The 113446-nt window shown below is 46.8% G+C and overlaps 1 protein-coding gene, 1 long non-coding RNA gene, 1 other non-coding gene and 1 pseudogene across 5 annotated transcripts; 1 reads left to right on the top strand and 3 right to left on the bottom strand.

Annotated features, from left to right (window-relative positions):
• Positions 1-32442: 32442 nt before the first annotated feature.
• Positions 32443-32525, bottom strand: TRNAL-CAA (transfer RNA leucine (anticodon CAA)). Its single transcript has one exon. It is a non-coding gene; the product is annotated as a tRNA-Leu (tRNA).
• A 14159-nt stretch (positions 32526-46684) lies between these two features.
• On the bottom strand, positions 46685-94148 carry LOC146193157 (uncharacterized; annotated as a pseudogene).
• Positions 94149-99652: 5504 nt separating this feature from the next.
• LOC146193156 (uncharacterized) lies at positions 99653-102757 on the top strand. The gene is made up of 3 exons (XR_014706787.1): positions 99653-99941; positions 101503-101630; positions 102484-102757. It is a non-coding gene; the product is annotated as an uncharacterized LOC146193156 (long non-coding RNA).
• Positions 102758-104947: 2190 nt separating this feature from the next.
• On the bottom strand, positions 104948-112404 carry LOC146193155 (uncharacterized). Of its 3 annotated transcripts, none has more exons than XM_084602589.1 (10): positions 111330-112398; positions 111191-111247; positions 111047-111130; positions 109215-109268; positions 108933-108986; positions 108754-108811; positions 107757-107806; positions 107437-107490; positions 105288-106050; positions 104948-105220 (listed from the first exon to the last, which is right to left on the bottom strand). In XM_084602589.1, the coding sequence occupies exons 1-10, from the start codon at positions 111645-111647 to the stop codon at positions 104994-104996; spliced, it is 1719 nt and encodes a 572-aa protein (XP_084458715.1). In that variant the 5' UTR covers positions 111648-112398; the 3' UTR covers positions 104948-104993. The 3 variants fall into 3 exon arrangements, 2 of the variants coding, with proteins under 2 accessions (XP_084458715.1, XP_084458716.1); XR_014706786.1 differs by having other exon boundaries at positions 105084-105220; positions 105288-105403; positions 111330-112404; XM_084602590.1 differs by having other exon boundaries at positions 105079-105403; positions 111330-112404.
• Positions 112405-113446: the final 1042 nt, after the last annotated feature.

Genomic DNA, 113446 nt, shown 5'->3' with positions numbered 1-113446 from the left:
ATTGGTCAGCTTCGGCACAACTTTCGAGAAGAGACCAGCGGCTTCTGCGTCGCGTGAGTCATCTTCACCGCCGAATGATGAGGATGGGGCAACGCCGATGCGCGCAAGGCTACGAGCGCTCCTCGCGCGGAAAAGAAGACTTGTTCTGGAACGCTCTGAGCAGACGCCGCGGGCGCTTCCTTTGCGCCACGCTTAATGAAAAATGTGCGCGGATTTCGCGAAAATGCGCACGCCGGACGAAGCAAGCATAGCATATTGTGGTTTATTTACTTCAGCGAGCGATTGGGTTATGTTTACAAAAGAAATATTTAATTAGTTTTAAATGTGTCAATTAGCCTGAGATGCTGATTTGTAACCTTCCCAACAATGACATCTTCGGGAAAAGAAAACGACGGCAAACAACCGTCTTGTAAGACACAGGTCAAAATGAAGAGTCTGCCGAAGAAATTCGCAGCCCTTCATGGAGCGCTCGAAATTATCGCCATCAAGGAAACGGTGTCGAACCTTCAGAATTTTATAAAATTTATATGCGCAACAATGTTTCTGCAACGTTCTGGCCGCAGTTCCCGTCCAATAACTCGAGTAAGCCGGAATACGCCGCAAGGACAACCATAAGCAGCAGCACCGCTTAGCACATTTTCTGCGAGTCTAACAGGTCGCCCCTATCTTCCAGGACTGCGGTAACAGCACTCAATACACAATAAAAGTAAACGTAGCACTTTTTGCAAAAATCGGGCTTTCAGCAAAGATCTAATTTTTCATGCTGCGAACTCGAGCATCAGATGGAAATAGCCTGCCTGAGTCGGTTTGGGACGTTAAACCCCATAAACCAATCCAGATTGAAAGAGCCTTTTTTTAGCAGAAATACGCGGTCGGCGCCAAAGGGCTCAGCGCGGGTCGCGCGGCCGCCTGTGATTGCCAAGACGCCGCGTGACGACATTTTGAGGACCTGATGAGCTGCCGATGCTGCTCCGTCGTTGGGATGCATGCCGATCGCAGCCGCGGCGTTGTGAAAGTGATCATGGCACGCTATGTTCACTCGAGTGACCATCGGGAGTTACACCACCTGTATCCGTACCAGATGCACCCACAAACGACGCAGCACTTCCGTTGTGGAGAGCGGTCAACCGTAAGCGTATACCAGCTTTGCATGAAACCTTCCTGTGGTATAGAGTAAGACATTTTGAAGAGTATGCATGACATTAGCAGAAACTGCATGCCCCTCAGAGAAACCTTGGCGCGCATATTCTTGGGAAGGGCAGCGAACAATGCACCGGGCTACTATACCTCCAGCACACGCCTCCTGCCCCGCCCGGAAGATCATTGTTCTGGAAAAAAAAGGAGGCGTGGGGTGGAGGAGGGCGGGTAGGTCGAGGTGTACCAAATTCCTGATTTGAGTGTCAGGCATCGTAAGACGGGGAAATTAAGAATTTTATGGCAAGGATGAAGCGGTTAGAAGCTGCCATCAGACAAAAATAAACAGTGAGGGAAGCGCGGTTGCTGAGCTCTGCAATGGATGTGTGACAGTGATGGAGCCACTGAGACCAAGTCAGACCCCTGCAGACTGCTGCTTGAGTCATGGCACGCTCAGCAGGCGTAGGGAACCTTCCCTTTTCGTAAGCTCGCGGTATAAGTGTAGTGAATCTAAGGCACACGTATGTTGGAAGTCAAGCTGTAACTCCACCACGGTGATACCTTCATGAGAAAACCAAGTTTTGAAATGCGTTTTCTTACAGATGCCTCGTTTCTGTCATTTCTCACTTTATTTGCATCCCCAGACAGGCCAGAACAACGTAAAATATTTTCGTGTGAATCGGATAGCTTCCTCCTACTCCCTTTTTCAGCATGCCTGATGGCAAACTTCTCGAATAAAAAAAACAACACTATTTTTGATGGGCAGCAAGGGGTGAAAAATCACGAGGCCACATATATGAACAACTTCGATGATTACTCGCTTGGATGCATCGAACCAAACCTCGCCGAGTGCGCTCTAGACCTGGATTCGCGCATAAGCAACTGCGCAGGGGTTCCACGAATATGCCAGGTATATATATGTGCCATGCGGGAGGCGATCCCGCAAAGCCGTCACAGCATGCGACTCGATCAGCAGTGGGTTCTTTTTAATCACTTGCTCGTTCGCAAAGAATCATCAGCGCTTGCTACTGGTGAGTTGTGCAATGTTTAGAATAGAAGCCGTAGCGTGCACCCTTGCGCAAGAAAACGAGACACGCAAGCACAACCACGCGCCGATGCAGTCTGCCCGTCCCATTGCGAGATTGCCCTCCGGGAAATGATCGCGGTCAACGCTTAAAGGGACACTAAAGAGAAACCTGAAGTGGGCTTGCATCGATAGAATGCCAATTCCTGATTACAAAAAAATCCACTCTTACTGAAAACAGTAAAGAGGAAGAACAAAAATACAGGTATCGCCGCCACAGCCGAAACGCGCAACTACAAATCACGTGAAGCGCTATGGGTCACCGAGGCTGACTAATGCGAATTACGTTGCCCGTTTGAATGCGGTCGTAGGTTTTGTCTCGAATATAATAACACGCTTTTATCATACGTAAACGACGGCGAAAAGACAACGTAAACGTTGCAAGGCAAACACAAAAATATACTTGGAGGCGCCACAGACGCCCACTTCAGTTTTGGTTATGTTTCGGCTCAGGCATTTCGTGCGCACTCGGATAGTTTGTTTGGACCTTCAGCGCCTAAATTACGAGCTTGGAGTAGCAGATGCGCCTTTCTGGTTCCCATTTGAGCATCCGCCGACACGCTCCTTAATTCACACTTCCGCGCCAACATATCGCCGCCGTCGCCGCTTCGACTGCGACCAGGCCGCTCGACTGTAGCTACGTACGCCACGAAAAGCGTACATATGCTAAGATTCAATTGTTCACTAAATCATGGCACATCTGACCAACATACTGCTACAACAAGACCTTCAACGTGCTATTTGCATTTGCAGGCGTCGTAAACAAAAGGGGCATACTTGCCGCTCATACCAAGGAGAGCGTCAATATATTGCGCTAGTCGCCCGGCGAAAAAAAGGGCCTGGGGTAAAAAGTAAAAACTAAAAATAACGAAGCACCAGAAATACATTACAAAAGGTAAAAAAAAAATCGATTTGTAGAAAAGGAAACGCCATCGGTAAGATGCGAACTGGCTTCTACTTGTCCCGTAACGTTCGGCGCTAACCCCTCGGCTACGCCGCGCCACGGGAACCTTGGTATTATTTCTAGTCTTTACGTCATGGCCCCATTTACAATAAAATGTTTCTGCTGCCGGTCTAAAGATTACAACTTCTTGACCATCGGCGCATGCTGCCTGCTCTCACGTCTTGCAACTAATGTTCTGGATGCCTATGAGCGCTATATTGTGTACTGGATTCATTTTAACATATGGAATTTCACAGCGCTGGCAAATTTAGTCGCGCCGGCACTTCGGTCATGCTCTGCTACCGTGGACGTAATTTTCGCTGAACACGGAGCTGTAGCACAAACCTTGAAGGAAAAACGTGCGACGAAGCTTCAAAACTGACAAGCGCAGCAGCGAGGACACTATTTTGCTGGTAACTAAATCTTATTTGTATGTAAACATGTCGATAAGCGTTGCGATGACCGGTTTGTTTATACACAGTGCAAGAAGCAGCGCTACAGCTGAGAAACATGTAAAGTATTGCGCATTACAAGCGCTCTATGTCTTTTTTTCCTTTTTTTTTTCCTTTATGGGCCCATCGCTCAGTAAATTACTCTTCACCGTTTTATTTATTTCGGCTGTGGCCGTCATTGCGAGTACGCTGTTGCCATGTTGACCCTTGAGGGATGCGACGCCGCGGACACGGTGGCCGCGGGCCGCGCCGGCTCGCTAGCTATCACGGAGTCTCCGCTTACGTCACAGTGTGCGTCACTCAACTCCGACTACGTAGTCGGAGGGCACAGTTTGAATTCTCGACCAGCGGGAACAAGAAAAAAACCTCAACTTCTTATCGCAATATCTCAGCAATTATTCGAATTATTTTGCTTCCGGATATGCGGTGACAGTGTCACCAAATATAGTTTATTAGATTTTCATAGCATCTTTGGATGTCTTTAGTGTCCCTTTAATGCAACGGTTCACATACCAATTAGGTCTGAACCGCCAGAAAGTAATCAAATCTAAGTGCAAGCCCTTACTTCTGTTTTTCTCCTTTAACAAACGAGGTTCTTTGGAATGGTCACTGACACGACTCTTCTGTGCGAGAAAATGGAAGGCGCCGCGTCATGGTTCCGCCATTTTGACAAGGCCCTGTAGGAATCTCATGAGAGCAAGCTCAGCACGTAGTCACTTTCACAAAAACGCTTCGAGAAGGATACGTTTCCATTGGTCGGCTTGAATTCATCTCTCTTCCCCCCAGAGTCCCATTGTGCTGCGAGCTTTTTGCATTGCGAGAAACGATGGAAGACGACATCGTCGCGACCACGGGTGCTCGTGCAGCCGAACACATGTGAGATGATTTGTACGTCGACAACGCACGCAGACGAGCAACAGCGCACGCCAAAATGTGGCTCTGAATGCTCCTCAAAGTGACGTCATAACAGACGACAGGAGCGAATGTATCTGCTTTCCTTCTCTGCATCAATCACGCGAGTGCGGGAGGTTTGAATGGCAAGATTTAGTCGGCGAGTGGCGTCCGTGTGCTGTCAGTTCACGTTAAAGAACCTCAGCTGGTTAAAATTTCAGAGTCCTCCACTACGATGTCTCTCACAGCCTGATTTGCTTTGGGACCTTAAACCCCAAAAACCAAACCAAACCAAAGCATTGCGCCGATGTTTTATGTATAATCGAAAACACCTTCACAGGCAGATTAAAAAATAATATACTTAAAAAAACCTAGAGTATTAGCACATTTCAAAACAGCCCAATATCCCGTTCCTTTAAGGGATAACGAAAAAAAAAAAAAAAAAAGTCATGTCAGAAGTGGGATTTGAACCCACGCCCGGTAGTCCGGACTGCGTCTTAAAGGGCAACTCCGGGGGTTTTTTGACATTCGAATATTGTAGTGAAACTTTAACCACAGGTTCTTCTCTCCGTCCTGACGCATTCTACAAAATTTGAGTGCCGTACGATAATCCGTTCACGCGCAATACGGCTTTAAAATATGCCGTTTTCATGGCTTAAGTTGAGAGTATTTCTGCGGGCAACACTGAGTTTCTGACGTCACAAACAGTATACAGGCGTTAATGTCTACTTCCCGCGTGATTATGAAATTGTGAGGCTTATATTGAACAACCTCAGACATTTTACGCAGTGCGGCATGATTTCCATACTTTATTTTCACCATCCAACGCACGTACGAGGGTTTTTCTAATACTGAGTGTGACGTCACCATTTGGTCAAATGTGACGTCGCTTCTGGCCGTGAAATCAGTTTCGGTTTCGATTTGCTGTTTTTCTTTTTTAAAAATACTTCTAATTGGAATTTTGGAACACGGTTTTTTGTGTTGGAGTCAGGACGTGCCGAGGAATGTAATTCAATTAAAAACACAAAATGATGAAAAAACCACCGGAGTTGCCCTTTAAGCGCAGCGCCTTGAACCGCTCGGCCATTCTGACACGAATAAGCATTCCACCAAACATAATGCCAACCTATTTTTCTCCTCTACCCGTCTACGTTACATCCGGCTAATTCACCAGTCCTATAATATACCTGCTAGTGTGCCGTGCGGAGGGGTCTCCCAATGGGAGGAGGTAGCCGCGCCGGCGATGCCTTCCAACTTTGGCCGCTAGGTGCGCTGCTCATCGTAAAGGTGCCGTCGACCAAGACCGACTGAAATACAGACCTGCACAGATAGCACTGCTCCAGCGCGCACCTTATAGTTCATAGCCTTCGCCGCTAGGGAACGAACACTACGGGTAACCTGGCGATACTGTAAACCTGTTAATAAGAAGGGTCTATTAGTTCTGTCATTTTTCTTCGTCGTTATAGTTTATTTATCTGTCCACGCTGTAATGCACAAGCACCTGTTCTGCGCATGTGCAGCGAGTAACTGCAGTGCCGTCGCACAAAGCGGAATCGCGGTATGTCTTCTGGCGACAGAAAAACATTATAAAAATAAACACTGTCCGCTAAAATACAAAAAGGCAAAATTTTAGAAGTATAACTTGGGCAAAGATCTTTTTTTTTTTTTAATTTGGGTACAGTTTGTTTATATTAATTTGTGATTTGATGATGATGAAAATGACAGACGAACAGGTCAACCGAGCGCCCTCAACGACGAGAAAGGTAACGAAAGTTGGCGCACGAGGTCCCATAGGACCCTGTTTTTTGTGCAGGTCTGTATTTCAGTCGGTCTTGCCGTCGACGCCGTCGGCCGCCGGCGCGCCCTTGATTTGCCGCAGTTGCGCTGGCCGTGCCTTGAGCGGTTCGAAGCGCTTTTGACGCGTCTACTCTTTTCTTTTGTTTTAATCGTTCTGTTCCTTGCATTCATCAGTGGGAATTAAATTTGCAACGACTAATGATGCTAAAAATAAAGCATCAAGGCAAGGAAAAGACATGTTTCGTGCCGCTCGAATCAGAACTAGGTTTCTATGTTCGGTGTGCCATCGGACCCTGCGCAGCTTGCGGAGGGGAAGCGGCTGATTAAAAGAAAGGACCGCAAGTTGACTCCAACGTGTTGTCTGCGAAAAACCTTCTGAGGAGGGCTGCATCGAGATAACGTTCAAAGTGACGTCAACGAGCTCGCTAGAGATAGACCACACCTTAAGCCCGAAGCCGTGCCAACGGTATTCGACCATTATCCGAACTATCTTCTGCCTAAGAAGACATCGAAAAGGAAGGTGAGGAACCTCTGTGACCAACCGGCCGCTAAACGACAAAAGCGCAGTGCCGGTAATCCCGGCTGGTGCAGACGACAGCCATGGACCGTCAAGGATGTTTGACAATGCTTCCGAGGAGCCGGCAGCAGTTGAAGAGCCGAGCGAGAACTAATGCCCGCCGCAGCAGACGTGCAGAGCATCCGTTTGACTCAATTTCCATCACTGCAACTTGGACCAAATTAACCAAATTCGCACCCGCTGGCTCTGTATCATACGCGCGTTATAGAGCCGAAAAAAAAAATACTTTGCCACTATTTGCACATAGAAAAAATGGTAACTTTGGAAGCTTGATTCCTGAATGCAGTTCTGCGGACGCTAGTGTCTATTCTCGAAACAAAAAAAAAAGAGAAAAAAAAAGAAGAAAAAACAAGCGCGTATATTACAACAACAGCTAAAGCTTATAGAGCTAATAGCCATAGTGCACTGGGGGGTCTTTCTTCCAGATGTGGCCTGAAACCTGATTCAGGAAAACACACATCATTCATGGGAATGTCTTTTGCAGAAAAGTGTCGCTTGACCGTCGACTCTGAAGGGGATAGCTTAATGCAAATACCAGCGGAGGCTTACACAGAACAAGATGCGCAGGAAAAGGAAGCAATCATGCAACCAGAATGCAGCAACATTTCTCGCGCTCTAAGAAGAGCAAAGAGAAAACTGGCTGGAGCGCAGAAGCAAGTGGCTCAAATGAAGGCGCAAATTGAGGCGCTAAATGAGTCTGCGGTTGAAGCTTTTTTTTTTCTTTTTTTTAATCCCGCGCGTGACCTAGACTTGATTGAGACCGTACAATAACCGCTCGGCTGCTGAAACAGAAGCCGAAACTGATGAAGAAAGTAAAATCAATTATAAATTACTTAGCGGTGCTAGGCGAAAAACCACGTCGCGATAGGAATATCTTGCGCATCATTAGCAAGAAAAAAAGATACCTCCAAAAATTGGTCTGTATGCAATTTTAAAATTGCGGTGTCATTTGCGGCCTTCGTTAAAAACATTTACGGTGCATTTCTACATTTTTACTTGTTTATTGTGGCTGCACCTTTTTGCTGAAATTTTACTGTATTGTAGACTTTGTAAAAAAAAAAAAAAAAGAATCCATGGTACAATCGCCACTTTTGTTTCTTGCCTTTCCTTCTCTTATAAGAGGAAGCACACCGCATAATAATCATCTATGTATGAAGAAAAAAGTGACTTCCTAATAAAACATATGAATAAAGAGAACGAACAAAAACTGAAGAGTCTGATTCAGACTGCTTGTGTTTATTTTCGCATGCGATCTTTGAAAGCGTGCGCGTGCCATGTTACGAAAAAGCAATATTGCCCTGCTTTTCTGTAGCATATATGTGAAGCTATGAAACGTCAGCACCCTGATATATATCACCTTAACAATAAGCATGACTGAATTGCAGAAACGCGATGTAACATATCCGAAAGCATGAGACCCGTATTGACTTGACTGCGGCATCGATATACCATATGGGTCATAAGAAAAGACTGAAGAGTAAATAAAATTCATAGTTGGATTAATGAACAGTGTAAACACATTAGGGGTATTTTTTGATACCAGCTGTGTCACACGGGCAATAATTCGTCGTCGGTCCGTTTCACGTTAGATCGCGATTGATAATAGTAATTGTCATAACGATCGGGCCAACCACCTGGGATATGCTTGAGCTGACGGGATCAGAAGGAAGATGCACACGATACCCTACATCCGCGATCGCGATGCTTGGATCGCAATCGACTGGCTCCAGATCAAATGAAATTGCCATTGGAACATTTCATAGCAGCAATATATTGAACCCGGCTCGGACTTGATCGTTTAATCAAAATAAAAAATTGCAACCAACGTGGCAACTTTAGGTAATTGCTTCAAATTTCTTGTCTCGCTGGATACCAGGCAGTCATTATGCGTTCTGCTTAAGAAATTCTTCGGTTCAGCAAAATAAATGAAACAGTAAAATATAGCAGACTGGACCCGACAGTATTTGTTAAACGCTACCTCGAGCGCTATTTCAGCGTATGATTTTCTCCGCACAGTACTAGGACGGTACGATTGTCTTCCACCAAGACTGTTTTTAAACAAAAAAAAAGCGCTCAAACCGTCAAGAGACAGGTTTCGCAGTGAAAAGCGCAGCGCCTGACTATCCGGACCTATGCCGCCTATGTTGCCAAGGCCGCGAACGCGCAGCGCTGGCACGATGGATGGATGGATGGAATTAGGAGCGTCCCCTTTGAAACGGGGTGGTAGCAGTAGCTATCATGCTCATTTTTTTCCCTATGTCTTAATTATTGATTTAGAATGGTTAACTAAACCATCATTCTATTTATTAAATTTTGTTCCTACATTACTAACATTATGTCACTTCTCTGCTTTTAAGCCAACAATCTTCCAGTCGTTTTTTGCTAGTTTCCACCGCCGATTTATTCACCCGGCCACTGTTATCTCTAAGCCCCAGAGCTTCAGGAACAGTGATTGCGCCTGCACCAACTTCCGGATGGATACCATTACATTCTAGTATCATATGGTCAATTGTTTCACTGGAGTTTCCACATACAGCACATGCGTCATCTCCATTGTTAAATATTTTTTTTTTGTAGCTGCGTGTTCTAAGGCACCCTGATCTAGCTTCAAAAAGTAGGGCACTGCCTCTTGAGTTATCAAAGAAATCTTCCTTCCTGATCTGCATTTTCCACTTTCGGTATAATTCCACACTCTGTTTCTTTTCCATCGAATTTATCCAATTTTTACCTTCTGTGTTTTTCACCTGTTGCCTAATGCTCTTTATTTCTCCGTCCTTGATACTAGCATACTTACTAGTTAGTTTCCTAGTTATTTTCCTCCATTGTGAGTCAACGCTTTTTAGGTACAGGTATTTAAATACTTTAGCTGCCCATCTGTTACTGTCCATTTTTCTCAGGCGTTCCTCATATAATATTTTACTCTGAGCTTCCCGTACTTCGAAAGATGCCCAGCCCATATCTCCCTGTACCGCCTCATTTGTAGTTTTGCCGTGGGCACCTAGTGCTAATCGTCCAACGGATCTCTGATTAATTTCTAATGTCGGCTGTACCTCTGATTTTAGGCACAAAACCGCATTTCCGAAAGCAAGTCCGGGCACCATAATTCTTTCCAAATACCCCTCAAAACCGCATACCTATTGTATCCCCACAATGCCTTATGCTTCATTATCCCGGCATTCCTTCGCCCTTTGACCTTAAGTGATTGCTCATGCTTTCCAATGTATGCCAATCCTTCGTTTACCCATACCCCCAGATATTTATATTCTGCTACTCTAGGTATCTCAAGGCATTGTATTTTAAGACCCTTATTAGTTGAGCCGTTGAAAATCATCAGACCCGACTTAACTGCGCTGAAACTGAAGCCTAGAGCCTCCCCTTCGTCTCCGCAATACTTAACTAGAGTTTGCAATTCTTCCAGACTCTCAGCTAGCAGCACAATATCGTCTGCATACATCAAACCGGGGAGGCGCTGCTCTACCGCCTTTCCACCTAATCTATATGACAGGTTAAAACCTAAGTTACTGTCTTGTATCCTCCGTTCCAGGTTTATCATATAAAGCATGAACAGCACCGGTGATAGAGGACAGCCTTGTCTTAATCCTTTGCATACTTTGACATCCTCCGTACTTCTTATCCCTGGTGCGGTGGTGCCGGGTTCGATTCCCGGATCAGGACGAATTTTTCTTTAACTACGAAGTTTCTGAGAAAGCTGTATAGCTTTCTTTTGTAGCCGTATGGCTGCGCTTGGGTGGATGCAATGAGTAATTACTCCCTTATTACAAATCGACTCCACCTTGGGGGATTATCCTAAATATTTGACCAACACCATTCCCACTTCGAGTTATAGATCAATTCGCTCTCGCCCTACCATCTGCTCTGCTGACCGTCCTGGTTAGCTCAGTCGGTAGAGCGACTGCCCCGGAAAGGCGGTGGTGCCGGGTTCGATTCCCGGATCAGGACGAATTTTTCTTTAACTACGAAGTTTCTGAGAAAGCTGTATAGCTTTCCTTTGTAGCCGTATGGCTGCGCTTGGGTGGATGCAATGAGTAACTACTCCCTTATTACAAATCTACTCCACCTTCGGGGATTCCTCTAAATATTTGACCAACACCATTCCCACTTCAAGTTATAGATCAATTCGCTCTCGCCCTACAATCTGCTCTGCTGACCGTCCTGGTTAGCTCAGTCGGTAGAGCGACTGCCCCGGAAAGGCGGTGGTGCCGGGTTCGATTCCCGGAACAGGACGAATTTTTCTTTAACTACGAAGTTTCTGAGAACGCTGTATAGCTTTCCTTTGTAGCCGTATGGCTGCGCTTGGGTGGATGCAATAAGTAATTACTTCCTTATTATGATCACTTCCCAGACTACACTCCCCTTCTTCATCCATTTCCATTTTTGTGACCTTGCTATAAATTTCCTGCGGCATTAGACAATAGTCAATGGTCGTCTCCCTGTTGCGGAATTCCCACGTGATTTGAACTTCACATTTTGTTTCTCTATTTACTATAACTAGATCGTGTCGCTCACAGAAATCTAGCATTAGCTTGCCGTTACAATCCGTGTATCCATCCAGATCGTCGATGTGGCCGTTCATGTCCCCCAGTAGAATAATATTGGCCCCGTTTCCAAACTGGCTTATATCGTCACTGAGACATTCAACAAGATCCCTGTTTTCTTGCCTGCATTGATGTCCTGTTCCTAAATAAACTACCACTAGCCATGTCCTTATGCCGGCAATGGTTCCTGAAACCCAGATATGTTCTTTACAAGATGATTTAATTCTTTGCCAATTTGTTCCCTGGTGTATCAACATACCTACCCCTCCACCCTTTTTTCCGTTCTCGTTCTGTTGCACCCTTCCAACGTAGCCTTCTATAAACGGCGGATCTTCTAGATTCCTGAGATGAGTCTCCCAAAGAGCGTACACACCTATTTTGTCATCCTTCAACTGCTGTTCTATCCCTAGCCATTTCGCCCTTTTTCTACCTCCTTGCATGTTTATGTAGCTGATCCTAGTGTTAAATTTCTTTTTTGTACTTTTCTTTCTCGACCTACTCTTTGCCATCTTTAGGGGCTCAGCCTCCATTATTACACTTTCTACTGCTTCACTTCTAACTACCTCTGTGCACGGAGTCCTCGCGGACCCCCTAAAAAAGCTACAGCCCTGCCTGCCAGGCGCCAGCCGATCTCTGCTCCCACCCTTCTGTTAAAATGAATGCCATCTCGCTGAAAAGCCCTACCAAAACCTGCTTTATGTACCTCCCTGTTTACTTCAATCACTTCGAAACGCTTCTCCAGGCTTAACTTTCTTATATCCTGATTAACTGCCACCACGTCCGTTTCCATCTTTCCGTTCAATCCTAGCACCTCTGGTACTGTGCATACAACTATCTTCGTCTGCTGTGCTATCTCCCTGATCTCGTCAACTCCCTTAGCTACACTTTCCACCACTCCTGCAGCGTCACCATTTAGGACATCGTTTAGCCCCGCAGCTAATATTACCATACTGCGCTCTGCGGAATTCTTCAACAGCCTATTTTTACTCTCTTTTAGCACTGCCCTCATAGTTCTCCCTGGGAAGACTCCAACCACTACTCTCTAATCACCCTTTACACGTTCCAAGATATCTTGCTTGCAGCTGCTCATGTTAGAATCTCCGGCGATAAGCACCTGGGCCTTCTCTCTCCCTCCCCCAACTGTTGGCTCCTGCTTTCGGTTATATGTGTCCTTATCTCTGGGATTTTCATTCTTCCTTACTTCTTCCTTTTTTGCCGGCGTCTTAGCTGCTTCTAAATAACTCTGACGGTTCGGATCCGCGACCTACTTTGCTTATGCCTTCCATGCCAGTGCTGGCCCCAGCCACGTGGCCCGCATTGGAATGTTCGTCCTCGTTGTTTCCAAGGATAAAGTCGGCCCCTTTTTTTTTCCATTTTAGTAAGCTGTCCAAGCAGTTTCTGATTTTCCGCTCTTAACAAACGTACTTCATTTTCTAAATCATCCACACGAGACACTAAACTGCCCCTTTCTTGATCAAATCTATCTAGACGCGCACTCAGTACGCAACACCGACACAAAAAGACGCTGCCTTCCGCTTCAGCTACAGAGTCAAAACGCGTTTCCTTGAGATTAACCTGCGCCTCACACTGAGTACACTTTACCTTGTTTTGATTGCACATCTTAAGCGCTAATCGACTGAACTATATCTATTACGAATTCTCAGAATATAAAATTGCCAAAAGAAGACACAAGAAACGACTAGCAAACATGCGTTAAAAACTGATTCTGCGAATGCCAATAGCCTAGAAAAACAATATTTATCTAAACAAGATAGTTAAAGAATGAACGCCAAGAAAACCTAGCTGCCGGCACGAAAAACCAAGCCGCTAGGACCAAGAGCTAAAATCTATTAGGTGCAGCCTAAAGCTACACCTAACCTAACTAGCTGAAAACGAAATAAAGTTAACAAAAGACAGAACTCATCTATTTGACGCTACGGAAGCTCCCGCTGTCGCCAGTCCGTCCGTTTCCGGTAGCCACGTGCAATTGGAGGAGCGATGGAACACGCGTCCGCACCACACGGCTGTCAGGTAAACCACAGCGAGCGCAACGCCGCCACACGGCCGCGCGCTTGCTCCGGCAGCCTTCGGAGCAGCCTGGTTACTCTTGGCAAAGACGGTACAACGCCCGTGCAAAGAAAGAATGCTCTCCACATCTCCCGACGCAGTCCTGCCTCTAGTTTTGCTCCTAAAGTTGAAGGCTCGACGCGCAAGCTGTGAAATTCCTGGTATTTTTGCACAGTATTTGTCTTCCAGCTGCTCTAGCTCTAGACAGTTCCTGTGTCGAACTCCTGAATTTTTCAATTTTTTTTTTTCAGAAAGCATGCCACGGCATCCTATTCGATCGATGTTATTTCTACTTATACTGTTGTGTTCATCATTGAAGACAAACATGTAGACTAGTGCCAAACAATAAATAAACAGTTCTGCGTTCGTGATTCCATCTCTGTCCAGTCATTGCCCTTGCAACAAGTTGCAGCATGCATCAAAAACAAAGTTTACCAAGTAATTATTTCCTCTGCCTTAGGGAAAACAGGCCAGCTGTAGAAGCTGCAAAGATATGGACTGATATCCCTTCATATTGTTTCACACAATCATGCTAATGATGTATTGCATTTTCAAAGATTTAAGCAGTCTGCTTGCCAGCGCAAGACGGAACATTTATTGCGGACTGCATATTGATTGTGTAGTGTCAAAATACACACATGCATATCGATTTCAAGACATTCAATACCATCCGTGGTCACAAAATACTCCATATGTCACGATAGCCAACTGCAGCTATGGGATAAAAAAGGTATATGGACATAAATCATTGCAAGAGTAACAAAACTGTAAATCTGCACTGTTAAAAATATTAAACACTACACAGTGAAAGTAGTTTTGCTAGAACCCTTGCTGTGGCTGACATGGCAAACAGTGCTTGTTGCCTTTAGTGATGTGTTGAGCGCAAGGCCTGAATGGAGATTTTAATCCTGTCAGTTAAGCGGAATTATGTCTTGTTTTTGTCGTGTTATCGTACATGCAGGCCAAGGTAATGCCATATGGTCCTTGGTTCCAACGCTGCAATTCTGAAAAAGTGACTGCCAACACAGTCCCGATGTACACCGTCCCACTGCTGACCGTGTATATTCCTAAGTGGTGTCCTAGTCTTGGGCAGACACTAATCGACGCAGCTCACAAAGTAACATTCCTGCCAAGGTGGTTGCCTACCATAAAAACCACATGCCATAGCTGCCATTCATGGCAGCCCAGAAGTAATGAAGTGCTGACGAAACACATTTGAGATGTTCAGTGAGTTTACACAAGAGGGAGTTGTTAATATGGTTAATTAGTCATCCAGTGAAATTTACACGGTATTTTGTTAAACAAAGCTCTTTTTGTGAACTATAACAAGCACCAAGTAGCCACAGGCACAAAGTAGGCAAATGGCAATACATATTGAAATACTTATTGTGAATTGTTTTATTGTCGGATTCCTTTGAAGGGACACTAAGGAGGATGGAAAGCAGTTTTCCTGTATCGCTAAGATACAGTGCTCTAATCTTAAAGAGACCACACGAGTCGCTTTGGGGTGTTAAATCCCACAAACCATTAAAGAGACCACTTAAAATGAAAGCAGAGGTTTTAAAAGAATGGAAAGACCAAGAAACTGAACAAAGATGCTGCCATTACCGGCCAATTTTGCAAGCAAAGTGCATGCTTCCACACAGAAGTTTTGGTTCAGATTACTGCAAGGTATATTGTATCGTGAGCCACTCTAATGTGGCAGTGAAACGTCCTTTTCAGCAAGGTCATCATGAATCGACTCATGGGAAGGCTTCCAATTTAAATTTTCTCACCAATAAATACTATATGCCACAATTGCTGCCAGACAACACAGCCATAATGAGAGAAATAATCAAATATTTACTGAGACCAATGACTCAACGGAGTTGTCCTCAGTGTCCCTTTAAAAGAGTGCACTGAAGCATTCAAGCAAAGTATGCACTGATGCATGTGAGAAAATATTCTCGGATAACACAATCTTTGCTCTAACAGAAGACTGGCAACTTCGTCACAAAGAGGGGAAAAAACTGCCCAGGTACACTGGTACAGCACGTACAGCAACCGTAATAATTAGCAGACATGCATTGCAATTCACAGAATGGCAGGAAATGTAATCGCTAGGTTAAGTGTACTGGCATTAATTGTGCAAGCATATTTTGAAGATTGCCGAGATTTATTTGTTGCTTCAATTATTTATTTCATATATACGGCCACATCTTTCGTCAACAAAAAAAGGGCGTGCAGGTGCCATGAAATGGGTCAGATTAGATGTGCTAGGTTCCTCTCCTGGAGGAGCAAGGAGAGAATAATTCTATTGTAACCAGTTGACGGTGGATTCATCCAAATGTGAAGCTCCGATGTTCGACGACCCAAAAATTACCTAAACGGGCATCACTGCCAGCCGTCGACCAGAGCATATTCAAGACAGATGGTCATGTGTAGCCTAAGCACGGACATCTGCACGAGAGAAGGCAAAAAAAAAAGAGCTCACATTTTGGGTATCACATCAAAAATATGTGTAAGCCCACTCAGCATCCAAAAATGACGGACATTGTGCATGAATACAACGCATGAATATGTCAGCGCAACTTAACAGTGTTGGCCGTTCATGCCATATCGTAATTATGGTGCAGTGAGGCTTGCTGATGAATTAAACAGGCTCTGGTCATCACAAACCTTTCAGCAGCACCTTCCCACAATCAATGTCCTGACCTTTCAATAAGACAGCTTTCTCCTCCTGGCATTGCTAGAATGCATCAGAATGTTCTTGCTCACAGCATATAAATACGATCAATATGATAAAGCCCACATTGAACGCCATTGCGGTTTCTTCCCCTCCCCCCTTGTCATCTTCCTGTACTGTATGTACAGCTTTCTTGACCTATCCACATTCAAGGGCGAGCAAGTTGCTCGCCGAGAGCTAAGCATCAGAGAGGGCACTAGAAATTTTCCTTTGGTGTATTTTAGGACGCAGCCTAGCTGACAGGTGGTGTTGGCGGTATTTTAGACGCCGCCATTTGCAAAACTATCAAGACGAGCAGCAAAACACGGGGCCAAGATGAGAAGACATCAACAGCATGACAGACCATAGGACCAGACATTCGATCGCGACTAAAGACGAACACAAAGATAACAGGGAAAGAGGGTCTAATTGGTGGTTAGTACTTTAACGCATATTTGAACCGCACGAAGGACAAAGAAGAAAACAGACAGGACGGAGCGCGTGAATAGGTATGTGCCATCAACTTAGAGAACAACGACGACAACTGCAATATTAAATTTCCGCACCCCTTGCTGTACCATTTCTTTCTGTCCCTTGTTTTTTTCTTTCCGCGGTTGCAATAGCTCAAGTGGCTCAAGGCCACAAAGACGAAACCAACAAACAACTATATATGAACTCATAAACGTGCAACTAGGTTGGGACTCGCATTGAGGCATGTTATCGTCATTTTTAAATCGAAACGGAACAAATAATAGAGGGTTTACGAAAGTAAGGCTGGCAACCATGAGCGGCACGCTGATCCCGCGCTGGCAGCCATATTTTGTCCGCTCCATCCGTTCGCTTTGGTTCGCTTCGTGTCTGTCCGTAAGCGCCCGCCGTTCTGTCCGCGCTTTTCATGTTGTAACCTAGTGTGCTATGCTTGGGCCTCTCTTCTGTCCCTGGTGGTGTCTGTTAGCGACATCAAAAAGTGTATTTTGACAGCCGAGGCCTAGCGGGGCCCACTGGCCGCGCTGCCGAGCGCAGTTACAAACTGCTCTACGAGTCGTGCATGCGTCCCTCGTCGATCCGCGCAGCATCATCCCTATCCACAGTATCCAGAGTTTTGTAATGTGCAGAATTTGTTTTTGTCTGTGTGCCTTTGCTGTTTACTTGAACGGCTATGAGAGATGATCGCGAGCTTGTTTTCTTGGTTTGCGCATTACCGTCGCTCATCCCACTGGTAGATACTTGTTGGTGAAATGAGCGAGGATGCAATTTATTTTGAGATGAAAGAATCGTGCGTAATTTGACGTAAGTTGGAATGGCGCTTAGCACTTTCCTGCCTATGCCGTCGACAAAGTAGTTGGCACGGGTCTCGGAAATAATCGAGGTCTGCGTAAAAAAAAATGTGTCATGTTAATTTCTGCTTCCAGTGAGTGATGATTAATTGGTGTGCGATAGGCGACAAAGAGTTAATAAAATAATTGTAATTAACTATTAATTGATGAAAAAAGAAAAAAATGGAAATTGAGGGTTTAAAGGTGTCAAATTACTCAGTGTGGAAAGGCGATTGTTGCTGACCCTGAGTATTGGTGTATAAAAATATAAAACATTAAATAAAATAAAGAAGCAAATGATAGAAATATAAAATAGATAAAAGCTAGAAATTTAAAACGTGAAGAAAGAAAACATTGCGTGTGTGTGTGTGTGTGTGTGTGTGTGTGTGTGTGTGTGTGTGTGTGTGTGTGTGTGTGTGTGTGTGTGTGTGTGTGTGTGTGTGTGTGTGTGTGTGTGGTTTGTGGGGTTTAACGTCCCAAAGCGACTAAGGCTATGAGAGACGCCGTAGTGGAGGTCTCCGGAGATTTCGACCACCTGGGGTTCTTTAACGTGCACTGACATCGCACAGCACACGGACGCCACTCCGTTTCGCCTCCATCGAAACGCAGCCGCCAAGGTCGGGTTCGAACCCGGGTACTCCAGCACAGTAGTCAGGCGTCTTACCACTGCGCCACCCCGGCGGGGTGTGTGCGTGTGCGTGTGCGTGTGCGTGTGCGTGTGTGTGTGAAAGAGACGCTATCGCGTCAGTGTTCCTTAAATTTTTATAACAGTATTATATAATATAAATCTGACTTTATGAACACAGCCAGTTGCACCCAGCACATACACTTCGCAATAATGCGAGTTTACTTTTCAAATTTGTTTTCGTTTAAGCCGAGTTCCTCTTCCTCCGAGTTCGTCGAAGCTCCCATGACAGCGCTTTCATATGAGATTAAGGCTTCAAATGTCTACTATCTGACAGAAGAAATAAACAAGAAATCGGCATATTTACAAAATCAACTGAATTTCAGGTGGCTGTCAATTAGAGCACCATCGGGGGACTCGAAAAAACACACAAAAAGGAAGCACACGCTTAGTTATTTTATCGGCCGCGCTGGAAGGTATGAAGGCACAGAATGCAAACCTGAGCTGCGCGCTCTGGACGCGGACTGGACTTCGCATGCATTATCACGTGATAACATCTTTCGAAACGGGCTGGACATGAGCATAGTACAACACACTAGTGGGATGTCATCTTTTCCTGCTTTACTAGACGCCGCGGGTTTGGCAGCCGCTTTTGCAGCGTGAAGCACACACCTCGGGCGCACTAGACAGCCGTATTGCTCTCTGCACCAAGCACTACCATTTCGTACGACCGTGAAAAGTAGTTTCGGTAATCATGCCCTTGTCTGAAATCAAATACACAATGGTAAATGCAAAACTACGTACAAAAGGTTTCAAAGAACGTATTTGAACTATAGCGTTCGTTATATATGCATTCCTCCTTCTCCCGTGTCCTCCATCGAAGCATCAGCTTATCCATCAAGTTAACATGGTTATATAGTACGCAGAACAACCTTGCTGTTTTAGGTGATAGCACGTTCTGTCAGCTAGCTCCCAGTCAGAGGGACGTGAAGCAATGCTTTAAATGATGCAAGTGACACTTGTAAAGCCGATTAAGATTGCAAACGAGCGGTCGCATACCCGCGTATACCTTGTTTCCGCGCGCGTCTACGACGGTGCGCTTGCCGCAGAAGGATACGCAGCAACATGCTGGCATCATTCCGAATAGAGCTTGGTACAAGCAGCGACTGCTGTGACGTTAAAAAATGAAACAATCGCTTGTGATCACCTAATGCACCTTGCGGTGCAAGCACAGGTTCCACGAAGGCGCACGTTGACAGCATACTCGATGGGAGGCGCGGGCGGACTGAACAAAACATGGCAGCCGAGCACAGTTTCTGTCTCTTTCACTATATGGCGCTGACTTTTGTAAAGCCTCTATTACGCCTAGAAGAACCTGGCAGAGGAAGAAAATCACAAACTATCACAATTCATTTAAACAAATCGAGAAATAAAAACCAGAGCGTATCTTCAAAATACTAACCTAATTTCCAACGAACGCCGCGGCACTTTTCCGTACAACATAAAGAAATAACACAGCGCAAGGAACGGGACGAAACACGAAGGAAAGGAGACAGACGCAGGCGCTGACTAACAACTGAAATTTAATTCCGAAGCAGGACACATATATAAGGTACAAAGAGAGGGGTGTGGCCAAATGCGATCTTGCACAATCACCGAAACAGTGTAGTAACGTCCAAGAGTAAAAAACGATAAAAAGGTGAAAGGCCGAAAAGACTAAAAGCGATAAAACCCACGGTGTAAGCGGCCGGGACGGAAAGTAAAACCGGTAAAACCAGATATATACATAGTTAAAAAGGCAAGTAAAAGCATTAAAATATAACGGTAAAAAAAAAACAAGAAAAACTGGACTAAAAACGTGGCACAAGGTGATTAACAAAAGTAGCGGAGATGGGCATTCATGAAAACGATTAAACATTTACCCTGCCTCTGAGAAATTCCAATTCTTTTTGCGACAAGCACAGGGTGGGTGCACTCACACATTGCACATTTCAGCTGTGGATTTCGAACGCTTGTTAATTTGTTAATTTATCATGTGTTAATTTATAGTTCTGGTGATTGATGATGGTTGGTGGTGTGATAAGCGATCATAATTTAATGAAATCATTGCAACTAATTGATTATGAAGAAATGAAAACAAATTCGAAAAAGTGAGGTCCGAAGGTGTCAAAATGCTTAGGCGATGAAGCCAGTGCATGATGATGCTATTGAAAATGTATAGTGCGTAAATGATCGAGTAATTGAAATAATCAATAGAAATGAAATATTGGAGGTAGAGGGTTCAACGGTGTCAATATGCTCAGAATGAAAAATACAATGTTTGATGGCGCTAATTTTGAAAATTTGACGTGTGTAACTGATCAGTAATTAAATAAAAATTGGAAGTTAGGAAAGGGTTCAAAAGGAGCCAAAATGGTCACAATGAAAAACTAGTGCTTGATGATGCTAATTTAGAAAATATACAGCATATGTGATTGATTGAACAATTAACTCTAATAAATAAAAATGAAAGATGCGTTTAAAGGTGTCAACTAGCTGCTGAGAATGGAAATCCAATGTATCGGTACATAAAATTCAAAGAAACAGAAGAAAATATAAAATAAGAAAAAAAATTTGAAAGACATCGTTCGTGCGTGTGACTCTATCGCGTCATACCATTACAGTTTTGCCTTAACTAATTTTTTTAGGACGTGAGTTCCAAGAGCACTGCAGCATCTGCGCTGGAGAAATCCAAAAGAATGTCCCGAAATGTGGTCTAGCGACCACATTTTGGGACATTCTGTGAATTGCAATGCACGTCTGCTAATCTTTGCGATTGCTGTATGTGTTGTACAAGTGTACCTGGGCAGCTGTTTTCCCTCTTTGTAGTGAAGTTGCCAGTCTTCTGTTGGAGCAAAGACTGTGTTATCCGAGAATATTTTCTCTCATGCATCAGTGCATAATTTGCTTGAATGCTTCAGTGCACATTTTTGATGGGACACTGACGACAACTCCATTGAGTCATTGATCTCAGTAAATATTTAATTATTTCTCTCATTATGGCTGTGTTGTCTGGCAGCAATTGTGGCATATAGTATTTATTGGTGAGAAAATTTAAATTGGATGCCTTCCCATGAGTCGATTCATGATGACCCTGCTGAAAAGGACGTTTCACTGCCACATTAGAGTGGCTCACGACACAATATATCTTGCAGTAATCCGAACCAAATCTTCTGTGTGGAAGCATGCATTTTACTTGCAAAATTGGCCGGTAATGGCAGCATCTTTGTTCTGTTTCTTGGTCTTTCCGTCCTTTTAAAACCTCTGCTTTCATTTTAAGCGGTCTCTGGTTTGTGGGATTTAACATCCCAAAGCGACTCGTGTGGTCTCTTTAAGATTAGAACACTGTATCTTAGCGATACAGGAAAACTGCTTTCCATCCTCCTTAGTGTCCCTTCAAAGGAATCCGACAATAAAACAATTCACAATAAGTATTTCAATATGTATTGCCATTTGCCTACTTTGTGCCTGTGGCTACTTGGAGCTTGTTATAGTTCACAAAAGGAACTTTGTTTAACAAAATACAGTGTAAATTTCACTGGATGACTAATTAACCATATTAACAACTCCCTCTTGTGTAAGCTCACTGAACATCTCAAATGTGTTTCGTCAGCACTTCATTACTTCTGGGCTGCCATGAATGGCAGCTATGGCATGTGGTTTTTATGGTAGGCAACCACCTTGGCAGGAATGTTGCTTTGTGAGCTGCGTCGATTAGTGTCTGCCCAAAATTTGGACATCACTTAGGAATATGCACGGTCAGCAGTGGGACGGTGTACATCGGACCTGTGTTGGCAGTCACTTTTTAAGAATTGCAGCGTTGGAACCAAGGACCATATGGCATTACCTTTGCCTGCATGTATGATAACACAACAAAAACAGGACATAATTCCGCCTAACTGACATGATTAAAATATCCGTGCAGGCCTTGTGCTCAACACATCACTAAAGGCGACAAGCACTGTTTGCCATGTCAGTCACAGCAATATTTCTAGCAAAACTACTTTCGCTGTGTAGTGTTTAATATTTTTAACAGTACAAATTTACGCAGTTTTGTTACTCTTGCAATGATTTATGTCCATATACCTTTTTTATCCCATAGCTGCAGTTGGCTATCATGACAATTGGAGTATTTCGTGACCACCCGAGGGTATTGAATGTCCTGAAATCGAGATGCATGTGTGTATTTTGACACTACACAACCAATATGCAGTCTGCAATAAATGTTCTGTCTTGTGCTGGCAAGCAGACTGCTTAAATCTTTGAAAATACAACACATCATAAGCATGATTGTGTGAAACAATATGAAGGGATGTCAGTCCATATCTTTGCAGCTTTCACAACTGGCCTGTTTTCCCTAAGGCAGAGGAAATAATTACTTGGTAAACTTTGTTTTTGGTGCATGCTGCAACTAGTCGCAAGGGCAATGACTGGACAAAGATGTAATCACGAACGCAGCACTGTTTATTTATTGTTTGGCACTAGTCTACATGCTTGTCTTCAATGATAAGCACAACAAGGTAAATAGAAATAGCATCGATCGAATAGGATGCCGTGGCATGCTTTCTGAAAAAAAAAAAAACTACAGGAATTCGATACAAGAACTGTCTAGAGCTAGAGCAGCTGGAAGATAAATACTGGGCAAAAATACCAGGAATTTCACAGCTTGCGCGTCGAGCCTTCAGCTTTAGGAGCAAAACTAGAGGCAGGACTGCGTCGGGAGATGTGGAGAGCATTCTTTCTTTGCACGGGCGTTGTACCGTCTTTGCCAAAAGTAACCAGGCTGCTCCGAAGGCTGCCGGAGCAAGCGCGCGGCCGTGTGGCGGCGGCGTTGCGCTCGCTGTGGCTTAGTTGACAGCCGTGTGGTGCGGACGCGTGTTCCATCGCTCCTCCAATTGCACATGGCTACCGGAAGCGGACGGACTGGCGACAGCGGGAGCTCCCGAAGCGTCAAATAGATGAGTTCTTTCGTTTATTAACTTTATTTCGTTTTCAGCTAGTTAGGTTAGGTGCAACCTAAAGAATAGATTTTAGCTCTTGGTCCTAGCGGCTTGGCTTTTCGTGCTGGCAGCTAGGTTTTCTTGGCATTCACTCTTAAAATATCTTGTTTAGATAAATACTTTTTTCTAGGCTATTGGCATTCGAAGAATTGGTTTTTAACGCGTGTTTGCTAGTCGTTTCTTGTGTCTTCTTTTGGCAATTTGTATATTTTGAGAATTCGTAATAGATATAGTTCAGTCAATGAGCGCAACCCGTCGCGCGAGCTCAAGAGGTCACCCCCGACTGGAGGCCACCCTGGATTTACCCCAGCCCAAAATAATTCCTTTCATTTTCTGGCAATTAATGTTATTTCCGCCACCATCGCACGGACGCCTGCAACAGATGACCGGCGGAGTCAGTCTGGTGATGTCATGGCCGGATATCACGTCTTGATGACGTCACATCCAGTCATAACACCACGTGATGACGTCATAATCTTCTCTGTCATCGTCATTGATTTCGCTATCACTATCTACCAATTAACTTACTAATTAACTCAATTATTCTCAATGCAAACGGTGCTGGTATGACGCTAGAAGAGGAGACGTGCTCGGCGTGGCTGTCAACAGGGCAGCACACCGGATGCCGCATGAGGCATTAAAGGCTTTCACTTTATTAAAGGAAAATAGAAAGGGGGGAGGGAACGCCGCAACAGTGGTTCGAACAGGGCGACGATTGGGGTTAGGCCGGCCCTGCGGTGATGCCAGACTGCTTAGCGTAATAGACGGAGCAACCGCCGAAATGGGCCCTATGGAAGAGTTCAGTCAACGGGAACCAACAGAAGGGGATCTCAAGGGACATCGTGTGACTAATCACTCCACTCGAATTTCCGACAGTGCATCTGCGACCCGGACATTTGAAGCAGACTTGGTGAGCAGTCCATTTGGACATATATGTAGTGTGTGCGAGAAACTGTGGCACCATGATGGACTTGACAATGGTGAGTAATCCAATGTATGAGACTGCGATTGGAGACTGCCAAATCGAAATACTGTATAGACAAAACTGAGACCGTTGTATGTTGCTTCACAGGTCATCGGGCAGTCTTCGTCTGTGTCAAGCAAAATGAATAAAAGATGTGTATACCCAATGCATTGCTAAACATACAGGACCACAAGCTCAGTCTGGCATAGCTGGCATAGTTAGCCTAATCATTGCCATTTTTTTTTCTGTGGATTTTCGCGTAAGGCACAGGAACGACCCTCCACACTTGGGAACAAGCAAACTCTATTAAGAGCGACATTGCCTCCGATCCGACCATGCATCGAAGCGGTTGACAACTATGCGAAGCTGCGCCTTCCGGTTTCTGTGTCTTCTCTGCTTTGCATCGCTGTGCGGCTCGCCTCGGATGCAACGGCGTTTTGAAGAAAGCTTGTTCACACGAAAAGTGGGTGACCCTGTACATGCGTCACCAGTTCATAATTGTAATTTAATAACGCTGCGCCATTATTGGTGCTCGCACTCCCAGGCAACCTTAGAGTATATGAGCGCAGCTGTTCCGGTCTCAAAGGACATGTCCTCGACTTGCATGGCAAGCTCAGCCGGAACTGAGCCACCTGCAGTGACAGAAGGTGGTGGCAGTTTGGTGACCAGCTTTCGCCGGTTCAAGCCAAAGTAAGGAGAATACTTCCGTTGATATCACCGGTTTCCTGAAGACGAGCGGAATCCAGGGACACCAACCAGAAGTACGTAAAACGAGTTTTGACCATTTTAGGTCAACTTTTCCCCGCGACCAAGCCAGATGCCTCGCTAGGCCTACTGCGCCGCGCCGAAGAATATGGAGCTCTGCGTCGCAGTGGCGTTCGCCACCTGCGTCGCAGCAGCGTTCGCCAGCTGGGCTGCGCCGCGGACCGTGCCCGCGCGCCGTAGTTCGCCATGAGGGTCACCGTAGAAGGCATCCCAATTTCTCGAGAAGAATTAGCAGCCAGTGATTGGTTGACTAAAGTAAACAAGCTCCGGGAAGCGCGAACATCAGGGCCTGCCGTGCCAGATTTCCCTGGAGACAAAGCGGGACCGAACCAAGCGTCCCAAATCGACAATGGGCTACGTTCGAAGACGGAAGCTGAACTCACGCCTCGGCAGCGAGGACGCTTACTAGCCAAAAAATCTGTAGCATCGAACCAGCCTCGCTTACCCAGCAACGCTCTCAAGCTAATTGTGCGCCCACGGGGCGGACTGCTACTCTCCAAGATTATAACCTACCAACTACTGGAAGCGATTTGCACTGCTGCTCACTTCACCAGGGACGCTGTTCGTCACGAAGAACTAATACAAGCTAACCTGATCCAGAATACTTCCGCGTACTGCACCCCAGTCGTTGAAAGAGCTGAACGGGTGATGCAACTCAAAGAGATCGCCATTGACAACAAGGCGTATGAGATATCCGTCTACTGCGCTCCAGATGATAGTTCGAGCCGTGGTGTGATTCGCGGCGTCGACCTCCGACTGGATCGAAATACAATCCAAGCAGAGTTACAAGACAACCGTAACCCATCCATTGTGGACTTTCGGCGGCTCGGGAACACCACCGCAGTACTCATCACATTCGCTCAGCGCCAAGTGCCTACCTGGGTCTACTTTTGCAACAGTCGCCACAGATGCAACTTATTCAAGAAGAAGTACGAGGTGTGTTATCGCTGTGGCGAGCTCGGTCATCGAACCGATGTTTGTGCAAGCACAACTACCAACTGCAGAGGTTGCGGACTATCCAATCCTACCAACGACCCCACGTGCAAACCAATCTGCCGCCTGTGCGGCAAAGAACATCTCACGCTCGATAGTCGCTGCAGGAAAATCTTCAGGATTCCTTACGAAGTCAAGCGCAGGAAGTGGGAGAAAATTCGAAATGCTGAGGAAGAGAAACTCAAGGCCCAAGAGACCACCAAGCGGATCACACTCCAGCGCACCAGCCGATGGGACCGGCAACGCTCCGATAGCCAGCAGCGGCAGCTCCGAGACCGCTCGAGCTTTTTTCCACCGCTCAAGTCTCCCGCTCCACGTATGGGTTCTCAGGGGACCTCCCGGACCAATCCCGGGCCACCTGCAGTCGTCCAGCAGACAGGGGACTCTCCTCATCCTTTGCAGCAGCCAACCTCCCCTTCTATCAGGGCGCGGACAATCTCTGTCTAGACGCTCCAATCACTTTTGCGGAGGTCCGAGAAGAACTCAATCGCCTCAAGACGACTTCGGCGGCCGGCCCTGACCGCATTTCAAATAAAATGCTTATGAATCTAGACGACGCATCCATTCATGCTCTTACCGACTATTTTCAAGAATGTTGGGCCAGTGGTACCATACCTCAAGAGTGGAAATGCGCCAATCTAGTCCTCATCCCCAAGCCAGGCAAACCACCAACCTTGGCCAACCTCCGTCCCATCTCTCTCACGTCCTGCGTTGGGAAGCTGATGGAACACGTTATCCAAACCAGACTCTCACGATACCTTGAAGACAACCATCTTCTACCAGACACAATGTTCGGCTTCCGCCCTCATTTAGCGGCCCCGGACATTATGCTTCTTCTCCATCATCAGGTAGTCATGAGACGTACACTAGACACGAAAGTCATCGTCGGCCTCGATGTTGCCAAGGCATTCGACAACGTCGTCCATGAAGCCATTCTTCAACAACTTCAAGCTCTCGGTGTTGGACATCGCATGTATGCGTACATCCGAAACTTTCTCACCGACCGCACAGTGCAACTTAAAGCCGGCACTGGAGATCCTTCCATCATCTCTCCGGGAAACCGTGGCACGCCGCAAGGCGCCGTACTTTCGCCGATGCTTTTTAACGTCGCACTGATAGGCCTGCCGAAGCTACTGGCCGACATCCCCCACCTGCATCACAGCATTTATGCTGACGACCTCACACTTTGGATCACGCGCGGCAGTGACGACCAGATTGAAGAGACTTTACAGACCGCGATCGAACGGATTGGAGATTATCTAAGTACAGTTGCCCTCACTTGCTCGGCGACAAAGTCCGAGTATTCATCATCCCATCCCCGGGACGACGCCCTTCAAATATACTTCCTGACATCAACCTCCAGGTGCAAGGAAACCCGATTCCTCGAACAGACAACATCAGGATCTTGGGCTTGCATCTACAGGCCAACGGCAGCAACAACATCACGATCCAACGCATCGACCAGTCGGTAGTACAGATCGGACGCCTCCTTAAGCGAATCTCCAACAAACATCATGGCATGCGAGAGTCCAACCTCCTGCGCCTCGTTCAAGCTTTCATCTGCTCCCGCATCACCTACTCTGGACCCTACTTACGTCTCACTCGTTCCGAAAGCGAACGGCTAGAGGCGTCACTTCGAAAAGCATACAAGACGGCCCTAGGTCTTCCCATGTCCACAGCTACCCATAAGCTCATGGCTCTCGGAATCTCCAATACCGTGAGCGAACTGATCGAGGCAACCCTCACCGCCCAGTATGAGCGGCTCTCACTCAAACACGCTGGCCCAGCGGTACTGCAGCAAGTTGGGATCTCCCCACCGAGATCGGCCCCAAGTTACGCTGAACTTACACCGGAATATCGCCTAAATCTCCGCATTCCTCCCATTCCTAAACGGATGCACCCGGGACACCACGCCGAGAGACGGGCCGATCGGGCTCGTCAATTCGAGAAACACTTCAGTGGACGTCCGGACGTCACGTATACGGACGCCTCTTACCATCCATCGAGGCCAGCGATGGTGGCGGTAGCTCTCGCCCCTCACCGCAGCTGGTACACAGCCTGCAGCATTCGCAATGCAGAAACAGTCACCGCAGCTGAGGAGGTTTCCATTGCGCTAGCGCTAGCCGACCCTAATACCAAAGTCGTCATCAGTGATTCTCAACAGGCTATTCGCAATTACGATGCTGGCCGTATCTCTTGCCAGGCGTTACACATTTTACGTTCTACAACACCCTCTTCCACATCTCGCTTACTTCTTTGGGCCCCAGCCCACGAGTCGCTCAGCGGAAACGCCCAGGCAAACACTCTCGCTCGAGATCTCAGCTGCCGAGCCGAGAATATGATCAGCCACCCTGCTTCCGCTGACACTAATATATCACGCGCTTCTCTACTCACCACTTACACGGACATACTCCAGCACTACCGACTCCAAAGGTGCACATATCCTCCCGCACACCGCGATCTAACAAGACGCGAGGCCGTCCAATGGCGCAAATTACAAACTGGCAGCTTTCCACACCCCCTCTTATACAGCAGGATCTTTCCGGATCAGATAGCCCCCATGTGTAAACACTGCTCAACTCCGGCCACACTCATACACATGGTGTGGACTTATACACATTACAACACAGACAACACAAACACCCCAGAAACGTGGGAGTCTCTCCTGTGTACTTCGGAGCCAGCAGACCAACGCTGGCTTATCCAACGCGCGGTGGAGGCCGCGGCATCCCAAAGGATCCCCGCCGACCTCCTCTAAGTCAGCGCAACCGGCCCTTTGACTGGTCCCCTGTTTTTGGGCGCAATAAAAGAGTTCACCACAACCACCAAAGTAAGGATCGGAGTCAGAATGAACAAAATTTATGCACAGCAAGAGACGATACAGAGGAATTGACATTGATATTTAACACACACAGCACGAGGTTCACAAAGAGCAACATGCAGAGAATGCGGCCAGAGAGGCTGTAATAACAAACACAGAGACTTACTTCAAAGCAATAAACGATATACGAGAGAGTCAGAACGAATAAACACCAAATTACTTATCGGGCACTGTCACAGACCGACTTCTGAGGAGTCACGATGTGGCCGTCGTGTAGACGTGCGCCGCTCCTTCGCAGGTCAGTGGGCTTGCCGAACAGCGGGTTGACCCCAGGAGCCGAGCAGTGGCACTTGAATTACTGCAACACTATAGAGTCACTCGATAATTTAACAACACTGGCTGCAACACTGGCTATAATCCTGGCTAGCTTGCCGAAGTGACGAGACCTGAATAAATAGGACCAATAGGCGTCTGTCTATTACAACGCGCCAAGGCTGGCGCGCACATACACGTGAATTCCCCTGTACAAGAGTCCTCTCCTCTCCCCGTCGAGATGCACGTCGTCATTGGTCAGCTTCGGCACAACTTTCGAGAAGAGACCAGCGGCTTCTGCGTCGCGTGAGTCATCTTCACCGCCGAATGATGAGGATGGGGCAACGCCGATGCGCGCAAGGCTACGAGCGCTCCTCGCGCGGAAAAGAAGACTTGTTCTGGAACGTTCTGAGCAGACGCCGCGGGCGCTTCCTTTGCGCCGCGCTTAACGAAAAATGTGCTCGGATTTCACGAAAACGTGCACGCCGGACGAAGCAGGCATAGCATATTGTAGTTTATTTACGTCAGCGGGCGATTTGGTTATGTTTACAAAAGAAATATTTAATTAGTTTTAAATGTGTCAATTAGCCTGACATGCTGATTTGTAACCTTCCCAACAATGACATCTTCGGGAAAAGAAAACGACGGCAAACAACCGTCTTGTAAGACACAGGTCAAAATGAAGAGTCTGCCGAAGAACTTCGCAGCCCTTCATGGAGCGCTCGAAATTATAGCCATCAAGGAAACGGTGTCGAACCTTCAGAATATTAGAAAATTTATATGCGCTACAATGTTTCTGCAACGTTCTGGCCGCAGTTCCCGTCCAATAACTTGAGTAAGCCGGAATACGCCGCAAGGACAACCAGCAGCAGCACCACTTAGCACATTTTCTGCAAGTCTAACAGGTCGCCCCTATCTTGCAGGACTTCGGTAACAGCACTCAATACACAATAAAGGTAAACGTAGCACTTTTTGCAAAAATCGGGCTTTCAGCAAAGATCTAATTTTTCATGCTGCGAACTCGAGCATTATATGGAAATACCCTGCCTGAGTCGCTTTGGGACGTTAAACCCCATAAACCAATCCATATTGTAATAGCCTTCTTTTTAGCAGAAATACGCGGTCGGCGCCAAAGGGCTCACCGCGGGTCGCGCGGCCGCCTGTGATTGCCAAGACGCCGCGTGACGACATTTTGAGGACCTGACGAGCTGCCGATGCGGCTCCGTCGTTGGGATGCACGCCGATCGCAGCCGCGGCGTTGTGAAAGTGATCAAGGCACGCTATTTTCACTCGTGTGACCATCGGGAGTTTCACCACCTGTATCCGTACCAGATGCACCCACAAACGACGCAGCACTTCCGTTGTGCAGAGCGGTCAACCGTCAGCGTATACCAGCTTTGCATGAAATCTTGCTGAGGTATAGAGTAAGGCATTTTGAAGAGTATGCATGACATTAGCAGAAACAGCATGCCCCTCAGAGAAACCTTGGCGCGCATATTCTTGGGAAGGGCAGCGAACAATGCACCGGGCGACTATACCTCCAGCACACGCCTCTTGCCCCGCCCGGAAGATCATTGTTCTGGAAAAAAAAGGAGGCGTGGGGTGGAGGAGGGCGGGTAGGGCGAGGTGTACCAAATTCCTGATTTGAGTGCCAGGCATCGTACGACGGAGAAATTAAGAATTTTATGGCAAGGATGAAGCAGTAGAAGCTGCCATCAGACAAAAATGAACAGTGAGGGAAGCGCGGTTGCCGAGCTCTGCAATGGATGTGTGACAGTGATGGAGCCACTGAGACCAAGTCAGACCCCTGCAGACTGCTGCTTGAGTCATGGCACGCTCAGCAGGCGTAGGAAACCCTTCCCTTTTCGTAAGCTCGCGGTATAAGTGTAGTGAATCTAAGGCTCACGTATGTTGTAAGCCAAGCCGTAACTCCACCACGGTGATACCTTCATGAGAAAACCACGTATTGTAATGCGTTTTCTTACAGAAGCCCGGTTTCTTTCATTTCTCACTTTATTTGCATCCCCAGACAGGCCAGAAGAACGTAAAATATTTTCGTGTGAATCGGATAGCTTTCTCCTACTCCCTTTTCAGTATGCATGGCAAACTTCTCCAATAAAAAAAAAATTATTTTTGATGGGCAGCAACGGGTGAAAAATCACGAGGCCACATTTATGAACAACTTCGATGATTACTCGTTTGGACGCAGCGAACCAAACCTCGCCAAGTGCGCTCTAGACCTGGATTCGCACATAAGCAGCTGCGCAGTACGCGCCTGATCTTCTAATAACGCTCCCGTAGGGGTTCCACGAATATACCAGGCATATATACCATGCGTGAGGCGATCCCGCAAAGCCGTCACAGCGTGCGACTCTATCAGCAGTGGGTTCTTCTCAATCACTTGCTCGGCGCTTGCTCATCGGCGCTTGCTAATGATGAGTTGTGCAATGCTTAGCATAGAAGCCATAGCGTGTACACTTGCGCAAGAATACGAGACACTTGCGTGTCTCGTTTTCTTGCGCCGATGCAGTCTGCCCGTCCCATTGCGAGATTGCCCTGATCGCGATCAACGCTTAATGCAACGGTTCACATACCAATCAGGTCTGAACCGCCAGAAAGTAATCAAATCTAAGTGCAAGCCCTTACTTCTGTTTTTCTCCTTTAACAAACGAGGTTCTTTGGAATGGTCACTGACACGACTCTTCTGTGCGAGAAAATGGAAGGCGCCGCGTCATGGTTCCGCCATTTTGACAAGGCCCTGTAGGAATCTCATGGGAGCAAGCTCAGCACGTAGTCACTTTCACAAAAATGCTTCGAGAAGGATACGTTTCCATTGGTCGGCTTGAATTCCTCTCTCTTCCCAGCAGAGTCCCATTGCGATGCGAGCTTTCGAATTGCGAGAAACGATGGAAGACGACATCGTCGCGACCACGGGTGCTCGTGCAGCCGAACACATGTGAGATGTTTTGTACGTCGACAACGCACGCAGACGAGCAACAGCGCACGCCAAAATGTGGCTCTGATTGCCCCTCAAAGTGACGTCATAACAGACGACAGGAGCGAATGTATCTGCTTTCCTTCTCTGCATCAATCACGCGAGTGCGGGAGGTTTGAATGGCAAGTTTTAGTCTGCGAGTGGCGTCCGTGTGCTGTGCGATGTCAGTTCACGTTAAAGAACCTCAGCTGGTTGAAATTTCAGGAGTCCTCCACTACGATGTCTCTCACAGCCTGATTTGCTTGGGACCTTAAACCCAAAAAAACCAAACCAACCAAACCATTGCGCCGGTAGTTTATGTATAATCGAAAACACCTTCACAGATAGAAAAAAACCTAGAGTATTAGCACATTTCAAAACAGCCCAATATCCCGTTCCTTTAAGGGATAATGAAAAAAAAAAAGTGATGTCAGAAGTGGGACTTGAACCCACGCCCGGTAGACCGGACTGCGTCTTGAGCGCAGCGCCTTAACCGCTCGGCCATCCTGACACGACTGAACGACAACAACGACACGATGCGCCACCCAGGACTGCCGTCATATCTACTCTCACTTTTGATTAAATAAATGTGTTGAAAAACAACAACGACGACACGATTCAGCGTTCCACCACACCTAATGACAACCATCTTTTCTCCTCTACCCGTCTACGTTACGGGAGAGTACGTTTGCACACCATGAACGCGCAATCACGTGACACAAAAGTGACGTGGTGCTACTACGTCACTTTTGCGTGTCCTGTCGACGTTTTGTTTTTTTGTTTTTATTCTACTGGGGCAATGAGTAAAGCGCTCGGCCGTCGGAGCGCGGCTTCGAGCTGGCGGAGGGAGAGCGTCTATAGCCGTCCGCACTTAACAGCACGCACGCTTTCTTCTGCATTTTTTTTTTCCTATTGAGAAAGGTTGAAAGAAGGGGCGGGTCAAGCCCCTCAATAAAGGGGCTTTAGGGGCGGGCAGGCTATCCAACGTAGACAGCGTGGTTTCAAACGAGCTGCCCTCGGTCACGGCCGGTCTCGAGGGAGAGAGCGCGCGCAGAGAAACGCGCTCTCCCTCGAGACCGGCCGTGCCTCGGTAAAGTAGTATGCATGCTTTCTTCCTTTCTTCTTTTTCCCTAGCTGTAATGTATGGGCTGGTTTGGCTTGAGAGGCAGCGGAGGGAGTGCTGCAGATTTGATGTGTCGTTTACTTGGCTCAATCAGCCGCTTCTGCACCTTAAACGTTACGCCTCAATTATGTACACACAACTATATATATATATATATATATATATATATATATATATATATATATATATATATATATATATATATATATATATATATATATATATATATATATATATATATATAGTGGCGTATCCGTAACCTAAGTAACATATTGTATAATTTCACAGCTTAATTCCAAACATCAACGTTTACGCGCAAGATGCTGTAAAGTTATTTGCTTTTTGCCAGACCACCGGAAGAAAGAGAACGAAAGCAAAAGACTGCGAACGCACAAAATCTGCGCTCACTCATTCCCCCAGGGGAGGAAAATTCTGTTTACTGCTTGGAGTCATGCGGGAGAGGAGAAGACTGTGTTGGAGGAGGAGCCATGGCGTGGACAGAACTAACTGGACAAAACTGTAAAGGCTTTACAGAAGAAAGCGTACGTGCTGTTAAGTGCGGACGGCGAGATGCTCTTGTCGTAACGCTGGGACTAATACCCCAGTCACACGGTCATTTTCAAAGGCGATTGAGTTGATAGCCTTCGAGATTTTCAATCGCGATCGAACTCGAAGGAGTTTTGCCGCTTCTACACGGCAGAACTCGAAGGCTATTGAAATAGTTCTGGTGTTTGGCGCCAAATTTTTATGGCGCCACTATCGTTACTTTCGGTTTTGCTTAAAGAACTAAAATCTCTCTATAAATGCAAAATAAAATATAACTGTTACCTTTTTTTAGTAACTGCAGGTGTTTAGTTGTTATTCAACGACAACTTTTTTTTTTTTAACGCGTTGGCGTTCATACGACTTGATCACCACAGGAAGAAAAACACAAAAGGACAGAAGCGCAGACAGAAGTGTCTTTCTTCCTGTGGTGTTTCTTCAGCGCTATAAGAATCAAGATCATGTACCAACTAACCCGTCAAAAAGTCTTGCTGCATCATACGACTGTGCTTTTCATTGTTTGTTTTTCTCGGTAGCGCATGTGCATGCATGCTACAGTAGTAGAGAAGAGTACATAAATAATACGCCTAAAAAAAGAGCGATACTATTTTAAAATTATTACGGGTATTAATATTTTACCGCGTAAATTAAAGATATAAAATAATAACGCTTGTTCACGTTTTTGTATCGTAAACGCGCTGTGCGCGTGTGTGCGTGACGCTCCTCGGGTCAACGCTAGCAACCTTGCGCGACGTTCGAAGGCCTTCGAGATCTCGATCGAGTTCTGAGCTGTTCTGTTGTCTCGATAGACTATCGACTCAATGGTCATTTAAAACGCCCGTGTGGCAGCTTTCGAAGGCCTTCGAGTCGATAGGAAGTCGGTTCGAGGGTCTTCGAAATGCCCGTGTGACCCGGCCTTCACTTGGTAGCGTGCAGAGACTCCGGGTTGATGAAGGATTTAATCTTCGAAGTTGATAAAATATACACAAGCAGGTTTAATGGCACTTTGAGAAAACTTATTTACATGAAAATGGGGTATATCAGCAAAATGGCAAGCGTTAAGAGTTCATAGCGAGAAGCGTCTGGATGAGCCGTTTACCCAGGGCTTAGAGCGTCATTTCGTGCTCTGCAACGTCCTTAAATCCCCCTATGTCCAGCCCCTCTCTGAAGATGCTAGCCAATCAGTGCCAGGGCACACCACTCAGATATCGGCAACCAATCGAACACATCACTGCACTGATGGTCTGACGCACTGACTGGTCCAGTATTGTTTCGTCGGGCGTGGTCACTTGTTGGCGGGTAGAGCTTGGGAACGGCGAGGAGGTAAATTTCGATTCTTCTGCAAAGATTCGCTATGTTGGTTCCGGCAAGTGGATTTCCTTCTCAGAAACCCAAGAGTACGTGCGCGCCACGAATACTGCTCCCAGCATTGTCCCTTTCCGGCTATTGCAACTCTTTCCTGCATTCACGGGAAATCCTCTAATGGCCGTAATCCTCATGCTCCTTTCTTCTCCTGTATGTCAGCGGACGTGTCACTCCGACCGTCTCCTTTGGACAAAAGACATTCCTCACTTGACAATAGCGCCTCTCGACGGGAATGGTGAACAGTTGAACAAAAGCACTTCCGGCTATTTCTCACAGGGCGACGTTTCTTTGTATTTTTCTTGACGTTCCCTTGACAGGGCCAACTTGGTAGTTCCAGGGTCACGACAAAGCAAAGCATGCTCACAAAAAAAGGTTCATGGGAACAGGCTCACTTAGAGCCCTTGCACCAATAGCACATATCAATACCATGCCCACAGGCGCACAATAGTGCGCGAAAGCGCGGACCATGCACGGTCACAACTCTCCCCCTCCACCAGCTCGAAGCCGCGCTCCGACGGCCAAGCGCTTTTCTCACTGCCCCAGTAGAATAAAAAAAAATCAAAAACAAAAAAAAAAACCGTCGACAGGACACGCAGAAGTGACGTAGTAGCCCCACGTCACTTTTGTGTCACGTGATTGCGCGTTCACGGTATGCAAAAATACCCTCCCCATTACATCCGGCTAAAGGCTGAATCGCATGCACGCGAAAACTCACGCGCGCGAACGCGACGGCGGCACGCGTCGCGCGAACCCTTCGCGCGAACAGAAATGCATGTGTCGCTTGGCTAGTCGCTCGGATCTGCCGAAATAGAAAATTTCGCTCGTTCGCCCGGAAGTAACCGTACGTCACTGCCGCTCATTTTGCATGCTTTCTTTATTTTGCTGTGTTGCATTGTGATTGTGCATTACCGCGTAAACATTTCGCTTTGTACGAACAATGATGAATAGCCAAGGTATAGCCAAGGATTCAAAGAACGTCTAATCGCAACCGAAACAACAATAGAAACAAGGGGTCACTTGACTATTCGTGCCGATTACAGTGCAAGTTCACACACATTCGATACGGTTTGCTGTAAATGCATTTTACTTTGCCATGTTGTCGCAAAATAACTTTAATTCTTGCAATCGTTATGACTGTTGTTGGATTTGGCAATAGTTTTGCGGTGTACTAAGCCACTATCACGGCCGCTCGATGGAAGCGCACTAGGTGCGGCCTGCTACATCGCCCGAAACCGGAGGGAGGCGCCTACTTCCAGTCGCCACCTCCGCGGCGCCACCGTTCGGGGACAGCCGCGCGCGGAGAGCTGCGCCTGGCTGCGCTTTGAGGGAGGAGTCGGCGTGGTAGAAGCGCTTTATTTCAAGGATATAAGAGCTCCGCTTCACACAATTTGGCAACAAGAATTAGTATATACTGTCATGTCTAGTGTGACCATGTCAGCACTTAGCGCTTGCTCGGCAGGATGTACACTGGAGTGTACCCCAGGAAACTTATAGTCACGGTGGTTGAAGGCCACTCGAATTACCGTGATGTTGCATCGGATCCAGTTGTTCGTCACAATAAAATGTGACCCGGCTGTGAACAATTCGAAGCTGTTCAGCTGCCATGGTAACCTAATGCATAACCACTTGACTGTGTCACGAATTCCGTGTCTCATTTTCATACCATTTACTCATTCCTGCATACAGCTTTTATACACAAATTGATGTCAACCTGTTCTAAGCTGCCAGCGCTATCCAATAAAAAAATGTCCTACTATGAGCAACCTCTGTGAAAATGCGACATGTAACCAGCCTTTCTATCTCATTGTGACAAATTTTACGGTGGAAATATGAAGATGTTTATTAGGTTAAATCTAGATGATAACCTGGGATCTTCGACTCAGTTGGAGACCTAAACTTTTTACGCCAGAACGCTATCCGTCATGGTTTCCCGCATTTTGCATGACCGGACAAAGTAAGCGCGCTTGATAGAGCCGGTCTGCCTCAAGGGGCTACGTATATGCGCCGAAAGTTTTTAATAATATTTTTATTGGCTGCTCGCAAACCCATACAATTTTGCTGGTTCGTATTTTCAATGGAAGAACGCGCATCGAGTGTTGTTGTTGTGAAACTCTCAGCTGTGATCACAAGAATGTTCACGCGTCAGAGCGCAACTGCAGCCGAGATTCAGCGAGCAGCCAAGTATGCTTATTTAATGGCCACGCAGAAAAAGGAAAAAAATTACCAATTGCAGTCCGAAAACCTTTCTTGAGAGAGGTTTATGCCATAGCCATACACATCGCTCCACTGTTGAGTTGACATTTCCAGCCCAGCTCGCTATCAGTGGGGGCAGCAACTTAACGATATCTTTCATAGCGCCTTAGCATGGGCACTATCATTGTTTTTATAGATTAGCTGCAGGTACTGTGTACAGTGAGAAAACAATGATGAAACCAAAAGTTTACACAGCTTGCTACTTCACCGGACCTCTTCAGACTTCATCATCCTGTTAATGAATGTGCTCGTAAGCTGACAAAACTTGATTACTTCCTTTGCGGGGTACATTAAGCCTCCATTGTCCTTGGTTTTCATTAACCTGTAACTGGTCCAGTTGACTATATTTCCTGCAACAGGCTCTTGCTCGACTGACATGTCGCCTCAAAACCATTACCAAATATCGCATAAATTAAGCAACAACCTGGTAGTGATAAACAAAACTTGGGGTTCTTAAGTCTCCTTGAGGAGCTTCGTTAGAGTGCCCGCACTTTGGTATACCTGCTTATTCACCGTATCCCGTAATTGCTGCCTCTGTCTCATATCATTAGAATGCAGCCTTAAGCCACCGCATTATATGAAATAGCACCCTACACATAGCTATAGTATAAAGCCCCTCTTTACCGCAGCCGTACGAACGTGCCCTATAGGAGTATAGTGTGCCTGACTTGGGATCTAAGGGTCCCGCTTTCAATAATTCCCTTTTTCACCCTTACATCTTATTGACTCTCTCTGGTTTGGCAGCTCCTGCCACATTGAACATGTGATGTGTTCTCATTGCGCCAAAGGTGTCTGGCCATATCACCAACTAAAGTGCCTCTTACCAGAGAGGTTTTTTTCCGGCTGTCTGCCGACAGAGCGGGCGCCATATTTTCTGTGGAACGTGGCTTTTCATTTTATCGCATCGGCTCGAACAGTCTCAACAGTATAAACAAATGCTGTATGCACAGGCTCCTTTACTTGCAAGGCCACTCAGACTAGCGCGGCAAAATTTGCTTATATAAAAAAAGAACCTTCGTAGCTTTTTCTGATATGTCCTCGCAACATAACCTGCGAGAAAAGCTTCTGGTGCTAGCTCATCGTGTTCATCTGCTTCACAACACATAGTTAAAAATCCTAGTTCACTGGCCAGCTCCCTGGTTAGTTAAGCAACGTGACGGGAACACAGGAAAAGAGGACGACACAACTAGCGCGGTTATGCCGTCTTCTTCTCCTGTGCTCCCGTCGCGTTGTTTGCACGGTTAACCTATAATTAATCACCAACAAGTCCAATTGGGCGTTTTAACCGCAACGCCGCTTTCATTTCAGAGGAGGCGAGTGCATTTAAACTCCTCGCTGCTGTCTTTGCCTGAAGCGAGCTCAGCAGGTAAAATTAGAGGGTCTCTTAGATGTCTCTTAAGCGCAGGACGGCGAAAGCCTACTCTTCTCCTATCATTTGCCTCTCATCGTTTGCCACAGTTCGTCATTTCAAGTCGTCGTTTGATATATTAGTCGTTTCTCAGTCATGATGAGTCTGCCTGAGTAGTTAGTCACTGTAGCCCTTATCACTCATAACTAAGCAGGTTACTCATTTAGAATCAGCAGTGGTCATTACATGTCGTTTCACATATTGATCATTTCGTTGTCATTAACCGTAATGATGAGTCATGTCTAGCTATTATAGTCATTACCACACATTGCTAAGCACTTTTACTCATTTCTAATCAACTGCGGTCATTACATGTCGTAGTTTGGTATACTGGTCATTACAAATCATTTTAGTCATTATTCACCATTATTAGTTATTAGCATTAGTCATTATCTCTATCAATGTCTATAACTTTTATTGATTACCTATCACCATCAATCATTTTCATTCTTAATCTCCCTCCTTGCACGTCCGCTTTTGCGACTGGCACACCAGTGCACAGATGCGACGCACAGATAACAGGCACAGCTTCTGTGCATAGATTTTCGTTCCATGGGCCTAGAACGGCTTTCGCCTTAAAAAACAAACGCATCCAGTCTCAACGTTAACGTCCTTGCACACGCGCGCACAAAAAAAGTTTGCGTTTACCCCGCAGACGCGAGGCGAACGCGCTCAGAAAGGAAGCAAACCGCGCGCTCACAGCCGGCGACCCCGGCAGCGACGTGTCCCCGAACAGTGGCGCCCTCAGCAGAAATAGCGTGCGCAACTGTAAACTCCCCAAAGACGCGCTTGCCCATTGACGGCGGCGCGACGCAGCAGGCCGCACCCAGTGCGCTTCCATCGAGCGGCCGTGCCACTATGCCAGCCAAATGCCAGCCACACAACCTACCCAGAGCGTTGTCGCCGTTTCGCTCGGTTCGCGCTGTCGCGTGCATGCGTCTTCCCCAGTAGGCGACGGAGCGAACCATGATCGCTTTCGCCGCACCGCCTTGTCGATTCGCTCACGTTTTCGCTCACATGCGTTTCCCGCTTAATTCGGCCCCCATCGTGCGTTACTGTAGTTGTAGTTCTCGGCATCGTGTGTCTGAAATAATCGGGGGCTGCGTAAAAAAAAAAAAATCATATGTTAATTTATAGTTCTGGTGATTGATGATGGTTGGTGGTGTGATAAGCGATCATAATTTAATGAAATCATTGCAACTAATTGATTATGAAGAAATGAAAACAAATTCGAAAAAGTGAGGTCCGAAGGTGTAAAAATGCTTAGACGATGAAGCCAGTGCATGATGATGCTATTGAAAATGTATAGTGTGTAAATGATCGAGTAATTCAAATAATCAATAGAAATGAAATATTGGAGGTAGAGGGTTCAACGGTGTCAATATGCTCAGAATGAAAAATACAATGCTTGATGGCGCTAATTTTGAAAATTTGACGTGTGTAACTGATCAATTAATAAATAAAAATTGGAAGTTAGGAAAGGGTTCAAAAGGAGGCAAAATGGTCACAATGAAAAACTAGTGCTTGATGATGCTAATTTAGAAAATATACAGCATATGTGATTGATTGAACAATTAACTCTAATAATTAAAAATGAAAGATGCGTTTAAAGGTGTCAACTAGCTGCTGAGAATGGAAATCCAATGTATCGGTACATAAAATTCAAAGAAACAGAAGAAAATGTAAAATAAGAAAAAAAGTGAGACATCGTTCGTGCGTGTGACTCTATCGCGTCATACCATTACAGTTTTGCCTTAACTAATTTTTTAGGACGTGAGTTCCAAGAGCACTGCAGCATCAGCGCTGGAGAAATCCGAAAGTCTGAGCGTTATTGTTGCTGCACACGGTATTTTGCTAGCAGGGCCAGCGTAGGTGCATGCAGGTGCCGCACAGGGGACATTTTCTTTCCTTGCCCACCGCCGGTCTCGATCGAGGGAGAGCGCACGCTCTAGAAGTGCGCTCTGCCTCGAGACTGGCCGTGTCTTGGCGCGCATTCGTTGCAGTGCTCCGGCAAGTGTGAGATTGGATGGTACACCATCGCTCCTGCCGCGTGGTGTTTCTTACGTGATCGTTGCAATGCTGTTGCAAGTGTGAGATTGGCGGTATACGCATCGCTGCTGTCGCGTGGCATTATCATAGCCATGTTCATGCAAATCGACTGTCCCGTGACATTGTCACGTGATACTCATAGCTACGTGACACTCAATGATCGTTAAATAATGCCAGTTAAAACACACTGATCATGACTTATGACAATGACTGCACTGATTAATCACTGCCTTTATATACCTTTTTTGCGATGTTTAATTGTCTCAGGGCATAAAAGATATAAGGATGAGTGTGGTGAAATAAATTAAAAAAGGTTTGTTCATGTAATGAAGTCCAGGAGTGAAAGATATATGATGTTGTTCCTGCGTACAAATGGCGTATGACGACGGACTATGGGTAAAGCCCCTTGATACTTTAACTATGGGAGCATAGAGCTGCCACCATGCGGCGGATCCGCGTCGACTTCAGCGCTGGACATTTCCACAACAGGTAATTGATATCGGCTTCAGTATGCATCTCGACCAAGGAGGATATATAAAACTATCCTCCTTTATCTCGACTTGCAGACGGGACACCCAGGGTAACTATACAAATATCAAAACTGAGGCCAGTTTCGAGTCACTGCAAGTGTTAGGGCCACCCCAACTCGAATCCTCCCAAGCACAACCTCCTATGCAAGGGTTAGACCGCGGACCGGGAGGCTTACCGTACACAGAGTTATGAGAGCAGGTGTACGGCGTAAAATTAGGGTAGACTGGGTGCTTTAGCGATGACGAGGGTGGGGTGGAAAGACGGGTCGCAGAATCCTAATGGGTTTGGGAACAGAGCTAGGTCACGCAAAATCCATTATTGGCTGCGGAGTAAGTGTCGCTAGACGGTGTATATTTGGCAGAGTTATGTGCTGTTACTGACGCGTCTAAGTATATATAGCTTTGTCACCTGAAGGGCATCTGCGCGTATGGCAATATGGGTCGTGGGAATGGGAACGGCAGTCACGGAGAGAAGCGCCTTTTGAATAGCCAGCAACTCCGCACAAAAAGATGGAGGTTCCGGTAGTTGAAACTTATGCATTGTCCCTGCAGTTGTCACGTCACAGGTCTGGATGCCTGCATCAACATAAATCCTGATGGAACCTTGTGGCAAGCGGCCGTCTTGTCCCATAATTCGGTTGCGAAGTGACGACGCCGAATCCTGTGTTCTTGGTCGTCGTAAATCAGTTGACTTGTTATCATTCTGCAGTACAAAACAGCAAGGAGGAATTAAGAACTCGCAGTGGCGGCGGCAGAATGGAATGCGATGAAGCGCAATTATGAGAGCGCACATTGCGTGACAGAGCATCACGTCGTCGCTGCACCAGATCATCTACTATGTTCTGTAATTTAATCTGAACCATATTGAAAAAGAATTGCCGACAATTAAGTTACTTTCTTATGAGAAATTTGAGCGCAGCTGTTTTAGCTTTTCAAAAATTGAGGCAAAAAATTCGAGCAAGACGTATGTACAATTACAGACAACTCCAGGCGGTTCGCAGCGGCGAACGGCAGCAGCTATGCGTTTCGGCTCGGACGGTGCACATATCGAGATCCAGCGCCGCCACTGATCCGGGCCTCTGATTGCCGCCGCATAGGGGTGGCATTGGAGGAGGAGCGAAAAGAGGTATTAAGTTATCGGGAGGTCGCGGAAGGCAGCGCGTGGGCCCATAGGAACGTTGTTCGCCCGAAGAGATAGCAGCGACTGACATGCCGCTGACGCCGCTAGCGAGTCGTCAACATGGCTATGCGTTTCACCTTGGGATGCACGCGCCGTAATCCGCTGATGAAGAACCGGCGCTTCGGCTACCGGAGGAGGAGGAGGAGGAGGATTGATGTTCTGGTTGAGGATGGTAGAACGGGGGTAACGTGGTGCTTTCAACTGTCTCCTCTATTGAGGGAATCACCGCCGTTGCACCACGCGGAAGTGGGAATTAAAGAAAAGAAGCACCCTCGCCGCCACGCAGAAGGGGGGGGGGGGGGGGGTACACGCAGCGGCGCACGGTGGCGCCAGGGGCGCGAACGCGCGCGATCGCTGCCACGGTGGAAGAGGGGAGGGGGACACGCAGTGGTACCGTTGTCAGATGAGAGGAGGTTTGGCTCCAGAAGGCGCCGCACCTCAAGGTCTCACGTAACCTATCTACCCGCAGTGTAGGAGCGCGCGCTGCTCCGGCTGCGGAACTGGTTACAAGGGACAACGGCGACGACGACGCGAAACGCAGGAACGGACGCCAAAGAGCTGCGCTCCAAAATTCTACCGGCTCGACCGGAGGCTTTGGCTTGCGGTGAAACCGTGCAGAAGGCTTCCACGTTATTGGCCCTTCGCATAGTAAGCTTGACTGGAGCTTACATGGCTAGGGCGCACGTGCATGGTGAGAAGCCAAAACCCACTAGTGACTGCGACGAGAATGAATGAGCAATAGCGCAAACGCAGTTTCCAGAGAAGTGGAGTGGTAGCGCCATCTAGCATCACTACACAGACGAGTGCTACATATAAGAGTGTGCTCTAGCGCTCGTCCTTGCGTCTATGCGCAAACTTTTCAGTATATGCATTTCGACCAACTAGCCCAACTTTCTGCTTTCCTAGCTCTGCAGCAACGAAAGACTCGCATCATAGAAAACAAAAACATATGTGAACATTATTTAAACAGAATTACAAACATTCAATTAAAAGAGGTGCCTATTTAAAGTAACCATCATTTACCATGCAGCTTTGAAATCAGTATGTACTGCAACCCAGGTAGCATCGAAACGTTAGAGCAATGTTAATTTTTGTTTCAGTCGAACATTAATTTGATGTTGTTAATGTCCTTTTTTTCTAATGTTTTAGCAATGTTACATATAAATATTGGTATAATGTTTCCATTAACATTTAAATAACATAAATCTAATGTTTATGCAACAAATATAACATTCGTGAAAAAGTAGAGCAACCTTGCACGAGCATGTAAGCCCACTGCTCGTGATGGTACACAGCTATCGCTACAACTCCATTAAAACAGCACCATTCCTACACTCGCCTCTAAACAAATAGCATAGAGTCACCCTTTTATATTCATCGCCAATGGGTGTTCCATGAGTGATAGTTGCAAATGGATAATAAGCAATACTTTCTTGCAAAGTATAAGGGCTGTGCTTGCATTCTACAGTAGGCATCATCTTAAAGCTCTAGTTGCAAAGAGGTGTTATTAAAAAAAATGGTTACTGGAAGAAAAAGGGCAAAAGTGCAGGGACTCAGTTAAAGTGAACTCAGTGTTTGAAATATATATGCTATGTTGTTTTAAGGTTATGATCCAAATATTATTTCAACATTTAGGAGCCAATATTAGAACATTTGTTTGTAAAATTAAAATAATGTTTACAATGCAACGTAAACATTGAATAACATTACCATAACATTCAAAAGTCAATATTATAAAATGTTTGTTTTGGATGTTCTACTAACGTTATTTTTGTCACAGAATGTTAAGCAACATTCAGGCAACTTAGATAACAAATTTATAACATTCTAATATTTGGTGCTACCACGAGAAGGTTGCATATCTAATACATACTACTACCACTGAAAATATAACTAAGACAGCCCACTTTGTACAAATTACTAACCGGTTTATACATACATTCAAATCATTATGGATGCAAAGAGGTGTCTACTCAGTCAGTCATAGAGGACAAAGAGCTGTACGCTCACAGCATGTTCGGCTTCCGAGCTCACCTCTCCACCCAGGACGTCCTCATACAACTCAAAGAGGAAGTCCTCACCCATGTCCCGAGCGTAGGCGAGAACGCAGTCATGGCCCTCGACATCAAAGGGGCCTTTGACAACGTTAGCCCCGCGGTTGTAATAGGAGGACTCGACAACCTTCACTGTGGAGATTCACAGCTATATAAAGGCCTTTCTCTCCTATCGAACTGCAACGGTTGGGCTCGGAGACCTTCGCAGCGATAAATTCTCTACCCCCAACAAAGGCACACCTCAAGGGTCCGCGTCATCTCGCCACTACTTTTCAACGTGGCTATGATCGGACTCGCGAGACAACTTGAGAAGATCGAAGGCATACAGCACGCCATGTACGCCGACGACTTCACGGTTTGGGTTACCTCCGGGTCGCTCGGCCAGAAAGAAGAACGACTGCAAGCAGCGGCTACATGCGTAGAAGAATATGTCCATGCACGAGGTCTCGCCTGCTCCACAGAAAAATCCGAACTCCTGCGAGTTCACAAAGGGAAACACAAGGAAGGGACCTTCAATGATCGAGCAATAGTAACGCAATGAGCGTGCATCCCAAGTAACTGTCCTCGAAGGACAGTTACTTCCAGAACAAGACAAGATAAGAGTCTTGGGAATGTAGCTCCAGAGCAACCAGCGATGCGGCCATGTACGCTCGGCCTTCTCAAGCAATCGACCACTCAGGTCGCCAGGATGGTCACGCGCGTCGCAGAAGAGGAGCGACATGCGAGGGGGATACCCTGCGCCTGGTTCAGAGCCTGCGGTGCTCAGTCGCGTGGACTACGCCCTCCCGTACGTACTTCAACCTCAACAAAGGAGAAGTGGAGAGTGCAGATATCATCCGCAAAGCTTACAAGACAGCCCTGCACCTACCAATGAACGCCTCCAACGCAAAACTCCAGCAGACTCCTACAGGGTGCTCGCTTCTTGTGGGGCTAGGCGGAACTGGGGAAATCGTGAATTGTACTGCGAACATACCGGACGCAATTCGCCAGACGCTAGGTCCCTTCCCCGGAACATGGATTCCAACTTGCATGTGGCCCGTAGGGCAGCCCGGGCGAAGTATGTATACAACAAAATCTAGCTAAAAAATCCACAACGGTATACACGGACACGGCTCCGTATACAGGAAGCTCACATAACGAATTAGCTAGCGCCTCATTGCACGGTAACCGAAGGGGATCGAGGTGCTGGCCTAGCGGTGCCGGTATCGAAGAAAAACGTTCCTTACCATTCTTAGATTCGAGAGAAGCGTGCCGTAACTACATAAACGACCGCATATGCGGTTGATTGGAGCGGAGCTCGGCTCGTATACCCTCGAGCTACCTCGTCGGCGCGTTCGTTCCCCGCTAGGTCAGTATCTACTGCTGCCAAGACACACCGACCTAGCGGGGAACGAACGCGCCGACGAGGTAGCTCGAGGGTATACGAGCCGAGCTCCGCTCCCAATCGGACGATCTACCCGATTGAGCGAGTCGGCCCTACGTACTCAGACATTCTCAACTACTATAAGGGGGTACGGATCCGCTATCCGCCACCTCTTCGTAATCTAAATCAACAAGAGGCAGTGTACTGGCGAAGGCTGCAGACAATAACATTCCCAAACCTACACATCCTTAGCAAGATTTACCCGTTGCAATATCGGGACACCTGCCCACGGTGGGAATGTAGAAATAACAGCTTTCGTAAAGACCCGAGTGCGGAACAGTGGTAGAGACAGCTCTCCAGCGGCGATCTGGGTTACCAACTAGGTCTGATCCAGCACGTCCAGCGAGCAGCGAAGCTCGGCGGAGCCCTGGAATAGGGGAACCGATCCTGTGGGAAGGAAGATGGACCTCTTCTGCTACTAGCACAAGACCTTTCTAGAGAAATTAACGTATTTCCTATCCTCTCCTATACTATCCTACTCAGTCTGAGCACTTGCATCCTTGAGGAATCTGTGTATGCAAGGTAGGTTACTTGAGCAGCCCAAGCATCGACCGGCTAAAACCTTGCCATCACAGAACCACATGTTTGTTTGCCTCGAGAAGGCAATTCACTGATGCCTCCAAATCAAAAATAAAGGGAATCAAGACAGTCTGAAGACATGTTCCTACAAACCAGCAGATAAAAAAGAGTATTTCTTTTATTTGACTATACACATTGCATAGCCGAGACGGTTGTGACAAAATCAAGCTATGAGCTGGACCTTGCGGAACAAGCGTAGAATCTCGTTGCAGTAGAGGTCTGGGTAGCGGCCCATGTGCTGCACATGCTTGGAGTCGTCGAAAGTGCAGAAAGTGACATCGGTGCCCTTCGTGCGCCACTTGTTGGCCACCAGCAGATTGGCCTCGACGGAGGCCACCTGGTCACTCTTGGAGTTGATCATCAACGCCGGGCAGGTCAGCAGGTTGTCATGAAATGCACGCGATGATGCCTTCCAGTGGACTGTGGACACTGGGTACAGTAATATCCGTTGAAAACGAATCATCAGCTCTAGCACCTTGCGCATAACTTGACTCTTGGTCACAGCTGTGGGGAACCCCTTGGGAATGCCCTCGTAGTCGACCAAGCTGTCATACACCTGCATGCATAAAATGTTTTGGTATTTCAGAACTCATAAAAGAGAAGTACGAACATGGCTAGTATAGAGGCAAACTGGTATTAACTGCTCAGGCAAAATTTGAGCACACCTTTGTTAGAGCATGTAATAAGTACACCATTTGGTGTCTATTATGAAGGAAACATCTCTTGAATGCATTTTAATGCATAGAACAGAATCCACTTAGATAAGTACTGATGGTGTACTACAACAATGAGAGACTGTTGCTCAAAAAGCTGGTATGTTAACTTAGTTTATAGGGTTTAACATGTTAAAGCAACTGAGGCTAAGAGGGAGCCCTAGTGTTGGGGGACCCAGCTGCAATCCCGGCCGTGACCGCCAAGTTTTGATTGATGCACAACGCAAGCCGCCTTTTTATTTTGCAGTGTCAGCGCACGTTAAAGAACCACAGAAGGTCAACATTATAAGGAGCCCTCCCGTAGCTCTCCCTAATAGCCTGAGCTGCTCTGGTAAGTTAAATATAAATGAAATTTATAAACTAAAATTCTCAAGAAGCATTCCCTCAATGTACCAACAAAATCAAATGAGGCGTAATAGCACTAGCTACTAGGACAAACAATTCAGTTGGTGCATGAAGAACTTGAAGAAGAGGAACACCAAAGATGCGTAGGTACGTAAGAAAAGATGCATTAGACACTGACAGCTGTCTGTTACAGTGTCGCGTCTAATGCCATTTTTTGTATGTGTACAGTCTTTGTGCATCCGCTGGCACTCCCATCTCTCAGGTTGGATGCACAAAAGGAATCGTGCATTTTAGCCACAGAACGGTTATGCCTGCGCGTGAAAGAGATTTCAAGAAAAAACTTATTCTCCTAACCTCTATATTCACTACAACTACTCTTTCAAAGATATGCACAAACACTTCTACAAATTAAAGGAATGCCTAGTTAGGGCTAAAATTTCGCACAGAAGTGGAATTTTATTATTATTTTTGTCTAACACCATGCATGGTAAAGGCCCTTGCCTCATCACCGGAACAAATGTAAGATCAATATGAAAATTCCCATTGCAATGACTGTTAATGCCATCCGATGCTCACAAGGAAGCATATTTGCCATGCAGGCGTCTGCACCCACCCTTTCACCCTTTTTTCATTGCCTCCAGGAAGATGCACCATGCTTACAGCAACTTTTCACCCTGCAACCATTTTCAAGATTATACCGAACAAAACAGACAAGCCTTGTAAATAACTGACAGTAACAAAATGCCTATCTGCACAAATATGAGCACAGTCTAGACGGAAAGTTACTAAAAGAAATATTTACACTCGTTTAGCATTTATATTTAGCTAAGCATGTTGTAAAATAACCAGATAAATAATCATATCACAACCAGCTTTTTTCTTCCTATTATACAGTGCAATGTCTTGCTTGTGAAGCCAACAACTGCGCATATTTCTGGCACAGACTGCTCATCGCATGTGTCCTTAAATACGAATGCGTTGATGAATAATGGTTAATTCTTTTGCTGCAGCTTGTCTCATTATTGCTTAGCTGCTTGCAGAAGAAATTCAGCTTGAAACAATTATATCATCATAAGGATAAATATATATATATATATATATATATATATATATATATATATATATTTATATATATACCGAATGGCATACAAGGGAGCTTGCAAACAAAGCTAGCAAATTACACGGCAATATGTGTATATATATATATATATATATATATATATATATATATATATATATATATATATATATATATATATATACACATATTGCCGTGTAATTTGCTAGCTTTGTTTGCAAGCTCCCTTGTATGCCATTTTATTGTTTATGTTGCTTTTTCACTGGGTCACTCACTTTCAAGCTACAGAGTGGTAGCTTTTTCATCTGCGGTCGCTGAGTCACAACCATATATTCTCCATGCAGAATTTAAGGTACGTGTGGCGTCGAGGGTCCTTCGAAGGGACAGATGGTGCAAGGTGGTTGAAATTCAAAACTAGTTGAAAGTGCTCAGCAGCACTCACTGTTGTGTCAGCTATAGGCACAGTGGTGCCTTACACTTGCCGTCACGGGCGAAAAGGGGGAGGGGGAGGAGAGACAGGTGGAAATGTTTATGGCTTGAACATTACCAACTGCAAGCTGCTGTGGTCAAGTGTAAAATATATAATGTTCATTCATTCATTCATTCATTCATTCATTCATTCATTCATTCATTTTATGGATAAGGAGACATGAAGCAGTAATCTACTGCTTTTGAGTACTGCATTTCCTTTATTTATATTTGCAGTCTTCTGAAAGTGAAGCTTCCAGTACAGCACTTGGAAAAAATTATTTAAAATATAAGACTGTTGGGACTGTGGTTGCTTCAAGTACCAATGAAGAGAAACAAGCCATATATATCTCCGGCTTGCTAACTTCACCTTGAAAATAAACTGACATCTGATGTACATACCAAATGGCTAGCCAATTGAACTGAATTGAGCATAGAACTTGCTACAGCAAACAGCTCATGGTTACATTTAATGAAAACTCAAGTCTCAGTTCGTCTTCTGCAGACGACTGTAATTTTTTCACTTTTATAGTAAATACATTTTTGACAAAAATTTAAAGTGTGTCTGGCCGCGCCGACGTACTTCCCATGAATTAAAATATACCTATAGAAACGCAAAAGCAAAAAGCAAAGTTTTTTAAACTCTTTACCACTAGGCTCAGCAGCTCTGATAAGCAGATATAGTAAAGAAATTTGCTGGTCCGAGTGACTTTACTATAAAGGGGTTTTACTAGTACTTATTCAACCTGAATTAATGCTTTCAGGGCCTGCATTATACGAGCTCAGTCAAAAAAGACCAACTGGATATTTTCAACTGTAACCATTTAATTTTCCAACTGGAATTCCAATGGTGTTTTTTGACACTTAACCCATTGCAGCCAATAGGTGAGACCAATTGCACTCAGTGGGTCTAATGGGATGTGCCAATGGTACGTATATACAATGGGTCACACTCATTGCATACAATGGGTCCAACGGAACATACCGAATGGGACAAAAGGTAGACTGACTTACAATTTGCATGGAAACATGCTTGATGGATATCAAGGAGTACAGGCAAGCATATGTCTCGCATAAGAAATGCAATACTGTACAGTTTCACAGATGCATATAACACAAGATTCCATACACCCAGCAAACATACTTCTTCCTACTCTCATGCTGGGGCCAGTCTTGCCATTCGAGTGTAGTTATTTCATTTAATTTTGCAGGCGCAGCGATAGTAAGAGGAAGAATTGTGTTTTACAGGTTAAGCTACTGATAGTCATATATCCAAATCAACTCGTCCAGTTTTCTGTCTTCCAGAAATTAACTGCTGATTGTTGTTATTTTGAATATTGTGTTTGTTTTCTTTGTGAAATATGGAAATGTTCCCATGGATACACCCAGTGCAGTTGGCCAGACCAATTGGACCCAGATGGTAATTGTCTCACTGTGTGCATATGGGTTTGATTAAGTGGGCTAACCAGTTGGTAAAGATTCATTTACATGAGTAATCATTTGGAACATATATGAGCTGATTAATACTATAGTTATGCACAGATGGCACTCTATAGACTACTTTGCACAAGTAGTTGCAGGATCCAAGTGACCTATCAAATTGGAACCTACTGGAATGAGATTTTCAAATGGAATCAAGTGTTCCAAATAGACTTTCCAGTGGGTTCCTATGAATTCCAACTGGAACCCATTGAGCCCAATTGGGCTGCCTACTTGAAAGGAAAATTCCAATTGGAAAAAAATTGAGTGCATCAGTACGACTGACATTCCAGGGGGTTCCAATGTTTTTTTGTTTGTTTTTTTACTGGGGCCACTTTAACTCCCTCTTTGCCATCGCACAGATGAATCGTAAGTGTATCATACTTTCTTGTGGTACACTAGCTTCAACGGTGACATTTGTTAGCACTACATGTTTACAGAATTTTCAACCTCTAGTTGCTTATTTCATCTGGAAGTTTTCTAAATGACATGAAATAAGGAAAAGTTTTGGTCATATATAAAAGATGAAAGAATATTTTCCAAGGGCCTTGAAAAGGTTATTCTAAGCCACCTCGACATAGTCAAGCACAATATTTTATCAAAATCTTGGCATGGCTTTCGAAAGGACAGGTCGATCCGCCCTTCTATGGTGAAAATATTAAGGCTGACATATTCACTTTTGGCATTTTTGTTTTATTTATTATGCCATGTGACTCTTAATAAATTAGATTGTTATAGTGTCCATGCTCTTTTGCAATCATATCTAACCGGCTGAACTCAGTACATTCACATCAATGGCTATCATTCTAATTTGCTATGCCAGGTGAAAACCTTAACTGGTCTAACTGGTTTAAGGAACAAATTTCCAGTTAATCGCAGTTGAATTACAGTTGGCGATCCATTGTTATCCAACTGGGATGAACTGGAAATTTGTTCCTTAAGCCAGTTAGAGGGATTTGCACCTATGTTCCACAAGTCAGCATTCTTGGGCTGTTCTTAAATCTAATTTATACATAAATTATCTCATGCATCAGCTTAAGTTTGTGTTTTAGCTCAACTAATAAACTTGATATGTTTGAAATGGCTAACGGCTAGTGCACTGTAAAAACTACTTGAACTACCAAATAAACAGCCTAAAAATTGATGAAACTAAAATCGAAGGAATTTTATTTGCTCCTAAAAACAAACATGTTTCCCCAAGCCTCAATTTAAAATTAAGAAGTCATGAAATAAACGTTGTGATACAGCATAAAATTCTAGGTGTATATTCTCAAGTCAGCTGACATGGGATAGTCATACTGAGCAGGTATCCAAAAAACTCCTGTTGTAGGTATGCCCTTTTTCAGACCCAGAATCAAGTTTACCATGTCATATTCTGTTCCCACCTTAACTATTGCATGCTGGTATGGAAGGCAACTACTAAAAAAAAAGACATCAGTGCACTGCTGCCTCTAGAAAAAAAAAAGCCGTTTGTTTCATAAACAATGTACTGTCAAGCTTCAACAGAGCTAACCATTCAGCATCAAATTGTCTATCTATATTATTTCTTTATAATTTATTATTACCATCTTTTTATCATTTGCACTTTGATGATGAAAAATGTCAGCAATTTAATAACCCAATCAGGGGCAACATTGCTTTAATATTTTGTCCCTGTGAAAAGGGGATGATTTGATATTGCAAAACTAATTACCTCCTTCAGTCTTTTAACTTGTACAGTGCTGGTTCTACTAAATAAACTGTATTTTTCCAATATCAACCTTGTGAGTGACAAAGTTTTGTGTTTAATATTTCTAGAGGGGCCTGTGTTTTCTATTTTACTGTGCATTTCATGGTACCTTGTTCACTGAACCTATAAATGTGAATTTCGTGTGCATTTTGCTATGTTATTTTAGGAATAGTAATGCTGCATATTGTCGGTACTTTGGTTCATCTTTCATTTAATGCATGCACTCAGAAAAGGCTGAATTTTTTTTGTTAGAAACTTCTTGTTTGAACTTTTGATAATTCTGTCACTGCAGCCTCCCTTACCTCGTCCTAAACTGTCTCTGCAGTTTTTTGTCCGAGAGTTCATAAATGAAATGTTCAGCATAAATTAGATGAATTGAATTAAAATAATTTGAATTACAGCTGGGCTTTTGAACGGGAAATCACTTCTTTCCAGCTGGAAACCATATATATTCCTGCCAGAATGACATAGTTTTCAGGCTGGATTATTGAACTACCTATCCATCTGAAAAGTATTTTTGTTTCCAGATGGAAAATTTACATCTCCAGTCAAACAGCAAAACAATTTTTAGCTAGAGTGACTCCATCAAGTCATATAGTGACATATATATGATCCTGCACAACACTAAACAACATATACAACTCGGTGCACTCGCGTCAATACCATGCATGGAGCCAAGCATATATTAACTAGGCCATAATTAAGAGGTGCTATATAGTACTTGGTTTTATATGCTAGTGTACTGACTGTGTTTGTGTGATATTATGTAGATATGTTAACGTAATGCTTAATGTCAGACCAGGTGATTCATATGAGTGGGTGAAAATGAGTAGCCAGAGCCCTCTGCTTTATTGTTTATGTAAATAGAAAAAAAAAGGTGCCCCACGGGGTAGTGATGAATGGGTAGTAAACAAACCTTTCTAACAAAATACTATATCTGCGCATGCGCTCTGTTGCAGGCAGAATTTAAGAGATTTAGTTTCAAAGTACTGTTAGTTAAAAATGTCTTCGCAGTAAGAGACAGGGAGAAAATTCTGCAACCCACTGCTTCAAGTATATTTTTATTATGTTGTTTTACAGTTATTATTGAAAAAGTGCATAACGATGTAGAGAAGACTATATCAAAGGGATTTTGCTTTGTAATATGTTAAATATTAATGTTTATAATACAACATAATGATATTCTTTGATAATTTATAACAACATAATAATTATAACATTGAAAAGATCAGATAATTACTTATGTAACACAAACAATAATACAACTTACACAATAGTTTTATTATTCTAATGTTGCTACCAGCTGAAGAATTATTTGGCAATTGCTGATTTGCTTCTTGTTCATTGTTTATTGGCATATATGAAGCATGTATCTATGAGCGGAAACAGGTCTTGTCATCACCTTTGCATGCGGTTCACTCTGCGGAGCAAGCACTTTACATTAACATGACTAATATATGTGCAGCATTCCCGTCCTTTGAGCTAAATTGTAGAATATATTTGCAGCAAAATTTATAAATTTTCAACATGGATCTTTTTTATCACATTAACCAATTCCTATCACTGCTTTGCCGGCTTTCGCCCACGATGCAGCATGACAGCCAGTGAAGAGGATATCGGGTACTTTTTTGTAAAAAAATGTCATAATGGGTGGGCTTTACAGCAACATAAGTTGACATGCAGAGAAGCCCCCTGTTTGTATACTGAAGACGTCCTTGCATTCCATCATTCTACAGTGTTCCTTTTTCTTTTCTCTTTCAAAAACAGCGTACCTGGAAAATCATTGAGATAGGGCAGTAAGTAAATATTTTCCAGCGCTGAAAATTTCGGCAGATATAATATGTGCAGCGTGACTATAGTTCAACCCGCATGCATTAAATAAAGATTTTAGTTTTTATTATTATTTTGCATGATCACCACAGCTCGTTTCGTAATATATTCAATCAGCTATTCATATTCATTCAGCTGTTACGCCCAAATGCGAGCACCCTGTTCTTTCTGTGGTACATATGTCTCACTTGTAATATATGTGGCACATATGATAACAGGCCGCGCGCACTACCGCGACCATAGTGTGATTCGCATTTCATATAACCTAGAATTGCTTTCACCTTACGTACAGAGTTACGCACGCAAACGTGAGAAGTCTACGTGCGCTACGCGCATTACGCCAGGACTACTTTTAGTTTCACGTACGTGTCGTACGTGTCTACGTGTCTACGTGTACGTGAAGCAAAATGTATGGACCTTTCATACAAGCCTCGAAAAACTGCGTACGTGTTATGCCGCGCCATCTAGTACAGATGAACAAAACTAATTTTGTTTAGTCGAGCTGCCTTGAGCCGAGCCACGCTGCGGCCGTAGCCAAGAGTCGGTCGGATTACAAATTGCTTTCTCAACGTCGTTGCTCTACAGTGAACAATTATCAGTTCGCGCTATGCCATCGAGGCTTTGTTTTTTGCCTCCGACAGGCGCATACCTATATGCGTCCACCGCACTGCGTGTCGCATGCAGTTTTCGAATGGATTACATTCTCTCACGTCGCGAAGCATATCCAGATCGTCGCTTTTGGAGAAGCGAATTCGCTGGGCAACAGAACCAACAGAACTCATGCTTACAACTTCACAACCTTCCCCCTACAACGGATTGGCTCTGGTTGGCTGCCGGCTTGCATCTGGCACTCTAGCCACTTCTCGCTCAACTCTGGTTTGGCGTGATCTCGCGAAATCGTTGCTATGACGACGACAAACGCTTCTGCGTCAGGCTTAACAGCTGAAAAATGGTCCTTCTATCTAAAAAAAAGGCTGTTTGTCACTTGAAACTTTACGCGAGGGTAAGATTGGGTAAGCTGAAAGCGAATACAACAGTTTAGAACACGATATCGCGCCGAGGAATTAGCGGCGAAGCTGTTATTGCTGGGAAGCGGGCGGGCAGGGCGTCGCCATGTTGTCAACTCTACGTACGCCAGCAACGTAAAGACGCCAACATGAAAATCCGAATCTCACGTACGTCCGTAAACGTCCCGCGGACTCTTCACGTTCTGCGCATGAGCACTGGTCACACGTAGGCGCTTCTCGTACGTGAAGGTCCCACGTACGTGAAACTAAAAAATCCAAATCTCACCTATGTCCGTGAAACTCCCGCGGACTCTTCACGTTCTGCGCATGCGCACTGGTCACACGTAGGCGCTTCACGTACGTGAAGCGCCTACGTGTGACCAGTGCGCATGCGCAGAACGTGAAGAGTCCGCGGGAGAGACAGTTTTAGTTTCACGTACGTGGGAGCTTCACGTACGTGAAGCGCCTACGTGTGACCAGTGCGCATGCGCAGAACGTGAAGAGTCCGCGGGAGTTTCACGGACGTAGGTGAGATTTGGATTTTCACGTTGGCGTCTTCACGTTGCTGGCGTACGTAGAGTTGACAACATGGCGACGCCCTGCCCGCCCGCTTCACAGCAATAACAGCTTCGCCGCTAATTCCTCGGCGCGATATCGTGTTCTAAACTGCTGTATTCGCTTTAAGCTTACCCACTCTTACCCTCGCGTAAAGTTTCAAATGACAAATAGCCTTTTTTTTTAGATAGAAGGACGATTTTTCAGCTGTTAAGCCTGACGCAGAAGCGTTTGTCGTCTTCATAGCAACGATATCACGAGGTCCGCCAGACCAGAATTGAGGGAGAAGTGGCTAGAGTGCCAGATGCAAATCGGCAGCCGACCAGAGCCAATTCGTTGTAGTGGAAAGGTTGTGAAGTTGTAAGCATGAGTCCTGTTAGTTCTGTTGCCCAGCGAATTCGCTTTTCGAAAAGCGACGATCTGGATATGCTTCGCGACGTGAGAGAATGCAATCCATTCGAAGACTGCATGCGACACGCTGTGCGGTGGACGCATATAGGTATGCGTCTTGCTAATTGTTCACTGTAGAGCAACGACGTTGAGAACAGCAATTTCCAATTCGACCGACTCTTGGCTACGGCCGCAGCGTGGCTCGGCTCAAGGCAACTCGACTAAACAAAATTAGTTTGGTTCATCTGTACTAGATGGCGCGGCATAACACGTACGCATAGTTTTTCGAGGCTTGTATGAAAGGTCCATACATTTTGCTTCACGTACACCACGTACGTGAAACTAAAAGTAGTCCTGGCGAAATGCGCGCAGCGCACGTAGACTTCTCACGTTTGCGTACGTAACTCTGTACGCACGTGAAACTAAACTGTCTTATATAGCTACGCTTTGGCGTCGTTTGGTCGGATGTCCTGTTCACTGCAATTCTCTGAGACACTCGAAGTTGTATACTATCTCGTATATGGTGTTCTCGTGTCTCCCAGGCCGCGTCGTCTGCCATCTCAGCTGCAGCCATGGATGGTATAACAGAATCGGCAGGCGAAAACTAAAACACACCATCTATGCGGACCTTTATAGAGCCTGAAGTTTAATTTTTAAGTGGAATATTTTCATTTGCGGTTGCTTTCTTTTTCTTTTTTTGTCAACAAATGGTACAGTGCGGCACTGCTGCAAGCTACTTTCACTGCGGGACGTATTACAAATGGCGGCGCACTGTAGTTATATTCTAGGCACTATATAGAGGGGGAGGGTATTTTTGCCGGTCGTGAACGCGCAATCACGTGACACAAAAGTGACGTAGAGCTACTACGTCACTTCTGCGTGTCCTGTCGACGTATCTTTTTTTTTATTATTCTACTGGGGCAGTGAGAAAAGCGCTTGGCCCATCGGAGCGCGGCTTCGAGCTGGCGGAGGGAGAGCATCTAGGCGTCCGCAGGCTTTCTTCTGTATTTTTTTCCCCTATTAGTAGAGAGAGGTTGAAAGGAGGGGCGGGTAAAGCCCCTCATAAAGGGGTGGGCAGGCTAGCCAACGTAGACAGCGTGGTTTCAAGCGATTGACGGCTTGGAGCTGCCCTCGGTAAAGCAGTATGCACGCTTGCTCCCTTTCTTCTTTTTCGCTAGCTGTGAGGTATGGGCTGCTTGTTTGCTTGAGAGACAGCGGAGGCAGTGCTGAAGATTTGCTGTCGTTTACTTGGCTCAATCAGCCGCTTTTGCACCTTAAAAGTTACGCCTCAATTATGTACATACAACAAGTACATATATATATATCTGTCTGTGTGTGTGTGTGTGTGTGTGTGTGTGTGTGTGTGTGTGTGTGTGTGTGTGTGTGTGTGTGTGTGTGTGTGTGTGTGTGTGTGTGTGTGTGTGTGTGTGTGTGTGTGTGTGTGTGTGTGTGTGTGTGTGTGTGTGTGTGTGTGTGTGTGTGTGTGTGTGTGTGTGTGTGTGTGTGTGTGTGTGTGTGTGTGTGTGTGTGTGTGTGTGTGTGTGTGTGTGTGTGTGTGTGTGTGTGTGTGTGTGTGTGTGTGTGTGTGTGTGTGTGTGTGTGTGTGTGTGTGTGTGTGTGTGTGTGTAGTGACGTATCCGCGCAAGCTAAGTAACATCCTGTATAATTTCACAGCTTAATTCCAAACATCAACGTTTACGCGCCGCAAGATGCTGTAAAGTTATTTGCTTTTTGCCACTAAAAAACTGCATGTTTGTGGGCGCGCGTGTGTGCAAATAACTCATGCGCAGGTACTCAATATATCTGAGGCCCCGCATAAGGTCAGTACTCTTGTACGTTTTCATTGTAGTGAGGAAGCAAAATCACAATCCCTGCAGCGCGCTGCGAAGAAGCAGACTTGCCACTCGAAGTCCCTGCGTCGCTTCGAATACAAACTCTAACCCCGCCAGACCACCGGAAGAAAGAGAACGAAAGCAAAAGACTGCGAACGCACAAAATCTGCGCTCACTCATTCCCCCAGGGGAGGAAAATTCTGTTTACTGCTTGGAGCCATGGGGGAGGGGAGAAGACTGTGTTGGAGGAGGAGCCATGGCGTGGACAACTGCCGCGAGCGCTTCCTCTTACAAGGAAAAAAAAAAAAAAAGACTCCGCGAGATACGTGTACGTGACGTGTAGGCTACGTCACATGTGTGTCACGTGATTGCGCATCGTCGCTCTGCAAAAACATTCTCCCATATAGAGGCTAGTCAAATGTGCTAGCCTCTATAGTGTCATGTCTCTTTCCAGGGACCATTACCACATTGAGAACACTTCCCGCATTGACTGTTTTGGTGAGGCTCTCTTAGCATTACTGAAAGTTATATAAAAAGAATTCACAGTGGATTTATTGCATCAGTCATTTATCGTAAAATTTGCGCGTAGATACTTTAATCATTTGTGCTCCCGGTTCCTTCACGTCGTTGGGATACAAGCGGGACTGTGTGTGTACTTGCGAGGTTTGTGTACAGTGCGAGTTGCTTACAGCCCCTTCGGTCACGTCTTCAAGTGTGCAGTGCTGTACTTAAAGTAGTACGTAGTACATGTTAATTTGGTGCGGTAGCTACCCGTATAGCTACTCGCTGTTGCAGTATCTTTTTTTTTATGTTGCTTTCCCGAGAACTGGCCCTCATATGTAAGTGCATCGTTGTTGCTTTCAGCTGTTTTAGGCACAGCCTGCCTGTATGCTAGCACACCGTTTGTTGTGCATGCTTCGCCCCTCTGTACCTGTGCACTGCAGAGAAGCACCAGGTCAGATGATCATCACTGTATTTTAGTTCATGTCATGGGCTGCCGGGACTTCATGTACTGCCTTGTTGTACATGCTTACATTTTAGTTAACTGTTAATTCGTAAAATATAAACAAAGGTTAACTTTTCTCATATAGCTGTAAATATTTCGTCTACTGTCTAGGATGCCAAATGAGTTGTTGAAATGTCAGGATGATGCTAGAAATATATTGATCCTTGTTCACCCTTTTGTGCTGTGCTACTACCACAAATTCTGAACAGAACCAGTCAATTAATTTTCTATTGCTGTCCAAAAGAACTTCAGTATACTTTCTTGATCAGTTTAAAAGCACTTCTGCTTGTGTTGCCTCATATATGTTCTGTTTTCACCCAGAACCTCTCCACCTTCCCCAGTACTTCAAGAAATAAAAGTAGTCACTGAGCCGAGCTTAATTGTCCTTTGCAACTTTAACTAGAAAAACATGACCCTGCTCGTCCATGTCATGGGCACGGTTAATGCAGACTTTGCAGAGCATGCTTTTCTTGTCTGCAATATTTGGGCATTTTCAAAACATATTCATCATTGCTCGTAGCAGGCATGCCCATGTGGACTAAAATACTGACTCTTCTAGAAATGAGCCCCACCTTGGCTTATGTGTCATGACATCAACTGTAGTTGATGTTGGGACTTGAGTCACAGGTGCTGACTCTGTAAATACAAAAGGCCTCAATTCAACCGGGAATGGCATTCTTACACATCTCTTGACTGTGGACCAGTGCACTTGTGCTATTTCGAAAACACGAAACAATACAGATCAAAACAGGATTGGTGTGCTGCGTGTTTAAATGTACAGCAGTGGACAGTAGGTGCAGCAATTTCACAAGAGTCCATGTGCCTGGTACATTGTCACAAGGATGCACACAAAGAGTCATATATATTACTTTGGTTGTTTTTATTCTAAAAGTCTTGTGAGCTTGAAAAATTCCTTTATGCCGACAAAAGTATGTTCTCTGTGCGAGTTCAAAGTGTTGTGGTGGTGTGTCACCCGTTAATAATTAGGGGGTATTATTAACGATGCGTCCTTAACGGTGCGCACACTCCCAGACACCCTTAGAGTGAGTGGGGGTAGCTGTTCCGGTCGCGAAGGAGATGCCCTCGACCTGCGTGGCAAGCTCAGCCGGAATTCAACTACCTTGTAGTGACAGAAGGGGGTGGTCGTTTGGTGCCCAGCGGTCGCCGGTTCAAGTCAGAGTAAGGGTCGGAGCCAGAAGTAACAAACAAAACACAATTTATGTACAGCAGGAGACGATAAAGAGGAATACACAAGATCACTTGAAATGCACAGACGAGAGGTTTACAGAATAACAAACGCTAAGCATGCAACCACAGAATGATTCAATAACTCAGAGGCTTTACAACAGATCAAACACGAGAGAGTTACACAAACAAACACCAAATTGTTCACCGGGCACTGTTGCAGTCCGACGCCTCAAGAGTCACGATGTGGCCGCCATACGAGACGAGCGCCGCTCCCTTGCAGGTCCGTGGGCTTGCCAGCAGCGGCTGATCCCCGGGAGTCCAGCCGAAGCACAGGCGAGCACGTCGCAAAACACTTGACTGACTGACTGACTGACTGACTGACTGACTGACTGACTGACTGACTGACTGACTGACTGACTGACTGACTGACTGACTGACTGACTGACTGACTGACTGACTGACTGACTGACTGACTGACTGACTGACTGACTGACTGACTGACTGACTGACTGACTGACTGACTGACTGACTGACTGACTGACTGACTGACTGACTGACTGACTGACTGACTGACTGACTGACTGACTGACTGACTGACTGACTGACTGACTGACTCAACAAGCGGCGCGGTCACTTTAAATAGGGCGCGCCGCGCCTGTTTGTTAGCACGCGTCAAAGCTAGCGAGCACACACACTTAGCTTCACTGGTTATAGCGCTCTCTTCTCCTCCCATCGAGCCGCGCGTCGTCATTGGCCAGGTCCCATAGAAGATTCTCGATTTTTCTGACGCATTCCAGGCCGATGAACCACCGTCCTCCCCGGGCAAGGGAAAAGAGGGTGACGGCAACGCGTACAAAGCTACGAGCTCTCCCGCGCGGGGAAGGGGGCTTTTCTCTACATGCCTTCCACGCGACGCCGTGCGGGCCTCGCGCCGTACCGGCTTGATGAAAATGGGCGCCGATTTCGTGACATAGTGCCTGCTGCAGCCACAAGGTGAAAAGACATGCCCACAGAGAGAGAGACCCTTTAATGAAGAACAGAGATTTTAGCCGTTTAAATTTCTCTGACATGCTACTCTGTGTAGGAAGGGGAATTCGGGAGGTAGAGATGGAAAAAGAATCCTGAGGAGATTAAAAGAAATGAAGAGGGAGATAAAATGCAGCCATTAAGTGCGTTCTAAGGTGCATCGTGGAGTCATGGTATAAAATGAAATGATGAAATGCATAGTCCGATAAATGTGCTTATAGCGTTCACAGCGTGAAAAATGCCACAGTGTGACATTTAAGGTGAACTTAGTTTGTCTAAAAGTCCAATGTCTTTCAAATACGTAAGTAAAAAGTTTGTTGCGAGTCTCTGTTGCCTAGGGCAGGCTGAGAGATCTAAAACGATGCCCATTGTTAAAGGCACTGGGGAGAGCTTTTCTATGCTATGTTCGTAGTATGCACGCTCGTCAGCGTATGCAGGACACTCAAAAGACATGCACATGTTTATTCAAAGCTTTAGGCACTAAAAAAAAAAATATTGCTGCTTAGAAGTGTGCTTCCTGTCATAGCAGTATGTGTACACATGCATGTCCTTTTAAGAACCAGCTGGCAGTAAATTTACTACCAGTAGATTATTATACCTACAGCTGTATGCGCTCACATTTTCTGTGATTCAGTTAACTTTCTTTTCAGCCGCATAATGTGCTACTCCTGTGTGGGTAAAGAAAGATCACTTGGGGTTTACTTCTTTAGTTAATGGGCTTAACGTCTCAAAGCATAGTAGAATGGTCCAGAAATTTCAACCACCTGGGTTTTATAACGTGCACTGACATCGCACAACCCAAGGGCGCCTTGGTTTACCCATCACAAAAGGGGTCTCCGCGGCATGGAACTTAGGGTCTACCTCAGTCTTTATGTGTGCCGAAGTATTCAATCTAAGTGTAGTTAATGCAAAAATGATCATACTTAGATCTGTACTGTAACGAAGAAATGCTGCTCTTTTGCTGTTATATACACCTGAAAAAAATTTCTAATGTGGGAAATTTAATAAAGCAAGCAAGAACACTAGTTTGGCGTAGTTTATTTTGATATATGTGATATAAGGTGTATGTAGACGACTTTGTATCTTCTTGCCTGCTGTTCCTTGTATCGCTTAGCGCAAGTTTCTCGGCATTTGACAACTGCCACAAAGGACCAGGCCTGCTATTTTAAAGCAGATTGAAGATCAGGACAGTTTACATGGTTAAACCACATGAGAACATATGTCGCTGCTGATGTCACACGCACATTTAATGTAAGCAAACACAAAGGCAGGTAAATTTAAGACAGATGATGCCACAGAAACAGCCGAAAAGTGGCCAGCCATGCCACCTGCCAGAGGCATGCTGTGAGGTGGGCCGTAATGTGTGCTGCTCAAGCTGCTGGGAGTGACATAGACATAAAGCCCAACTTTAACCAAGCCGTATGAATGTGCTTGTGTGACCTAGGGTAGCATGTCTAGCCTGGGACTCAAAAGGCGATTCTGATCTCACCCTCCCATCTCAATGGCGAAGCTAAAGTTAGCAGCACTTGCCGATTCCACCGTGACGTGCGGTCTTGTGACGTCACAGGAGTCACCTGTTCATGTCACCTGCCAACTGCAAGAGGCATCCTCAAATAGTTGAAGACAAAGGGCACGGCGTCAGACATACCTCACATCTTTATTTACCCCATGCTTTTGCAGTAAATTTGAATTCGGCATTATTTTTTTTGCTTTATCTTGGTTATTGAAAAGTCCTACCTTTGTTAAGAAACGAAGGTGCCATTTAAAAGCACTTTATGAGGCAGGATGTATATAATAGGTCACAATCTTTTGACTCTTTTATGAGGCACAAATAGCCCAAAGCTCAAGATGTATGTAAGGTGAGGATGGTCTTGTCTGCTTCCCTGAGAAACTTTGGCAGCTTCACAAGTTCCCCATTGTGCAGCTTAACTGCACACCCCAAGGCATGGGGTCCTTTGACCAACCATGCAGGTAACCTGCATGCAACAAGTGTGCTACGAAAGCTTTAGTAAAAGTTCACGAGGAATCTGTGCTTGGCTTACTGACTACTGCTGTCAAACCTTATAGGCCACAATGTCATGCAAAAGGTGCTGTCACAGATACCAAAGCCAAGGGAGTAAGTAGACGGGGCATTGGGACAAAAGCAAGCATTTCTGAAGAGTAACAAAATCATAGGAAGTGCCAGGCTACTCTACTCTTTGTTCTTGCAGAGAATCAGGCTCTGCCATTATGGTGGGGTGGCACAAAGAAAAAAATGGGGGAGAGTACTGCTCTTCATAAACATAATTCAAAAGAAAAAAAAACAAAACAATTGTAACAATGAGAGCTTCACATGCTTACCAGGAAGGAGGCATTATATGAAAGTGTTCTTTCTGTCAGGGCCCGAAAGGGGCTATCGGATAGCTTTGTAGATGGTGCCCGCCTGCCACCGTCTCTCGCCTTCCTTCGCCATAGTCATTGCATACAGTGCATTAGGAGTGCACAGTAACTGTTCAAGCTTTGCAACCTGTCACCAAAGTTGCAAGATCACTTGATTGGGTAGCAGCAGTGCCCTCAGCACTGCATGGGCTAAGATGGCCTTAGAGCTTGGGTTTAAAGTTGCGGCTCCATACGCAGAATTCTATATGGGGTTTTATGGCGCATAAGCAACTGTGGCTATCACAAATGTCTTGGCTTTTGATTCATTATTGCCAAGTGAAGTAAACTTAGGGTATTACAGCAGAGACATGGATGAAATAAACTATGGTGTGTGCAAAGAAAAAAGTCCAGGCTTATATACCTATTTTTTTTACTTTTACCCCGCCACAGTGGCTCGGTGGTTAAGATGCTCAACCCCTGAACCAGGGTACAGTGGTTTGAGCTGTGGCAGCCGTGTTTGAATTGATGCAGAAAGCATAGCACCCGTGTACTGTGCACAGTCAGTACCTGTTAAAGAAGTATTAAATTATTAAAGGTGATCGAAATGATCCAGAGCCCTCCCCTGCAGTGTCGCTCACAGCCCAAGTTGGTCTGGAATGTATACAGCTGTTGTGCTTTTCGTCCGGTTCGATCATGAATTCAACCCATAAAGCTATTGATTAAAAAATGTAATTCCACTGGCTGCAAGGATGTTTTAATATTTAGACATAGTAGGTCAAAAAATACGACTGAATAAACATGTTTACTAAATGCTAAGTAATTTAACTGCATGTGTATGCAACATTCCCCATTTAGGCTCTTGGAACGTCCGATCACTGTTAAAAAGGGAGCTGATCAGTGTAGGGCCTTAACAAAAGAGCACTATTTAATTATTTTCATGGAAACCTGAAGTAAAAGCAGATAACCTTGTTGGTGGAAAGTAGTCCTAATAAATAGCGTCACAGGTCAGTTCCAGCCCAAAATGGGGAGACTCGACTATTCCTCCAGTAGGTGCGCTGAATAGAGCGCCTCTGCAACTCCAGCCAAGGAACAGGCCTACTGGTAGTCTACCAGATATGGTTCCCTCACCACCTTGGATACACAATGCAGTGCCTGCCTATAACGATCGTTTGTGTGTAGAAGTTGAGTGGTCTGGCTTACATTAGCTGTGTACTTGTTCTGGTCTCACAGGAGAATGGCAAAGAAAGCGATTTACGCCAAAGGCTTGATCTCGACAATGCCGTAAGCTAACCGGTCAAGTGAATTGGTAAATGAGAACATAGATGTCATTTGCCCCGTGCAAACATCTTTAGCTATTTCTGTCTGCTCGTACAAAATCGTCACTGCGACATGATGAAAAGAACATTACCGACGATTACGTTACTTCCTAATGCGAAATTTGAGCGCAGCAAATAAGCTGTTTCACCTTTTCGATAGATTGAGGCAAAGAAATCGAGCAACACATGTATGCGCTATCACAGAATTTTTTTTTTTTTATTTTTCACACGTATTCCTTTAACAAAGACTCCCTTCTCGGCGGCGGCGATGAGCTTCTGCTTCAGCCTCGCTTACACCTGGTTGCTCTCGACGGTGGCGATGAGCCTCCGCTTCGACGGTGCGAACGGCAGGGTCTTCTCGACGGCGGCGATGAGCTTCTGCTTCAGCCTCGCTTACACCTGGTTGCTCTCGACGGTGGCGATGAGCCTCCGCTTCGACGGTGCGAACGGCAGGGTCTTCTCGACGGCGGCGATGAGCTTCTGCTTCAGCCTCGCTTACTGCTCTGGATTCTGGCGGCGACGGCGCTGGGCTTCTGCTCTGGCAGCTCGTTTAGCAGCAGCAGCAGACGGAGGACTTCCACCGGCCGTCTCGCTCATGGCTCAGAAAGAACTGGCAGATAATTTCGCAGTGGCAAACGGCAGCGGCAATTTCGGCTCGGGCGTTGCACATATACAGATCCGCTGCCACCGATCTGGCTCTCTGATTGCCACCGCACAGGGGTTGCATTGGAGGAGGAGCGAAGAAAGGAATTAAGTTCGAGCCGGCGCTTTGACAACCGGAGACTCGCAGGAAGAGGGGGGAGGGGGGCGGCGTGTACACCCAGCGGCAAACGATGGGGGCAGAAGCGCGCGCAGCAAGCGGACGTGATAAAGGAAGGAGGGAAGAGATAGCAGCGACTGACTGATGCTGTTGACGCCGATAGTGAGTCAACCCCAGCTGCGGAGTTGGTTTCAGGGACAACGCCGCCGATGCCGACGCAAACAATATGATACCCTTCCGCAGCGCCAAGAACCAGGTCTAGCCGTGGGAAGGTGGTCACGTATTCGTCGACGTGCCGGTGCCTACGTGAAATAACCGGCGCGTCGGCAACTGAAGAGCACCCTATCCGCCACACAGGAACAGGGGGGGGGGGACCCTCCCCTCCTCTTTTTGCATGGCGGCGACGGTGTTCTATGCAGTCACGTTATCTTGACTCTCTAGCGGCGTCAGCGGCATCCAGCGGTATCAGTCGGTCGCTGCTAGCGCTGGGGGGATGAAAGGGGGGCGGATCTGGTTACGAGGCCGACGCCGACGCGAAACCCAGGAACGGACGCCAAAGAGCTGCGCTCTAAAATATTGGTCAACGTAATTCACTGTCCTAGTCACCATGCAGCCACCACACGACACACTATTTGAAGGTTAGCAAAAGTAAGGAACATCCCTTTATCTTGCGCGCGACAATATGCACAAAAGGCCAGAAGGGCTATGTAATATATGCAAAAGACTAGCTCATTCCTACCAAATGCCTATACCTGAATTGAGCAACACTTTACATAACCAACTGCTGTTCTGAAGCACCCGGGTTCGAACCAAAGAAACATAATGCAACTTGTAGCGTAGACAAGACAGCAATGCAGCAATTGACTACTCTCCAGCCATTCTGTATTTCACTTCCTCGTTTTCTTGCGTACACATGTGCAACAACACCGTCTTCATCACATTTCCACCGCACTTAAAAAAAACGAAAAAACCTCGCTGGCAAATGGCTAAATATCCTGTAATACATCACAGTCTTTTAAACCTTGCGGGAAGCTTCTTTTCACATTTACTTATGCGGGGAGAAGGAAGAGGAGTAGTAGTTGCTGCTGTTGAGGCACACTTTGGTTGAGGGGGGTCTGTCGGTTCTGTGTCGGGCAAAGCCAGGAATGAGGAAGTTCCCGGGCTAACATCTGCGTTATTGGGGTTATGAGAGGTTGGACTCTGGTCTGCGTTTCTGGTAGTGGACTGGTCGACACTCGGGTGCAGTCAGTGGGCAACAAAATGTTAGCGGGGAGAGCCATCAGAGCTGAGAACGGAGGTTGGCGCTGAACAACTGCTTTTCTAACAGCTCATAATTTGGACGAGTGCCACACTCGCCCATCATCCAGCAGGTGTGAGACTGGTCCAATTAGCTCAACAACTCTTCGAGGCTCTGAAACCGAGCAGCCAGCTTGCCTCACACAATCGGCTTGCAAACTCGCACATAGTCGCCAATCTGAAAATCATAGTGCTTGGTTCCACTCCGCTGGTCTGCATAAAGCTTATATTTGGCTTGCTTCTGCTCTAGCCACTGGCAATAGAGCTTCAGCGCTCTTGTGCGATCAGTCGAGAAGCACTGATCCGGGCAGGCACACAACGTTAAGTCTTATGCGAAGCATCTGGCCATGAACTAGGATGGCTAGTGCGATTCCTGTCGTGGAATGTGGCGCACAGTGGTAGACACAGTTATAATAGCGGTACGTAGGTCAGGTCGCTCGCAAAGAGCCATCTGAGCATATGCCCTGAAAACCCTATTAAACTGTCCTACAAGTTCATACTGTACCAGCCAAAAGACGAGACACAGCAAAGAGGAGGACAGCCAGTCGTCAACCTTGTCCTACAAGTCCATTGTCTTAAGGGTCATAAACTGAGGAGTAGCAGTTACGTATACCCCGAGGATGAAAATTGTGGTCCGTGATCCGACACTATTTCTTCAGGGTAATACTCATGAACAAATGTACCTAGAAGCAATTCTTGAACTGTGGCAGTTGTGAAAGAAGCCTCCGGCCATTTACTGTAATAGTCAATGAGTGTTATTGCAAAGCGACAGTTACTAGGAGCTTGGTCGAAACAGCCCACGATGTCAATAGCAGGCTTATCCCAAAGCTTGCCTGGCAAAGCAACAGGTTGCAGAGGAACAGTAGAGACCTGAACAATCGCAGCACTGCTGGAAGAATCATCTTCGACTTTCTGCACTTCACTAGAACGATCAGACGACTGACAGACAGATTCCAAATAGCCCACTTCGCCGCACCAACGACACTTTCGTTTGCGAGCTTGACATGTGAAGTCGTTCGCCAAGTGGGCAGGAGAACCGCAGCGACAGCACGAACACTCCGGAAGTGCAGATGAAGATTTAAATACGTGGCAACTGCATTTGATGCAAGGGACCTGAAGGACCTGTTCTGATGTGCACTCGCATCCCACGCGCTCTACTGGAGCGACCTCTTCTGACAGCTCCTTTGCTTCACAGGAAGCTTGCTGGCACTGTCTAGCGCGACAGAGTCAAGAAGGAGATGGCGGTTACTGAAATAGTGACTAATGGTCTTCACCAGCTGGTCCCTGATGATGTCCGCGAAGCTCCCAAAACCGCAGTCGCCGACAAGGCTGCGAAGGGCAGCGATGTACTCATATGCTATCTCTCCGGCAGTTTGTACTCGGCAGTGAAAACGGTGGCGTGCGGTGATCACATTTACGGAATATTTGTAATGCGTCGCCAGTATAAAGATAACATCGTCACCGGAGTGTGGGGCAGCAGCGGTAGGCGCTGAAGTGGACGACGGTGACAATGTGTAGAAAATTCGCTGGCAGGATAGCCCTCTCCGGTTAGCAGAAGTGTGGAGGTATCTAGTGGAGGCACCAGACGCCAGCATGTAGTTGTGGAGCGCCAGCCATCATTACTCCCACGGAAGGGCGGAGGCGGCTGAAGACCTGAAAAGCTCATGATAGACGGCCAGCAGTCCACGCCGAGGTCCTGGTTTAAGCTAACATCCTCGTCGCCAAAATATGTAGTATCTTACACGAGACAGGAACGCAGCAATTGACTGTTCTCGCTGCACGCGTGCAACACTTCACCTTTACCGCACAACTCACAACACAAAATAGCTCATGCGTACAAATAGCAATAATTAACACCGCCACAACAAAATAAACACCTTTAAAGCTATGACGAGCAAATATCACACAGATGAAACGCTACTCGGTTGAACACTTGCAGAGCGCCATTTTAAACGGAAGCGCGCATCCACTGACGTCATCATGCGCGGGTCACGTGAGTGTGACGTATTTTCGTGCGTGGCAGCAGGCGAAACGTATGTGGGGTCGGCTGCTGCCACGGGCGTGTCTCCAGCCTCGGCCTTTAAAAAATTCCTATGCAAAATCTACTACCCTATTAGAGCTGAAATAACGTGCGCAGAGAGTCGAAATGTTATTTTGACATGGTGCGTCATCTGTCGGGCAGCGAGGCAAGCGCGCTAACGGCCGGGATGGAGCTTGCCTCACTGCTCGACAGATGACGTACCATGTCAAAGCAGCGTTTCGACTCTGTTTTGTGTCTGCATGGTCTTGCTATAGTGCTCTAGAATCTTCTAGAGCACTATAGTCTTGCTTTGTGACTAAACTGTGCACAAGTGGAAGTTGATGAAGACAGTGATGCACAGCATGAGAAAGTGGCTGTATAATGCGTGCAATGTCAAGGTGAAGCTAAAGCTTAGTTGTTTAATGCAGCGCCCAGAGAATCTGACCTGTGTAGCCTGTCATGGGTTCAAATCACATTCGTAGCCATGTGCCATTTATATGCTTTTTGTTATGCACCCATCACATCGTGCGGGGCGTCACACTCCGACGACAAGAGAGTGGCTTTAGTGACTCAGGGCTTCAGACCGGAAATTTGCTTGCAGGGAACTTTTATTTCTGCGCATGCACCATACTGTTGTACATGCACAGACAACAAGGTCACAGTTCAGAAAATCTCATGAAGGTATCACAAATTTCTCCAGGAGCGCCCCCTTAATCCTTACGAGATGCAGCTCATGCTGCAAAACACACTTATCATCAATCAGTAGTGAACAGCTGTGTAGACGTGCATTGGAGATCTGCCGGAGTAAACATTAAGTAACGTCACCGTGGTTTACTTACAGAAGTGGCCATTGGTGGCTTAGCTGTATTTTAGTTTCCATACTTTTGTAATCTATAAAACTTCTACCATAGAAAAAGCCTGTGTTTCATTATTAGAACACAGTAATTTATTAGTATAGACCAAGTTCATTTTGCCCTCACTATTCCCTTAAGTTGTTCTCATTTGGATGTGGATAGGTCAAGAAAGCTGTGCATACAGTACAGGCCTATTTACACGCTGTGAGCAAGAACGTTCTGATGCATTCTCGCAATGCGAGGAGGAGATAGCTGTCTTATTGAAAGGTCAGGACACTGATTGTGGGAAGGTGCTGCTGAGTGGTTTGTGATGAGCAGAGCCTGTTTAATTCATCAGCAAGCCTCACTGCACCATAATTGCAATACGACATGAACGGCCAGCACTGTTAAGTTGCGCTGACATATTCATGCGTTGTATACATGCACAGTGTATGTCATTTTTGGTTGCTGAGTGGGCTTACACATTTTTGATGTGATACCCAAAATGTGCGCTCTTTTTGTTTTTCCTTCTTTCGTGCAGATGTCCGTGCTTAGGCTACACATGACCACCTCTCTTGCATGTGCTCTGGTCGACGGCTGGCAGTGATGCCCGTTTAGGTAATTTTTGGGTCGTAGAACATCGGAGCTTCACATTTGGATGAATCCACCGTCAACTGGTTACAGGAGAATGATTCTCTTCTTGCTTCTCCAGGAGAGAAACCCAGCACATCTAATCTGACCCCTTTCCTGGCACCTACACGCCCTTTTTTTTTTTGTTGACCAAAGGTGTTGCCGTATATATGAAATAAACAATTGAAGCAACAAATAAATCTCGGCAATCTGCAAAATATGCTTGCACATTTAATGTTAATACATTTAACCTAGCGACCACATTTTGTTACATTCTGTGAATTGCAATGCATGTCTGCTAATCTTTGCTATTGCTGTATGTGTTGTACCAGTGTACCTGGGCAGCTGTTTTCCCTATTTGTAGTGAAGTTGCCAGTCTCCTGTTGGAGCAAAGATTGTGTTATCCGAGAATATTTTCTCACATGCATCAGTGCATACTTTGCTTGAATCCTTCAGTGCACCACCCTTTTAAAGGGGCACTGAGGACACTTCCATTGAGTCATTGGTCTCAGTAAATATTTGATTATTTCTCTCATTATGGCTGCGTTGTCTGGCAGCAATTGTGGCATATAGTATTTATTGATGAGAAAATTTAAATTGGAAGCCTTCCCATGAGTCGATTCATGATGACCTTGCTGAAAAGGACGTTTCACTGCCACATTAGAGTGGCTCATGACACAGTATATCTTGCAGTAATCTGAATCAAAATTTCTGTGTGGAAGCATGCATTTTACTTGCAAAATTGGCCGGTAATGCAGCATCTTTGTTCTGTCTCTTGATCTTTCCATCCTTTTAAAACGTCTGCTCTCATTTTAAGTGGTCTCTTTAATAGTTTGTGGGGTTTAACGTCCCAAAGCGACTCGTGTGGTCTCTTTAAGATTAGAACACTGTATCTTAGCGATACAGGAAAACTGCTTTCCATCCTCCTTAGTGTCCCTTCAAAGGAATCCGACAATAAAATAATTCACAATAAGTATTTTAATATGTATTACCATTTGCCTACTTTGTGCCTGTGGCTACTTGGAGCTTGTTATAGTTCACAAAAGGAGCTTTGTTTAACAAAATAAATACAGTGTAAATTTCACTGGATGACTAATTAACCATATTAACAACTCCCTCTTGTGTAAACTCACTGAACATCTCAAACGTGTTTCGTCAGCACTTCATTACTTCTGGGCTGCCATGAATGGCAGCTATGGCATGTGGTTTTTATGGTAGGCAACCACCATGGCAGGAATGTTGCTTTGTGAGCTGCGTCGATTACTGTCTGCCCAAGACTTGGACATCACTTAGGAATATACACGGTCAGCAGTGGGACGGTGTACATCGGACCTGTGTTGGCAGTCACCTTTTGAGAATTGCAGCGTTGGAACCAAGGACCATATGGCATTACCTTGGCCTGCATGTATGATAACACAACAAAAACAGGACATAATTCTGCCTGACAGGATTAAAACATCCATGCGGGCCTTGTGCTCAACACATCACTAAAGGCAACAAGCACTGTTTGCCATGTCAGTCACAGCAATGGTTCTAGCAAAACTACTTTCACTGCGTAGTGTTTTATATTTTTAACAGTGCAAATTTAAAGTTTTGTTACTCTTGCAGTGATTTATGTCCATATACTTTTTTATCCCATAGCTGCAGTTGGCTATCGTGACATAGGGAGTATTTTGTGACCACCCGAGGGTATTGAATGTCCTGAAATCGAGATGCATGTGTGCATTTTGACACTACATAACCAATACGCAGTCCGCAATAAATGTTCCGTCTTGCGCTGGCAAGCAGACTGCTTAAATCTTTGTAAATGCAACACATAATTAGCATTATTGTGTGAAACAATATTGTCACGTAGTGGTGACGAGGTCGATGACACAATTGAAGGGTCGATGATTGCACTAAAGAAACTTTATTTGGGCTGACTTGCGCCCGCAAAAGAACTAAGCAACTCGGCGGCGGCGATAGAAACAAACGGGCTCGTCGATCATCGAACAAAGAATGCCCGTCACACTCGGCAACGCTCAATTTAAGGGCTGCACAGAACAATCTAGATAACGTCGCAAACAGCTACCAGCACGGGCTGGAACATAGTGGAAAGACACCCAAGTGGCCGGAACCTTCGAGACAGATCTCGGTGCATCTTGCGCTACAACAAAACTGATAAAGGTGTGACTCGCGACATCGAGCAACAAAGATTACGGAACTGATAAGCGGCCCATAATCAGAGTGATAAGCCTGTATGCCGGCGGCTGTTAAAAAAACAACAAATACTGTTTTGAAGGTTTCGCGGCATTACTCCCCCCTTAAAAATACATCGCCTCGATGTTCCAGAACAAAGAAACTTAAACATTAACACTGCAACGTTTAAACACCACAGATTCTTTAACGCGCGTAATATGGCTTCAGTCGCACAACATGTACAATTTCTGGGCGTGCGCGTCGCCGTTGTGATGCTGACGTTCCGTCGGGAATGACTTCATAGTCCAGTGGTCCGACGCGGCGAAGGATTTTGTACGGCCCAAAGTATCGACGCAACAACTTTTCACTTAATCCGCGACGGCGAATTGGTGTCCAAACCCACACTTGGTCTCCTGGATTGTACTCTGCGTGGCGTCGTCGTAAGTTGTATCGTCGGCTGTCGGTGCGCTGTTGGTCTTTGATACGCATCCGTGCGAGTCGTCGGGCTTCCTCCGCACGCTGCAGGTAGGCGGCGAGGTCGAGGTTGTCCTCGTTGGTTACGTGCGGTAGCATTGCGTCGAGCGTCGTCATGGGCTCCCTGCCGTACACAAGCTTAAACGGGGTCGCTCTGGTCGTCTCCTGGACTGCCGTGTTATACGCGAAGATCACGTACGGCAAGATGGCGTCCCAGGTCTTTTGTTCAGCGTCGACGTACATAGCGATCATGTCCGCGATCGTTTTGTTCAGGCGCTCCGTAAGGCCATTGGTCGGGGGATGGTACGCAGTTGTCCGTCGATGGCTTGTGTGACTGTATTCCAGAATGGCTTGCGTCAACTCTGCCGTAAACGCCGTTCCCCTGTCCGTGATGAACACTTCTGGGGCGCCGTGTCGCAAGAGAATTTGTTCGACAAAAAATTTGGCGACTTCTGCCGCGGTACCATTTGATAGTGCTCTTGCTTCGGCGTAAAGGGTAAGGTAGTCAGTGGCCACGATGATCCACTTGTTACCCATAGACAAAGATGGAAAGGGGCCGAGGAGATCCATCCCAATTTGTTGAAAGGGCAGGATTGGGGGCGGAATCCGGTTTAGTAGTCCTGCTGGTCTGATCGGCGCGTCGTTGGCACTCACGACACGTCTTCACGTAGTGGAAAACTTCGGCAGGCAGTCGCGGCCAGTAATACTTCTCCTGGATTCGACGCAACGTGCGCGCAAATTCGAGGTGGCCTGCTGTGGGCTCGTCGTGCAACGCCTGCAGAATTTCTTGCCGAAGGGTTTTAGGCACTACGAGAAGCTGCGCGGTCTTGTTGGGTGCAAAGTTCTTCACGAGGAGGCCATTGCTTAACGTGAAGGATGATAAATGTCGCCTGAACACACCAGGAGGGGAAGCGGTCTTTCCTTCCAAGTAATCGGCTAGCGCTTTCAGCTCAGGGTCTGATCGCTGTTGTTCTGCGAAACTGCTGGCGCTTACCGGTCCCAAAAAGGCGTCGTCGTCATCGTCCTTCGGGGGAGCATCGACGGGAGCGCGGGATAAGCAGTCTGCGTCGCAATGCTTTCGGCCCGACTTATACACTACAGTCATGTCAAATTCTTGAAGTCGTAGGCTCCATCTGGCAAGGCGGCCGGAGGGATCTTTCAAAGCAGCCAGCAGAGCGCGTGATGGTCGCTTACCACCTTGAATGGTCGGCCGTATAGGTATGGACGAAACTTAGAAGTGGTCCAGATGATTGCAAGGCACTCCTTCTCGGTCGTCGAGTAATTGGCTTCGGCTTTTGTGAGTGACCTGCTAGCGTAGGTGATTACTTTCTCCTGTCCGGCACTCTTCTGGACGAGAACGGCTTCTAGGCCCACACTGCTCGCGTCGGTGTGAATTTCGGTCTCGGAGTTTTCATCAAAGTGGCTAAGTACAGGAGGGCATTGCAGGCGGCGCTTGAGTTCGTCGAAGGCTTCTCCTTGCGGCGCTTCCCATTTAAAAGGTACGTCAGCATTTGTAAGCTGCGTCAACGGTTCGGCGATCCGCGAAAAGTTTCTGACAAATCGTCGATAATAAGCGGACAGCCCAAGAAATCGGCGCACAGCTTTCTTGTTGGCAGGCGGTGGGAATTGTGCGATTGCAGCTGTTTTCTCCGGGTCTGGGCGAATACCGTCCTTGTTAACTATGTGACCTAGGAACCGGAGTTCTTCGTAGGCGAAGTGACACTACTCTGCTTTTAGCGTTAGCCCCGATGACTTGATGGCTTCCAGCACTGTCTGTAGCCGCTTTAGGTGGTCTTCAAAGTTTGACAAGACGACAACAACGTCGTCCAAATATACCAAACAAATTTGCCACTTCAAGCCTGCCAGGACTGTGTCCATTACTCGTTGAAACGTGGCTGGTGCGGAGCAGAGGCCAAATGGCATCACCTTAAATTCATAAAGGCCGTCCGGTGTGATGAATGCGGTCTTCTCGCGATCTCTTTCGTCGACCTCAATTTGCCAATATCCGCTCTTCAGGTCCATCGATGAGAAGTACCTTGCATTGCAGGGCCGGTCGAGAGTGTCGTCGATGCGGGGAAGCGGGTAGACGTCCTTCTTCGTTATGTTATTCAAGCGGCGGTAATCAACGCAGAAGCGAAGTGTGCTGTCTTTCTTCTTGACCAAAACGACTGGTTCCGCCCAGGGGCTGTTCGATGGCTGGATTACGCATCACGCAGCATTTCCTCAACTTGATCGCGAATGGCCTGGCGTTCTCGCGGCGATACACGATAAGGGATTTGGCGCAGAAGTCGGGCGTGTTCGTCCGTTATTATGCGATGCTTGGCCAGTGGTGTTCGTCGTACCTTCGATGACGACGGGAAGCACTCCCCGTAGCTTCGAAGCAGACTGAGAATCTGGCCTTTCCTGTTGTGGGTCAATGCCGGGTTGATGTCAAATGTGGGCTGACGGAGTAGGTCCGGTGCGTCTTCCAGCGTTTGGTCGTGGAGGGAGAATACATCTTTGAGGTCCGCTAATTCGTCGAGAAAGGCGATCGTCGTGCCCTTGTTGAGATGCCGGTATTCTTCGGTGAAGTTTGTTACCAGAACCTGAGCTTGACCTCTCCGGAATTTCGTGATGCCTCTTGCGATGCAGACACCTCGTTCTAAGAGCAATTGGATATTTCCTTCGACGATGCCTTCAGCGGTTTCGATGTTGGCGCTACCTACGCAGACTGCGATACTTGATCGGGGCGGGACGTTCAATTCTTCGTCGAGAACGTTTAGAGAGATGTGTTGCATCGACGTCGTCGTAGCAGGAATGGCTTTGTCTGCAGAGAGGCAGAGAGCTTGATGAGCTTGGATCGCAGGTCGATGATAGCCCTATGTTCATTTAGGAAGTCCATGCCTAAAATCACGTCGCGGGAGCACTGCTGCAAGACCACAAAGCTGGTGGAGTATGTACGCCCATTTACGGTTATTCTTGCAGTGCATCGTCCCGATGGAGTAATCAGGTTGCCACCTGCTGTGCGAATCAGCGGGCCATCCCAAGCGGTGGTAACTTTTCTTAGCTGAGAGACTAACGGTCCACTAATGACTGAATAGTCAGCTCTGGTGTCTACTAGGGCAGTGACTCTGCGACCGTCGACATCAACTTCAAGGTCACTTGTTCGCGTCCTCGCATTGCACGTGGGCCTTAGTGTCCGATCTCGGCTCCGTCGTTTCTTCAGGTCATGGCCGGGGCATACCGTTGTTACTTCGCTGGGCGGCGGTGTCTGCTTGCACTCTGGTCGTGTTGTCGTCGATGTCGTCGTGTGGAGCGGCGATGAAATGGTTGCGCCGTCGTTAGTGGTAGTCGGCGGCGGAGGATCTTCGTATTTTCGCCTTTGAGCAACCTCACCTCCAAAGGTTGCTGCCTTTGGTTTCCCCTACGGGGGCTTGGGGACCTTCCGCGCACACTACCATCATAGTTACATCCTGGCGACGCAAAGCGGGCCCTGCACGGCAATGGAGACCTGAATCGGCGGCTTGGTGGCGCAATCTCACCGCTACGCAGATAGTTGTCGATTTCTTGCGGTCGTTCACCTGGGCGTAGTCGTGGCGCGTCGACTGCAAATCCGCGGAGACCGATTCGTCGGTACGGGCAGTGCCGCAGAATGTGGCCGGCCTCACCGCAGTGGAAGCATAATGGCCGGTTGTTCGCTGTTCTCCATGCGTCGCACTTCCTGGGGCTTGTTGGTCGTTGGTAGGCTTGGCGGGCGGGAGCCAAGGGGCAGTTTTCAGGAACAGGCCGGTAGCGGCGAGGGCTCGGAAAGTCATCACGTCGGGGCGGAGGGCGACGTAATGCACCAGCGTAGTTCATCGCTGTTGCCTCTTGTGCTGGAACAGTCGCAGCCGTCGCTTCAGGAACGCCCAGCGCCTGCTGGTCTTCTTCGCGGACGACGTCCGCAAGCGTCGCCACCTGGGGTTGTTGCGATGATGGCTGCATTCGGCGGAGCTCCTCTCGCACGATCTCCCGGATGAGGTCACGAAGGTTCTCTCCACTTGAAGATGCGCTGGGGTAGTGGCTTGAGTAGTCTGGCTGAAGTGGCCGCTCGTAGTGGCGCATCCGGGTGTGCGACGTCTTCTCGATGGCAGACGCTTCCGTTTCAAATTCCGCCACTGCTTTTGGCGGATTTCGGACAAGATTTACAAAAAGCGATTCTTTGATGCCTCGCATTAAAAGTTTGACTCTCTCACCTTCAGTCATGTTAGGGTCGGCGCGGCGAAAGAGGCGCTTCATCTCCTCAACGTACGCCAGGACAGACTCGTTAGGAAGTTGCAGTCTTGACTGAAGAAGGGCCTGGGCTTTTTCCTTTCGGACGATGCTTGAAAAGACAGTCAGAAACGCTTCCTTGAAAGTCTCCCAATCCTTCATAGTTGCCTCATGATTTTCGAACCAAACTCGGGCATGTCCTTGAAGAACAAAGTAGACTTGCCTAAGTTTCACGGCGTCATTCCAGCCGTTGAAATCTGCCACACGGTCGAAAAGGTCCATCCAATCTCCCGCATCTTCATCCGGTAGTCCATGGAAGCAGGGGGGCTCCCGGGGTTGGACGAAAATAACCGGTGCTGTTGGCTGGGCCATTGTCAGCGTCGATGCCTTCCGAGATCGAATGGGGTCAAGCAGCAGACCATGTTCGGGTTGTAGGCCTTGAAGTCGGCGGCTGGCTCGGTGACCTGTAGGCTGGTCTTCCAGGGCGACAGGAACACGGCTTGGGTCTTCGCTTGAAGGATCAAAGGCAGCACCTCCACCAGATGTCACGTAGTGGTGACCAGGTCGACGACACAATTGAAGGGTCGATGATTGCACTAAAGAAACTGTTTATTAGGGCTGACTTGCGCCCGCAAAAGAACTAAGCAACTCGGCGGCGGCGATAGAAACAAACGGGCTCGTCGATCGTCGAACAAAGAATGCCCGTCACACTCGGCAACGCTCAATTTAAGGGCTGCACAGAACAATCTAGATAACGTCGCAAACAGCTACCAGCACGGGCTGTAACATAGTGGAAAGACACCCAAGTGGCCGGAACCTTCGAGACAGATCTCGGTGCATCTTTCGCTACAACAAAACTGATAAAGGTTTGACTCGCGACATCGAGCAACAAAGATTAAGGAACTGATACGCGGTCCAGAATCAGTGATAAGCCTGTATGCCGGCGGCTGTTAAAAAAACAGCAAATACTGTTTTGAAGGTTTCGCGGCAATATGAAGGGATATCAGTCCATATCTTTGCAGCTTCTACAGCTGGCCTGCTTTCCCTAAGGCAGAGGAAATAATTACTTGGCAAACTTTGTTTTTGGTGCATGCTGCAACTAGTCGCAAGGGCAACGACTGGACAAAGATGGAATCACGAACGCAGCATGTTTATTTATTGTTTGGCACTAGTCTACATGCTTGTCTACAGTGATAAGCACAACAGGGTAAGTAGAAATAGCATCGATCGAATAGGATGCCGTGGCATGCTTTCTGAAAAAAAAAACTACAGGAATTCGATACAAGAACTGTCTAGAGCTAGAGCAGCTGGAAGATAAATACTGTGCAAAAATACCAAGAATTTCAAAGCTTGCGCGTCGAGCCTTCAACTTTAGGAGCAAAACTAGAGGCAAGACTGCGTCGGGAAATGTGGAGAGCATTCTTTCTTTGCACGGGCGTTGTACCGTCTTTGCCAAAAGTAATTACCAGGCTGCTGCGAAGGCTGCCGGGGCAAGCGCGCGGCCGTTGCACGTGGCTACCGGAAACGGACGGACTGGCGACAGAGAGAGCTTCCGAGGCGTCAAATAGATGAGTTCTTTCTTTTATTAACTCTATTTCGTTTTCAGCTAGTTCGGTTAAGTGCAGCCTAAGGAATAGATTTTAGCTCTTTGTCCTAGCGGCCTAGTTTTTCGTGCCGGCAGCTAGGTTTTCTTGGCGTTCATTCTTTAACTATCTTGTTTAGATAAATACTTTTTTTCTAGGCTATTGGCATTCGCAGAATTGGTTTTTAACGCGTGTTTGCTAGTCGTTTCTTGTGTCTTCTTTTGGCAATTTGTATATTCTGAGAATTCGTAATAGATATAGTTCAGTCGATGAGCGCAACCTCGTCGCGCGAGCTCAAGAGGTCGCCTCCGACTGGAGGCCACCCTGGACTTACCCCAGCCCGAAATAATTTCTTTCATTTTGTGGCAATGGAAGTTATTACCGCCAGCATCACACAGAGGCCTGCAACAGATGACCGGCGGAGTCAGTCTGGTGATGTCATGGCCGGATAGCACGTCATGATGACGTCACATCCAGTCATAACACCAGGTGATGACGTCATAATCTTCTCTGTCATCGTCATTGATTTCCCTATCACTATTTACCAATTAACTTACTAATTAACTCAATTATTCTCAATGCAAGCGGTGCTGGTATGACGCTAATAAAGGAGAACTGCTCGGAGTGGCTGTCAATAGGGCAGGACACCGGATGCCGCATGAGACGTTAAAGGCTTTCACTTTAAGAAAGGAAAATAAAAAAGAGAGGAGGGAGCGCCGCAACAGTGGTTCGAACAGGGCGACGATTGGGGTTAAGCCGGCCCTGCGGTGATGCCAGACTGCCGAGCATAATAGAGGGAGCATAACCGCCGAAATGGGCCCTGCGGAAGAGTTCAGACAACGGGAACCAACAGAAGAGGATCTCAAGGCACGTCGTGTGGCTGATCACTCCATTCGAGTTTCCGAAAGTGCATCTGCGACCCGGATATTTGAAGCAGACTTCGTGAGCAATCCGTTTGGACACGTGTAGTGTGTGCGACAGAGCTGTGGCACCATGCCAAATATCCATGCCAAATCGAAACACTGTATAGGCAAAACTGAGACCGCTGCATGTTGCTTCACAGATCATCGGGTAGTCTTTGTCTGTGTCAAGCAAAATAAATAAAATATGTGTTTACCCAATGCATTGCTAAACATACAGGACCACAAGCTCAGCCTGGCATAGCTAGCCTAACCATTGCCATTTTTTTTTGCGGATATTCGCATAAGGCACAGGAACGACCCTCAGCACTTGTGCGAACAAGCAAACTCTTCTTAGAGCGACATTGCCTCCGATCCGACCGTGCATCGAAGCGGTTGACAACTATGCGAAGCTACGCCTTCCGGTTTCTGTGTCTGCTCCGCTTTGCATCGCTGTGCGGCGCGCCTCGGATGCAACGGCGTTTTGAAGGAAGAAAGCTTGTTCACATGAAAAGTGGGTGACCCTGAACATGCGTCACTGGTTAATAATTGTAATTTATTAACGATGCGCCACTATTGGAGCGCCCACTCCCAGACAACCTTAGAGTATATGAGCGCTGCTGTACCGGTCTCAAAAGAGATGTCCTCGACTTGCATGGCAAGCTCAGCCGGAACTCAGCTACCTGCAGTGACAGAAGGAGGTGGCAGTTTGGTGACCAGCTTTCGCCGATTCAAGCCAGAGAAAGGATCGGAGTCAGAATTAACAAACTTTATGCAGAGCAAGAGACGATACAAAGGAATTGACACTGATATTTAAAACACACGGAACGAAGTTCACAGAGAGCAACATGCAGAGAATGCTGCCAGAGAGGCTGTAATAACAAACACAGAGGCTTACTTCAAAGCAATAAACGATATACCAGGGTGTCAGAACGAATAAACACCAAATTACTTTTCGGGCACTGTCTCAGACCGACTTCTGGGGAGTCACGATGTAGCCGTCCTGTAGACGTGCGCCGCTCCTTCGCAGGTCAGTGGGCTTGCCGAACAGCGGGTTGACCCCAGGAGCCGAGCAGTGGCACTTGAATCACTGCAACACTGGCTATAACCCTGGCTAGCTTGCCGAAGCGACGAGACCTGAATACATAGGACCAATAAGTGTCTGTCTATTGCAACGCGCCAAGGCTGGCGCGCAAATACACGTGAATTCCCCTGTACAAGAGTCCTCTCCTCTGCCCGTCGAGATGCGCGTCGTCATTGGTCAGCTTCGGCGCAACTTTCGAGAAGAGACCAGCTGCTTCTCCGCCGCGTGAGTCATCTTCACCGCCGAAAGATGAGGATGGGGCAACGCCAATGCACGCAAGGCTACGAGCGCTCCTCGCGCGGAAAAGAAGACGTGTTCTGGAACGTTCTGAGCAGACGCCGCGGGCGCTTCCTTTGCGCCGCGCTTAATGAAAAATGTGCGCGGATTTCGCGAAAATGCGCACGCCGGACGAAGCAAGCATAGCATATTGTAGTTTATTTACTTCAGCGAGCGATTTGGTTATGTTTACAAGAGAAATATTTAATTAGTCTTTAAATGTGTAAATTAGTCTGAGATGCTGATTTGTAACCTTCCCAGCAATGACATCTCCGGGAAAAGAAAACGACGGCAAACAACCGTCTTGTAAGACACAGGTCAAAATGAAGAGTCTGCCGAAGAAATTCGCAGCCCTTCATGGAGCGCTCGAAATTATAGCCATCAAGGAAATGGTGTCGAACCTTCAGAATTTTAGAAAATTTATATGCGCTACAATGTTTCTGCAACGTTCTGGCCGCAGTTCCCGTCCAATAACTTGAGTAAGCCGGAATACGCCGCAAGCACAACCATAAGCAGCAGCACCACTTAGCACATTTTCTGCAAGTCTAACAGGTCTCCCCTATCTTGCAGAACTGCGGTAACAGCACTCAATACACAATAAAGGTATACGTAGCACGTTTTGCAAAAATCGGGCTTTCAGCAAAGATCTAATTTTTCATACTGCGAACTCGAGCATCAGGTTGAAATAGCCTGCCTGAGTCGCTTTGGGATGTTAAACCTGTGGTATCTACGTGGACATAAGCCACCAACCACCGCGGGTTCGAGCGTCGCGCGAACCGAAGCCCCGATCAGCCGTCACACGCGCACACTGAAACACCGCAGCGCGCACTCAACCTCCACCGGGAGGAGAGCACTGCGCTGCAAGGACACAAACCTCCACGTTCACAAAGGAGACGTTTATTGAGACGCCATCCTCCAGCGGCACACACACACCACACACACACACACACACGCACGCACATACACATATATACAAACGCATATACACACACACACACGTGATGGTGTCCTTTGACGTAGTGTCCCTGTTCACCAGTGTGCCTATCGCTCTAGCCATCAGCACGTGCGAAGAAGTGCTCCGAAGCGACAGTGCTCTCGCTGAACGCACACCCTTTGATGTCGCCGACCTGTGCACATTGTTGCGATTCTGCCTAAGCAACACTTATTTTACCTACCACTCGAAGTTCTACAAGCAGACAGAGGGTACGGCAATGGGTGCTTCAATATCTGTCACCACCGCTAACCTTGTTATGGAGGCTCTGGAAGAAAAAGTTCTCGCCAGTTTTACGCCAGCCCCAAAAGTATTCTACCGTTATGTGGATGACTGTTTTTGCATCCTGCGAAGAGAAGACACCTCTCGATTTCTACATGCTTTAAATTCAGTGGAACCGGTTCTGCAGTTCACTGTCGAGTTCGAAAAGCAAAACTGCCTACCATTTCTCGACGTGCTTGTGACCCGAAAAAACCATGACCTTTGAAAAACCATCACCGTGTACCGCAAGCCCACACACACTGGACGTTATCTGGATTTTAACTCGAACCATCCAATGGCTCACAAGAAGTCAGTCGTTTCTTCACTTGTAACCCGGGCCAGAACGATCTGCAACGACCAAAACAGGGAATCCGAGCTTAAGAAGGTACGGCACGAGCTTCGCAAGAATGGATATCCCACGCATTTTATTTCGAGGATTGAGAAAACTGTTTCGCAACCAAGGATAACCACTCCCAAGACTTTTTCGGCCAGCGCAAGGATCCCTTATATGCGTGGTGTTAGCGAAGCTCTTTCCCGCGTATTTTCAAAATATGACTTGCGTATTGGACACGTGCCGACCTGCAAGCTTCGCAATATGCTTGTTAATGTTAAGGACCCCCTGCCTTCTGTTCAATTCCCTGGTGTGGTTTATAAGATACCATGTAGCGAATGCAGTGAAGTTTATATCGGTGAAACTGGGAAATTCACACGAAGATTGAAAGAACACCAGCGTGATGTCCGGAACAATAAGATTGCTTCAAGTGCACTGGCAGAACACGCGCACAAGACGGGACACCAAATTGCCTGGGATGATGCTACAATCTTAGCTAAAGAAAAGAATCTGACAACGCGGCTGCTGCTTGAGTCATCTTTCATCCAGACGACAACCGGAATCATGAATCGCACAACAGGAAACATGCCATTAGTTTATTCACAATCATTACGTCACCAGCTTCGCCTTTAAATTTCCATTCCCTCGCCTTGTCCGCCTCATTGTGATCAAGGAACCCGTAGGGGTTCCGAAACGTCTTCTTTTTTCATATTGACTTGGTCAGTGACTGAAACTTTTTACTCAACACACATACTAAGTCACCGTGTTCCGAGAGCGCGCGAGGAGCAAGGCTCCCCTGCGCGCACGAAGTGACACGGCGTGCGCGCCGCAAGCACGCAAGGGCGTGCTGTGATCTCTCTCTCAGTGACCAGAGGGTTCCTTTGAGCGAGAGTGGGCAACCACCGCAAGGTACGCCTGTCGCGGATCGTGGGATGGATCACGATCGACAGGCTCCAGCTTCGCTCTCAGGTACGACCCGGAGCAGACGAACTCTAGTACACACCGGTCTGCGCGGACAAAGGCCGGCAGACAAGAACAGTTGCGTATGCACCTTGCGATGTCTCGGAGGGGTCTCACTCAGAGCTCCGCTCGGACGGTCGCGCAAGCGCGGCCATCGAAGCGGTGCCATGTTCCCTCCAAAAGGCGCCAATGAGAACAGCCACTGGGACGTCAGGGCGGAGCTGTGGCCCGAACGACAGAGTGTAGTTGAGTCTAATTGGAGTAGACTCCCCGCACCACTAATGTATCGCGGGATGGCCCGAACGACAGTGACAAGTCATCCGAGCCCCTCTCCGCCGACTCAGGCGGGAGAAAGGGAATGGGGAGACCAACTGGGAAGCGGGCGGCGGCCGCGCCAAGGGCAGCAGCAACAAGTCCGAATCCCACATCCTCCTCTCCTTAATTGCCCTCCTACCCATCAGTGAAAGCACGCGGCAGGTCCCCAGCATGAAGAAAAGAATGCTATCCTCACGCAACAAGTCAACTACACTTCAGTTCCAGCAAGAAAGATCTCGAAAAGACAGACACTCAAGAAAGACAAACATTAGCAAGGCGCACAAAAAAAAATGGACAAGATGACATGAATAGTGTACAAAGTTCCGGAGGCTAAGTAACAACGACTACGTACAGAACACAATCATGTACAGAATAACTATGTACAAACACAACTATGTACAGAAGTTCCAAAGTTCATCGGTGCAGCTCAGGGAGCCTGCGGTGACTCACCGCTCGTTGACTTCTGGGTGGCTAACGTTCATACTTGGCTGCAAACGATCAAGGTCGGTGGTGGTACAGGTTAGGTGCAGGGACAACGAACACGCCGAAGGGGCCCCGGGTGTGGAAAGTCCGTGACTCCGTGGTGATCCAAGACGCACATGGGAAGACCGCGCGAGGCTTCCTTTCCACCGCACTCCGCACACGTGGCGCGACGTCGTCGCCTCCAAGCCTAGGCACGCACACGCACAGCCACTCACACACCAAACAAAGGGTGATGCCGACCTTCAGTGACGAACCTGTCCCGAGCACCTTCGCAACCGCGGCGGCCTTGGGTGAAAGGGGCATCGTCCATGCTCCCCGTCCCCAGCTTCCTTTCCACACACACCGGAAAAAGCGCGCGTCGGTGCTGCCTAATGAGCAACCCTCGCAATTTCAAGAAGAAAGAGGAGAGAAGATGCGCTGTACAAAAGAAGGCACTCGCTGTACAATATTTACAAGACAAGAAGCAAGAATGGAAACAGAAGAAAGCGAAAAATGGGAACAGAGGCACACAAAACAAAAAAATAATAATGAAGCACACAGGCTGGAACTGAGCGAGCCAGAAAAGAGGGAGACCAACCTTGCTTCCGGGTAGGGTTGAACGAGCAAGCTCGCTCGGTGAAGCGGTATGCCTTCGGTTGCGGAAAAGGCCCGCCGTCCGGCATCACTCACACAGGTGAACGTCGCCTCACCTTGTACCGGTGCGGGGCACGGCTGCGTTCCACCGCATCAGGTGTGCCTTGGCGCTTGCCTGTGGTGACAATGGGCACCAGCGCAAGCTCGTCAGACCATTACGCATAGGCCTTCAGGTCTGCAATGTAGGCACGGCTGGCATTTCCCATTGGGGAATTCTCCAGCAACGAGACCCTGCTTGTTACTAAGGAACTGCCCCATGAAATCGCAGGTGGCCATCTGCCACGGACGCACACTGTCAGTTGGTGTCGTCATGCCCGGTGGCTAGCAACCCCTTGACTTCTCCATTTGACAGACATGGCAGGAACGGCAACAACGGAAAATGTCGCCCTTCATGCCGGGCTGCAGTCACCGATTGACTCAGTTTCTTGAAACCTTAGAGCCACTCAGATGACCAGCCAATGGTTTGTCATGAGAGAAACACAACAGAGCGCCGCTCAGACATTGGGGAATAGCCACTTCAAATGGTTCATAGACTCATCATCCATGGCTATGTATTTCAGCGCGAGCCCGTCATGGCCCAGCAAACATGAATCCCCGGGGCACGCCTCGACACACGCTGGCTCGTGCCCCCTGCGCCCGCTCAATACAAGTAGCGTAACGGCGCTGCGCCCGCTGCAATACAAGCAGCGTAACGGCGCTCCGTCTCCCAGAGACCGTCGCTGACATCGCGACAAAACGGGTCATCTTGCTGGACCGTCGTAGCTCTTCATGGCTGAAAACGATCCCAGTCATCAAAAAGGAGAGCCTGGTTTCGCCCCCCCCCCCCCCCCCGCAGGTTCGCAGCAAAACTTCCGCTGGCATCGGCGTCTCAGATGTGCTCACAAAGAGCTTTCACCCTCACCTGCTTTGCGAAGCGCTGCGGAATGGGGAACGCGTCTGCGGACGTCCGCTCCGTGCCGATCTGCGACTCGTCCGCTGTTTCGCCCCCTTCGCCTGCCGGTGTAAAGACGCCGCAGCGGGCGAGTGGGGCACGGGATAGCGCGTCAGCTACCACGTTCGTTCTCCCCTGTAGATACTGCACCGAAAAGTCGAAATGCTGTACCAGGAGAGAATGGCGTGCCAGCCGGCTCGCAAGTTCACGGAGCCGCATCAGCCAACTGAGCACCCTGTCGGCGCGGTTTACACAGGGAGCCCCGGCCGACGCCTCGCCGTTCCCCGAACAGAAATGACTGCAATCGGGGTACGGGTGCTGTTGTACGGAGATGCCGTCAGCGGCGGCGTCGCGCACATTGCTTCCGCAACGGCGTAAAGCTGAAACAGCGGAGGCATATGGTCAACGTTCGCACCGCAGGGTGGTCCGAAGAACCATGTAGCGTGTTCCGGTGACTTTGCCGAATGCCGCGCAGGGGGCGGCAGGCATGGCGCATGAGCTTGATCGTCAAGGCGACCGGCTCGGCCGATGTGCTGTCCAACGACTCATGGAGCCAGGGACAATTCACGTTGGGCGCCAGTTGTGGTTTCTACGTGGACATAGGCCACCAACCACTGCGGGTTCGAGCGTCGCGCGAGCCAAAGCCCCGATCAGCCGTCACCACGCGCACACTGAAACACCGCAGCGCGCACTCAACCTCCACCGGGAGGAGAGCACTGCGCTGCGAGGACACAAACCTCCAAGTTCACAAAGGAGACGTTTATTGAAACGCCATCCTCCAGCGACACACACACACACACACACACACACACATATATATATATATATATATATATATATATATATATATATATATATATATATATATATATATATATACACATACTAAGTTACCGGGTTCCGAGAGCGCGCGAGGAGCAAGGCTCCCCTGCGCGCACGAAGTGACACGGCGTGCGCGCCGCAAGCACGCAAGGGCGTGCTGTGATCTCTCTCTCGCAGTGACCAGAGGGTTCCTTTGAGAGAGAGTGGGCAACCACCGCAAGGTACGCCTGTCGCGGACCGTTGGATGGATCACGATCGACAGGCTCGAGCTTCGCTCTCAGGCGCGACCCGGAGCAGACGAACTCTAGAGTACACACTGGTCTGCGCGGACAAAGGCCGGCAGACAAGAACAGTTGCGTACGCACCTTGCGATGGCTCGGAGGGGTCTCTCTCAGAGCTCCGCTCGGACGGTCGCGCAAGCGCGGCCATCGAAGCGGTGCCATATTCCCGCCAAAAGGCGCCAATGAGAACAGCCACTGGGACGCCAGGGCTGAGCTGTGGGCCGAACGACAGTGACAAGTCGTCCGAGCCCCTCTCCGCCGCCTAAGGCGGGAGAAAGGGAATGGGGAGAACAACTGGGAAGCCGGCGGCCGCAGCGCAGAGGGCAGCCGCAGCAAGCCCGAATCCCACAAAGCCCATAAACCAATCCAGATTGAAATAGCCTTGTTTTAGCAGAAATACGCGGTCGGCGCCAAAGGGCTCACCGCGGGTAGCACGGCCGCCTGTGATTGCCAAGACGCCGCGTGACGACATTTTGAGGACCTGATGAGCTGCCGATGCGGCTCCGTCGTTGGGATGCATGCCGATCGCAGCCGCGGCGTTGTGAAAGTGATCATGACACGCTATTTTCTCTCGAGTGACCATCGGGAGTTTCACCACCTGTATCCGTACCAGATGCACCCACAAACGAAGCAGCACTTCCGTTGTGGAGAGCGATCAACCGTCAGCGTATTTTCTTTTTCTATGCATGAAAACTTGCTGTGGTATAGAGTAAGGCATTTTGAAAAGTATGCATGACATTAGCAGAAACTGCATGCCTCTCGGAGAAACCTTGACGCGCATATTCTTGGGAAGGGCAGCGAACAATGCACCGGGCGACTATACCTCCAGCACACGCCTCCTGCTCCGCCCGGAAGATCATTGTTCTGGAAAAAAGAGGAGGCGTGGGGTAAAGGAGGGCGGGTAGGGCGAGGTGTACCAAATTCCTGATTTGAGTGCAGGCATCGTACGACGGGGAAATTAAGAATTTTATGGCAAGGATGAAGAAGCTGCCATCAGACAAAAATGAACAGTGAGGGAAGCGCGGTTGCCGAGCTCTGCAATGGATGTGTGACAGTGATGGCGCCACTGAGACCAAGTCAGACCCCTGCAAACTGCTGCTTGAATCATGGCACGCTCAGCAGGCGTAGGAAACCTTCTCTTTTCGTAAGCTCGCGGTATAAGTGTAGTGAATCTATGGCTCACGTATGTTGGAAGCCAAGCTGTAATTCCACCACGGTGATACCTTCGTGAGAAAACCACGTTTTGAAATGCGTGTTCTTACAGAAGCCTCGTTGCTTTCATTTCTCACTTTATTTGCATACCCAGACAGGCCAGAACAACGTAAAATATTTTCGTGTGAATCGGATAGCTTTCTCCTACTCCCTTTTCAGTATGCCTGATGGTAAACTTCTCGAATAAAAAAAACTATTTTTGATGGGCAGCAACGGGTGAAAAATCACGAGGCCACATATATGAACAACTTCGATGATTACTCGCTTGGATGCAGCGAACCAAACCTCGCCAAGTGCGCTCTAGACCTGGATTCGCACATAAGCAGCTGCGCAGTACGCGCCTGATCTTCTAATAACGCTCCCGTAGGGGTTCTACGAATATACCAGGCATGTGTGCCATGCGGGAGGCGATCCCGAAAAGCCGTCACAGCATGCGCCTCGATCAGCAGTGGCTTCTTCTTAATCACTTGCTCGGCGCTTGCTCGTCGGCTCCTGCTAATGATGAGTTGTGCAATGCTTAGCATAGAAGCCATAGCGTGCACCCTTGCGCAAGAAGCGCCGATGCAGTCTGCACGCGCCAATGCAGAACACGCGCCGATGCAGTCTGCCCGTCCCATTGCGAGATTGGCCTCTGGGAACTGATCGGGATCAGCGCTTAATGCAACGGTTCACATACCAATCAGGCCTGAACCGCCAGAAAGTAATCATATCTAAGTGCAAGCCCTTACTTCTGTTTCTCTCCTTTAACAAACGAGGTTATTTGGAATGGTGACTGACACGACTCTTCCGTGCGAGAAAATCGAAGGCGCCGCGTCATTGTTCCGCCATGCCTTTTTGACAAGGCCCTGTAGGAATCTCATGGGAGCAAGCTCAGCACGTAGTCACTTTCACAAAAATGCTTCGAGAAGGATACGTTTCCATTGGTCGGCTTGAACTCGTCTCTCTTCCCAGCAAAGTTCCATTGCGCTGCGAGCTTTTGAATTGCGAGAAACGATAGAAGACGACGTCGTCGCGACCACAAGTGCTCGTGCAGCCTAACGCATATGACATGTTTTACAATGCACGCAGACGAGCAACAGAGCAAGTCGAAAGGTGGCTCTGAATGCCTCCAGCTCCTCAAAGTGACGTCATAACAGACGACAGGAGCGATTGTATCTGCTTTCCTTCTCTGCATCAATCACGCGAGTGCGGGAGGTTTGAATGGCAAGTTTTAGTCTGCGAGTGGCGTCCGTTTGCTGTGCGATGTCAGTTCACGTTAAAGAACCTCAGCTGGTTGAAATTTCAGGAGTCCTCCACCGTACGATGTCTCTCACAGCCTGATTTGCTTTGGGACCTAGTAGAATTTGTCGTTCGTTCCTTTTCGGAAGGTTCTTTAAACCTTTCCTGTTATGTAGTTCGGCGTAGAGAAGAGACCAGGAGGCGCACTTGAAGGTGATGATGGTAGAGCATATATTTACAGTATGACATATATATACAGAGTAAAACTGGAACATGAAATGAATTTAGAGAAACAACACTCTGCGCTACTTTACTTTTCGACCTAACTGGTTAGAGCCTAAGCAGAACAGCCGCGTTACTTGCCTACGCATGGAGCCCCAGCTCAGACTGGACTGAACTCTCTTGGATCACATCTCATTTTACACCTTCACAAAACAAAGAAATAGGGGCGGTCATTTTCAGAGGCCAGCCCCACACATCAAATGTGGGGCTGGCCTCTGAAAATGTGCTAGATTTGCACAGCCCCATTGGTTGGCCTTAGCCTCTAACTTAGGGCCCCACTATCAATACAAATTACAACAAACAAAGCACAGCGAAAAGTCTTTGCACAGTGGGGGTGTCGAACCCTCTCCACTCGGGAGACTTCCCATTTGTCTCCCGCACACCGCCACCCCATCCACGCTGCCGCTGCTGGCTGAATCCTTTCCACAGTGCATTGCCCCGCGCCACCCGTGTTTACCACTACGAGCAACGACATGGAAAGGGAAAGATCTACCAGCCGCCAATCAGCAGGTCTGGCGCCGGATTAAAGGCGAGCTTCTGGCTTGCCCGCTCTGTGCACAATACCAGAGTCAACTCCTGAATGCTTCTTGGGGCGCTCTTTTGTCGCATCTGCAGACAGGACAAACTTCCTTTCGCACTGCTCAAAGTCGCAGTGTATTAAAATAAAGGCCGAAGGGTCATTTGGGTGCTCGCTACCGGCCAGTACGAAGGGTGCCATACATGCGAGCACCCAGCAGCACGTTCCGCTACGCATGTTCCCATGAATGACCTTCCGGCTAGAACGGTTCCGCAAATCCGGCGCCGACGGTCCGGTCGGCTCCCCCCACCCGCGGCACGCTTGTAGAAGGGGAACCGCTTTTACAATACCAGAAGCAGACAGTCCGGTGACGGCGCCGTGCAGAGACGCTCACCTGCAAGTGATTAATCTTGGGCGCGGCCCTACAGACCTTAAACCCCAAAAACCAAACCAAACCAAAGTATTGCGCCGGTGTTTTATGTATAACCTCCTGAGTTCTCAGGTGCATTTAGGTTCACTGATTTTTTTGAAAGTTTGAGAAAATGACGTTTACATTACAAGGAAGAAGAGTGAAATTTATTTCTTCACCATTGTCGGCGGATTTAGCATAACATGCTGTCCAATATATTGGACACTGGCACTCTACCCGGTTATTTCTGAGCTAATGGGCATGCAGTAACACCCAGGAAAAATAATATGAAATATGATTCAAAAGTGCAAAAACTTTTTATTATTCACACATTCAAAAAACTACAACACAAAAAGAAAAAGGAACCTTCATTTGGTTACAAACACCTATTTGGTCACTTTTTGTGAGCCATTTCAAAGCATTGCCTGTCCTTTGTGACACAAAAGAACATGTTGCACTTCGTGCAGAAGAACTTCGTCTTCATGCTACAACCTTGCAGTCTGCAGTGGGCGGCATTCACAGCATCAGTTATTCTGGGGAAGTGCCCACTGGTGTTTCCTTTCGTCGCATCTGGTGAATTTTTGGGACGCTTAGCTGGAGGAGCCCACTCGTCACTGTCGCTATCAGTGTCTTCGTGCTTGCGGCCTTCAGCAACGAGAGATTCAGCTACAGAAAGCCGGAGCTCCAAAAATTTCATGATTTCTTTTTTTTCTCTGTGCATGATTTCTTTTTTTTTCTCTGCACCCATGAATTGCTTAACGCAATGTCAAATAGATGAAAAATACTTCTGATAGTCCATTTGTTGACCTGGGCCTTGATTCTGTAATAGCTAATCATTCGATCAGCCAGGTCAACACCACCCATGTTGTACATTTTACAACATGTGGCCGGGGTACGTCAAGGTATTTTTTCTCCTTGCGTGACCATCTGCGACAGCTGTCTTCTGGCTCCTGGCCATGAACTGACGACAGCAACGTAATAGGCTTATTATCGTACCAGCGTACCGCAATCTGGCGATCGTCCTTTCTCATTTGTGCATCTGAAGCACCTCGCCCTCTCATATGTAGTTCATTTTCACTGGACAGCTTGATATCTTTTGGCAGTCGGTTGTTCACCACTGGTCCAGTCGCAGCAATGCCTTTTTGCTCAAGTTTATCCAGATGTGCACTTGAAGTGAAATATCTATCAAAGTATAACGTCGTCCCTGGGCTGAGTGTTTCTGTCAGTCGCAGCACAGCTGACTCCGCTATTCCTGAGCTTCCAGCATACAGCGTTGATTTTTTACCTTGGTAAATCTCAAAGTCAAAGATGAGACCGTTTGGCGTTGCAAGAACAGTTTTTTAACCCCTCAGGATTTCGCTTGCGTGGTACAAACTGCTTGAGTTGTGTTCGCCCGGTAAACGGTATCATCTGCTCGTCAATGCATACGTGCTCGGGGCGAGGGAGTTTGTGACACCCATCCATAATTAGAGAGACCAGGGGTCGGATTCTCCAGAGCAGGTCTTCTTTCTTCTCTTCATCGCCAACATCAAGCTCATTGACAAGCTGAAGCCGGCGTCGTAACTTGAAATCCCTGTTGCGAGTCATGTTTTCGGCTACAAGCGGAACTCTGGTCTTTCTTTGCCAATACATCTGAATCTGCGGGTAGCCCAAGCATGACATCGTCAATGAGGTCCCAAAAAATGTCTTAAGTTCCTCAACTGATACATCCAACGAACGTCCAGTCACTTCCACATGGATTCTATTCCTTGAGTAGGCCATTTTTTCGTATGCTTCTTTAGGTACATACTGCAAAAAGTAATTGTAGGGGGCCCAAGAGGCCCGCACTTCCGTCATCAGCATTGCCAGGAACGAAAGCTGGAAGCCATGTTGTAATGGGCCTGCATTGCAATAAAAAAAATGTGTGTGAAATATAAAAATCGTTTCTTTGCAGGCTCGTCACAACAAACACAGTGAAGCCATGCAGTGTCAGAACGCTTACCCTTTAAGACGTTTCCAGCGTGCTCCAGGTGTTTTGCCGATTGACGTTGACGGGCCATCGTCTTCACTACTTTCATCGTCAGAGCTGACATCTCCCAGAGGTGCAAAAAAGCTCGGGTCCACTATGGTGTCCTCATCGCTGTCAGAGAGGTCGATATCTGATGAGCTGTGTGGGGTTATGAAGGGGACGGTCTTCCGCCCCGCTCCTACTCCGCAGGTACAACCGCCTCGCTAGCGACCCGCGGAGGGGAACAAAGGGCAAAGGACGGGGGCGACACAGTGTTAATACTCCAATGCTATTTATTGCACTTACAAATAATACAGAGCATGCCGGCTAGCTATACATCAACAAGGTTTTCCTTGGAGGAGCAAGGCTACGTAACAAGGACTTTTGAGTCACCGGCTGAGGAATGGGGGTGAGATTTCGGCGGAGGACATTTGAACGCGCCGTGAATATGGCGGCCGGGATCTCCCGTGCGCACCGCATTCTTCGGACAAAGCCATACCACGGCGTTTGCCGCGGGAGGCGGCGAGAGCGTGCGGTATTTACCGGTCGCTTCGCCGTCGGGAACCAGATGATGTGCGGTCGTGCACGACGGGTCCTCCCGTGTGCACAGTGTACTCCGTGCCCGCTATCCACCGGCATTTGCCGGGAGAGGCGGCGGGAGACGACCGCTCTCGTTGCCGGCTGGATCCAGAAGCTCCCTCTCGTCTTCTCGCGGAAAACAGTATCTCTTGCTGGGCTAGTTGGTGTGACATTGCGTTAAACCAAAGGAAATACAGCGCTAAGTTTTAGACGAACCACACAGAAAGACGGACGGGACAGGCGCTAACTCCAACTAAGTTTATTGAAAGATTCATGTGCACATATATAACCCGAAGACAGTGAACGCTTGCGCATGTCTCTAAAGTAAGAAGGAAAAAAACCTTTCAGAAAAAACACCCTAAGGTAAAAACCTTCTCATAATCTCGTATTTTTTGTCAATCTGTGTTCACTTTCGCGTAAAGATACAGAAGTCGTGCTGACACACTTACCACCCCTCTCTGATAAAAAAGGCTTCTGCGAGCTCGCGAGCTAATCTGTCTTTACTTCTAGTTAGAATTTTAATCTCTCCAAATCGTGGTTCACAGATTTTTTTTTTTTCGTCAAGGCAAGAGCGGCAATGGGCGGGTAGGTTTTGGAACGAGTCTGATGCGTTCCCTAAAGACCTGTTATGCTCGCCGACACGCTCGTTAACGCAGCGTCCGGTCTGACCGACGTACACCTTGCCACACGTAAGGGGGATCTCGTAGACCACTCCCGTGGCACACTTTACGTAGGGCTTCGAGTGTTTCTTTCCACACCCAGATGTTGTTTGAGCCCTACTGGTAACTTTGGGGCACATCTTGGCCAATTTGCAGGGGGCGGAGAAGACCATGGCGACTCCGTACTTGTTGCCAACTCGTTTTAAATTGTGGGATACTTTGTGAAGATCAAATCAGTCGATATTGTCGACCATAAACCCTGACTGCTCATTGGAGGGTCAAATTCTAAATTTAAAGCTCAGCTACTTTGGTCATCTGATGAGAAGAGAGGAGTTGCTGGAGAAAGATTTGATGTTGGGAAAGGTTGAGGGTCGCCGGAGAAGGGGTAGGCAGCGAACGCGATGGTTAGATGGCATTCTCGACGCATTGCAGATGAAGCTATGTGATGTTAAGAAGATAGTGAGAGATCGGAAAGCGTGGCGTAACATGGTCCATAGGGTCACGAAGAGTCGGACACGACTGAACGCCTGAACTGAACTGAACTGAACTTGTGTATATACGGTATCACCACTGGCTTGGCTCCACTAAAGGATTGTTTTCGACGTTGCCCCTTTGGCTTGCCCTTGAGGTTTTGTAGCAATGCCTCGGTCACGCTAGCCAAAACATGGTCTGGAAACCCTGCTTTGCGCAGTCTGCTCACCTCACCCTGGAAGCTCGCTTTCATCATGTGAGAGCACGACTTGAGGAGTGCAGATTCCATAGAGAGGGCGGCAATAGCCCTCTTTACAGTTTTTGACTGGGCCGAATCGAATGGCATGAAATCTTTCTTAGCCCTAGGAAGGTAGCGCCAGCACACACTTCTGTCCCCCAGCTTAATGTTCAGGTCTAAAAACTGGAGACAGTTCTGTTCGGGAAGCTCAAATGTGAATGAGACCGCTAAGGTGATTGCCTATTGCAAGGATAACGGTCTGTCCCTTCTGCAAGCGGACAAAGAAGGGAGCTTTGTTCTCATGCCTTCAGGCCTTTACAACGAGAAAGCTGTTCAAGCGATTTCGAAGAACTTCATGCAAGTAAAACCGTTTGCCACCAGGATAAAAGGCAAAGCTGTTGACTTGTGCAAATCCCTGGAGCTGCAGAGACTGGCAAGAGATGTTTTGAACTCACCTGTGAATAATTTGTCTATCTTCTTTTCAGTGAAGACCCATAAACCAGATGCGCCGTTTAGGGCCATAGTCAGCGAGAAAAGTACTTGGCAGCAACATATAAGCCGCTTTTTGCTTAAGAACCTGAAGGACTTGCATGTTTCTGACCCTTTTTCCACAAAAAAATTCTTTTGATGTAGTCGGTGTGTTGGAGAGGGAAAAGCATGTCGGTTACGCCTTCTCCGTAGATGTCGTAGACCTTTTTTACTCGGTGCCCCATAGCGACCTGTTCACTTCTGTTCGACAATGCATCGAAGCTAGCGGTACCATAGCATTTCAAAATAAAGCAGGGGTTAGGGTTGACAATTTCATGTCTCTTTTAGAGTTTTATATTAAGTCTACTTTCATCCAGTTTGACAACCGGCGGTTCCTACAACGCCAGGGCATTTGCATCGGTTCATGTGTAGCGCCAGTCTTATGTAACATCTTTCTCGCATCTATTGACATTTTGGCATCACTAACTGACGACGCAACAGTCCTCAAGATTTTTAGATATGTAGATTCTTTAGTGATTTTAAACAGACATAACACAGGCCGCTATGAGGAGACTGCCATGAGAATATTAGAAATGTTTAAGCAACATGGAAAGGGGCTCTCATTCACATTTGAGCTTCCCGAACAGGACTGTCTCCAGTTTTTAGACCTGAACATTAAGCTGGGGGACAGAAGTGTGTGCTGGCGCTACCTTCCTAGGGCTAAGAAAGATTTCATGCCATTCGATTCGGCCCAGTCAAAAACTGTAAAGAGGGCTATTGCCGCCCTCTCTATGGAATCTGCACTCCTCAAGTCGTGCTCTCACATGATGAAAGCGAGCTTCCAGGGTGAGGTGAGCAGACTGCGCAAAGCAGGGTTTCCCGACCATGTTTTGGCTAGTGTGACCGAGGCATTGCTACAAAACCTCAAGGGCAAGCCAAAGGGGCAACGTCGAAAACAATCCTTTAGTGGAGCCAAGCCAGTGATGATACCGTATATACACAAAGTATCCCACAATTTAAAACGAGTTGGCAACAAGTACGGAGTCGCCATGGTCTTCTCCGCCCCCTGCAAATTGGCCAAGATGTGCCCCAAGGTTACCAGTAGGGCTCAAACAACATCTGGGTGAGGAAAGAAACACTCGAAGCCCTACGTAAAGTGTGCCACGGGAGTGGTCTACGAGATCCCCCTTACGTGTGGCAAGGTGTACGTCGGTCAGACCGGACGCTGCGTTAACGAGCGTGCCGGCGAACATAACAGGTCTTTAGGGAACGCATCAGACTCGTTCCAAAACCTACCCGCCCACTGCCACTCTTGCCTTGATGAAAAAAAAAAAAAATCTGTGAACCACGATTTGGAGAGATTAAAATTCTAACTAGAAGTAAAGACAGATTAGCTCGCGAGCTCGCAGAAGCCTTTTTTATCAAAGGTAAGTGTGTCAGCACGACTTCTGTATCTTTACGCGAAAGTGAACACAGATAGATAAAAAATACGAGATTATGAGAAGGTTTTTACCTTAGGGTGTTTTTTCTGAAAGGTTTTTTTCCTTCTTACTTTAGGGACATGCGCAAGCGTTCACTGTCTTCGGGTTATATATGTGCACATGAATATTTCAATAAACTTAGTTGGAGTTAGCGCCTGTCCCGTCCGTCTTTCTGTGTGGTTCGTCTAAAACTTAGCGCTGTATTTCCTTTGGTTTAACGCAATTCTCGCGGGAACCCACGTAGACGTCTCGGTGGCGCACCCATCGCTGGTCTCCTTTCCCCAAGGGGAGGTATTTACCTCCTCTCCCAGTCGGCGCTGCCATGAAGCTCGTTGGGGTGGTGGTGGTCGGTCGCGGCGAAGAGGAAGGAAACTGCTTTTCCACATCCCTCCCTCCTTAAATGTTCACCTATGGTAGGGTCCCTAGAAATATTGCTAGTCTGTCGTCCGCCGGCCGCGGTGGCGCTGCGGTGAACCGGAGTGCGCCACTGCTGACGGAGCAGACGACGCGCGCGCCCGTGCGCTTCGAAATGCATTCGCTGCATGCTCATTGTCAGGTGTCTTGTACATGCGATGCCGCTCTTTAGTCTTTGATTTCAGTTTAGTCGTAATATTGAACTCGCAGCCGAGTTGTTGGCATAACCACGGATGCGACTTTTTTTGTGTGTGTGAGCGAAGTTTTGCGCGCATACCCCTGAGCCGATGTAGAAACGAAGCTGCTTTTTATATCCTATTATCCTGCTGAAGCTACCGCCGTGCCGCATTATAATGAAGACTTCTGAGGATTTTGTGCAAACAATTGCGCTTGCATGGAGAACTATACTAGACGCATATTCTAGGCTCCAAGGACCATGTGTGCAAGCAACAGAGCGCTGTCGCCGGCGTTTTCATTCACGCTATAGTTTCATCTTAACTTCTTCGAACGTTTAGCTAAGTTATAACACGTATGTAGAGCTAGAAACTTTCGGATGCATGCACAATTAAAGCACACAAGATGGGAACCCGAGCCCTTCAAATCGCACCGCGCTTCAGGCAAACTGCTGATAGGCATTCTTTGGTACTTAGGAAGCCCAGTAGCCACTCATCAGAATATGCCATCACTTTTATTGACTTCCGTTTTGCAACCTCTAAAACTTATTTTAACAGCCAGCTGTTAGTTGAGAGGAAGGGCACTAACACTCCTTTAAAACTCTGTCCTTGAAGGTGTTCATTTTCATTTTTCATTTCACTGAGAGCTTTTACTAGCTTTGCTACCTTGTCCTTCGTACGACAAACTGCTCGAGACATAGAAGTCTGTTTCTTAATTTTTTCTTCTTCTTGACAGGGTGTTCTGAGTTAACTTTCGCAAGTATTTGCAGGCTATATGCATGTTGCATCAGAAATAATGGTACAGTTCGTCGCAAATTAAGCAACGCCCATTGTAGGTGGGAAAGGTCTTGGTAATAGGCTTCAATCCGCTGCCAGGACACAAGCTGAGTTTCGCAATATCATGAATAAGATTAATTACCTCTTCTGCCGACTTTGCAGCTATCTCCTTGACTTTGCTTCCTCGAATGCACACAGCAGCATTCATGGCAGCTTCACCACTCCGATGGAACAGAACTCGCCGATGGCAATTGCCTCCGGAGATTCGTCCTCGCTTGAGTGACACTATGCGAATGTTCATTGTTCAACATCAGAAAGATCGACATTTGTCTTCATGTGGCGGTGGCATGCAGCTTTCTGCATTCCTGGAGCAGGCTCACGTCACACGATCCACCACTGCTGTATTCTTCAACTGGCTCCACTGACGCTTCAGGATCAGTGCACTTTTTTTCTTTCTCTGCAGGTCTCCCTGCTGACTGTTTTTGCTCGTACAAGTTGCGCTCCTTTCTCTTGAGAGGCAGGGGTTTCAACAAGTATTTTGGAGTGTCAGGAAACAGCGTTGAGATGGCATCCTTCGTGAGTTGCGTAACATTCCGTGGAATCTCAATTACCTTTACCTGTCTTAAAACTTCGCTCAATAAAGCAGGGTTTGAAGTGTCGCTCACAAACGTCGACACTAGCTTATTCGTGTTACAGTAATGTGAGGGCAACCCCGATCCGGATCATCCGATATTTATATCAACGTCCAGGATTTCCTGTCTGCAACTCACAAAATAATGGGGAAGATATTCACCACTTGTGGGTTTGCCCGCCACTAAAGCCGACAATATCGGCACCTGACGGCAGTGGGCCTTTCACCGAGCAACCCATCTTAGTACATTGCTTGCACGCAAGGGCCTTATCATCGTTCTCTCTTGAATTTTATTAGAACACAGCCAGTCTATTTTCTTTCATTTATTACGCCTTTTAATTTTCGTTTTGCATACTCCTTTATGCCCTAGCTGGGACAATAAACAATGTTATTGCCTTTGCAGCCGCGCTTGATGTTGCGCTCCCACTCTTGCCTCTTCCCTGCGTCTTTCGGTGTCCTGAAGAGAGAACATTTCACCTTGCACGAGCGCTACCCGGTCTTGCACCCGGGCAACAAACACGTGCTATCACGCTTACCCAGTTTTCTGGACATGACGCGATCACATATCCATAAAAAAGGCACACTTACACACATGCTAGCTAATTTGCGCGCATTCCGGCTTGCGAGCGAAAGAAAGTGCACGTGGTGCACGAGCCTTGTCACGGCACCAACGGATCAGCGTGGCGCAGATTCGCAGTACGGCACAACCGCCACAGCACCACGTACACAACGCGACCACGCTCCGAATGCGTACAGCGCCCCCTGCGCTTTCATCCGGGAAGCGGCCAACCGGTTCCATAGGGAACCCCGCTCGGACGGCAGACTAGCAAATACTTCTAGGGACTCTACCTATGGTTGTGGAGAGCTGCTTCTTGGACGCCATCCGCGAGGTAAACACCAGGCTTAGCAGGGCGATCCAAACGTTGGTGTCATCCGACGAGCAGCAAGGTGAAAGGGCCCCCTTTTCAAAATTCGCCTCCGCACGGCGCCATGTTAGCACTTCGGCGCCGCCTAACGGCGCAAAGAAGAATGAGCGCCATACTGGGCTGAGACGACCAATTTGCGCCTAGTAGTACCTTGCTTCGCTTGTACAACAGAAATTCGTGTGAATGCTCAACGCCTCTGGAGTTTTGTTGTTTGTTTTTGCTGCCGTGCTGTCTGCTTTCGTTGCCTTTCGCGCGGCATAAATAGAAGCTAGGTGGCATCTAGTTATACGATCGCGATGAGCGACGAGAACGAAGCCCGCGGTGCCTGCACCTCGTCGAAGTCGTCGTCGACTGCATCGAGATCGTCGCGAAGTGTGCTGGTCAATGGTGAGTGTGTTTACTGCGAACCGATTCCTTTTTAGTCAGCAGTGTTAGTGCGCAACAACGCTCCATCAAGTTGCGGAGGTGCGCATTTTCCGGGGCAACTTAACACTTTCCTGTCCGCGCCCATCGATAGCCCGCGATCAATGGTTTCACGATCCGCATTTTCCCGCTTTAGTAGCGCTCGTTGACAAGTGGCGTCATCGAATGGGAAATAAAGGAACCCCTCTTTCAGTTTTGCTTTTGATTTAATTTTTTCCATCGTGCCGCGCCCGTCCAGATGGTCTCCGGAGTCAGGTGATCGGCGCTCCTTGTTTATATCATGGCTGCTGCGCGGAAATAGGCATTTTCGCGGAAATTTACGCATCGGAGAGCTAATTTTTGGATGCGAACAGCAGCAGTGATGACTCGGAAGACGAATTCAGCTCTTCAGATTTTAACACTGACAGCTAAACTACGTCAAATTGACCTGGAACGTCGACAGCCATGGCTCAACAAGTTTCATGTTCGCTCCCCAAAACTTTCCGGTTTTGCTGCGCGTTGATCGGAAGAGATCACTGTTCTGAAGGTCACAACTGTTATCTGCTGGGTGACAACGTCTTATGGTTAATATTACTTGCCGCCGGCAGCGCAGGGAGTCGTGTTTTTCGCAGACGACAGCCAGGGGTCAACCTCGACTACTGTTTTCTTTTCTAACTCGGCGAATACTGTACACAGAAAGCTAGAATTTGCTGCAATATTGCATTGGTCCTTGTTGTAAAAAACGTATATGTTGAAAAAGATTTATGTTTATTTGTATTAAGCAGCTTTGATGCTTTTGTGTGCGTGTTTTTTTACAATCTTTTGCTGATAGTGCGTGTTTTTTTTTTTTTTTCGTCACTTATTCAATAAATATGTTGATTGTCACACCATTGTAAAGAGGAATTCCTCCTCTACATTTGGCACTAGACAATCCTGTACCAAGCAAATTTTGTTAAAAAAAGAAATATTAAAGACACCACCCAAAAACCACCGCTTTTCCCGCGGACAGGAAAGTTAATCCGCGTTGCTCATTCAGTAACAGCAGGTAGTGATAGTCTCGGTGCAGGTTTAGCATGTGGTAACAATGATAATGCTTATTACGACATGAGAGCGTGTTTACATTTACTTCCATTCTTCGCGTTCCGTGGCCCGTGCGACTGAAGGAGCGAAAGTGCGTACGTGAAGGAATTGCATCGCGTGAGTGAGACTTCCTTGAAAAATGGCTTTAAATAAGTTTCTTCACTGCAAAGGTTGCTAGTAGCTAGTGCACTGATACATAGCTCCATTTCATTCCATTTTCAGATTACTGCAGTGGGCATTTAACCATTTTACTGACATCCAGGCAGCAATATGGATTGGCTGTATGCATTTTTGATTCAAGAAGTGTGCCATAAGGCATACTGAGAAATCGGCAGTAGTTTAACTGTTGTCTCCCTTAGACGGATTTTTGCACTGCTTAGTCGAAATGAGGTTTTGGATTCAGGATCTGAAAATTATATTATGCAAGAGAAATGTGGCAATAATTAAATGCTGTTTTTGTTTGCAGATACCATGATGTACACCCACCCAGATGACATCCAAGACTGGTCGGAACACATGCGCGACTGGCCAGAGATAAGGGGGCCAGATATTGTCTACTATTTGGTACAGACAAAAGCATGTGACCTACGTGAAGTAAGGGCATATAAATCATTAGAATCATACAATTACCTGCAGTCAGGGTGGGTGGGGAAAGTACTTTCCCACAAATTGAACGATGACATCGTATTACTGAAATGTGAAGTGACGCCCTAACAGGCTGTAAGTAGCAGGCCGCATCAAGTATGGGTGTCGGCACAAAGTACGGGTGAAGTGCTCCGTGCTGGTTGCACCTGCATGGCTGGACAGGCCAGGGTATGCAGCCATGTGGGAGCTGTACTCTGGAAAGTGGACTGTGCTGTGTCTCGTGGTTTTACTGGAAGAGCCTGCACAGATGCTGCCGCAATGTGGAATAGAGGAACGAAGCGCAACGTTGAGCCCAGTACACTTGACCACATAAACTTCAAGAGAACGACAGTCGAACTTGAAGTCCAGGCTGTGTCCAGGCCCATTCAACCACCACTATCGGTGGAAGAAATAAAAAAAATGCATCAGGAATCAGGATATCCTGAGCTGTTCACTAGTCCAGGTATTATACTCTTTGTTATTGTGCACACAACTGCTCAGCTATTTCTAACTTCTGTCTTTACTTGGCTGCCTGCTGTGGAAACGGCTTATGCTAAATGTTCCCACGCAGTTTTGTGAAAAGATAATTGCATGCTTGATTTCGAACTGCTCTCTCAAGTTTACTCTCATTTCTACAATTTCTCTGATATTTAAAAAGTTTGTCAGTACAGGCCGCAAGGTCTAACTTGCTATCACAAGCACATCAGCCTTTTTTTGCATATTTGGAGCACATAAAGTAAAGCTTAAAGTCTTGTATTTTATCTGGATGGAGGTTAAAGAACCATTTTTGTTTCAATGTAGTGTATTTTCATTGCACTTCCAGGCACACAGCTTTATGCAACTTTCAATGCAGCACCACGACAGCTGAGGAGACCTTCAGAAAAGGCTGCACCACATGGCAGCCATGAAGCCATAAGTGATTTGCCAGCCAGCTGCCTTCGATGCTGTGCCTTCTATGACAAGTTTGTCAACCTATCAGCAAAGCTAAGGCAGCTCTGGAGGAAAAAACCAGAGGCCAGAATTCCCCACTTTGGGCAATGGCAAGGTGCCTTAGATTGACGGCATCAAATATAAAAAAGGTGCCCAAGAAAAGCAGCACACCAAGTACCAAAGCAGTGAATGCTATCATCAGTCCCACGTTTTCTGGTAATGCAGCTACGAAACATGGCCAGAAGTATGAAGCAGTAGCTCGTACACAATTTGAAAGAAAAACAGGACATAGTGTGACACAGTGCGGGACAATATTATGTGCAGATATGCCCTGGCTCTCTGCGTCTCCCGATGGCCTCCTTGAGACAGCTCCTGCCATACTAGAAATCAAATGTCCGCATGTGATGGACTGTTTGGAACTTGTGCGGTCAGGAAGGCACGACGTAAAAGAGAAGGATGGAAAGTACATCCTCTCTGAAAACGGGCCGAACGGTTACTATGCCCAAGTACAATTCCAGATGCTATGCACAGGCCGTGATCTCTGTTATTTTTACATGTGGAGTGTACAAACTGAAATTGTTGTTGAAGTGCCTTTTTCACCCACATTTGTGAATTCAAGCTTGCCACGACTGCAAAAGTTCTACTTCTGTCACCTGCTACCTGAATTGGAAACGCGCCATGTGTCAGGACAGCTCATCATTTCTGCAGAATACTCAAGATTGTGTGAACTGCAAGTTTGATAAGCTACAAGGAAGCGCTCCAAGAGCAGAAATTCTTGGTCTGCTTATTTATTGCATATTAATTTATTGCAGGCTCAATGTGGGTATTACACTGATTGCAGCACAATTGTTGCCCTCTGTGATCTGTTGAGCATCAGATCTGCTAAGTGCAGTGCCAGTATCTCCATGACTAATACACTGCTATTTATGTGTAATGATGTCAACTGTTTCCCCCTTTTTGGTGTGTACATTGCATCAGTATTTATCATTTGTGAAATATTTGCAATTAAGTGCACATTGCATTGCTTGCACAAATGGCACAATGATATTACAAGGTGAATTAACTCATTTAAATGAGTGTTGCACCACTACAAGTCCTTATATTTGAAACTGCATCCACCTAGTTCCCCAGTTTTTGTGCACTTATAAACTGGAAATCTATGTGTACAGAATGCCTCTCAAGTTCAAATACCTTGCATGTTTTGGTGTTGACAGCTGCAATCAGTACCAATCCAATTTAGAAAATGCTCATCAAAGTAAACCCACATGTATTTGTTCCGTGTCCCCACATTTGCTTTGCTGTTCTTTGCTCCATAGCACAATGGTTAATGAATTATCATGGCCTCTTGTTCAACATATTGGTGATGAGTTTTGAGCATGTGCAAGGGCAATTTTTTTTTTTTAAATCTGTCCACATCATCTGCTGTGAAAGGGTGTTTTTTGGAAGTTTAGGCTTAGAACATTGCTGCAATATGGCTTCAGATATATCGTGTGGCTACTTTAGGCAAACTTGCAGCTTTGCAGTAGGAAGCTGGCCAAGCCACAACCTTTTCCTTCAGGCACAAAGGCAGGTTGATAAGAGAGAGTAATAAGGGGCAGGAGAGAACCTTCATTAATCAGTTAGCTGTACCTGGCCGGCATTGAGACAAAACATTGTCTCAAGCTAATGCATGTTTTATTTATGGTGCCACCCGTGGCAGTCATTGCCATTTTGCAAAACATGGAGGCTTACTTTACTTAATGGTGCTGATTACATATAGTATTTTATATTTTCAAAAATGATGCAAATATCACAGAAGGAGCTAACAACCCTTGACGCTAAGGAAAGCACAGGGGAACTTTTTTTTTATTGTGAATGAATAATCATGGAAGTAATTGGCTAGAAAGTAGAAGAAAAAAATAACATGTCGCCGCTAGGAACCAAACCTACGACCTCTGAATTCGGTTCCCACCAGCGACATGTGGTTATTTTTATTCTACTTTCTAGCCAGTCACTTCCTCGATTATTACATCACAATAAAAAAAAATCCCCTATGCTTTCCTTGGAGTCTTGGCTGTTAGCTCCTTTCTTCTGTATTTTATAACAAAGCCCCTCATCTTCCCTGCATTTGTTTGCTTATTAGCAGGTGCCACAGCTAATTTCTTGCATCATTTAGAATCAGCTTTAATTTTGTGAAAACAGCTTGCAGCATACGTGTGAGCGAGGTTTTTACAAGTGTGATTCTGCACCTTCCCAGGTTGTCACCACGTGAATATTTCACCATTGCATTCACCATGTGAATGCAAAAAAAGCAATGGGGAGGCAGATACAGTGGACAAAAGGATTCTTTATTTTTCAAAACCTATTCTGCCCTTAACTGAACAATGTCCTTAAAATCTCTCAGCTGTTGCACTTTGCAAAAATTTAATCAGACGTGTGCTCCTTCCTGATAGCAATTAAAGGGCCTTTCAGGTTGCAAAGCCCTGCACAAACAAAAATGATTTTACTAATCATCTTCTTGGACTTGATGGGTAGGGCCTGCTTAAATATTCTGTAGGTCTTTATCCTATTTATGGCACGCTCCACATGGATGCGCACGGAAGCTATCCGTCTTGTTCTGGTTACTTCCTCTTCACTGAGTTGCGGCTTCCCTGTAAAATGACATATCCATGAGACAATCCAGATATTTATTATGAATTTTTTATGTAACATCCTTACCTTTTGTGAAGGCAGGCACGTTTAGCTTCACTCCTTGGATTATCATGCTTGTGGTCAGCGTGAAACCCCTATCGGCCATGACTTCATCTCCAGGGCCGAGATGGTCTTCGAGCTTGCTGTCGGCCGTAATATGTTTGTCTGACGCACGTCCTCCATAAGCTTGCGACACAAACATTATATAGCCATTGGGCGCTATAGCAATGAGAAACTTTACAGTATTATGAGCCTTGTAGCTGCTGTATGTCTGAGCCCTCGCCATCAATTGTTTTGGCCGCTCTAAGTTCACTTCTGAACAATCCACAATACATGTGGTCATTTCGTAGCCACTGTCAATAAATGACTGTGGCATACTGTTTTGGATGGTTGACCTTGGCAGCCATACCACAACCTTTTTCATGATGCTGTAGAGCACTGATAACATATGTTCAAATATGTTAAAAACACTTCCCACAGATATCTGAAATATCCTGGCCAAGTGCCCGTAGAGAAGGCCAAGGCGCAATCGCATGAGGGTGAGGAGTAGCTGATCGCCATAGGACAGCACTGTGAATGCCTTTTCTGACTCTACTTTTACTGCTGCAGTTAAGTTGTGGAAATGAATCTTGGCTAGCCCGGTATAAAAGACACAGTCGTCTTCTCCTAATGTTGCAGCAAACAGCTGCTGCTTAGATGACCCAGTCTGCAGCCCAGGCCTGTTGTAACAGTGGTCGTTATACATATCTTCCCACTGAGTTGCTCTTGTTTTCATTTCAGCAGGTTGTTCCTGCATAAAAAATAAAAGTAGCGAGAGTCACTAGCACCCCAAATAAGTTACAAAACAATGTACCAATAGAGTGGCAAGAGTCTGGTGATTATCCAAACTGCACTATACATTTGCCAGAAATAATACTAAAATACTTTTCACCTCCATGTATGAACGCTAGCTGTGCACAAGTTAAAGCATAAAGGTCAATGTGCAACAAATGTATGACTACACAAGTTTTACTTGAATATGAAACATATTTTCTGCAAACATCGAATTTACAACTTCTCAGTCTCCCTCGATGCACCCTGCTCCTAGAGAATAAATTCCCTCAAGTTAGAAACAGATTTTTTTCCAACGTTGGGAACCTTTTTGCCACATTCCTGACTGGACACGAAAGAAAATCTGCCCATAACAGGAATTTCTTTTCACTGCAAAAGAAAAACTTGTAATAAGTTGCCAGGTGTAGACTTTGATGTGGATGGAGGATCTATGCAGAGCTGCATTTCCTGACTGCAGCTTGTAGCCTGCCACATTTTGTTGAAGCTGTGACACACCCTTAAACTTCTCACAGTTTTTATGGCTGCCCTATGCAACAAACGCATTTGCGGCTGAATCACAGGAGTAGATGGTTTATAAAATGGCCTCTGCATTTCAAGAAACTATTGCCTTATGTGTTTCAGCTACACAGCAGCTAGTGGTGGCCGCTTGGACTTCCATTACATGAACATTAGTTTCATCTTGTGGTGGACCCAATCATTAGCAGCCATAAAAATCTGACAACAGAATCATTAATTTTCTCTAAGCATGCCAAACATTCTCTTCACAAAATTGGTAAAATGTTTTCCGGTGAGCCAGAGGAGTAAACAATGGTGGGACACATTGGAGACTGACGCTTCACATCATGCGAACATGATGGAGGATATTGGATAATGTACTGATTGAAAAGCCTGTGATACGATTTCGAGAATTACTTTTAGCCATACGAGTTTCAAAAATCACCGTCTCCATGTCACATCATAATTAGCACTCTAAAAGGTCATCACCATGAACAGAGGTGAATTATACTCAAACTCGGCTCTAGCACCTGCAAACCATACACGTGTTAACTATTTTTTGCCACTGATACACATTTTTGATTTGATTTATAGGTATTAATGTCCCAAAGCAACTTAGGGACGCCGTAGGGGAGGGCTTCAGAAATTTCTTGAAAGGCGACGGCCGCAGCCAGGATTTGATTCCACGTTCTAGGATTCAGCAGTCGAGTGCCATACCCAGTGAGCCACCGGAGTGGGGCAGTACATAATTATGTGCGTCAGAGCTTGCACATTATGAATGCAACCACTTCCCATTACCACTAATGCTAAAATGATACCATGCAGGGCACATATGCATGTTGCTACTTACCATGGCAGGCGTCACTTGATCTGGGATCCCCTCATCGGCAATCTCGGTTTCTGCCTGAATAATGGAACAACAATGTGTGTCAATATTGCTAGCAGTCTGATGCTTGACCTTGACTGCATGCTTGTCATAATACATGCTCCTATCCCTTTTATCTCCAAGGTACAGGCTGGTTTTACACAAGCTAAGGCATCAGTCGTGGGCCTTTCACAGAGATGCTCTATTCTTGTTTGTCAGAAATTATATTTTGGGTCCAACCATCTATCCTAGCCATGGCTAACGTTAAAAGAATAGCACACAGCTGGAGGCAGGTAGGCACTTACTAAGGCAGGTGTAACTTCATCGTTCATCACGTCCTCAGCCGTTTCAGCAGCTGCCTGCATTATAGAAAAACATTCTGAATTTAGTGTCAGCTGCCGTGTAATACGCAGTTTCACTCCGTATGGCTTCTAATATGCATGGGGACCTTGCAGCTTTTTCCCAAAGCATTGAAAGACTGGTATGATAACAATTTGATCTGCCCAGCATCAAATCTGAACAAAACTTCAAGTCGCAACCATTGCAAGCATTGTTCTCCATGACATTATACAAAAGTCTGTGTTACCACAGGGTGCTGTGACATAAACTACACCACGACTGTCCTTAGTACAGCACAGAGCTAGCTACAAGTGCTTAACATGTCACAGCATGTGCATTCTGAGAGCAGCCATCTACCTCTTAACTCTGATAACTGGCGTACGATGAAGGCTCTGTTTGAATTTTTAGGTGAAACAGGCCTAGATTCCTGCCTGTGACAGTTATGTGAACTGTGCTGTGTACAAGTGCACACTTTACAGTGCATACCACACATACATATACTTTTGTGTTGAAACATGTCTGTGCATTTCAAGCTTTTTCTGGTGCACTGCACGGTATGTGTGCGTGTATTGGAGACGGCATGTGAGACGAGAGCTCTTTTTAACTGTACCAGTGTGCGGGCAATGACAAGTGGTGTGTGTGGAAGATGTGTAGCATGCTGTGTGAGATGAGTGCTACCAAGTGTGTGTGTGCTGTCCTCAATAACTTGGGCCACAAGTAGAAACTACATGCAGTTTTGACGAAACAGTTTTCCCATCCATCACTGTACTGTGCCATCATCACCCTCCATTCACACCCTCTCTCTTACATCTTATTCTCCCTTCCCCAGAGTGGAGTAGCAGGCCAGGGTCTCTTCACCCCTGGCTGACATCTCCACCTTTCTTTTCATTACACTACTTTCTCTACCGCTTAACTCTGATCAGCATTGAAACAAGAGACAAAATGCAGCTGATAGGAGGGCACTTGCCATAGTAGGTATTACTACGTCTGGAATTGCCTCCTCAGGCATGTGGGGCACTACCTGCATAGAGAAAAATACATGTAAACTGTTAATCATAGAATTACGCACATTAGCTTGTCAGAATTTATGTAGCACTTAGTGGGAATATGGGCACCTGGGCTAATGCTAGGAAGACACTTACTGCAGCAGCTGCCACTTCATCTGGTTTCGGTTCCTCGGCCATGTCGTCAGGAGCCTGAAAGTGAATCAGTGAACACTGTGTGGTTTAATTGAATCCGAAAAACCCTTACAAGTGTTGTTTACCAGACAATGAACTAAAGCCCTTTTTTCTTTTTTACCTCCATATCACTGAGTGCTTCTACGCAAGTTGAAGCACAACTGTTCTTAGTACAGCACAGAGCCGCAAGCGCTGAAAGTGTCACGGCATCAGAAGACAGTGGACTTGTACTAGGAAGGCACTTACCGCAGAAGCTGCCACTTCATCTGATTTCGGCTCTTCTGCCGTGTCATCAGCTGTCTGAAAGCGAATCAGCAAACACTGCGTGGTTTAATTGAACCCGAAAAAAAAGTTGCACCAAGACTCTTACAAGTGCTGTTTACCAGACAAATAACTAAAGCACTTTTTACCTTCATATCACTGAGTGCTTCTACACAAATGTACACAAATGTACAGGTCTACAAGTGTTTAAAATGTCATGGCGTCTACATTATGAGTGCAATGAAGAAAAATGCATATAAGTGTCGATCGTAGTCATTAAGCACATTCGCTTGCAGAATTTGTGTACCACTTAGGGATAACATGGACACTTGGGAACAGGCTGAGCTGATGCTAGGAAGGCACTTACTGCAGCAGCTGCCCCTTCATCTGATTTCGGCTCCTCGGCCATTTCATCAGCTGCCTCCATGACACCACTGACAGCAGCTGTAGGGATTGTTCCTACTTCATGTGCCTTAGCATGGCCACTTAAGTTCTCCTTTCTCTACAAAGCTGAAAATCTTTTGAAGAGCTTTAATTTGGTTTACTTTATACCGAACTGATTCAAAGTGTCCGACAAGGGAATGATTTGGTGATTTAGGATTAGGTGATTTAGCTCTAGGGCTATCAGTGGATGCCCTGACATGCACATAAATGGGCTTCGGAATGAGAAAGTGTTGGACATTAAATGGCATGCTAGGTTTGCACTTGCCAAACAAGCACCATGCTCATCAAGTGGTCTTTCAGTGTCCTCATCACTGAACATAGACTGCACAGTAATAACAATTTGACCTTTTAGTGCTCTCCTCATGGATCTACAGCAAACATTTAACCTGTCACAACATTTGGTGTATGCATTGTCAGCCATGTTCACCGTGAATGCAAAGACATCATTGAACATGCCAGTTTTACCCTAGATGTATTACTTTTTGAGATTTCAGCTGAAGGCAAGAACATTTTTTAAAGCACCGTTAGGTAGCGTAACCATGCCAAAAAATAGCAATACACTCGGATAGGCAAATTAAGCCCCTACATGCATATAAACAGGAGGAGCAAATATTTTCAGAGCATTTGCTTAATGCTGCATTGTTATTTTGCAGACAAATATAAAAAAAATTCCAAAACATTTCGGTTAGCGTTCAAAGTATCTTCTGTGACTTGACACTCAATTAAGTGGTCTAAGGATTGAATGCCACCTCACTTCTCTTCATTTGAAGCTGGTAATGATACGTGTAAACACCAATGAATGTCACAAATTTGGCACAGAGCACGCCATTGCAGCTTCGGAAAAATATGAAGACCACTGTACGGACTGCTACGAGGATGTCGTCTTTTGACATGCAGGTTCAGTCAACGAGGTGTTCTCGACATAATTTGCGCTTGCGCTGTGTCACAAATGCTAGCAAAAAAAAAAGAAAAAAAAGCTACTTCCCGAAGCAAATGAAAGGGTTCCGCGTGACTGATTTCGCCGGCTCGCGACGTTGCTGCAAATCGTTTGCCTTGCTAAATATTTAAACATCACTTGTTCTAAAATTGTAGTGTCAATCTCCCGTGAGTGTTACCACTTTTCATTTTATATTTCACTTATTTCCCGTTTTGTTTCCTTTGCTCTACCCCTTAAATCATTTTTTTATGCAAGTATATTAAAAAAAAAATTCTTTGCTACCCAATTCTTGGCCGATCCCCCTCTGTGGGTATGTGCCATAAGTTATTTGGGCAACAACAACAACAACAACGACGTTGCTGCTCCGCGCATTCACCGAGCCAGCGGACTAATGTCTGGGCATTGGACCTTAAGAAAGATAAGAGAATAAACTTACCATATCTGGGCAGGCTTGCGCGCCGACGTCACTTGTCTGTCCAGCATCGCTGCACAACCCAGTCCTGGAGCCAGAGCTCCGCTTCTGTAAACAATCTCGAGTTGTCACACTTTGGAATTGCACGCGAAGTGTGAAAACGTATACCTTCTTCGGTGGCGGAGTGTACGTGCGTCTGACTAAACGGCGCCGTCCAACAAGCACCTGAAAAAAGGTGGCGTTAAAACCCCGTAGCAGAAGTGTGCGCGCCCAGCTACGTCGTGAATGAAAGGCGACAAAAACTTACTTTCCTCTTGTAGCCCATATCCAACACGGGAACAGCGTTTTCGTCCGTCTTCTTTCCTCCAACGAAGTGTCGCGAGCATACACGGGACGATTCTGTCACAATAAAATCCTTCCTGTTGATGGCAGCAATCCACTGCCGCCGTAGTTCAGGTGACGTGGGGAAACGATGCAATGTAAACATATCGCATCGGCACTCGTCTCGTGGAATGCTGTGCTCTGGGCACACGATAACGCCTAGAATGTTTCTTTTGCGCTGGTTGTTAGTGCAACCGTAGACAGCGCAATTACGGCCAGATGATTTTCGATTACAGTACGACATAGTTGAATCACGCCGCCTCGAAAACCACAGATGTAGGCTAGTTACTGGTGCGCGAGTCGGCGATGTCACAGCCCAATGAGAGATGGCAACTGTGGTAGTATACTCTCCACGCCAGAAGCGCGAGTGCAGGCGCGCTGGTTCAAGGATACACCGTGAAAAGCCAGCGTGACGGGAGGGTGTTGTTCCCGCAGGCGCGCCTTTGTTGGCAGGTTGGGGTTGGCCTCCTCCCCCGTCAAGCCGGATTGGTTCCGTGAGACTCCGAGCTTCGGTGATTCACGGCCGCAAGGCAGCAGGCAGGAATGTAAACAAAAGCAGCAGGTCCAGGCGGCTTCACTTGATATCTGCACAACCCTCTGGATCTCCAAAAAGGTTGAATAAATTGAGCGAAATGGCCATTTGGTAAAATGTGGGCCAAGCCAAACAATTTTATCCGGCACCGCACTGCGTTCCGTTAATCCGAACGAAGCACGGACATCCGTGGTTCGTTTGCCGGAATAATAATCTGGTTCCACGAAATTTTCGATTCTCCTTCTCAGCCCAAAAATACCAAGTTCATTTGAACGAAGTTAGCTTTCTCTAATTCAGCGAGAGGTTCGGCTATAGCGAGGTTAATATAAAACAAGCAAAACGCATTTGCGCATGCTGTATGCCACGGTTAGACTGTCCTCCGACGTGCGACAGGCAGCTCCCAAAAAGAGCCTTAAGCCTATTCGCTCTAGCGCTAAGGACAATAGCTAGAACGCAGCGCCGCAAGGATGTGCATCTCCGCCAAGGAACCCAGGGTGACACTACTCACTCGCTGCCATCCAAAGGCAACTTCTGAGCGAACGGCGCCCACCGCGTCCAGCGGTGTCGGAGCGCCCCGGTGCTTTCCGGCAATCACGGCTGCAGTACCAGTCAGCCGATTGCGGCACCTGGCTCCCAGAGCCAAAGAGACAGAAGAGGAAATATTTACAACTATATACAAGAAAAGTAGGGCCACCGTCCCGGCTGAGGCACTCACTCGCTTCCGGCGTGCTGTTCTCCGTGGACGGCTCGGTCGCGCGCTCCATGTGCGGACCTCGTGGATGCACCTCTCGAAGGTCTCGGCACACATAAACACACACACACACACACGATTAAAAATTCTCCACACACACACACACACACACACACAAATACATGCACCATCATTTGTTCTCGCTGCAACTCCTCCCACCTCGCCGTCAAGCGATCAAGCGCCGTCAAGCATAGCGATGTCGGGTCAGGCCTAATGTTAAAAGTCCGGGCAGGCACTGCGCGCCGCGAACTGACTATCGTCCTTTGTCCCTAGGGAGGGGTAACTAGCTCTAGTGCTTCTGCACGAGAGAACCACGTTGAGGCGCCATTGTGGGGTTATGAAGGGGACGGTCTTCCGCCCCGCTCCTACTCCGCAGGTGTAACGTCCTCGCTAGCGACCCGCGGAGGGGACAAAGGACGGGGACGACACATAGTTAATACTTCAATGCTATTTATTGCACTTGCAAATAATACAGAGCATGCCAGCTAGCTATACATCAACAAGGTTTTCCTTGGAGGAGCAAGGCTACGTAACAAGGACTTTTGAGTCACCGGCTGAGGAATGGGGGTGAGATTTCGGCGGAGGACATTTGAACGCGCCGTGAATATGGCGGCCGGGATCTCCCGTGCGCGCCGCATTCTTCAGACTACAGTGTTCTAGAATATTGTAGTGCGCTCACATGGCGGAGGCGCGTGACGCACTTCATGTCGACACCGGCAGATGGCGCGCTTCCCAGCGTAACCTGAAGCTAGACCGCGCG

Source organism: Amblyomma maculatum, chromosome 4 (genome assembly GCF_055883805.1).
Source record: "Amblyomma maculatum isolate TAMU_Amacu chromosome 4, ASM5588380v1, whole genome shotgun sequence".
Lineage (NCBI taxonomy): Eukaryota > Metazoa > Arthropoda > Arachnida > Ixodida > Ixodidae > Amblyomma > Amblyomma maculatum.
Note: the sequence above shows the minus strand (reverse complement) of the source record. Positions and strands in the feature narration are given on the sequence as shown.

Excerpts from the sequence above, each read along its gene's own strand:
- LOC146193155 (XM_084602589.1), bottom strand. The coding sequence starts at position 111,647 with ATGTCGTACTGTAATCGAAAATCATCTGGCCGTAATTGCGCTGTCTAC. Across the intron at positions 111,131-111,190 it reads ACACTCCGCCACCGAAGAAG|AAGCGGAGCTCTGGCTCCAG; the intron begins GTATACGTTTTC and ends GATTGTTTACAG. Across the intron at positions 106,051-107,436 it reads ATCAAGTGACGCCTGCCATG|GAACAACCTGCTGAAATGAA; the intron begins GTAAGTAGCAAC and ends TTTTTTATGCAG.